Here is a 144179-nt window from a genome sequence, read left to right on the forward strand (position 1 = left end):
TGGTTGGTTGATTAAAATTTGAGGTATTTTTCTGACAGAGTATTTAAAATTGAACTTATACCAGTTAGTTTTACACCTCTTAAAAGTCTTCCTTGTAAAGAACTGTGAAAGAAATTGTAGAAGGAATGATATAAAGATGAAAATACACATTCCCTGCCCTCCAGGTACTTAGAGTTTTGCTGAAGTCATATGGCATTTGTAATGCATGATCATTTGGGTGACATTGAGAGACATACAGGTATGAATAAGTACAAATCTATTTTGGTAGTTTGGGGTTCTGTGGGTTTTGGTGATTATAGGAAGAGAAAGGAGGCTTGAGTGGACTGGCTGCATGGTGGGATGTGGACAGAAGAGGGATGGGGCAGTTCAGGAAATATAAAAGAGCCTACCTGCCTGGCTGGAGCTGCTGGTCCAAGTTTAGGAGTAATAAATCCATTTATCAACTTACTATTTACTGAGCAGCCACTGTAGTAGGTAGTATAATTGATATGAAAATCTATAAGAGATAATGACATTAGCCTTCAGGCTTTGCTTGAGAGTTGGAACTCACATAAGCAGAAACAATTTTGGGCTAAACTGTGCATTAATGACTATGAGTAAAGAAGAATTACAAATAAGTTGAAGGATGGTGTTTTCACTTTCTTTATGGTCCGTGAGAAATTTGAACTTTGATACCACGCCCAGCATTTGAGCATCTTAGGGAAGCTCATTTTAAGTATATATGGCAACTTGTGCTACATTTTTATTTGTACATATTTTAAGTACCTCATTCCTTTACTCAGTAACAGGATGACTGCAATGTGTCAGACTGTGGAGGTACTAAGGACCTCACGGTCTAGGGGGAAAGACAAATAAATCCACCACTACATGACCGTGGGATAAGGGTAAGGGCTGGCAAAGATATTCCGGCGGCACTATGGGACTTCTGGCTCTGATGCAAGGGTGGGCTGGCTGGGGAGGAAGGGAGCTCAGGGGCTGCTTTTTCTCCTGATGTTTGACTTGAGTGAGTTGGAAACCTCCTCCAATCAGCCTTCACGTTGTATGTCCTCTTTATCCCCACTGCTGCTGGAGCTGTTGAGGACCCCATCACTTCTCATCCGGAAGCATGTAAAATGAGAAAAACAAAGATGTGATGGAGTCCAGAGAAGAAGCCAGTGGAACCTGAGAAGGAGCTAGAGTGAGGCAGTAAAGAAGCAAGCACAAGAGGCCAAGGAATGAGGGGTTTATAAAAGGAAGGGCTGGTCCACAGTATGAAATTTCACTCAGGGGCACCTGGGTGGCTCAGTTGGTTAAGCCTCCGACTCTTGATTTCAGCTCAGGTAGTGATCTCACAGTTCCTGAGTTCCAGCCCTGTGTCAGGCTGTGCCCTGACAGCAGGGAGCCCGTTGGGGGTTCTCTCTCTCCTTCTCTCTCTCTGCCCTCCCCTACTTGTACTCTCTCTCTTTCTCTCTCTCTCCCCAAATAAACACTTAAAATTTCACTCAAAAGTTGCATCAGACAACGTATGAAGAGTGTCTATCAGATCTGACAACTGAGAGGGTTTTGGTAACCCAGCCAGGGGGTGATATTGAGGAGGACTCAGAGTAGTTTTCTGAGGTACTCACAGTTTGAATAGTCCCCTTCCTTTGGATGATATTTCTTTCTACAATACCACATATTTCTGGAATGGAGGTTACCTCCAGAAAGCCTGTACCTTCTGGCTGATGTCCAAATGCCTGCCAATCCCACCAAAACTTACCTGTCCTGTCTGCCATCTTGAGACTCTCAGCCAGGTTTGCTTCACTTTGTAGTGACATTTTCCTGAGTAAACCAGAGAAAAAAAAAGAAAAAGAAAAAAAGAAGCATCCTTGCAAATAACCAAAGACGTAGGAATAATATGCAAAGTTTCAGACCCTCCTTTCCCTTATAACATGTGTGTATCTGAGTAGGAACTTCATGATTCTGACTGTTGAATTATCCAGAATGGCTTCAGTGGTGAAGTTCTGTGATAAAGGGGATGAAGAGATGCTAGTCAGTAAGAGAATGCGTTTAGATCACAGGAGTTTGGCCATGTGCTACGGTCTGAATGTTGTTGTGCCCCCCAAATTCCCATAATAAAATCCTAATGCCCAATGTGGTGGCATTAGGAGGTGGGGCCTTTAAGAGATGATTAATTCATGAGGGCGGAGCTCTCATGGAAATTAATGCCCTTATAAAAGATGTCCCAGGAGAGCTCCTTTGCCCTTCCTGCCATGTGAGAATACAATGAAAAGTGTGCAGCTAGGAAAAGTCCCCTCGCTCAAACTTACTGGCACCCTGATCACAGACTTCCAACCTCCAGAGCTGCGAGAAGAACATTTCTGTTATGTTGTGTAAGCTCTCCAGCCTGTAGTACTTTTTTTTTTTTTTTTACAGTTTTTTTAATTTATTTTGAAAGAGAATGAGAGAACGCTGAAGGGGCAGAGAGAGAGGGAGAGAGAGAGGATCCCAAGCAGGATCTGCACCATCAGTGCAGAGCCTGATGCAGGGCTTGAACTTACGAACCGTGAGATCATGATCAGAGCCAAAGTTGGACGCTTAACCAACTGAGCCACCCAGGCACCCCTTTTGTTATAGCAGCCTGAATGGATGAAGACACATTACTTCTCAGATCATGTTGGGCTTGTGTATGGGTGGCCGATGGGGTGGCAGGAGGGAGAAAGAATGGAGATGGAAGGATGGAGGGACAGAGGATGAAGAAAGCAAAGAGAATAAGCAGCAGATGAAGTCATTTTTAAAGTTTTCACTGTTACCAAACAGGAACTTGCATCACACACATACCCATAGCTAGTCCCTCATGTTTATTTCTCATCCTTTAGTGCCTGCAGATAGTAAAACACCTGCAAAATACCTTCAGGTCTTGTTCTTCAGCCTATTTGTTGTCAGTGTGGACCAAAGAGGACTGAGATCATACCTCCTTTTCAGGGCTTTATTAGGGAGTACTCAAGGGATCAACATCTGTGGGAGGGAGGGAAGGATGGGTCAACAGAGAAGTTGAGCTGGGGTGCAGATCCAGTAGAAGCCTCCCATAACAACCCTGCAGGGAATGACCACCAGGACAGGAAGCCCTTCAGAACGGTTGGGGGCTGGTGAGAGAGGGCTGAGTCCTTTCAAGCCTGCATCACTGTTCTTGGGTATGGCCAGGAGTGAGGGAGCATGGCTTCCAGGGAGGGAAGTGACTCCCTTAAGCTGTATAACCCCCAAAGGAGCTGAGAGATGAGGGCTATCTGCTGGGGCACTCCTAGGAGCTGGAATAAGGGCTTTTGTATTCCCGAAGGGGATTTGGATAGCTTATCACACACATTACAGTCCTCAGTGCAATAGAACACCGTAAAACTTGGCAAATAGTATTGAGGAAGGAATTGATATTACCAAAGTACGCTGTCACGTTGCTATGCAACTAAACATTAGGTCTGATGATATTACCCATTTAATTAAATTTCTCCCCCTTTTACGATGACATTTGCCTTCCAGAGGGGTCAATGAAGAACAATTTATTTCACAGAGCAGCCATGCCGTGAATACTGCCATCTAGATACATGGAAACGACAATTTTAAAATTTGACTGCAAAGAATGGTTAGAAATAAAGGGAAAATAAAATTTTTATTTTCTAGTTTTGTTTAGTTGTTTTAAAGCAAAAAGCAAAAAAAAAAAAAAAAAAAGATTGCTCTATAGGTCCGGCAGCAGACAAGGAAGTAGGTACAAGACACCCCTATTTGCTAGTAAGCTATAAGCCTTCAGCTGTCTTCCACCTTCCTCACTAATTCCCTTAGGTCTGTGTCTCTGCATCCTCGGGGGTATGGGTCCCTGAAAACAGTTCAGTTCTGAGTCAGTATACTCTTGGGGCCAACAACTAACTAGTGCTGTATGAATCATCTCTCTTCCTTGTTTACAGTCCTTGATGGTTCCTTATTGCCAACAGAATGAAGTTTAGATCCCTTAACATGGCCTCCCAGGGCCTGCAGGGTCTGGCTTGTGCCTTCATGGGGCTGTGCTCCAGGCATGCCCTTCTGCTTTCAGATCCTGGAACATTCTTGGCTCTTCCCAGTTCTGCCTTTGCTCATTTCCCACCCCCCTGGAGCACTCCTCCCTTCCCTTTTCCAAAGCACTAACTTTTGGCAACCGTGCATTACATTGTAGCTGTCTATTGTCCATATCAAGTCAAAGATTCTGACAGCCTAATCCTAAATGCAGCTTATATTTAAATAAACAGTGGTCCAGTGGTCCAAAAGTAACTAAAAGCATTTTCATCTTTACTGCAATCCTTTTACTGCAATAGAAAATTCCCGAGTGGGCCCACAATCTGAACACTCAGCGAAACATCTTTAAAAATCCTTTTCCTTTTTTATTTTTATTTTTTAATTTATTTTAATTTTTAAAATATTTATTTTTTTTGAGAGAGAGAGAGAGAGAGAGAGAGAGAACATGCATGTGCATACATGCAAGCAAGCAGAAGAAGAGCAGAGAGAATCTTAAGCAGGCTCCACACCCAGCCAGAACCTGATGCATGGCTTGATCTCAAGACCACAAGACCATGATCTGAGCCAAAATCAAGGGTCAGATGCTTAATCAACTGAGCCACTCAGATGTCCCCCCACATCCTTTCTCTTTCTATCTTAGTTCCATTATTTCCTCCATGCTCCAAAACTTTTTCTATAAACCCTCCAAATCGAACCAGAAGATGTTCTTTCCTTGTTTCCTTCTGTGATGATATAATTCTTCCTAGAAGGCCCAATGGAGGTGAAATCATTGTGCATATTAATATGTTCTTTGATCCCAGTCATACTGTGTATTTGTACCCACTACTAGACCTTGTGATGAAAAGGGTCATTTCGCATAGGCGCATAGCCAGGTTACCTTTAATTTTTCTCTCCCTTTTTTCTCTTTCTCCTTAGGGAGGGGACCCTACCACACTAGACTTTGTGATGAAAAGGATCATTTCAGTCTTATTCCTAGAACTTGAGACTATGCCTGGCACATAATATGTCTTCCCTAAACACTTGTGGAATGAGTAAGAACATATTGTTTTTTTTGTTTTGTTTTGTTTTTGTTTTTCCCAGGCTAAACTTCTTTCTTCAAAAGATAAAAGACATAGACTGGGGAATTTAGGAAGATACTTGAAGTAGAAAATCTGATCATATAAGATTAGAAGGTCAAGAGAACTGTCTAAACACTAGGTGGTACTAATGGTACTGAATGGCTCTCACAGTTGATACAGTAAATACGTAGAAAACCTATAGTATTTACTATATGTTAGAAACTTTTTAAAAAATTTAAATCCAAGTTGGTTAGCATATAGTATAATAATGATTTCAGGACTAGAATTTAGTGATTCATCACTTACATATAACACCCAGTGCTCCTCTCAACAAGTGCCCTCCCTAATGCCCATCACCCATTTACCCCATCCCCTACCCACCTCCCCTCCAGCAACCCTCAGTTTGTTCTCTGTATATAAGAGTCTCTTATGGTTTGTCTCCCTCTCTGTTTTTATCTTATCTTTGCTTCCCTTCCTCTAGGTTCATCTGTTTTGTTTCTTAAATTCCACATATAAGTGACATCATATGATATTTGTCTTTCTCTGACTGACTTACTTCACTTAGCATGATACACTCTAGTTCCATCCACGTAGTTGCAAATGGCAAGATTTTATTCAAGTTTTTAAGGACTTTGCATAAATTTGCATATATTCATTCATTGCACCCTTATGAAGTAGGAAACATGCTATAGAAGAGAAAACTAAGGCCCAGAGAGGTTGAATTTGCTCTGGGTTACACAGCTGCTAAGTGACTCTGTTAGCATTTGAATCAAGTGGTCTAGCTCTCTAGCTGGTGCTCCTCATCACTTCTCTGTATTTATTCTTTGCTATATATACAAAATAAAACTTGTCATGGAATTTGAAATGGAATGTTTGTATATGGATGGGATGTATAATGCCTTGGGATGGGGATTATATTTTTAAAAAAATTATATTAAAAAATTTTTTTTAATGTTTATTTATTTTTGAGACAGAGACACAGCGTGAACAGGGGAGGGAAGAGAGAGAGGGAGACACAGAATCTGAAACAGGCTCCAGGCTCTGAGTGGTCAGCACAGAGCCCGATGCAGGGCTTGAACCCACCAACTGTGAGATCATGACCTGAGCTGAAGTCAGACGCTCAACCAACTGGGCCACCCAGGCACCCCGAGATTATATTTTTAAATGAGTGGTTTAATACCTGGAGTGATAAAAGTTAATTTTTCTAAGGTACTTTAGCTATCTGTTCTTCAGAGTGTATCTGGAGAATATAAAAATAATACTAGCCAGTTACAAAAGGTTATATATCATTCATTTATATGAAATGTCAGAATAGGCCAATCTATAGAGACAGAAAGTAGATTAGTAGTTGTTTAGGGTTGGGGGGGCACTGGTTGTGAGGACAGGAGGGTGATAGCTAAAGGGTTTGGGGTTTCTTTTTGAGGTAATGAAAATGTCCCAAAATTGACTGCTGATTTACATGTCTATTAAGATACTAAAAACCACTGAAATTTATAGTTAAAACAGGTGAGTTGTATAGTATATAAATCATATTTCAATTAAGCTGTTATTAAAAAAAAACAAACTCTTTCTTATAAACCTTGTCCTTAACATGAGGACTATGTGTGAATTTCAAAAGGACACTTTATGATCCTCCTACAAGGATGGTCACTTACTCTTCTCCATACTCACTGACATTTGCAATTTCTCCAAGACATTTTAAAAAGGTACTCATAGCAAAAGTAATTTTGTTACTTGGCAGATTCACATTTCATGTTGATAAGCCACTTCAGGCAGGAATGAACTGTAGGAAAATTGCCTTTAGGACTTAAAAATGGTCATTTCAAATGAAATTTTATTTCAAATATTTTAGGGGTGTTTATTCTCAGAATATTCTTGTTAAATATCAAATTAATTTTATTTATTTTTTTTTAACATTTACTTTTGAGAGAGACAGAGCACAAGTTGGGGAGGGGCAGAGAGAGAGAGAGGGAGACACAGAATCTGAAGCAGGCTCTAGGCTCCAAGCTGTCAGCACAGAGCTTGATGTAGGGCTCAACTCACAAACCAAATCAGATGCTTAACTGAGTGAGCCACCCAGGCACCCCTGAAATTAATTTTCTAATAAAATTTTGTTTTGGAATAATTTGGGGCAAGGGAGAGAGAGAGAGAGAGAGAGAGAGAGAGAGGAGAGAGAGAGAGAGAGAGAGAGAGAGAGAGAGAGAAAGAATCCCAAGCAGACTCCATACTCAGCACAGAGCCTGACACAGTGCTCGATCTCATGACCCTAGGATCATGACCTGAGCTTAAGAGTGGGACGCTTAACCAACTGAGCCATCCAGGTGCCCCTGGAGTAATTTTAGATATACAAGAAAGTTGCAAAGATTATCTTTCCAAAGTAGAGCATTCCCAGTTTCTGTTTCCCCTAATGTCACCATCTTACATCAACATGATACATTTGTCAAAATTATGAAACCAACACTGGTACATTGCTATTAACTAAACTGCAGACTTCATGTGGATTTCACCAGTTATTTCATTAAGGTCCTTGTTCTGCTTGAGATTCTGGTCTAGGATATCACACTGCAGTCATGTCTCCTTAGTCTCCTCTGTGGTCTGTGACAGTTTTTCAGGCTTTCCTTGTTTTACACAACCTTGGCAATTTTGAGGAATAGTGGTCAGATGTTTTGTAGAATTTTCCTCAATTTGAAAACAAATCTGATGTTTCTCTCATGATTAGGCTAAGACTTGGGGTTTGGAGGAATACTATACTAGTAACTGGCCTTCTTATCACATTGTATGGAGGGTCCATGATATCCATGTGATTTATCAGTGATGATGTCAACCTCCATCACTGGGGTAAGGTCATGTTTGCCAGGTTTCTCCACTGGGAAGTTAACATCTCTCCCTTTCCATACTCTGTTCTTTGGAAGCAAGTCACTAAGTACACCCTACCTACCCAAATTATTCTTTTTTTATTTTAATTTTTTTAATGTTTATTTATTTTTGAGAGACAGAGAAAGACAGAGCACACGTGGTGGAGGAGCAGGGGGAGACACAGAGTCTGAAGCAGGCTCCAGGCTCCGAGCTGTCAGCACACAGCCTGATGTGGGGCTTGAACCCACAAACCGTGAGATCATGACCTGAGCCAAAGTCAGATGCTTAACTAACTGAGTCACCCAGAAGCCCCCCAAATTATTCTTAAATGTAAAAATTATTCCTCTTTTATATGTTTCAAATGTAATTCCACTTGTAAGATTTTCAAAGATTATTACAATTGACAAGGATTCTCTTTTTCTTAATCTCTCAATCTAAACTTTAAATTTTTAAGATTCTAGTGCTTTGGAAAGGTAGATATTCTAAATTAAATGTATAAGATAGTGTGACTGCTGCTTTCCAAGAGGTGAAATGTGAGTTTGTATAGTTCTTTCTAAATAATTATCTTTTTAAAGATGTCAGTGAGAAAACACTGTGAAAGCATCTCAAATTTTGTGTCAGAGGACAGTATTTTTTACAATCTTACATTAGAAAGCTCTTTCTAAAATATGACACAGGGGCTCCTGTGTGGCTCAGTCAGTTAAGTGTCTGAACCTTGATTTCAGTTCAGATCATGATCTCACCATTAGTGAGCTTGAGCCCCACATCAGGCTCTGCACTGACAGATACTGCTTGGGATTCTCTCTCTCTCTCCCTCTCTCTCTCTCTCTCTCTCAAAAATAAATTAAAAAATTAGGGAACAAAATAAAATATGACACAAAACCTAGAAGCCTTAAAGGAAAAGATTAAGAAAAGATTAAAAGATTAACAAAAAGGTAAAGAAAAGACTACATTAAAATTTTAAAATTCCTCATAGAAAATAAATGTGTAAATAAAGACAATCTACACATGACTATAAGCCAATAGTAGAATCAACAATTCAATAGAAACACTGCAAAGGATACAAATAGAGAATTCAGAGATAAAGGAATATAAATGTCTTATTACCATGTGGAAAGATGCTCCAATCTGATTCAAAATAAAACAAATACATATTAAAACCACAATCTGATCCCATTCTTATCCTATTAGATTGGGAAAAGCACAAAAGATTAATAATACATGGCACTGGCAATGTGATAGAGAAATAGGTCCCATCTCACATTGTTAATGGGAATATAAATTGATCCAACAAATTTTGGTTGGCAATTTGGCAAACATCTGTCAAAAATGTAAATGTGTATATCTTTTCACTAGTGATTCCATTTTTAGGAGTTTCTCTAACAAATATACTTGTATATACACATGTACAAAGACACACAAAAAAAACTGTTCTTTACAGCATTGTTCATAATAGTGAGAAACTAGAAACCAGCTAAATGTTTACCAGTAGGGAACAGCTAAATATAGTATAAAACAACCACATAATAGGAGATTATGCAGCCATTTAAAAAAGAGATTTCTGTGAGTTGATATGGACTCTTTTTATAAGATGTATTAGATGTATTAATAACTGAAAGAGTCAGTGTGAAGAATGGCATATATGGTATTCATAGTATATAAAATAATAAAAAAGAGGTATATATTTTATGAACTTTCTATATAACCACATACGTATTCCTTGTGCTGGAATGTATTCCTTATGTATCTGGAATGATACATAATAAACTATAAATAATAGTTGCCTTTGGGGAGGAAATTGGGAGATTAGGGAGGTGAAGTGGGAAGGAGAGTTACCTTTCACTGTCTTTTTTATTTTTATTTTTTTTTATTTTATTTATTTTTTTTTTAATTTTTTTTTTCAACGTTTATTTATTTTTGGGACAGAGAGAGACAGAGCATGAACGGGGGAGGGGCAGAGAGAGAGGGAGACATAGAATCGGAAACAGGCTCCAGGCTCTGAGCCATCAGCCCAGAGCCTGACGCGGGGCTCGAACTCACGGACCGCGAGATCGTGACCTGGCTGAAGTCGGACGCTTAACCGACTGCGCCACCCAGGCGCCCCTCACTGTCTTTTTTAAATTATTCAACTTATTTTTTAAAAATGTTTAATGTTCATTTTTGAGAGAGAGAGAGAGAGAGACAGAGCACGAGTGGGGGAGGGGCAGAGAGAGAGGGAGACACACAATACTAAGCAGGCTCTAGGCTTGGAGCTGTCAGCACAGAGCTCTACATGGGGCTCAAACCCACAGACCCATGAGATCATGACCTGAGCCGAAGTCGGGTGCTTAACCAACTGAGCCACCCAGGTGCCCCTCAACATATTTTTTTTAAACATATACAGTATTTTTCTTTGTCATTTGAAGTTCTAGATAACCAATAAATAAATATCACATATTAAGTGTATGTATAACATAGATTAAACTTTATCACTTAGAATTTCCAAAATTTTTAACTTTGTTTTCTTGAAATAAATTATGCTTCTGGAAATCACTTTCCAGAACTACGGGAGGGGATGGGAAAGCTTAACTGATGCCCAAATTCTCTGTTGTGAACTAGCAAAGGAAAAGTTGTAATAAATATACTAACCCCTCTGCTACCATTTTCTGGAACAATTCTGAGCCCTGGATTATTTTTGTTTCTGTGAGTTGCTTGGCTTTTCCACTAGGGGCAACAGTTATGTTTGTGATGGGTTAGGTGGAGGGGACACTTGGGTGGTTTGCTGTCTTAATGACAAATACAGAAGGAAAATCAACAACTCTCTTAACAGCTCAGTTCTCCATACTGCAGGCTCAACAGTACCCTTCTGGTTTCATTATACTGTGTTTGTTAATTAGATCCAGTTTAGCTCCAAAGGCATTGGTTGTTATTCAAATCCATATAACATTTCTGTGGTGAAAAACAGCCTCCTTGCAAAGAGGCTTCTTGGCTTCGTAAAACTGTTTTGCTTTAGTAGGATTTTCACTTATATGAATTTTGGATTATTTCCTAAGGGGTATCACGTTGTGCTATACTGGCCAAAATCACTTTTTATGATTAGGCCAGTTTCCTTTTTCTCAGTGTAATGGGGTGAATTGTGTCCCTCCAAAAAAGATATTAACCCCGTAGTTCAGAATACAGCTTTATATGAACATAAGACTTTCCAGAAATAATCAAGTTAAAGTGAGGTTGCCTCAAACAGATCCTCCCCCAGCACCTTCAGAAGGGGCCTGGCCCTGCTGATACACTGCATTTGGACGGCTAGGCTCCAGAAATGTGACACAATAAATTTCTGTTATTCTAAGCCAGCTTTAACTCAGTTTATGGCTGTCCTGGCAAACCAATACACTCAGAATGGGGACTATTAGGACACAAGTAAAAAAGCCCCAGTTCAAAATGGGCTGAGGCCTTCTCCAGTTTTTTCCTATACTAGGAAACGCCCCTGGGGAATGTGAATTCTGATTGTAGCATTTAGTCTGAAAAGAGTAAACTACATTTTCAATTCAGGTTGTGTTTCCACAACATTCCTAGGAAGAAAGGCTAAAAATATCACTTTTCTCTGGGAAGACTAATCTACCTTTTAGTTACATTTCCCAGGAGGTTTTGAACCTTCTTATACAAGTAGTTTCTTCTTCCCCTCTTTCAAAACTCACTTTCAGAACTTGTCTGAAGACTCACTTCCGCATCGGTCCTTCCAGTCTAACTCTTTCAGAATACAGTCACTTGGCAACACTCATGAATGCTCTACGTTGTCAAGTTTAGCCTCCTGACCTAACAAACCTATTTCTCACTGGGCATTGAAGCATTAGCACTTAAATTAGAATATTTGTATATTATTTTTCTTTAAATGGTAAAGTCTTTGAAGGAGGGATCTTTCAGTAAGTGCTAATAAACATAATGGTTAAAGTGTTTAGAGTACTTACTCTGCCTATGAATCTGGGAAAGGATACACACACACACACACACACACACACACACACACACACTTATTCATTAAGAACACAGAGCCAGGAATTCATCACAGGTTGTACTGACTCTATAGTCCCAGCTCTGGGAATCATACTCAATAAAGATGGCCTGTTAAGCCACATCTGACTAATCCAGCAGTGAGTTCATCTGTCTTGCTCACTGATTTATCCCCAGTGTCTAGAAGAGTGTCAGCACACGGCAGGTACACTATTCATACTTTTGTTGCAGGAGTTGTTGGTACCTCCATACAAGTATAGCTATGCTATAGAAATAGAGGCAATCATACGGGAAGAAACCTCTCTACTCCTACTAGTAGGCTGAACTGTCTAAAATTGCCTATATTCAGAATTTTCAACCTACAGAGGTGGCAGTTTCATACAGTTTAATATCATACAATTGCTAAAAGGACTTAAAGTTGATAAAAGGCTCAGCTTTTTGCTGCTTGATTTGTTTTTAAAAAAGATTTGTTTGCTTCATGTCAGAAAGCCTCAGATTCCTGCTGTAGCCCTTTGTTTCTGCCCAGGACGGTGCATTACTGTGTTTCTTTCACTATGTATTCCTGGCCTGAGTGGCTGTCTGATGTTGCAACACTTTGTTTCAGTAGGCATGATTAAAGTTCTTTTTCCATGAAAGGCCACTGATGCTTGGGACTGGAGGTGTAGCTTCTCCCAGAATCCATTATTTACCATGTCTCAAAAATTTGAAGTCCAGGAACCAGATTTCTAAGTCCTTCTCCCTCAGTGATCTGCTTTATGGCCTAGATCAAGCCACCTTCGCAATCTCGGTTTCTGTCTTGATAAAGTACGTCTGAGGCAGTGCACATGTCTGTCCAAGGAGTCCTGAGAGCCATATTATTTGATCCTATCTCCACTGTGTGGCATGTCCTGAATTGATCCTCTAATTTTCTTATCCCCGCTTCAGTGTCCTCTTTGTGAATTTCCCAACTCATTTGAGCTCGGAAAGGTATAGTTACCTTGCTGTGTGAGGTGGAAGGAAGGGCCTGAGTCACTAACTGCCATCTATGGTTTTCACCCATCTCCCTCTGTTCAGCCATGTCCTACCTTTAAACCCTCAACCTACAAAGTGACATTCCACCTCACTTGCTTGTCAGTAGATTCTCTGCAGGCTCGCAGGATGTCACTCTCCAATCTGTAAAAGTCACTTTCCACCATTTCACTTCCACTTGCCTTTTTCTACAAATGTGTTGGTCTCATATCTGTTCCATTGTCTCCTGTTCCATTCTCTTCAGCCTCGTGAGTTTATAATTTGCCTATTTGTTTTAAATTCATTTACTCTCCTTTTAGTGGGGCTTCAGGAGAGAGAAGAAATAAAGACGTGTTCAATCTGTGCATAGATCAAAAGTCATTGAAACATATTTTTTAAAATAATAGCCCTGCAAGGTATGGATTAGTAGGCTTGTTTTACAGATAAAGACACCAAGTCTCAGACAGATTCAGTAAATTGCCTGAGAACTCACAGCTAAGTACCAGAGCTGTGATTCATACCTATGTTTAATTGAGTCTAAAGCCCGTGCGTGCCCTTTAGCAGTACAGAATCCTACCTGCCATAGTTACCTGAAGAGAAGTCAGATGACCACTATTAGGGCCAGTCCTAAGAAGACACGCGATTCAAGTCATGCAAGATCGAGACCACCCTGAAGTGCCTTCCAACTCTGGTTGTATTGTTTCCTTTTGCTTTGATAATCAAAGCAAATGGGTGACAGAGATATTTTTAAGCAAAGATAATTGACTTACTATCATTTTAGCTGGAACATTAAATAGTGCTCAATTAAAATCCTGGGAGAGAGACATAAGGAAGAAAACTGAACTGAGTAATGCATAGTACCTAATTATAAATCTGTCTACAGATACAATTAGCCCATGGTCATACACAAGGAAGAAAATGTATGTTTAGATGACTCCATGGTGAAGCCTTTACTTAAGTGCCCTGTATCATAAAGCATGCTGATAGCATTCAGCCAAAACCACTGAAGGAATGAATTATATACCATTTGTTTATGTTTTAAGATTCACAGTTGGCAAGCATTATTGCACATGTGATCATCTTGCTTATATTAAAATGATGCAATGGAAAATATAAGATGTAATACTTGAAGTGTTCCAGAGGAAAAAAAGCTGGGGGCAGAAATGGTGGTCACAGGGACTCCAATAATGAAAAGGTGAATGCTGTATCTTTCAGGAGTACACATACTTATACATAATATAAGCTCTTATATGACTTTACTCAGATGTTAATAAGAATAAGTTAATCAGTTAACAACTTATTGTTATATCACAATTAAGGGACAAGAAAAATGAAGAGTAAGAAAAAACAAGAAAGTATGATATGAATCTTTAAGTATATTGCAATATGTTTGAGGCTAACCAAAAAAGAGGCTAATCTCAGTAAATGAGAAGAGAACAATTCAAGAGTCTATAGGTTTGTTCTAACTTTTGGGAAGACTCAAATTTATACAAGTCCTTAAAAGTCAGATCCAGGAACTTAGACTTTTCCTCTAATTAATTTTATTATACATTTTTTTTATTGTAAAAATAATTAAGAAAATATAAACCAGGGGGTACTTGGGTGGCTCAATCAGTTAAGTGTTTGACTCTTGCTTTTGGCTCAGGTCATGATCTCATGGTTCATGGCTTCGAGTTCCTTGTCAGCCTCTGCCCTGGCAGCAAGGAGCCTGCTTGGGATTTTCTCTCTCCCTCTCTCTCTGCCCCTCCCCCACTCATGCTGCCTCTGTCTCTCTCAAAATAAATAAATAAACTTTAAAAATTAAAAAAAAGCATAAACAAGGAAAATAAAACTGAGATAAAATTACCCCCAAATCCCAACACAGTTAATTTAGTGATATATAGCTGTATCGATAGCTCTGTAATGTACATGTGATTTTGTAAACACATTTTCCATATAACGTAGGATCTTGAGCATTTTTCTGTGTCAGTATGTATGTAGTGGAAATCTTTCAAAGAGATAAGAAAAGGAAGAGAAAAATGTGGGGAAGTGATTGGCTAGGTCTCACAGTATGTGGGGTTATTCTGGGCCTGAAGAGTGTGCAGGATTTAGACAGACAGAGGATGACACTTTCCGGAGAGAACACCAATGTGAAAAACTTCAGGGAAGGAAATGGAACATGGCTCATGCATGGCCCAGTGGGGAGACCTGCCCTGGGAGATAGTTGGCGTCCTCTGTAGAAGGGTGGGTGAGGCTAGAAGAAGGCAGGCTGGCAAAGGGAAGTTTTAGGACAACTTTGCTTCCTCCTCTCTGAGCATCAAACAGGGAGGAATGGGTTTGAATCAGCCAAATGGGAATACCTTTCCTAAAAAAGAGAATTGTTGAAAGTGATGTGCAGTGGTGAGAGGAGGGGTTTTCTAGTTAATCTATGACATTCTCAAGACTCTTCCATTGTTCAGCAACAGAAAAAACCCAGGGCACTAGCTAAAACAAAAAGATGGGCAGGTCAGTTCCCAAGATATAAGAGACCTTCCAGGACTACAGCTGGAATGCAGCTGGACCTCACTTGAGCTGGCAACTCATAGCTAGAGGGTTACAGGCAAGCTGGCCCTCCTCTATCTCCATCTCACCTCCCTGCTTTCCTTGTGGATCTGCCAGATTTTCCTCTGCAGGTTGGACTGCTGGAATGTCAGTTGCCACAGTGAATCCTAGGTCTATAAGCTCCATGTCCCAGTTATACTACTTAGAATTTTTTTTTTGCTGTCTCCTTCTTAATTTCTTTCTCTGGTCCCACCTCCCAATGAGGAAAGCAAACCTGTTTGGGTCAGTTCAGGTCAGGTCTACCCTTGATCCAGTCAACTGTGAGAGGGAGGAAGGGACTGAGTAATGGGGCCCTATTAGCCCCTGGGATGCTATTCCAGAGGAGGAAGAACTGGAACAGGCTGATAGGATTCTCCGAATGTCCTTGGTACGTACTCTCAGCTCTCTCCTCTCCAGAAATTAGTGGATCTCTCTGTCTCTCTCTCTTTTTTAATTTAATATTTATTGATCTATTTATTTACTTACAGAGAGAGAGAGACCATAAACATGTACTCTTAGGGGAGGGGCAGAGAGAGAGAGGGATAGAGAGAATCCCAAGCAGCCTCTACATTGTCAGCAGAAATCTTGAGATCATGACCTGAGCCCAAATCAAGAGTCTACTGCTTAACCAATTGAGTCACCCAGGCGCCCCTTGAAATTAGTGGATCTTTTATGTTTTGGGTTTTTAATAATCAATATTATGCAAGTGCCCAAAATGACTTTGAGTATTAAAACCAAAGACATAATGTTCCTCAACCAAAGGAAAGGAAATAATGGACATATGATGAGCTCACAGGCCATTGAAGAGCTTCTTAGAAAGAGCACATTGTCCTCATATGACAATCGGAGTCTGAAACAACAGAAATATAGAGAAAAAAAAAATAAAACTAAATCCAACACCATTAACTATGTAATGTGAAGTGATTTGCACCAAATAGATCACAGAAGATGACCAAAGAGAGATGGTTTTAGGTATATGTTGTCACACAAAATCTTGCTCGGCACGATGGTTTTACTTGCTTGGTTAAATCTTACCCAAGTATTTGTCCTATCGTGTGATTTGGGTGTGGTGGTAAAAGTCTGGGTGAGTCATGCTGACGACCAATTGTGGCTTTTTTTCCCACCACAGTGAAGAAATATGGCCTGCTCAGTGTATCAGCCCAATCTAAATACCTTCAGATATGCTATCGGAGAGTTATTAATGGGTAAAAGACATGCTGAGAGAAGAAATGAGGGCAAGGCCCAAGGAAAATTCAGATGACTACTTTTTGAGTAGGAGGGGTAGATTGGGATATACAGATAGAATAAGATCATTTGAAAATCTTCTATATCATAAGAATGTAATAACTCTTATAAATAAAATTTGATTCCTATGAACCACTTGGTAAATCAGAAAGAAACAACACATTAAAGGATTGGTCTAGTTTTGCTAAGCATTTGAAGTTAGCTGTTTGCTGTGCAGAGCACTGGGCTGGTAAAATTTCTATGTAGATATGTAGATATTTCTATGTAGGTATGTAGATATTTCTATGTACATATGTAGGTAAATTTCTATGTAGATAATTAACTCAGTAAAGTGGTATTTATGAGTGGGAGAAGAATGGAAGAGAAAAGAAGATTTTAAGGTATAACTTGATTTTCAGAGATACACTTGCCAGGCAGAATATTAAATTGTATGACTCAGTTTCCTGTGTGGCATCCAGGTCTCAGGGGCCATAAAAAAAAAAAAAAAAAAGTCACTATCCTAGGATGAGAACAGCTATAGGACTATGGGTCTGGTATATTTATTATCATGAATACATCATCCCAAACTAATTTTCTTTGTTGCCTAGCAAAAGCTGGAATTATTTCAAATAAGCTGCCTTTCTTTCAGAACAAACACAAATGAAACAAGTATTTCAATTAGATTCATATCCTAAGGAAATAATGAAAGAACCCATTCTTGGGAATTAAAACATTAGGGTGAATTCTGGCTTCCCACTAAGTCAAAGTTGTGGGTCTGGATCAGGCCTTTCCTAGAGGACTGCTCAGCTATGAATGACACTATGGTCTGGTGAATGTCTAGAATGCTGGCTAAATGGGAATAGATCTAAAACATTCATCAAATGGATAGGACTGAGATTCAGCCAAAAATGATTTGTGCCTTCCAGAGGATACTCTGGGGTTAATTTTTTTTTTTTTTTTAATTTTTTAAAAGTAATCTCAACAACCACCATGGGGCTCAAACTCACAACCTCAAGATCAAGAGTCACATACTCCACTAACTGAACCAGCCAAGAGCCCTTGGGATTTAAAGTTATTAAATTAATAACAACAAAAATGCAACATAATAATTACAACCAACACAATTATCATATAGGAAGCACCATGCTACGTGCTTTAATACGTCACTATATTCAGCCTCCAGAATAACCCTAGGAAGTACATAGTCAGTTTTATTATCCACAGGTAACAGATAAGGGAACTGAGTTTCAGGGTAATTGAATAACTTGCTCAAGTTACAGAGTCAATAAGTGGCAGAGTTGGGATTTGAACCCAGCTGTGTGGATCTAAAGCTTGAATGCTTACCCATTATGCTGTATTGCCAAAGTATAATGGCCTCCAGAAAATGGAAGTGACATTCACTTTGGTGTTTACTTGGTTCTGTTCCTTACTTCTCTATAGGAATTCTGATTCAAGTATATATTTATAAAAAAATATCTACTTCTAATTCTTTTTTTAAATGAATTTTAAATTTTAGAATAGTTTTAAATTTACATGAAAGTTGCAAAGATACTATATAGAGTTCTCATTAGTCTGCTCTGGTTTCTCCTGTTGTTAACATTGTATATTGCCTTGGTACATCTGTCAAACCTAATGAACCAATGCTGGTGTGTTACTATTGACTACACTCCATACTTTATTGAACTTAGTTTTCCTTTGATGTCTCTTTTCTGTTGCAGGATCCCATCCAGGACACCTTATTGCATATGGTCATCATGTCTCATTAGGCTCCTCTGTGCTGTGACAGCTTCTCAAACTTTTCTCATTTCTGATGACCTTGATGCTTTTATTTATTTATTTATTTATTTATTTAATTAATTTATTTATTTTGAGAGAGACATCGACAGCATGAATGGGGGAGGGGGAGAGAGAAAATCCCAAGTAGGCTCCACACTGTTTTTTTTTTTTTTATTAACTTGTTTTATTTTTTATTTTTTAAAATTTACGTCCAAATTAGTTAGCATATAGGGAAACAATGATTTCAGGAGTAGATTCCTTCGTGCCCCTTACCCATTTAGCCCATCCCCCCTCCCACAACCCCTCCAGCAACCCTCAGTTTGTTCTCCATATTTATGAGTCTCCTCTGTTTTTTTTATTATTTTTGTTTCCCTTCCCTTATGTTCATCTGTTTTGTGTCTTAAAGTCCTCATATGAGTGAAGTCATATGATTTTTGTCTTTCTCTGAATGACTAATTTCACTTAGTATAATACCCTCCAGTTTCATCCACATAGTTGCAGATGGCAAGATTTCATTCTTTTTGATTGCCGAGTAATACTCCATTGTCTATATATAAACCACATCTTCTTTATCCATTCATCCATCGATGGACATTTGGGCTCTTTCCATACTTTGGCTATTGTTGATAGTGTTGCTATAAACACGGGGGTTCATGTGTCCCTTCGAAACAGCACACCTGTATCCCTTGGATAAATGCCTAGTAGTGCAATTGCTGGGTCGTAGGGTAGTTCTATTTTTAGTTTTTTGAGGAACCTCCATACTGTTTTCTAGAGTGGCTGCACCAGCTTGCAGTGCCACCAACAATGCAAAAGAGATCCTCTTTCTCCGCATCCTCGCCAACATCTGTTGTTGCCTGCGTTGTTAATGTTAGCCATTCCAACCTTGATGCTTTTAAAGAATATTCCTCAGATTTTGTAGAATGTCATTCATTTTGGGTTTGTCTGATGATGTTTTTCCAGTTGGAGGTTATGGATTTTGGAGGAAGGGCCATAAAGGTAAAGGATCATTCTTATAACATCATATCAAGGGTATATATTATCAACAAGATTTATCACGGATAATGTTAATCTTGTTCATCCAGCGATTGTAGTATTAGTTTCCTCCACTGTAAAGTTACTTTTTTATACTTTTCCATGTTCTTTGGAAGCAAGACACTAGATAAGCCCACACTCAAAGGGGTAAAGAGTTCAGCTCCACCTCCTTGAGGAGGGATTATATATAAATTAGTTGGAGTTCTTTTGTATGGGCTGTTTGCCTTTTCTCTCTTATTTACTTATTCAATCAGATATTTATATCAGTATGGAATTGTAGATTTTTATGTTATACTTTTTGTTATAACCTAATACTGCATTATTTATTTTGTTCCTCTAAGTTTTCCAGCTTTGGCCATTGGGAAGTCCTTCAGGTCAGCTCCTGTTTCCCTTTGACTTGCTTTTGTTTTTGAACATTCCCTTACTTTCTGGCACTACAAAATGCTCCAGGCTCAGCTTGTGTATACCTTGCCCCTATGGTAGAGTTAGCCATTTCTTCAAGGAATTCTGATTCCTTGGAAATTCTGATTATTGGAAAATGGCATTAGAAACCAAGATCTGGGTGCTGGGTGTGATCATCGCTATGGGAATATCAGTGCTTCTGGGACAGAAATCAAAGGATAGAGCTGGGAAATATATGTATGTAAACAAACCCATGTTTGCACACATGTCTATAATCATTACTGTATCTATCCATCTGTATTTTAAGTTTAATATGAGTTCATACTGATGTCTCCAACTCTAATACATACCACAGATTCATTCTAGACTTCTCCTTTGCTCATTGTAATTTTCTACTCCAAAAGTGAGAAAACTGGACCCAATCAAATGCTACTATTTATTTATTTGTTCAAGCCCAGCTGATACATACAGTAGTATCAGAATTCTTAACTTTTACTAATGTCTTTACCACCAAAACAACTTTATCAACAGTACAAAGTTTATGTAAAGTACCCTTTCTGTCTTTAGTCTTATAGCCTCTAGTCAAAATGCTGTTCTCCAAAGTTACTTAATTCTTTTTAAAAATTATTTTTTGTTATGAAAACAATATAGTTTTATTGTTGAATATTTGGAAAATAGAACAAAATTTAAAGAATCTTCCATAATCCTATATTAACCACTGTTAAATTTTTTGTTCATCTTTCTCCTCTTTCACTGTGGATATGTATATATGGACATCAATATGATTATATATCTATAATAATAATTATATATAAAATAATATAAAATAATTACATATATATATATAAATCTACCTACTTATAGTGCTTTATATATAAATGTATATCTTTATAAGTATCAGAGGAGCAATGTAGTGACTATACAGCAGATTTAGAGATGATTCTATCACCAATTCTTAAGCTGAAACTTGGTGAATAGAAAAAAATTCTAGTATATTTCAGGGGAGCTAAAATATTTCTAACATATTTCTGTCTGGTGATATAATTTTCTTTGATAATAGAACTTATGTTCTTTAAGTTGTCTAGACATCGGACTAACCTCATGTATCTTTAATAGGGCCTGGATATCAATCATATCAAGACTAATCTGTCTAGAGAATGCTTCAAGGGCAACTATCCTGCTTTTATTGACCAAAAAGGATCTCTGAGCTGGAGATACCCAAGTGTCAGGCACTTGGGTCTCCTGGTATGTGCTTGCTTATAGGTGAAGACAATTCACTAACCCAAAAAGGTGAATGGCAGAGGAAACTCCAAGAAAAGTTAACTTTTTTTTTTCCTCAAATGTGGTTTCATATGTCCTTAGAAACATGGATGAATGTTTGGTTGAGATTTTACATCTCTATTACATAGAGTACAGAAGTCACTGTGGCCTCTATAATTTTAGGGATAGATCCTAGTGCTTAACCACTTTGGTCACAAGTGTGGGTCCAGAAACTTCATGCTAAATCCTTCACTTTTCATATGACCTCATTGACTTAGAGTGATTTTCATTTTTCTCAGATGAGTAGGATGAACAGGTCTAGAAATAGAAGCTGTATAATGTTAGCATTGATCTATTGATGCTGGACATGAAGCAGGACCAAGAGCCAAGACATGGATTGGAAATAAAAAGGTGAAAAAGCTATCAAGAAGGCATGAGCCACCTCCCTGGCCCAGCATGTCTAGTGGACGGCTGTTGATTTTTGGTAATAATTTCAGTAGGTGCTATAGTAGAGAGAAAGATATGAAGGGGAAAAGGGATTTAAAAATGCTGTAGTCGTAAAAGTCTTGTCTTCACCTTATGTATGGTTTATTTGGAAAGAAACTCTTGGAATTAGATGGAGCTGGTATGAAATATTGAGACCCATGAGCACAAGAGGCCCATGGAAGGTTACAGACTCCTTAGTGTTGTTGATAATGGCCATAAATAGTTCCTGTTGGCAGGTATAAGTGTCCTTATTGTGTTCTTATTGGGTATACCAGAATAGAGTGGTTTGAGCTCGTTGATCAAAAGATAAAGGAAGGAGGAAACTTAAGCTGCCTTGCATAACCCCAACCTGATACACTCTGGCACAAAATACCCAAGGCATTCAGGAAGATCTCCAGGGTCTTCTGAAGGGTGTCAAAAGTTTTTCTAAAAAAAAGAGAAGTAGTTGAGGTGAATGGCCCAGGAAGGCCACTGCTTACAGTTGTCCATTTTGTACAGTGCATAAAAATACCCAAATGAGGAGCCCTACCTCTTCCTTCAAATCGTTTTTCAACTTAGTCTCAAGAGAATTTTTCCTGTAAGAAAATTACCCAAAGAAAATGAATAAACACATTGAAATCCCATTAAAAAAAATAAGAAAGAAAAATTTTTAAAGCTTATTTATTTATTTAGAGAGAGTAAGTGTGAGGGAGGGACAGGGAGAGAGAAAGGGAGAGAAAGAGAATCATAACCAGGCTCCATGCACTGTCAGTACAGAGCCCTATGTAGGGCTTGATCCATGAACCGTGAGATCATGACCTGAGCTCTTAAATCAAGAGTCTGCAGCTTAACTGACTAAGCCACTCAGGCACCCTTAAAGATTTTTTTAAAAGTAATCTCTACCTGCAACGTGGGGCTCAAACCCAGAACCCTGAGATCAAGAGTCACATGCTCCACTGACTAAGCCAGCCAGGTGCCCCTATTGGGTTTATTTTTAAAGTTATTCTTCTGGGGAGATACCTTTGCCCTAACTCTCAAAGGTTCATAAAGCCAGGCCAGTCTTCATCCGCTTAAGGTTACTTTACGGTCCTGAATTCCTCTGGTTACTGATCCTACAACAGTTCACCAGGAGAAGTTATTTGCAAATGTCTCAAGAAGCTGAATTCATTGACTCAGGGACCAGGATTATTTAAACGCAACACTGGAATGCTGGAAAGCCACATTCCAGAAAGGTAATATAAATTTGTGGTTATATAGGACACTGTGGAGTTAAAAAATTCCCCAAATAGCTGTGTGAATGTACCAGCTGAGTCAACTGGGGCAAACTATCCAGCCTCCCTGTGCCTCAGTTTCTCATTTGTGAAATGGAACTTACCTTATATGATTGCTACAAAAATTAACTGAGAAAAGAAATATAAAATATTTAGGCTTGCACCCAGCACACAGGAAACATAATAAAACTACATTAATCTTAGCACAACTTATGTTGGGCTGACTTAAGACATAATTGACCAAGCATTCAGCTTTATTTGTTTAAGTTTTTATTTATTTATTTTGAGAGAGAGGGGCACCTGGGTGGCTCAGTTGGTTAAGTGTCCAAAACTTGATTTTGGCTCAGGTCATGCTCTTGTGGTTTCATGGGTTCAAGTTCTACATCGAGCTCTGCACTGACTCTGTGGAGCCTGCTTGAGATTCTCTCTCTCTCTGTCCCTCTCCAACTTGCATTCTCTGTATCCTCTCAAAATAAATAAATTAAAAAATTATATTTTGAGAGAGAGAAAGAGAGGGCAGGAGTAGGGGAGGGGCAGATAGAGATGGAGAGAATCCCAAGCAGGCTCCGTGCTCAGCACCAAGCCCCATGCAGGGCTCTCATGACTGAGATCATGACCTGAGCCAAATGAAGAGTCAGACACTCAATTGGCTGAGCCTTCCAGGCACCCCACATTCATCTTCTTCTAAAGATTACTTTGTTCACTTCTGTAAAACTGCATCATTTGCATAAAGAAAGATGCTCATCTTTATATTGGGGAGAAAGGGCATTAATTTACTTTATTAAACTGTAATATAATTTTGTGGGTTTTTTTGTGACTTTGCATTTTGATTCTCATTAACTGAAAGTTTATAAAAAACATAGTATAAACAATTCCTAACATATGAAAAGATGGCTCATTTTCTTTTATAATAAGAGAAATGCAAATTAAAATTACACTTCATTACTATTTTTCTACCTCTCAGAACTGGTAAAAGTTAAAAAAATATGAATCCTACATAATTCATGAGGTGAAAAAACAGACATTCAAATTATTATCAATATCTATCAAAATTGCTAACGTACCTACCCTTTAACCCAGCAAAAACTCCAAACATGTATATGACAGACATATTTGCACATATACAAAATGGTCCATGAGCAAGGCCATTGTTTTTCACTGAAGTATTGTTTTTAATAAGAACATTTGGAAACAACCTAAATTTCTATTAATAGGGTATTCATCAAATAAATTTTGGTACATACAATCAGAAAATAAGAATAAGAATGCTCTTTCTGTATTACTATGTAATGTTCTTCGTGGTATATTCAGTAAAAAAGCTAAGTGCAGAGCAACATGAAAAAAAAAAGCTATTTGGCTAAAAGGGGATGAAAAAGAAATGTATATGCTTGAATATGTATCAAATTCCTATGGAAGATGCACAGGAAATCACTCACATTAGTTGTCTTTTAGATGAGGAACAGGTGGCTGGAGGACAGGATGAGAGGAAATTTTGCTGTATTCACCTTTTTAAAATCTTTAATATGTAAATTAATTACATATTTAAAAATTAAATAATTTAAAATATACCTCATTGGTCAAGAGAAGATCCTTACTCACCCCCCAATTTTGGTGGTAGTTTTAAACTTAGGCTTTGATGTAATAATAAAAAAATATCTGTTTCCTAAGGTTTAAGATTTTAGATAGAAATTATTTCACAATGAACTTTTTCAGTGTGACGTGAAACTAAAATTTTCTTACTATTTAAAACATTCTTCATGATTATTGTCATTGGCATTTGAGCAGGCTTTCCACATTGAAAAGGAAAAATAAATAAGTGTATTCCATATACATCATGTTTAAAAATAGTAGGAGTCAAAGACTATTCATGAAATTGATGTCAGTAATTGCAAATTTCTCTACCCACCAAGAATCAGGTATCCTCTAGGGTTCAGGATGGAGAGTGATACCACTCCCTCTGAAATGCTATTTTCTGTCCTAATCTGAGCCTGCAACACTTTTATATTCATAGTTCCAGCCTTGCACACACAGAGAGGCAACAGACTGGAAAAACCCCAGGAGGATTCTGATCTATTCCAGTACTGCCCCTTCCCAAGATGCAGCTGAAGCTGAGCTTTCCTAGAGTGACCTGTTGTTGGGTATGGTGGCTCCAGAGCTGAGAACTTGTCATCCTCCACACTTGTGCAAATATCTTATGGGGATGCCAGCAGTCATATTTGATCCCTTCTTCCCACTGGTCACAACCACCACTGATTCAAAGTGGTACATAAAACTCTTCCTTATAAATTTACATTTGAAAGTATTTCCAAATGTTGTCCAGTCTTTCATTCATTCAGCATTTCTCTTCCATATTTTCCTTTTTTCATAGTTTTATGTTTTCATTTCCTTTATCTCAAATCCAACAAATCATTTTAATATTAGATCAGCAGCAATAATCTAATATATCTGAAGAATTCTATTTTATTTTTTAATTTTTGCCAAACAAAAACAAACTGCTGGGCATATTGAGGAGTTAGAGAAAGCTTAAGAGAAAAATGGGAAATGCCTATATTTCAATAGGTTTTTAAGCCTAAATTCAGAATCATATCCTTCAACACAATGTCAGAATGGACAAGCCTTTGTGAACACTCGATTTTTTCCTATTAACAATGCCGTTCACTGAGTGGCACTATGTGCCAAGAGCTTAACATGGTTTACTGTATTCAACTGTACACCAACCTGTAAGATACATCTTCTACTCATTATCAGATGAGGAAAGAGGCTCAGAAAGGTTAAGTCACAGAGCTTATTTATGATGGGGTTGAGACTTTAAATAGTGAATAATAACTATCATAGAGTGCTTACTAAGCCTCAGTCTCTGGGGAGAGTACTTTCCATAATTTGTATATAGCAAGCCTAACAAGGTTGGTACTATTATTATCCTTTTGCAGATAAGGAGACTTGAGTCATAAAGAGATCAAGTTAGAAATCGAAGCCTGTTTGACTCTCAAATTCCTGCTCCTTCCAGACAGCTATATACCTGAACCAAATAGAAATTAACATTTCTAAGATTAAAGATTAGTCATTGAGAGAAACTACAGTTTTAGGAGACAGTAGTGAGATGAGATGGAATTGATGATAGGGAAAAGCAGAAGAAATTAAGCCATCTAAATTGATCTATTATGTGCCAAGTTGAAGAATCTTTAAAATTACCTGAAGCAGAAGCAATTTCTAACTAAGCACACAAGAGAGTCCTTTAATGTTTGAAAGAGGCTTCTGAATGGCAATAGCCCAGTCTTGGAGTAGCTGGAGAAATTGGTGGTGAGCATCTGTTCCTGATTTCCACTAGGTCAGAACAAATGCATGGAACTTAAGTCACAATGAGAGATACTTCAGTGCACTATAGGAAAGATTTTCTGATGTGAAGGTTGCTTTGGAATTGAAAGTTACTAAGGAGATTATAAACTCTGTATCTAGAAACTTTAAAATATAGCTTTAAATCAGTCTAGAATGGCTTGCACCTTATCCTGCCTCAGCCTAGAGAGCTGGGTTCTAACCAGTCAAAATCCTGTCCAACCTCCTAATTCTATATATAGTCTCCAAATCCCATTCAATTCTGAGAGAATTCATAGATAGAATTCCTCCATCTATGGTATCAGAGCCTACTCAAATTACAAGGTGTTGCTCTAGTCATAAAGCCTCTGAAGGTCATCCTCTGTTCAGAATTTCTATGGTACTCAAAGTCTGAATCACAAAGTTCAGTGCTGAGTCACACTGTGATTCTCTGGCATAATGCAATATCTACCCTTCCAATTAGATTATGAGTTCTTTAAGAAACCTTGCCTAATGCTTTGTTGAATCCTCAATATTGCTGAACAGTCCGAATGCAAATATTTGTTTTTAATCACCCATAATTTTGTGGGCTTATTTTCACCCTTGTGGTCTATTGAGCTTAGAAATATCAAATAGATTAAAAAATGTTGGCCCAGTAGTGTATATCAGACATTGGTCAAAAAATTTAAACTATGTTGGGCACAAAATATTTCATTTCAGAGGGAGCACTACTCAATGTTTTTACTGATGGGATTTGGAATAGAGGTGCCACTGACACTCAGGAAATGAGGCCACGTACATTCTCTCCAACTCCAGATCTCTGGGCCCCTATTTCAATATAAGAATCTATTGTGCTTGACTCCATTTATCTGAAATTTATGTTGGAAAGTGTGCCAAATACTGAAGAAGAAGGAAGAGAAGGAGAACTAACATGTTGAACAACTATTTGTCAGGGACTTTAAGTTCACAATTTCACATAATCTTCACAATAGCTCTTATTGTAGATACTGAATTTCATGGAAATTAGATAATGTGCACAGGTAAATGAATAAAACAACAAAAAATTAAACCTCTCCTGTCTCTGATCCCTATGATAAAGGTTAAACTGATCTTAAAGCACAGTAAAGAGCAAAATGGATTATGCACACTCTGCTAAAGAAATTTGCACATTCTTATAACATCAAAATATTTCTTTGTGCCCTTATAAAAGATTATTAAGTACATAAGGTAGTCAGTTAACACAATCATAGTATACACAGTATAAAATTTGATTTGCTCAAGGAATTTATACTACCAGGCTAGCCTGAACTCAGAAACATATTAAGAAAATAAAGAAATAATTTCTCCCCATTTGCAAAGCTGTTTGGGGGAATTAGGAGCAGTCATAAGTTGCTCTAAATGGTCGGAAAATGAGACAAGAGATGTACACTGGCTGTGATTAAAAGGAAAGGAATAGATTTTAAGAGAGGGAAAACTGAGATGCTCTCTCCCAGGATGACCAGTGGAGAGTGTGCTTCTGAGTGAAGTTGAGCTTTTCCCCAAGATTTCCAAGAAGACATCAAACATTCATCTCCAGCTCCATTCCTAGACTTTACTACTTCCATCCATGTTCTTGGGCTCAAAAAACTGAAACATTATCACCATGGACTTTTTCCCTTTCTTCAAATTTAACCAGCCACTATGTCCCAAGAGTTTTGAATTTCTAACATCTCTCACATCGTTTCCTTCTTTCCCATTTCCACATCTATTAACCTACATTGGATTCATTTCCTCACAACCATACTGCAGCAAGTTCCTGTCTTGGCCTACACCTCCCCAATCCAAATCAGTTATTGATCTTCTTCAAACACTGGTGGAACCATCCTCACGGTGACACTCCTCTTTGTGTGGGGAGTGAAATACCAGCTCCAGTCTCTGCTCCACCTGTATCTTCAGCCTCATTCCCCACTCCTCCCTCTCCCTAGAATTCCTAAATGGTATTTTCAGTCTTACTGAAAACCCTCAGTGGTGGCAATTATTTCTTCCTTTCTCTGTTCTGTAAACATTTACTGGGTCTCAATTCTCTCCCATTGTGTATATTTCTATCTGTATGCCAGTGCCCCTAAGTAAGTCTTAGGGACAAAAAAAGGTAAACAGAACACAGTCTCTGTCCACATGTAAGGGAAATTGACATTATACAAATTTGGGCCTTCTGGTGTATTGTGGTGGGTATTAATAATACAAGTCTATGCCCAGGAGAGAGAAAACATTGAGTGAAGAATTATCAGTTCTCACTTGGGGGAAGTGAAGTTCAGGGAAAGTTTTACATAGGAGAAAATGCTTACTCCGAAAATCAAGAAAACAATTCCATTTACAATAGCATCAAAAGAAAAAGAAACACTTAAGAAAAAATTTAAGGAATTACAAAGGGGCACCTGGGTGGCTCAGCTAGTTAAGTGTCCAACTTCAGCTCAGGGCATGATCTCACGAGTTCGCGCCCTGTGTCGGGCTCTGTGCTGACAGCTCATAGCCTGGAGCCTGCTTTGGGTTCTGTGTCTCCTTTCTTTCTGCTCCTCCCTCGCTTCTGCTCTCTCTGTCTCTCAAAAATAAATAAACATTAAAAAAATTAAAAAAAAGAACTACAAAGCTCGTATACTGAAAACTACAAAATAGTCTTAAAAGAAATTAAAGATCTAAAAGATGAAAAGATATCTTGTGCTCATATATTGGAAGATTTACTATTATTTTTTTTGGAAGATCTACTAGTATTGATAGGGCAATACTACTGAAACTGATCTACACGTTCAAAGAAATCCCGCTTAAATTTCCAATTGCAAGGGACACAGAATAGTCAAAACAATCTTGAAAAATAAGACCACAATGGAGGACTCACATTTCCCAATTTCAAAACTTTAAGTCCACAGTAATCAAGAAAATGTGGCATTGGCATACAGATAGAAATATACACCAATGGAAGAGAATTGAGAGTCCAGAAATAAGCCCATACATTTATGATCAACTGCATTTTGATGAGAACTCCAAGGAGATTCAATGGGGGGAAAGAATAGTCTTTTTTACAAATGGTCAGGAACACAAATGCATATGTACTTCTTTCTCACACTATAGACCAAAGCTAATACCAGATGGATCAAAGACCTAATATAAGAGTTAAAACTATAAAACTCTTAGAAGAAAAAATAACTAAGTAAAACTCTTAGAAGAAACACAAGTTAATACCTCCAAGACCTGATGTTAGTCAGTGGGTTTTTAGATAGCAGTAAAATGGGGTTTTAGATAGCAATAACAAAAATAGAGGTGTCTGGGTGGCTCAGTTGGTTAAGTGTCTGACTTTGGCTCAGCTCATGATCTCATGCTTTGTGAATTTGAGCCCCACATCGGGCTCTGCGCTGACACCTCAGAGCCTGGAGCCTGGTTCGGATTCTGTGTGTCCCTCTCTATCTGACCCTCCCCTGTTTGCCCTCTGTGTCTCTGCCTCTCAAAAATAAATAAATACTTTAAAAAATAGGTGAATTTTTACTTCCAACCCACTATAATGTCTATAATAATACTTAAAAAAAAAAAGGGCACTAGCAAGTATTGGCAAGGATGTGGGGATATTGAAATACTCATATGTTGCTAGTGGGGATGTAAAATGATGAAGCTTCTGTGGAAAACATCTTGGCAGTTCCTCAAAATTGTAAATATAGAATTATATGACACAGGAATTCTGCTCCTAAATATGTACCTGAGGGAATGAAAACAGGTGTTCACAGAAAAACTTGCATACAAATGTTCATAGCAGCATTATTCACAATAGTCAAAAAGTAGAAACAATTCAAACGTCTATCAGCTGATGAATAGATAAAATTTGGTATATATACACAGTGGAATATTATTTGGCCACAAAGAAAAGTAAAGTATGGATCCATGCTACAACATACGTGAACTTTGAAAACCTTATGTTAAATGAAAGAAGCCAGACACAAAAAGCCACAGACTGTATGATTCTAATCATTGCATGATTCTAATATGCAGTGTCCAGAATAGGCAAATCCATGGAGATAGAGGTAGACGAGTGATCACCAGGGCATGGGAGTAGAGGAAAATTGAAACTAAGTGGTAACAGTTACTAGAGTTCTTTTTGAGGTAGTGAAAATGTTCCGGAATTAGATCATGGCAATGTTTAGTATGTTCAAAACATAGTGAATAAACTAAAAATCACTAAAGTATACAGCTTAAAATGGTGAATTTTATGTCATCTGAAGTTAATCTCATTTTTTTAAATGCTATTTAAAAAAGAGTAGTTGCTTAAAGTGAATCTTGAAGAATAAGCAAGGAAGGGCCCTAAGAGTAGACAGTGGAGAAATAAATCCCAGGAAGAAGATATCAAATGCACAACAGCAGAAGCAATATATTAAGTTCAGAACTCCACAAATGATTACAAAAACACAAACAAACAAACAAACAAACAAACAAACAAACCCAACCCATAAGAATCAGTTGTAGGCTAAAACAAACAAAACTTTTAAAGCATTTCTTTGCAAGTCAATACAATACTTCATTTCTTGTGTGATTAGAAGATTATTTTCTTCCCTACTGCATTTTTGCCCCACTTTAATTTTTTGTTTACATTTTATTTATTTTTGAGAGAGAGAGAGAGGGCAGAGCACAAGTTGGGGAGGGGCAGAGAGAGAGGGAGCTACAGAATCTGAAGCAGGCTGCAGGCTCTGAGCTGTCAGCACAGAGCCCGACGTGGGGCTTGAACTCACAAACCATGAGTTCATGACCTGAGCCAAAGTCAGACACTTAACCAACTGAGCTACCCAGGTGCCCCATTTCCACCCCCCCCCAACTTTAGAAGTAACTTCAATGATCAATAAATAAAGGATGATTGGGTATCATCCCTCTGCCTGGAATGCTTTTCCACTGACTCTCCAGGCCTTTCTTATTTTCATATTTCTTATTCTTCAGGCCCAACCTAAGTGTCTTTTTCTGGAGAGGACTTTCCTAACCCCACCATTTAAGTGGATCCTACTTCTCACTTTTATTTGCCATCACTGCATTCTCTTAGTATCCTGCACAGGCAATTACATTTACTTGCAGGTTTATTGATTTTAAATTTTTATTTCCCTCCCTAGACAGTAAGCTCTGAGGAAGGGAACATGACTGTTTTATTCAGTGATATGTCCCCAGTGCTAGGACATTGCTCCATAAATATGAGTCAAAGGCAGGAAGCCTTGATAAGTAGATCAAACCCACCAGGTTACAGGCCTAGAGTCATCTGGCATTGCCTTGTTCTGGAGCTGACACTGTTGAGCCCAGTCCACAATATCCCAGGGTTAGCTGGTCTAGGGCTTGGCTGTGGTTTAACTCTGTGTTTGCAAAATTTATAGCAATTGACAGCAAAGAAATTCACCCCTGCCAGAGTCAACACCAATAAATGCTGTGACTCATGGCTCAGCTGCATTAGTCAAGACTGGGCAGAATGAGACTGGGAGGACATTTCTCTAAGGCAGCAGAGGATTGGGTTTTGAAGATGAGAAGCGAGCAAACCCACGCTGCTTGAGTGAAAGGCTTGTGGGAGAGGAGGTGGAGGACGAGGTTGGAGTGCAAGGTTGAAGTATAAGAGAGTGAAATCAAACTCTTGTAACAGCCCTCTGATTTAACTCTGTGTGAACTGCCTGACAGAAAGTGTGCAAAGTGTCAACCTACCCTTCTTAGGAAAGTATGATGCGTTTAGTTGCAGGTCTGGTTCTCTGAATGAGATGCTGAGACAGAGTTTGTGGTACACGTTATTTATAAGGAATGACACTTGGGGATGGAAGACAGACTGACCACTGGTAGAAACTGGACTGCAGTGGAGGTTTGGCAAAGCCTTGGCTGAGCCAGGGCGAACTCTTGGAAGAGAAATGTCAGGCAGGGTTGCCACACATCTTGCCAAATGGCAGGCCCTTTTTACACCCCTTACCCCCATTCAGTGGCCATATGTAAACTGCTAAAATAGGGCATGACCTCAGTTAATGCAGTTCTCTGCACCCGAGTCCCCCTGGGTGGAGCTGACAGCTGGAGACTGTTTGCTGACCACATTCTCTGCAGGTGGGACCAAGTCCTTGCTTGAAGGGTTCCACTTGTATGGTGTTCTACCATACAAGCCCACCTCAGTGTTAGTAGACATGTGGAACAGGGCTTCTTTCTTTCTTTGCTTTCTTTCACTGTAGACATTGTCCATAGGCTAGTTTTCCCTCATACCTTAGCCCTAAGAAATATTATCAAATTTCTTCCTCATGAAACAATAAGTAGCCAGAAGCAGGACTACTTTATCTTAACTCATGCTAAGGGTGTCATACCAGAGATTACATTTTGCTACCCTGAACTTTGGCTTGATTTTTGAGATTTTTGATTATTGGTTTTTCGGTTTTTGGTTTTTGATTATTAAAATCACTTAGCCTTTAGGGGTGCCTGGGTGGCGCAGTCGGTTGAGTGTCCTACTTCGGCCAGGTCACGATCTCGCGGTCCGTGAGTTCGAGCCCCGCGTCAGGCTCTGGGCTGATGGCTCGGAGCCTGGAGCCTGTTTCCGATTCTGTGTCTCCCTCTCTCTCTGCCCCTCCCCCGTTCATGCTCTGTCTCTCTCTGTCCCAAAAATAAATAAACGTTGAAAAAAAAATTTTAAATCACTTAGCCTTTCAAAACCATCAACTGATAAAGAGAGGCTAATGTTTCTCCATGTGGCTGGAAGCTGTTTAATTCTACCTTTCATGTTATTATCTTCAAGGAAAGAGAAATAAAAAAGGAAGGGGGAAATGAACTTCACTGAAGCCCCATGCCCAGCTATTTGAGGTGACTTTTCCATATTATATGTCATTCAATTAGAAGGAACTGCCTTTCAAAGATCGGTGCTTTCAAGGGATCAATGACATTGTCTATCTCTTATGCCTAGGGACTAGGCATTAGTTGTGTAGATGTTAAATTCTTCTAGATACTTCAGTAGGAGATATGCAGTACAGAATTCAAGTTCATCAGGAACCTCCTTCCTGAGTGATACCCTGGGCATCCTAGGGCTAAGAAGGGCCAGCACATATAAAAAGCAGTTGTGTAATCATCTGACAGTTTCATTCAGTGACAAAGTCTTTGTTAATTGCTTATGTTCTGAATGTGCTAGAAACAGTATCCATACTTACTTCTAACCTGGGCTCTGAAGGTTAAACTAATTTGGCAACTTTGAGAACAGAACTTCGCAGGTCTCTGTGACTTATATTATCTCAGAATATTATCATCCTCACTTTACAAATAAAGAAGCAGAGTGATGAGCGAAGAATGACATCCTAAGGTTTCACAAATGGCAGGTTCAACCTTGGGGCAGATATGTATGCCTGGCTCTAAACCTATACACTTATAATAACATCACCCAATTTCCTACAAAGTGGTTGGGTGTATGATTTCTTTAAAAAAAATGTTTATTTATCTATTTTGAGAGAGAGAAAGAGGGAGAGAGAGAATCCCAAGCAGGCCCTGTGCTGTCACCACAGAGCCTTATGTGGGGCTTGATCTCAGGAACCATGAGATCACGACTTAAGCTGAAATCAGGAGTCAGACACTTAACTGACTGAGCTCCCCAGGTGTTCCTGATTTCTATATTTCTTTTCATTTTTACTGTTTCACGTACATACTTATCAAACATGCTTATCCAGGGCATACTTATCAAACAGAAATAGAAACCTTATTCAGTTTATATACACAGTATTAATGTTGTGTCTTTATAGAAAGGTTAAAACTGATTCTTGCCATCTTTGAAGATATTTCCAATGAGCAGCAAGATATTGGGTGACACCCTCTGAATTTCAAACATTTTAGCCATGGGAGACTGTTAGATCTGCTAAAGCAATTTATTAACTTCCTTCTTTACAGAACATTTTTTAAAACAAGGTAAACTGCCACAACTATTTAGTGCATCCTATTACAAATGGGGCCTTTGTTTGGTGAAGGATAAAAGGATAATTAAGTGGAGAGAAGTTTTTATTCACTGAAATGGTCACTTTGAAAGGATGATTTAAAAAAATCAACATTGCTTAAAAGGATTTATTTCCTTTCTAAATGTTTGGATGAGAAAGGGTAACATTATTTCTACTTTCAACTGGGATTCTGCTCCCACAACAGTCTTGAATGGCAATCAACCTAGCAACTGATCATTCCTGTTCACCTTGTAAGAGAAGCCACACTCCAAGCGAAATGAAAATGAAAGTATGGCAAAAAGGTAAGTCTCAACTTCATCTTTTCCTTTATGAACAGGAAACTTGGGCGTCTGAGGCATAAGACTTGAAGAGGATCCAAACACCTCCTAGTGGTATCAAGGGGCAAATCATCTAGTTGAGTCCCTGGCTTCCTCTCCTCTTCTTCCCAGGAACCACAAGATCCAGGAGACAGTGAGGACATTTACATTTCTGGGCACTGAGCAGAACCTACCCTTCAGACAGTTTCCTCAGTCGGTTAAGCGTTGGACTTCCGCACAGGTCCTGATCTCGCAGTTCATGAGTTCCAGTTCCAGCTCTATGCTTACAGCTTGGAGCCTGGAGCCTGCTTCAGATTCTATGTCTCTCTCTGTGTGTGTGTCTCTCTCTGTCCCTGCCCTGCTCATACTCTGTCTCTCTCTCTCAAGAAAAAATAAACATTAAAAAAAAAAAAAAGAAAACAGTAACACCTCATTTTTTTTTTACACTTCTGTAGCTTTCCAAGCATTTTCACGTAGTGGATCACAAATTTTGGGGTTTCACAGACTCGTAAAATTACCACCCCCCAAGTTAACACCCCCCCAATCTAATAACAACATAGATCGTCCAACTTTGTATTTTTTTCAAATAGTGATATCCGAGAGAAAAAAAAACTTGCAAATTCCATCACCACCACTGATGAAAGAAAGAACATGATCTTAGCAAAAGAGCAAGGAGGTCATTATATATATATAAAATCCTTTAAATAGCCTAAAATGGAGTTTTTGGAAAACTCACTATACCATCTTGAAGTTTCTCCTTCTTCTACAGGGCAGTAAAAACTTTGCCTCAGATTTTCACAACCAATTTCTGAAGGAGGTGAAGCAGGTATTATGCTCCTCTTACCTGTCGAGAAATGTGTGTTAAGAGATGCGAAGTCAGAAGGTCTGGTGATGCTTACATGGCTTGTCTCTACACCTTACTTGGGGCATCAAGGCCCTAGACCTGGGCTAGAATCTTGGTTTAGACACTTAGCAGCTAGGAAAGCTTGGGACATTTTAGTAACACCTGAAGGCCCTGGAAATGGATTGAAATCAGCTTGCCCTGAGGGCCTGCTTTTAATATAGAGCCAAAGGGTAGATGAGGTTTGGTTGGTTCAGTTACCCTTTCTTGGCTCACCTGCAGATTAGAGTGGACTCCTCAAGGCCAAGGCTGCTCAGTGCTTTTCCTGGATTTCCCAGATAACAACCATGGACTGGGTTGCTCAGCCAGCAGAATCCAATTTGTATCTCTTACTTTCCCTGTGGCTTTGTGGTTGCTGAGAAACACTTAGAATGTGAGTAGGTATTGCTCTTCAGAGACTGGCCCTCTTGGAAAGTCTATGAGCTCCCTAGTATTTCTTTAATGACTTCTTTTTCTTCTTAAAAAAAATACTAGGGAGAATAAAAGAAGAATAGACAGGGATGTTCTTTCTTCTGAAAATCTAAAACTGCATCCCTGTATGTCTGGGTAGACTTGGGATACAAATTTAATGGGCATTAGGTAAGCCAGCTTCTACCTTCCCCAACTGTGTGGATTTTTTTTTTTTTTTTTTTTTTTGCTGAGAATACGTTGCTTGAACCTAATGTAAACAATAACCTGAAAATTCTTGGGAGGTTCATATGTGTGCTTGGCCAAAAAGAACGTAATCTCTTTCATTCTTTCTTTACTTTTATGACCACTGATTGTACGGAGGAAAAAGGAGCAGAGGTTGTAGTAGAGTGGGGATAGTGACAACACTAATTTTCTCTTCTCAGTTTTTCCCTCTTCTCTCAAACTGGTTTTCCTTCCTTTTATTAGTTTAGATGATTTTACTGATGAGAAACTGGATGCACAGAGAGATTAGGGAAATTGTCCAAGATTACAGAGATTATGGTAAAATGTGATCTGAATTCTGGCTTCTAGCTTTCTATACAATTTTGTTGCCAGTTTTAAGGATTTACCAGGAAAAGGTTATAAGGAGAGAATACTGGAAAATATTTCCTTTGAGTAAAGATTAAGAGAAAATTCCTTTCCTACTTTCTGTGTGAGTGAGTGGGCGTGCCTAGAACCTTAACTAGGAAAACCATCATTGTTACATACTACACTAACTAGTAACCCTAAAAAGAACTTTTTTGTGACCTTTTAAGAGGGAATTGTCATGAAAAATGAGATGTTTTCAGAGTACCGGTACTCTTTATTGCTGCTCACAGATTTATCGATATTAATGAGTTCTGAGAACCAAAACTGTGTCTCACTTCTGCTTCAGAGATTTACAACAAACGAGGCAGTCTCACAGGGAATTAAACTTAGAGGGACGCGTGTCCACAGCACATAGCAAAGACACCAAGAACTCTTCCTTGAATCTATGTGTTGCCATGGAAATAGAGAACCAGACTGATGCCCTGATTTCTTATCTCTAGACACAATCCTTGCACACAGGGCATGCAAACACAAAGCCATACAAAGGGATGAGCATATTTTCTTATTAAATGATACTGGTTCATATTGATTAAGTCCATGAAAAACCTTTTGGCTTTGACATTTTTTGTGACTAGTTTGTCTTTCCAGCTAATGAAAAAGTGGCAAAGAGGTATCAAAGATCTTTATTATTAATGATGTTGATAAACAACAGATAGGTGCAATATTAAGAGGCCTCATGCTATATGGCTGTGCCTCTAGCCACTTATTGCATGATTCGAGAATTCTCCTGCCCAAACTATTACTTTGGGGGAGTATTATATTAGCAATATTCCTTCATTTTAGGAAATTTTGAAAACCCCAAAAAGAGAAAAGAAAACCACTTGGAATCCTACCATTCAGAACTCTATTACTATAGTTCTGGTATAGTTTTTTTCCAGTTTTCATTACATGCACATATTATGAAATAAACTAGACACATGCGTGTGTATGTTTATGATTGGAATCACACTATATTTCCCCAACTCCTCTAAACTTGTTCAATGCCATATGCTTGGTTGAAATGCTCTACTATCTAAGAATAGTTGCCTCTTTCCCGAAGAAGGGTGTGCTTAGAAAACACACAAAGAGGGTGGGTACCAGAATACTCTTCCCTTGAAACAGGTCTGGCTATTTTCTCATTATATCTATAAACATTTGTGGGGAGCCCCAATACAGTACATGGATAAAAGACAGGCCCAATTATAACCTAGAAAAAACACAGAAAACTTTGTGTGCCACTTAGATCTGGCTGAAATAATATGGCTTATATTTTATTGAAAAATTACCAAATTATTGTGATATTAAAAAAAAAACTCTAACATTTCTTTCTTTTTTATTCTAATAAGGTGTTAAAATGATGTCAGAGGAGAGAAGAATTTGAATCCTCATGAGGATTCAACCAAATGTAGGAGAAAATGGCATGGAATTTGATTCAGACGGACCCAGATTTAAATAGCCACACTACCACTTGATATCACTGAGATCTTGAACCTTACTTTCCTGTTCTCAAAAATGAGGATATAAATATACCGTTAGAGTGTTGTTGGGAGAATTAAATGAGATTATGTATGTAAAGCTATTAGTATAGTGTCTAGCTCCAATGGGGCACTCCACGTTGACAGTTGCTATGATTATTTTTTAAAACATGTTTTTAACATTTATTCATTTTTGAGAGTCAGAGAAAGACAGAGCACAAGTGGGAGAGGGGCAAAGAAAGAAAGGGAGATACAGGATCTAAAGCAGGCTCCAGTCTCTGAGCTGCCCCATGAGGAGCTCAGACTCACAAACCATGAGATCATGACCTGAGCCGAGGTCAGTTGCTTAACTGACTGAGCCACCCAGGTGCCCTGACAGTTGCTATTATTATTATTATTATTATTATTATTATTATTATTGAGTTGTGAAAGCATTAACACAAAGGTTCCATGCTCAAGCCCATGTACTATGCTATGAATTTAGCAGTGTCCATTAACTTTAATATTCCCTTCATGGCTTGTTTTGAAACTAATAAAAACAAATGCTATTACTGTGTATAAGAGTCTATGAACTGTCACTAAGACTAACACACAATCACAGAAGAAGAGCATCAGGTTATAAAAATTATTGAGGTACATTGGTTCTGATGCAATTTATGAAATACCACAGATACAACCATTTTGTGGAGGAAAAATGATTTACATTCCTTGTGTAATGAGGCATTTCACTAAGAGACACAACTAGACATGACTGACTGCTTTGACTTCAGAAGGCAGTCTGTGCTAAGCCCTCCTCCATCAGGACTAATATACCCTACCTGCTAATGTTGCTGCTGGCAATGTATCATCTCCTTCTAGAGGGTTCCACAAAGGATGAGTCTGCACATGGCTTGTACATTTCACACTTGATCTTAGCCAAAAGGCCGAGAATCAATGGCTTGTACATTTCAAATGTTGCTTTTCTCTCTTGAGAAAAGGGAGTGTCCATTTTCATTTTTTCAGTTTAAAATGAATATACTCCGTTTTCCTTTGTTTTCAATGTTTTCCCTAAATAGGTAGATGCTCTCCAGGGCACTTAATGTTTCCTACTCTCCTGATTGGTCAGACTCACATATCTAATGGTGCTTCACCATAGATCATAGCTGTCATATTTGTGTGGTCAACTCCAGCACGTCTTTCTCATTGCTATTTTAGCTGAAAGGGTGATTTAGTTTATGACCTGCACTACTGAAATTAAGCCTGAATGTTATAGAGAATCACATGTCCATAGAAAAAGAATCAGGAGAATATACTGGACATTAGGTTCAGTACTGTGTGCATTATATCCATCCGATGTCTTTAGTACTATAAGCTGAGAAATCCTGGCTACAGTCTGCAAGCAGCAACTAAGTTAAAATGATTTATTCTTTTGGTGACAGGCAAGAAATTGTCCCATCAGATTAATTTTTTTCCTCAACAATCAGCCACCACTATGTTACCAACTCTAAGTCATGAACTGAATGCTCATTGGTCATTACACATTTTGGATGTGAGGCATGATCAATAAATGGTAGAAAAGAAATAGCCTTTGTTCATAAGAGTTTCTGGTTGCTTTCAGAATTTAATTTCATAACCCAATTGAGGAACAACCAGAAATTTATAAATAGAATCCTAAGGGAATGTAACAATCCTTAAACCCACAGATCGGTGAAAAGTATACTGTGGTTTTTAAAATCCTCAGACAGAACATCCCTTGGAAATCTGACCTAGTAACTAGCAACTAAATGTAACCCCCTCCAGTATTAGATAATTCCCTTCATTCTTTCTTTTATTGGTCACTGAGGGGTGCCTAAACTTGGTCTGGTCACCAGAACTGGGGAACAGAGGGGCTTGAAGCTATGGTGATTCTGATCAACCAGCCACCAGGGAAAACAAGGACAGAAGATTTTACCAGTGCAGTCTCCCCATTTGCTGCCTTTTCTAGGTGCATTTTCCTTTTCTTCGTTAGTATCTGAACCTTACTTTTTGTGAAGATGCAATCTACCCAAAGGAGTGGCTATTTCCCAATATCTTTTGTAACTAATAGTGACCATGTGATTAAGCTCTGACCAATGAGAAGCTACTATAAGTGTTGCCTGGGACTTTTTGGAAGACGGTTTACTTGGAATGGACTTGGTCAGCAGGTGTCTCTTCTGCCCTTTTACCTTTCCTATTTCTTATGCCCTTAAGTGATCAATAATGATTGGTGCTCCAACTGCCTGCTGGATCTAGGAAGCAACCTTCAGATTGGAAGCCAGCACTTGGGTAGAGGGAGGGACAACATGAAGATGCCTTGGCCCATGATGGGCTATGAAACTGCCTCACCAGACCTTTTATGTGAGAAAGGAACAACTTCCATCTTGCTTAAACTAATCTTGTGTTTTCTCGTATGGGCAGTTGAATCTAGCCTAATATAGCCATAAAAGGGTCAGACTTTCTGGTGTATGAACTCCCTTTAAGAGGAGAACAGAGCCTTTTTTATTTTTTATTATGTTTTTTATTTTGTGAGACAAGAGATTTAAATGCCAACACTTTCTGGAATTCCTTTTAAATCATTTAAAGTACAATGACTATTAGCAATTCCTTACCTGAGGTCAGATTTTGAGGTGGAACCCAGGGAGTTTGAGATGCCTGTGGGGAGTGTGAAGAGGAAGAATGGGCAGGAAGAACAGAAAATGACTTGGAAAGGGGGTTGAAGATGATTTGCCTCTGTCACATTTTCATCCTGTACAGTCCTCCTGACTCCTGACAGATCTGGGGCCTCATACCTTGCCCTGCAGACCCTAGAGGACATGGAAGAGGGAAGTGCATGCATCTGAGTAGCCCTGAGGCACCCTGAAAGCCTGGCCTTCCAGGCAGCAATAGCAGCAGTGGTAAAAGACTGCCATTCAGCTTATTGCCTACCTGCCAAATACTGGGCATTTACCTGCATTGTTCCATGAACCTCTCCAACGTAGGGTATTAGCCTTATTTTGCAGATGTGCAAACTGAGGCTCAGGGAGATTAAGCATCTTGCCCAGGGTCATTATCTGAGACTCCAGTAGAGGGAAGAACTGTCTCAGTCTTCCCAGAACTGAGGGGTTTCCTGAGATGAAAGACTTTCAGGAGAGGACCAGGCAACTGGGACAGTTGGTCACTCTGGCCCATCTGACTGCAAAGCTGTTTTATACCATCTGTAAGCCCCAACAAAGCACACACCTCAGATTTCCTCAAAAGCTGGTTCTAGCATCCTAAAATGCTCAACTTTGACCTCTGGCTTGGGAATGTGCTCCCCTTTCTGAAAGTAGGCCCTGGAGTGGACCTCGTAGGACTGTATGATGGAACTAAAGTGTCCTCTGTGCTGTCTTACCATTCCAGGCAAGGAACCCCAACTCCACACACCCAGTAGCTGACACCTGATAGAGCCCTGTGTTGTACAAGGAGCAGAGCCTTGCCCTGCATGGGGCAGAGCCCAGGTCCTTGTCCTAGTGTGTTGAAATGTTCTCCAAATCCTTTGCCCTCCTTGTCCTCCAGATGTAACTGTTTAAAAAACTATTACAGTACCTTTACATTTTTCCTATTAAAATACTTTTTCCAGAGTTTTAAAAGCACTATTATTTGTCTGCCTGAAGATGCAAAAACTACAAATTTAAGATGAGTAACTTCCAAGTTCTATCCCTTTCTATTTAAGCTTATCTCTTACTAAATGACACCAATGGGATTCTGTGTGTCTCAACTTAAATAAACCCAAATAATGGCCATCTAGGGTAAGGATTCCTGGCTTGGGGTTTCTGGACAGAATTCAGGGATACATGAACCTCCCTGAAATTCTGTGCCCTCGTGTGTGTGTGTATGTGTGTGTGTGTGTGTATGTCTGCACACATGTACTCTTTTATAGGGTAGAGGGTCTGCAGCTTTCACCATATCCTCAGGGGAGTCTGTGAACAATAGCTGAGAAGCAGTGGTGAATTAACTTGGAAGAATTTTTACCCTTTGTAAAAGGTGTCTTTGTTTTATGAAATGATTCACAGTAGCAACTAATCCCAGTGTATTAGCCTATGATTCAGGCTATGGCCTTGATGCATTAAAGGAAGAAGGCAGAGAGCCATAAAGAAGGAGTGGTCAAGGCCGTGGCAGGGAAGTGAGGCTAAAAGCTCCATCAATTTGGTACCACTCCCGTGGCAACAGAACCAGAATCCTCAGACCCAGAGGAAAGAGCCATGGGGCCCCTGGGGTCCAGAGCCAACTGCCAAAGACTGTTTTTACTTTCTTTGCCATTAACATAGCTGTAGATGGTTGGTTTCTTATTTTTGGTGCTTTCTTTTATATTTTTGCTTGTTTGCTTTTTGAAAAGTGTAACTTCTCTCATAAATACATGAATTCAGCAAACATCTATTGAGTATTGTAGTCCAGTGTCTGAAAGCCCATACAGTGGAGCTTCGACCTCAGTCTTGGGTTTGTCAACCAGCTCCATACTTCATAGCTATGTGACTCTGGGGAAGTGGCATGGCCTCAGTGGCATGGACCCTGTTCTCTGTCCCTCTCTTTCCCAGCAAATTCTGGAAGCAGCGACCTTTAAATAATAGGGCCACTGATAATCTGGTTGTCTCCTCATGACCACAGTCCTTCGGCCAGCCCTCCCAGGCTCCCTGCCCTACCTGCCTGGCATCCTGAATAATGCAGGGTCCATCAGTGCGAGGGTCACCTAGCACAGCCTCAAACTACCCTTTCCTGTTTGTTTCATTTTCCACGATGCCCATTTGCCCCACTGGTGAGGCAATCTGTGTAGCGTTCACTGTAAGATGAGTGCTGTCTACATCAATAGGAGAGATGTATATATATATATATATATATATATATATATATATATATATATATACATACATACATATATATATATATATGTATTTTTTTTTTTCAGGTTCAGAAGAAAAAAAAAAGAACTGAATAAGAGGGATGGCCTGAGGCCCATTGGCACAAGCTGGGCCTGTGGCTAATAGTCTGACATGAGGCTAATGGTCCACGGGCATACTGTTTGGATTTTCCCAGAATCTTTGGACTCAGATTCAGATTTATCTGCCTGAACAGTTTCCCCTTCCCCCACAGAGAATGAATCATTTCCTCCTCTCATATCCTGCCAGACATTTCAAACCATGCCTCCTATTCTTGGTTAAGTGCCCAAACTGAACTCACGGTGATGAAAAAGCAACTGATGGAAAACATTTTTTCATTCTCATTTACAAGCCTCTTGAAATAAGCATTTTGGAAGAAGCTTGCGGGCATGATACCCTGTCCCAGCTGGATGCTCTTGGTGAAAACTCATTGTCAATGCTGCAGCGCTACAGCAGGTTGTACATCACAGAGCCTCAGGAGACAAGGGAACCCGATTCATTTCCCTGAAACAGTCTGAGAAGGTGGGCCTCTGCCAATGTCAGATACTTCATCCAGAGGGAAGTGAAAAATCACTCAAGATAAAATGATGAGCTTCTGCTGCCATCTGGTGGAGTTCTCACCTTTAATAATTGTTCATTAAAGAGTCACTTGCCAGAGGCGACTATATAGGGCAGTGGTTCTCAAAGTAAGTTCCTCGGACTAGCCGTCCTGGTCTTACCTACCATTTACTATCAAGGAATTTGGTGAGTTACTTAACCTTTCCAAACCTAGCTTCCTTGGTGATAAAATCTCTAACTCAGAGCACTGTGAGGATTAATACAGAAAGGTAGATAACGTGAGCAGTAATAATCAAAATATAAGGTACCTAGCATTAAATTTAAGGATGTCCGGTTATGAAAAATGCAAAACCTTTCTTTGAAAGACCTTTGTGAATCCCTAAATAAAAGAGTTGGTTGGAAAAACAGAATCTCAGACTCGACTCTAGACCGACCGATTGAGATGGACATTCTAACAGGAGCTCCAGATCATTTGTATAGACATTAAAGTTTGAAAAGCACTGCTTTTCAAGTTTTCCCCGGAGAGATTAATGATTATTCTTATTTTATTCCTACTTTGTGCCTGTAAACATCCTTACATTGTTTCCTTAAAAAAAAAAAAAAAAAAAAAAAGCTGTTATCACAGACACCCAGCACAAGAAACGTCATAAAACGGATGTTAAGAGCACTGGACTTGGGGTCAGACAGCACTTATTTTATATTCCATCTCTACTACTAAAGACATGGGGTGAATAACCTAACCCTTTTGAGCCTTGGTTTTCTTAGTTGTGAAATAATCATGAAAATATATAACTCACAGCACTGTGAGGATTTAAACAGAAAATGTACAGTAGGAATAAAAAAATATAAGGTGCCTACTATTAAAACTAACAAAAGATGTGCATTTATGAAAAAAAGTATAAAATTTCATTGAAAGACATTTAAGAATACTTAAAGAGAAAGATGAAACCATGTTCAAGGATAGGAAGACTCAATAATGTAAAGCTGTCAGACCTCTTCAAATTAATCTCTACTAATGCAATTCAAATTACAACCTCAACTGGGCTCTTTGTTGAACTTGACAGGCTGACTCTAAAATTCATGTAAAAAAAAGGACTAAAAATAGCTAGACAACCTGAAAGAGAAGAATCAGATGAGAGAGTCACTCTACCACATATCAAGATTTAATATAAAACTAACAGTTAAAGCTGTATGGTGTGACACATGGATAGATGTTAACTATCCTTAGTTTGGTAATCATTTATCATTATATACAAATCATTATGTTGTACATCTAACACCAATATAATGTTACATGTCACTTATACCCCAATAAAACAATTTTTTTTTAAAAAGGAATAATGAGAATGTAAGATGAGCGAATGAGATGATGTAAAATAATCATATTTTACAACAATCAGCTTGAGTGTTATGATACCAACTGAAGAAGCCAGTAGGGACTCTCCTTTATTCTCAGTGTGGATGAAAACCAGCCCAGAACCCATGGAGGACAACTGGCATAACCCTGTAAAGTTAAAAGCATGACCTTATAAAGCCACCAATACCATTCCTATGCATTTGTCCTGGAAATGATTTAGAACAAGTGCCCAAGGAGACATTTCCAAGAAGAACTTTATGAAGCTCTCCTTGTAAAAGCAGAAGTGTGGAAACAACCAGAAGTACACTAACACAGGAGGATAAATGAACACATTTTCTCATGGTACTGAATGCCATATAGCAGTTAAAACAAATGGATTAGAGCTGCAAATGATAGCACACATCTCAGAAGCACAATGTTAGGCAAATAATAAAAAGAAAGCAAAGCAATTGTCAAATATATGAACCATATGTTATTTATAAAATTTTCAAACCTGCAAAATATTAGTAAATTGTTTCTGTATCTGTTCATAGGAACTAAGAAACAATATAGGCATCTTAATAATAAATATCAAATTCAGGCTCATAGCTCCTCCTGTAAAGGGAGAGATGATGGCATTCCAATAAGGACCCAAGGTTTCAATAGGGTCTGTAATGTTTAATAATACAAGGTCAGTGGTAGATACATATATATTTTTTGTAATTTCTGGAATTCTTACATGCATGAAACAATTCAGAAAGGAAGATAATGTACAAAAGGGAGTGGCTAATATTAACATATGGCTGTGATTATAATAAAAAAAAATTTTTTAATGTTTATTTACTCTTGAGAGAGAGTGAGAGAGAGACAGAGCATGAGAAGGTGAGGGGCAAAGGGAGAGAGAGACACAGAATCTGAAGCAGGCTCCAGTCTCTGAGCTGTCAGCACAGAGCCTAATGCCAGCTCAAACCCATGACCCACGAGATCATGACCTGAGAGTAAGTCAGATGCTCAACCGACTGAGCCACCCAGGCACCCCCATATGGCTGCGATTACTAGAGAGGAGTGAAATCCTTCCAAATAAATGATTCTGATATTAAATATTTATCTCTGGGAGGAAAATTCTTAAAATACTGCACTTTGAAAGATTTCCTACATCAGCTTAAATCTATTTTTTTTAATCAACATGTCTACAGAGTAAATTAAACATCTAGTAACTTTTTTGGGGGGCACATATCAATAGACTGGCCAGCAAGCTACTGTGTATGTGTGTGTGTGTGTGTGTGTGTGTGTGCATGCGTGTGTGTGTGTGTGTGTGTATGACACAAAGGGGAAAATACATAGCCTTTAAAATACTTGAAATAAGGAAGAAAAAGGGGAAAGAGAAAGAGGAAGACAAAGAACAGGAGGATGAGGGAAAAAAAGATAATTATTCCAGGCTGGATAGAGATAACCTGCATAATATGATAATATTGCTATTTTTATTTTTTTTGTATTTATTTGAGTACACTTTATACATAATGTTACATTAGTTTCAGGTGTACAACATAGTGATTCAAGATGTGTGCATGAATAAACACACAGGAATATTATGCAGCCACAAAAAAAGGATGACATTGTGGCCTTTGAGACAACATGGATGAACCTAGGGAGCATATGCCAAGTGAAAAGAGTGATACTTCTATTTTAACAAGCACACTATTTCAAACATAAAAATGAAGGCTATCCCTTTCACAGTAGCCCCCTAATGACTTTTAACATTTATCCTGGAAATGCCACCAATTAGAATATTTTTGGAACTTCTCTTAGAATTACCTCTAGATTATATAGCACTCTAGTTTGAGTTTCTATAATTAGGATGCTATTTTGGAGGAAAATTTGTTTTGGGAGAAGAGCCAAGAATAGTGGCCAAATCAGATGATATGACTTTTGGTCAATAACTACATATGACCATATAGTAGTACTTCTCTTTATTTTTCATACCACAAAATGGTATTTGAATGGCACACTGGCGTAAAATGGACATGGCTGTTTATGACCAGTGTGGGTAACCTGGCAGGGCGGGGGGTGGTCCTCTCAGCTGCCATAATCTCTGTCTAGCCACCCTGGTAACTGAAGGAATTAGCATCTCTACATACTTATAACTAATGATCACATACAACTTTGCCTCAGACACTGACTGAAAAGCTTTTTAACACAGGGCAACTGATCTTCCTCACATCCTGCTCCATGGCTCTGTGTGGAGTCACTCCACCAATACTATTTCCTCTAGCTAGGCATATAAATTTGCTAGATCCTCAGAGTTAGCTTGGGGTCACTTGATTGGATTTTGGCCAGTGACATATGGAAGCCCCTTCCAGTCCTGATCATAGATCTCCTGGACAGTTGTCCATGCTCTTCTTAGCCCATAACCAAGCATTCCAAGATGGCAGATTCACATAATGGAAAGGGCCTTAATTCCTGGATCACTATTTGGAGCAGAGTCTGCACGAAAGCTCCCTGATTTACACTGGAATATGATGAGTGAAAAATAAGCTTTTGTAACATTAAGCTAATGAGATTTTGGAATATTTTGGTCACGCAACATAGCCTAATGCATTGTGACTAATGCAGACGCAATTCTAAAGAACAAATTCCAAAAGCTTTTCTAAGCAATGGAACCAGTGTCATAAACATTGATTGTAAAGTATATTAGTGCTGGAAGTTTTACTTAAAACGTGGTATTATCATGTCAGAGTCACATGATGCAGGGTTGCATGGTAAAGTATGCATGTTCTGAGAGCTGCATTTCTTCTGAAAGAGCTGGACCTTGAGGTCAGGTTACAATTTGGGTAAGAAAGACAAGGGAGGGCATTTCACATAGAAGGGAAGTGAAAGCACATGAAGAAAAGTATCTGAGTGAGTGCAGGGGAGACAGAAGCAGCTCATTAAAAAGAGGAAAAAATACTCCCCATTTTTCAACCTACACAAAACAATTAAAAACAGATCATGTAATCATCTCCTGGTTTTGATGAATATAGATTCCGGTATATGTCCATGTACTCCAAAATTCTGAAAGTATTTCAAACTGTTATTCAAAGCAAAGAGGCTTCTGGAAGTCACGATACCAAGAGCTAATGTTTACTAACTATTTAACGTGTTCCAGAATGTAAGCTCAGTGCTTTAAACTGGGACACATTTCATTAGTATTCCCTGGGAGCTTGTTGGAAATGCCAAATGTCAGACCCTGTCTCAGACATTCTGGATCAGTATCCAAATTCTAACAAGGTCCTTGGATGATTTCTACACATGTTCAGGGTTTTTTTTTTAACTTTTTAAAAAATGTTTATTTATTTTTGACAGAGAGAGAGAGAGAGAAAATGAGTGAGGGAGGGGCAGAGAGAGAGAGAGAGAGGGAGACACAGAATCCAGAGCAGGCTCCAGGCTCTGAGCTCTCAGCACAGAGCCCAATGCGGGGCTCAAACTCAAAGACCATGAGATCATGTCCTGAGCCAAAGTCAGACACTCAACCAACCAAGCCACCCAGGAGCCTGCATATTCAGGTTTGAAAGCACTGCTTTGAATGCTTTGTTACAAAACCTGCAAAAAGGTTGATTCCATTCATCCTACTTCAAATATCTGCAAGTATTTCACACCATAATTAAAAGCAAAGTACTTCTAGAAGTCATAATACCAGAAGGTAGTATTTTTTAAGTATTTTACATGTTCCTCAAAAAGTCTATGAGGCAAGCACAGGTGTTTTTCAGTAAATAGGAAATAAGAATTTCAGAGATTGTCATTTACTCCCAAATACAAGCTAGTGTAATATTATACATGGGGATGGCATTAAGCCTTGCCCAGCTAACTCCAGAATCTAAGCTTTTACATCTTACACTAGTGGTCTCTTCTTGTGCTGTGAAGAGCATTGTGGCCAGAAATTAGGTTCATCAGTGACCACAAGCCTGCCGTGAAGAACATACTTAATTGGGAAGCATGGCAGAATAACCTGAGACATCTGGAAAAGCAAATGTGAAAGGAAATCTTTGCAAAGTGAACAAATGGATAAATACACATTTGCTCATATGAAACAACACACATTCATACACAGGCAGATATACCAGTACTAATATGTAAAAATGTAATTTTAAGTGTTGTCTGAGAGCTTAAGCAAGTAAAGTCTAAAGGATAATTTTGTATTTCTTTCTGAGGGAGAATTCAGTTATTTGGATATCTCCTCATTTAGTAAATTTATTAAGCCAGGAGATTAGAATTAGGAGTTGATTTAACATGACAATAGTGAATGGAATGAAAAGTGCTGTGGTCTTACTTATTGCTAACCATTTTTGTTGCTGAGGGCACCTGCTATAGTACTTTAATAGAGTGCTTCTCAGATTTTAGGTTGCATTAGAACCACCTGAGAACCTTATAAAACAGGTTGCTGGGCCCCATCCCCAAAGTCAGATTCAGTAGGTCTGGGGAGGGGCCCCAAGGTTTTGCATTTTTAATTTTTTTTCAGTTTATTTATTTATTTTGAGAGAGACAGAGAAAGCATGAGCAGGGGAAGGGCAGAGAGAGAGAGGGAAGGAAAGAGAATCCCAAGCAGCCTCCACACTGGGCAAAACAGGACACAGGGCTCAAACTCACAAACCTGTGAGATCATGACCTGGGCTGAAACCGGAAGTCCAACACTTAACCAACTGAGCCACCCAGGTGCCCCAGGTTTTGCATATCTAATAAATCTCCATGGGATACTGCTGCTGTTGATCTGGAGACTACAACTTGAGGAACACTAGGTAGTATAATGTTCTAGAGTAAGCATCAGACCCCAAGAGCTAGATTTCAGGTTGTGCACAGGTGGTATATACCTTCCCTTGGTCAAAGAAAATAAAGAAGGGTGACTGGGAGTATTCAGTTTTCTCACATTGTAGACCTTCCTCAGGGTAAAGTTTCTCATTCTCTCTTAGCCAACCTTTTGCTTTTAGCTGGATTTCAAGAAAAATATGAGAAACACAAAGTTTTATAAGGTTAAGGCAGGCCTAACTTGGCTTTGTAGGGCTCTCTCCTGCCTCTCTTCTCAGTTCTGGCTTCTCTTCTTCCTCCAGGTCCTCCCTCTGTCTTAGCCCTCATCCTGGCTCTCAGCCATTCCATGAACATTTACTGCAATGGACACCAGGCACTCATGGAGGCATCTTATCTCCAGTAACTCAAAAAGTAGGTGTTATTCTTACTGTACATATGGAAAAACTGAACCCTAGAGAAGTCAAATAATTTTCCAAAAATGATGAAGCCAGTATATAGTGGAGTAGGATTCAAATTCAGGTTTACATGCTTCCAAAGCTCATTTTCCTTCTCTGCATTGCTCACATAGAGACAGTGGCAGTCCATGTCAGCTGCCTATTAGGATCATACTGATGCCTGGGCCCTGGGTGTTGGTGGTTTTAAAAGCTCCAAGGTTATTCAAATGTGTTGTCAGTATTGAGACTCACTGCTTTATGAGTATTGGTGTGATACTTATGGTTTATTAGGTATGTGTGTTTGAGTCTGTGTGTGTGTGTGTGTGTATGTATATGTATACATACACAGCAAAACCTTGGATTGCGAGTAACTTGTTCTGTGAGTTTTCCGCAAGATGAGCAAACATTTCTAATAAATTTTAACTTGATAAACGAGTGATGTCTTGCAATATGAGTAGTATGTGATGCTGAATGTCACATGATCACAACTGAGCCCATGGTTCTTCTGTCTCTCTCTCTCTCTCACATGCACGTGCTGCAGGATTGAGGGTGATCATATCCCATTTTTAGTTCAAAGGTCCACCTGAATGTTTGCCTGGAATTCCATACTCAGTGTATTGGAAACATGAATTTACCTTTCTCTTCATTGTTCTGTGTCAATGTGTGGCATCACCATCACCTGACCCCCTCAATAGTGAGAGAGCTTGGAGTCAACCTCAGTGCCTCCTGCCTTTTTCATTCCCTCTGCCCATCACAGAAGTGTTGTCAGTTCTCTGTCTCCTAGGCCTCTTAAACCCATCTTCTGGTTCCACAGGCACCAACATAAGTTTTCACCTTCTTTTACTTGGACAGGCAGCAAGGCAGCAGCTAAGGGATACTTTTTCTCTAGCCTTCTTTGCCTTTTGCTTACTGAGCCCAACCTATGAGCTGCTGACAAAGATATTTTTTTTGGTCACACATCTTTTAAAAAAAAATTTATGTTTATTGATTTTTGAGAAAGACAGAGCATGAGTGGGGAAAGGGCAGAGAGAGAGGGAGACACAATCTGAAGCAGGCTCCAGGCTCTGAGCTGTCAGCACAGTGCCCAGTGCAGGGGCTCGAACTCATGAGCTGTGAGATCATGACCTGAACCGAAGTCCAACACTTGACTGCCTGAGCCACCCAGGTGCCCTTTATCACACATCTTTGATGGATTGCCATTGCTACAGAATAAATTCTAAACCCCATGCATGGAAACTGAATAGCCTACAATCTGCCTTCTATTACTTTTAGCCTAATTTCCCATCAGTCCCCATTCCTTGTCCTACAGCCATCCAAATACACTTAGTGATTCAGTCCTAAAAAATGAGTCCATATTCTTTCAAGGGACTCTTTAGCATTCTTCTCCACTCCTTTTACATAGGTAGAAATTTTTTCCTTCTTCAAATATTCAACACATTCAAGTCCTACAAAGGTCAGTTCCATTACTATGAACTCGATGTCTTTTCCCCACAAATTTCCAATCACAATGAATCATTCCATCCTCAGTACATCTCTGTCACACTGTTTAACAATTGCCATATAGTGCCTAGCATGTACATTATCTGCACATGTTTATTTGTTCCAGTTCCAAGTTTCTAAAGGATTTTGAGGACCAAGACCTAGGGTTAATTGTCATCTTATTCCAGACATGATGGAGTCCATATACTATTGGGATCCCAGAACTGGAATTCTGTCTGCCTTATTCACCCTTGTATCCACAGTGCATAGCACAATGTAAGTGTTCAAAAAACATTAGTTGAGTCAGTGAGTAAATAAATGGGGGAACAAGTCAGAAACTCTATACAATCTAGATGGTATTTACTATTTTCATTTGATTTTTATTGTCATTCCTAATTTTGTACAACATTGAATCTGTCTTCAGCAGAGCTAATGTTACTTTTTATGTCAAAAGCAATAGAATATAAAACCTTCTTCAAAAATTGGAATGCTGGTCATGCTGAAGATAAGGCAGCTAAGATCCAGAGGGATATACACACACACACACAGAGCTGAGCTGTGGTATCCTACAAATTGAAGAAGCTATTTTCCTATAACAAGTGATGAGCAGGAGAGCATTTTGTAAAACCCTTTAGAGAGAAGTTTCCTTAGCAAAAGAGATGGGAAATTTTATGTGAACTAACAGTGAGAAGTGACACAGAGACTTAGATTTTCCTGTTGGCAATATTGCAAGGAAGAAAAATCTCAAGTGAACTGGTGTAGGACATAGAAGCACATGAACAGAACATGAATCATGAAAGAAGAAAAAAAAATCTCGTAAATAACTAAAACTATCCCTGGCTATGCTAAAGGTTCTTAAGTTCCTCATTGAGGACCTACTTTAAATTAATATCAGAAATTTGATAATGTCAAATTAAAATGGGATGGGCCCAAGAGGGGCCAGCTCAGAGATACTGGCTAGCTCAACAATATACTTTACCATGGGAACCATTGTCTAAGACTTCCTCTCCCTCACAAAGCACTTAGTGAGAATCACCAAGGTTCATCTCATTGACTTTCCTCTTTTTGTATTTTAATGGCTGACCAAGTCTCCTTCAGAAGACATATTTTTTCTTTGGATAGTATTAATGCCCTTCAATAGTTTGTTTTTCCTTTTTCTTTTTAACCTAAAGAAACATCTTACTGGCATGTTAGCCTTAATCCAATTTAGTGTACCTTTTTTTCTCATCTCTGATAGACACAGTAGAGTGACATTGATATCCCAGGGGCCGTATCTGTGCTACCACATATTTCCCCTCCATTTGTAGTAACTGACATGACCATAAGGATGGGCACATGATGCCAGCTAGGTGTGTCATAGTTCCTCACTTCCCTTGCTACAATAATTGGTTGTAGGAGTGAGCATAAAGGGCGATCAGAGTCCTTTCTTGGGCTTTTCAGACTGAGGTAGGAGGAAAAAAGCTCTAGATCAGGATGCTGTATGTCAGGTCAGAGCTGCCAGCATCCATGGTCCTAGTGGTAAGAGAGACTGAATTCAACATTCAAAGATAAGCAGACAAACAGGAGCCAGTAACAGAATCTGTAGTTCCAGAATCCCCAGATACACCTGTGTCCTTTCTGATTATGAAAACTACTAAATTCCTCTCCCTCTCCCACAATAAAACTTTTTTCCTCTTAATTTGGTTTCATTTAAAGAGTCCCAATAAATATATGATCCATTATGCATTGATTTCAAAATTTAAATCTCATAGAAAAATTGTATTCTTTTTATGCCCCCAGTCAGCAATGTTTAGAATCAAACACAACTTAACCTCATTCATTACATTGCAACTGCATTGTCCTTCAGTCTGGCCCTCAGACACACCAGACCTCTTTCTTCTCCCAGGCCTTTACGCTTGCTGATCCCTTGAATGACCTTCCCCAGCTACTTTTAGACCTGGTATATTCTCAGTATTTGAGTCTCATTCAGTGCCACTTTCTCAGAAATGCTTTCCCTGACTACCTTTAACAAAGCCATCTTCTCCAATAAGCTTATTTCATGACGCTGTTTATTTCCTTGATAATATATATCCTGATGAGTATTAATCTTGTTTGTTATCCTTCTTGCTCCATAGAACACAAGCTTTATGACAGCAGGGCCTCTCTCTAACACTCACTGCCTCATTCCCAGTGCCTGGCATGGTGCCCAGCTCATAGTAGACACTTACACATTTGTGAAATATTAAATTAAAATGTCATTTCAATTGCTACATAGAACTATTGTTAACAGTATGGCATTAGGTGTATACACTTTATATGCTTTTTATTCCATTGTACGCTTCAGCAATTCTCAACCATACTTTGCTCTCCCGTAAGGTTCTGAGTCAGACCATTCTTTTGGATATTCTTCCATATAGACCAGAGGGACCCTACCCGACTGTGACAGGTGGAATTTTGCTGTTCAAAATGGAGAAGACAGATCAGTAGTATTTTATCGAGAAAACTGCCTGCCATCAAGAAGAGCTTGAAGCTAAGTTCAAAGAGGATTTCAGAGGCAGCCCAAAAGACCTTGTCTAAGTGGATCATTACTGCAGTTTTTTATTAAGACACTAGGTGGCAGGTGACTATGCTCTTGGATACAAACAGGAGTAATTGGCAGGGTAATGCTCACCAAATGCTGGATAACTTTCTCTGTTGACACTAAATGTCAACAGGGATTTTAATCATTTGACAAAAGGGTGAGAATTGTGATAAGGGCTTTGGACTTGGTCTATGAAGCGTGAGACGTATTTTGAAACTTGACTTTCAGACTCACAAAGGATATGTGCAACGTGGGAACATTAAAAAACTAATCTAGTAGAAAAAATTAACATCAGCTCCAGAGCACCACCAAGAGTGATAACTTCTATGCAATGAAACTAAAATCACTATTTTCACTGCAATAACAGCTGTGTACATTTTGGATAAATAATCTAATTTAGTAAATAATTGATTATATACTTTTTTTTCTTTTCAGCTTAAACACCAGGCAGATTTAAAAACATTTTTTTACAACTAGAAAGTGACCAGAGAATCTATTGTCTCCTTGGTAACCTTCTATGCAGAGTCCTGGGTTTGGACAGCCTTTATTTTCTGCCAAGGCCACAGAATATTGGAGAAAACAATCAACTGAGGGACACATGCAAAGCAGATTGTTTAGGTATTCCCTTTTGTTTAATAAACGTCACCTGCTATTAAATAAAGGAAATAGAACATGGGATGTGATAAGCACAATAAATTCTAATGAATATATTTCTTTTCTATCTTGTGGTCTTTAACATATGTTAGTAAGGAAAGTAATAAAAGGAGGATGGGAGGAGAGGCAACCAGATAAGGAAAAAGGGGGAAAAAGATGAGTAAGGGAATAAGATACTGAAGGGGAATGGGAGAGAGACATTCACACAGAAGGGAGAGACCAAGGAAAGAGAAGAAACAGAGAAATCAAGGGAGAATCAAGATAATTATGCTACCATAATCCAAGATAAATGGTAGCAGGGGAGACAGGAAGTGAGTACACAAAAAGAAAAGCAGAAGGAACACAGACCAAAATCTAGAGGAAGAGGAGCAGACAGAGAGGGTTAGTAGTTTAAGATGTTTTCATTGGTGGCTATTTATCTGGGACTGCTTAATCTTCAAACTTCAGAATAAAAGTCTGTTATTTGCTGCCCTTTGAAATGTTTATTAATCTGTGAGTCATAGTTTACTGTTCTTTAAATGATCTAATCTTAAACCTTAGAAGGCTCTTTTCAAATAAATGTGAGTGAGCCTCTTTTAGGTCACCAGGACCAGAGAGTGGCTCAGGTTTGTTCAGAAAATTAGATTAGATTGTGTGGAAAAGATTCTCAGAGAAAGAAGGAAAACAGGAACAATATATAGCCAGGCCTTTCAAAAAAATAGGAACTGGAAGATATTTTAGGTGAGAACTCAGCCCTAACCACCAGGTGTCCTGTCACTAGGTCAGCTCCAGAAATCTACTGTTCTTCCTTTGTTTTCTTTTTTTTTTTTCCCATTGCTGTCACTTTACCTTTCATCTCTGCTTCTGCTGATCTTCCAATTATCAATGATTTTCTTCTGTCTCTGAACTCACACTTGGTAACGCAGAGGATCCACGCTTGGTCAATCATCATTTCTTCCCTTACAGGGGAGAGCTCTTGCTTGAGGCCATGTGAGTGACTGGCTAACCTTGAGTTAGTTGCCTACCCATGGTTCAAAGTCTGATCAGGAGTACAATGTGTATATGAGAGATCTTTCCTTTTTAGACCATATATATGGCAGGTATCTAGAAAAAGAGAATAAAACTGAAAGGCACAAAGGTTGGTGGGACCAATGCATTGCACCCTGACCCATTAGGCATATCACACCTTTTCTTCTTGGACATATGCTTTGGTTATAGCCACACAACCTAGTTAAATTACTGCATGTATACTCACTTGCCCAAGGTCAAATTTAGTCACTACATCCAGAAGAAATATCAATTACTTCATATTTGCAGTCTGAAGCCAGTGGCCTTTGAGATTCTTTTTTTCTTTTGTTTTTGTTTTCTTATTTTTTGTTTGTTTTTAAACCCAAGACCAATAAAGCACTAATGCATGATGCTTGGGGTAGAGAGGAAGGGGAAATGAAGGAAATGGGTAAGCTCTATGAGGGAAAGGAAAGAAGGAAAAGGGGAGGCAAAAATATTTCCCTGTGTTGAGAAAGGGAGAGAGGTTTGTGGGGAGTAGATATACCCACACCCAACTCTGTATGGGTGGCAATATATCAAAGAAATGATGGTGAGGCACCTAAGGAAGGGGTTTGCAGCCTCTGCAAAACATTTATGTTCCTCCCATGTTATCTGACTTAAAGTTATCAGACTTCAGGGGACTACTGTGGGCTTAGGCAATGTCAGCGGTGTCCATGACGGATTGAAGAATGGAGAGCCAGAAAGGCAGATGGAGGACAGAGATGTTCCCTGGACATATTGTAAGACTTCCAGGTTCTTATCAGACCTCAACAAGGAGTTCCAATATTACCTCAGATGAATTTCCCAATAATGTGGTTAGATGTATGCTTGAATTTATACTTCATCTGAGTTATAGAAACAGATACTGCTTAAACCTTGAGTTTACAGACTGGAAATCATACACTTGCACTGATTTCAGCACTGGAGACAGCAGTGAATGCAGTCAGCCTGAAGGCATATTGGGACTGTAACCACCCGATCCCCCTTTTCTTCAACCTCATAAATTTTGTTTCCTGCAGTGCTTAGATGGGAGGAATGTGACTGTCCTTCTTGGTCCTGGTCATAGTAGAGGCTAGGTGCAGGGAACCAGCCAGTCTGTGGACAGATTTGGGGCCCTATTCCAACTTGGATGGAGAGAAGTCTATGAAAAAAAAAAGGCTTAAAAAGTATCTTTTCATGCATTTGGGATGAAAGGAAATCAACAGCAGAGATAGATGATGTTTTCCTTCGGGGTGACTGTAAGCTCTCATTAGGCATAGGAGCCAGAGCTTATTTATGGAATTATACTACAGTTTTGCTGTCTGGACAGCAAGTTCAACCAATTCTAATCAATCAGGTTATACAAGTTCCTATTACAATAAATTCCCATAAAATTAGTCTCTGGGTATAGAGCCTCTGGGGCATATGAAAGGCCATGTTGATCCTGAGGGATGGCAGATGTAAGGCTCATCTGACTTTACTACTCCTATCCCCCACTCCTGAAGATTTCTTTCCCTTCTCCTTCCCCCATCCCTCTTTCCTGTTTTCCTTCCCCCTCCCTCCGGATGCCCACTGTGATGATTCAATACTGGTGCCAAACCACGTAACTGCTTTGATACTCACTTTACCCACTTATGGAGGGATGATGTCTACTTAGCAGGATCACAATGAGGCCTGAATAAAACAGCATATATGAATATCCTTGCATGACAGAGACACTGAATAATTATCTGGTAGGAATTAGAGAAAGAAGAAAGAAGGCAGTGGTTTAAGTGCCACCCAGTACATGGAAAGATAAATCACTCAATGGAAGGTTTATTGGGTGGGAGACAGTGAGGAGGGTGAGTCAGAGCAGACTAATGAAGAAGTGTGATGTTGGAAGGTGCAGGCTGTCGCTGCTGCTGCTGCTGCTGACGTTTATCTGAAAGAGATAGAAGACTAAATCTCTAGTTGGTGGTAATTAGAGGAGCTCCCTAGGCACTTTATGTGGCTGGGATGGTAACCTTCGTGTCTTGCTTGAGACCAAATCCACTTTGTATAATTATATCCTGACAGCAGGCACCCAGCTACATGTTTTTTTTTTTGTTTTTTTTTTTTTTTTTTTTTTTGCAAAAAGATAATATTAAATTCATTGTACTTTCTGTAATTAGCATTTCACATAGGTGAATGAGGAAAAGATGACAGTGTGCAACCTGGTTTCCTTCTCTTTCTTTGGGCAGATGGGCAAATTTCTGGGCAGATTGTGACATTAGGAAAATCCTGAAAATGCATGAAAATTAAAAGGTGTTCTGGAAGTACTTTCATAATGCTTCCTGATATAGTCTTCATAACATGATAAATATGAGGTCACAGACCCTCAAGTTAAAAGATGGTGCATTCCTAATTGTCATCATCTGGTTTGGACTCAATTGAGTCCTCTCCAAATTCATATGTTGAAGCCTTAACTCCTAATGTGACTGTATTTGGAAATAGTTCTTTAAGGAGGTAATTTAAGTTCAATGATATCATAAGAGTGGTACCCTGATCCAATAGGACTGGTGTCCATATAAGAAGTGGAAGAGATCTCAGAGATCTCTCTCTTCATGGGCACACATAGCGGAAAGGTGAGGACATAATGATAAGAGAGCTGTCTTGTGAGGATACAGTGACAAGGCAGCTATCTCCAAGCCAGGAAGAGAGGCCTCATCCAAAACCAACTTGCCAGCACCTTTATCTTGGCATCTGAGGGCTCTCAACACAGTGTGGTGGGCTGACTGCTTTGGGCCTCCACTCTCCAAAGCTTATTTTTGAGGCACCCCACTGTGATGCATGTGGAGCACAGAAGAAGACAGCATCATGCATCGAGTTCTATCATTTGCTTGGCTACATCTGGTTTTTACTGACACATCCAGAGTGGCCACAAATAGCTTTGCAGCTTAGACCATGTTTCCTAGTGCCTCTACAGGTTTCCTACTGCTGCTGCAACAAACCACCACACACCTAGTGGCCTCAAATAACAATTTTAACTCTCACACTTTTAGAGGTCAGAAGTCCAAAATCTTTCTGACTGGGCTTAAGTCAAGATGTTGGTAGGGAGGTTTCCGCAGGGAGGCTCTGAGGAGGAAATCTGTTTCCTTGCCTTTTCCCGTTTTCATGGTCGCTCATATTCCTTGCCTCAGGGTGGCTTCCTCCATCCGCAGACCATGTCACTGCAGTCCCCGCTTCCATTGTCATGTCACCTCTTCTACTGATTCTGACCCTTCCTGCATCTTTTTTTGCAAGGGCCACTGGGATTATAATGGGCCCACCAGGATAATCCAGGATGTGCTCCACACCTCAGTAATTTGCTCTCATCTGCAATTCCTTTTGCTATATAAGGTAACATGCACAGGTTCTGGGGAGTAGGACATGGACATATTTTGGGGGGCATTATTCTATCACATCGTTCTGCCTACACACCACATTCCCAGGCACAGACCTCTTATGGAGCCCATTCCCATTTGCAGTATTCTGTAGGCTCATTATTATGACACAAAGTATCTCCTTCTTGAACATCCAGGTCTTATGCCATTTTGTCCAGGAATCCTTTTCACATTTCTCCAACTCACTATGACTCCTCATATTACTTAAAATATGAGCTCCATTATTTGTCTCTTGTATGTCAGGCTAAATTTAGTTCTATTTTGTTTCACAAGTATTTGTCTTGTGACAAAAACTTACAAATTTCCTAAGTTTTGTGTATCTTCCTCTCATTCCTCTGAAATAATTTCTTTGGCTTTGTAGGTCATATTCTTATCTGGACTCACTGATGCCCATGGGGTCTGTGTCACTCCCCAACCAAGTGACTGAGCAGATTGGTGTCCCTGCTTGTTTGTACCCATTCACCCTTGGCCTTGGTTGTGGGTCAGCCTCCTGCTCTTATCCTTTCTGTGGGCTTTTTTTTGAAACTTCTTTTATGCTAATGCCCTCCAGGACTGGGCTCCTTCCCTGGGGCCTGGAGTTCAGCTTCTGATTCCTACTTCACTAATGAGCAGGGCCTAGGTCCATGCACATAAATTCTCCAGATAAGACCTATTTGATAGGAATCTGGGGACCTAGGCCACCTCCTGGCCTTAGGACCTTCCTACCTCACCTTGAGCCATTGGGGTTGTCCATGCAGGAATTTTGCTTTTGCTACCTAGATAAACCTCCAGTTTGGTATCTGTCACAACTCTTCCAGCCCCTGTTATGTCTCAATGCACATTTCTCCTGTGAGCATGAACCATCTTTACCTTTTATCCCATGTTTCTGTGAGTAAGCAGTCATACCTCACAAATCACTCCAAGATATAATCCCTGTGAATTTCCCACAAAGCCTACTACAGACCTAGCAAGTATTTAAAACCAGTACCAATTGATTGGAGAATTGGTTTTATTCTCCTTACTCCATATTGGCACATTCAAGGCAAATATACTTTGTTAAGGACACAATCTGGAGAAAGAACTGCTTCTTTTGTCTCCCTTTTCTGGAAACATGGAAGTCAGCTGCAATTGCCATGTGACATTTATCTTTTGCGAGCCTGCTATATGGGAACAGTAGGGATACAGAGATAAAAAACAAAGTCCCTACCTTTAAGAAACTCCTAATCTAATATGGTACACAGAGAAGTAAAACAAATTATAACTGGAGTGAACCACAGATTTGCAGTCTATTGCAAAATGAAAATGTGGAGCCTCTTGTTAAAAAAAATCAGGAAAAAAAGTACCATTAGCAGTGCAAAAATTTTAAACTTTTTTTCTTCCAAAAGCTCTCTTGATTTGGCATACTATTTTTTAATGTGATGTTTAATATCATTCTAAGTAAAGGAAAATTAGAAATTTAAATTGTTAGCATAAATTTTGTTATCCATCTTTATATGGTGCAGTACCAGCTTTAAAAAATCCAAATATGATAGCATTTGACTCACAGGCAGAATCACTGAAATTGCATAATTGTAGTATCTTGTTTTTACCGGGACAGTAGAAACGTTGCACAAAACTAACTCAACTATTTTCATTTCACTTCTTGATATGCATGCATTCTACCAGCACTTGCCACCTATAGGCTACTAATGAATAAGAAAGGACTAGAATTAAATATGATTACTCTATCTTTCCCTTTTTTGTGTGTTATAATTTTCCATGTAAGGGTTTGGCTAACATGGGGAAATAATAAGAATAGGAAAGGATGTTAGGGTTCGTTGCTCATTTTTAGATCATTACTGTTCTTTAAGAACATTACTGTCTTCTTCTTGTGTTCCAAGCAAGCTCCAGTTGGAATAGGGAGCATGTTCTTTGGGGTTGTAAATGTTGCTTCCTACTTAGCAGTAGATGTAACATGCTTATCCTGTACTTTTTTTCAATTTTCTGGAAATCTCATGCATTGTGGGTCTACTGGAATTCTGTGATCTTGGGGCATTGCAACTGTTTTATGTGAAGGGGGCAGTCAAAAATGGCTGACACCATTACTGAAAGTATCTCTTCTGCTCAAGTGCATGCTCTGCTGTCCTAGGTGACTTGATTTGCAAAACCCAAATTCAAAGATAAAATTAAGAATTTCAAGATGGTGACAGCAGAATATTAAATAAAGTGTGGGGCCCTTCAGAGCAGAGCTCTATGCAACTATACTGGTCCTGCATCCCTGAATCTGGTCCCGATGACAATACTCAGTGAGAAATTCCATGATAGAGACAACACGGGGTTCCCTGGGAATACATTACTAGAAGGGGGGAAGAGAGGACTTTCTATAGGAGCTGACACTGGAGCTGAAGCTTCAGGAATGAGAAAGGTGTCGCCAAGTCAACAAGGAAGGAAAAGAGCATGATAGCAGGAGAAACAGCAGGTGCAGACAGAGACGTTATAAAGCACTGCATGTTTGGGAAACTACAGCTGTATGATATAGTTGCAATGCAGTTGGGTCTGGAATAGCAAAAGAAGTTGACTCAAGAAGTCCTAAGGGAATGTGAATGACAAATGAAGAAATTTGCTCTGAATGCCATTGGAGCAGTATAAGCAGAAGAGTGACATAAAAAGATTTGTATTCTCAAGGGGTCTCTCAGATAATTATGTGAATAATAGGTTTGAAAGAGGGAAACTAGCAAGAGAAACCAATTTGAAGCCATTGCAGTGCTACAAGAGAGAAGCTAAGACTGTGGATTCTTTAATTTTGACCTTTAAAAAATGTTCATTGAGAAAGACAGACCCATATTAAGTAATAAGAGTTAAAATATTAAGTGAAAAATTAACTAAATAACAAGCCCATGTATAACAGTAACAATTGCTATAGATTTGGCTTCTTATATCAGCTTCTAAGCCACTCTCTTCAAAGCACTGGACAAATGCTTCAACAAATGTGGATAAGAGAAATGTTTTTTTTTTTTTTTTTTTTTTTTCCTAGTTTGGTCTATGTTCCATTATTATTCAGTGATTCTTCTGTTGCCATTGCCAAGGGCTTACTGCTAAACAATTCTGTTCATGTTTTAGGCTACGCTGGTTTATATTAAAGCAAAAACTAAGAAAAAGAAACCTTGCCAGCCAGGAACTATTCTTCCAACATTGCCTGGTTGTTGTATAAACTCTACTTATGTAACTTTGCAAGGAATTGGGGAACTGAAGCAAATATCCAAGCTTATTCTGACTTCCTCACTTTTGATTTGTCTGCTTTGATTTCCCCTTTCTATTTACTTTCTCTCTTTAATCCTTCCCATCAAAATATACCATTAAATGTAATTCATCAGAGCAGTGCATTGCTACCTTTTATCATGTAGCAGCCCACATAGAAAATGATGATGTGGATATGGCACACTGGGGTTAATGGATAAGACCACCTGCAACTGTAGCGACTGCTCTGGGGGTTCTGGCTGAGTCAGCCTCCACCCACCTGCTCTGAGGGCTGAGGGCTTGAGTGCACCTGTGATCCATTTCCAGCACAGCAGTCTACATCCGCATACAGACCCACAAACTGTCATGATGAGGTTTTGGCCCTTCCAAGAAGCAATGTTAACTAGTTCAGTGTTTCTTAAACCTTTATATGCTTCTGCAACACCTGGGGATCTCATTGAAAATGAATATTCCGCATCAGGTCTGACATTCAGTATTTCCAACATGACTCCAGACCAATGTCAGTGTGGTTCATGGACCATACTTTGTGTAGCAAGGAACTGGGTGATTCAATAATTTAACTTGCCCTGGAAAAATTACAAAATTCTTCAAAATTAACATAATTTAAAAAAATTATAAAACTCACAAATTTCCTGACTTTTAATATTGGTTACCAGAACACCAGAAACAGTATTAAACAGCCTCTTTCAAATTCCAGGAAAAGTCTGCCATTCTTATTTGACTAAATCTATCGTTTCAGTTTTACACATCCAATATATTAGAAGCTTCAAATTGTTGTTCTTGGTAACCCTCTAACACCTATTTTGAAGTGATTATAACTGACAGTTCCTCTTATAAGAAGAGGAACGTGCTTGGAGTACAGAGCACTACTAAATTTGGTTTTCTTGTAATCAAAGACAGACCCTTGTAAATAGAGGTGAGAGCTGATGATTTAGCAAGACTTTTGCTCTAGATGGAACGTACTCAAGGAAAAGCCATAGTTATGTTAAAAGTTATTATATTCTCCTGGTACTTGAGAAGAGAAGTTATGCTATTAGAATAATTTCTTTGTAGAAGCCCCTGGGTGGCTCAGTCTGTTAGGGGTTAAGCATCCAACTTGCTTTAGGGTCAGGTCATGATCTCAGGGTCATGAGATGGAGCCCCCCACCCCACCACCCCTCCACATTGAGGCTCTGTGCTGGGCCTGCTTGGGATTCATTTTCCCTCTCTCTCTGCCCCTTCTTCCCCTCAAAATGAAAAAAATAAAAGAATCACTTAACCTTAAACTAAATATTTTTTTTCCTCCATATTGTGACTAAAACTTTTTGCTCTTGAAATTGTTACTGTTTTTTTTTTTTCCAGTTGTCAGTATTGCAGACTAAGAGACAATAGGTGTTATGTCCCACTTCTAAGTAGAAAAAAAAATTTAAAGGCAAATGTAAAAATGACTTTAACATAAAGCTGAAAGTGGTATTTAAAATAAGCTCAGTGACATAAAACTTCTTGGAAAGAGAAGGTGAATCTTCAAGATTCAAAACATTTTGAAAATAAAAATTTAAGCTTTCTATTTTTATGTATACCAGTTTTTGAATAAGAGAAACCACAGACAAGATGTGAGATTGATAATGAAACATGCCTCTATTCAGATTATGAAAATTTTGGACATGTTTACACAAATATTTATTTCTATAAGATCCAAATACTTTTATTCAAACTGTTTGAAAATCTTATGTTCAGTAAGATTTTAGTCTAATTCTTGTAACATAAGCATCAACGAGACATTTGAATGTAAAGTGATTGGTAGGGAGTGAATTTGGAATTATTTAGAAATCTACTATCTTTAAAGTAGTGTAAATGAAATCATTCTTTTCTGAATGAAAATGACATTGGAAGAAAGGGTGATTGCAGTAATAAGCTTGAAAATCTGGGAAAGTTGTCTAACTTTATAACCCAGGGAAGAAAACAAGATATGTGGAAAGACAAATTCATGATTCTGGAGGCCTAAAAAATCAGTAGGCATTGGAAGGAAATAAATTATGACATGAACTGCAGAATTCCATTAATAATTTATGGAGGTCTCTTTTCCAAGCAGAGTTTAAAAAGGTGGGCAGGGATTCTCTATATGGAGTCAATAGTTGATTAATTTCATATCAATCCTTTCTTTGAAGATTGCATAGAGAAATCATGGAGCAAAATGCTTTGACTATGGATGAGTAGTTTTATGGCCAGTAAATTGTAGTACATGGTGTTTTACATTAGAGAAAGGGCAATCAGATTTCATGCTTCAGAGTGTAAATTGATTACTCTCTTGGGATCAGAACATAAATCATTTTTCTGGCTATCTTACTGTGATTTCATCCAGCTGGTAAAAAGCACCTTTTTTTTTCTTCTTATCAGCATCAAAAGGATTAGACTTAGACCACGATAGTTAACAAATGACAAAGCCTGGTGAACTGATATCTTATTTTTTTGAAGAAAATATGAATTTAGCATGGGTTATCACATCTACTTTAATTGTATAGATTTTGGTTAATGAAAGAAACAACAATACCCAGAAGTTATTATTCCCTCTGAAGTGATTACAGTTCAGGTAATAGCACCTAAATGGAGGCTGGATCACGGAACAAGTCTGAACAGCTAGAGTCCAATAAGGAAAAACAACAGCTGAGCAACACCTATGGCAGGCACAGTGCAAGGCATTTCGTATCTATGATCTCATACGAATGATTATCTGTAATAAAGACTATTTTTCATAAAAATAGCTCATCTGAAACAGCTAAGCAGAGCTTCCAGAAATATTCCTTATTTCAATATTATACACAATTAGAACAAAAATGAAGAATGCTCTCACCTTAGTAGTATTGGGAATTTATCGTCAATGTTTCTCAATCAGCTATTTTCTCCTGACTTGAACATAATTTTTTCTTGAAGTTAAATCTCTTGGACTATGTACACAGAGCTGAAATTGAATTAATAATTTATTATGATTAATTATGTTCAAAATTCTTATTTGTTACCCATTTTCGATCCATATTTCTGCTTAAGACACAAATGCCTTTTAGAAATAGAAGAAACCACCATTTTCTTTCTGGGTCCCAACAATTCTTTCCTCACAAAGATGACACTCAGAATATTAATCTACTTACATGAGTAGCAACCAATCAAAAAATAATATTTCTTATTGTTTTCTTCCCTCTATAGTTAGCAGAATGACTATCCTTTCGCTAAGTCTTTATCTGTTTTCTCCAGTGAATCACTTTTAATCCTAGCCCTTTACCTGTTGAACAATGAATAATGAATGCATTATTATGATATATGGGATTTGCAAACTCTAGGCACCAGCTATAGACCCTTCTGAGCTCCAGGAGTCAAAACCTCTGGCAGCTGTAATGGGTTACTGTTAAGCACAGGTCAATTTTGCTTTTCATACCTATTTTATATACCTTTCTAGCTGATGTGGTGAACTGAGAATGAGAGTCTTATTTTCTGAAGACAAAACTCTATTGCTTAAATAACCAGAGCGCTTCTAGAAACAAATAAGACTCTATGTTCAGTAATAGCTGAATAATCTTCATGAGGTAGAAAGATCACAGGCTTAAACTCTAACCTAAAGTCTAAGCTTGACGGAAGTTTCATCACCTCGGTAATCGTGAGCATGTTATGTGGTCTAATGTAGTTCTATTGCCTCATCCGTAATACGGAGGTAACGCTTCAGGGTGTTCTCTTGTGGTTTACATGGCATAACTTACAGACAGTGTTTAACAGAGTCACTGGCTAATACCTAGTAGGTGTCTGATGAATAGTAATATTGTTACTCCTCTTCTCCACCTTTTCTGAATTAACCGCTGATTAACTCTAGTCAGTACGTAATTTATACTGGAATTACTACTATGGATTTGCAGTCCTTTGTCCTTTACTTTGGTCCTAGTTGCAGGGTCAGAGCTATCACTGACATGGCTGTCTTTAGGAAATGGTTGCTTTTATAAATTATAGTCTTCTTTCAAGTGGTTACTAGATTCCCAATTTCTCAGATAAGCTGCCTTCCTCACCACACTGTTAGTGCATCAAGATCTTGTATGTGTTTCCCCTAAGTACCTGGATACTAATTGACATTGAACTCCCAGGTTAGGAAATGTGACTTTCTCTTCTACACTGTGGATAACTGTTTCTTGTTTAATCAGAGCACATTTTTGACTTATATTATAATAATTAAAAAATGTTTAATGTTTATTTTTTAATAACATTAAAAAATATGTTATTTTTAACATATAAATAGAGAGAGAGAGAGAGTGCACACGAGCAGGGAAGGGGCAGAGAGAGAGAGAGAGAGAGAGAGAAACAAAGAATTTGAGGCAGGCCCCAGGCTCTGAGCTGACAGCATAGATCCCAGCCCAACATGGGGCTCAAACTCATAGACTGTGAGATCATGACTTGAGCTGAAGTCCGACGCTTAACCAACTGAGTCACCCAGATGCCCCTTATATTATAATAATTCTTGTCAGCCACTCAATTTAAAAGTCCCCTGCCATTGTTATATTATGGTATGACACAACCCATTGAAAATATTATTTTCTTAGACCTTAAAAAAGCCATTTAAAGAAAAAAAATTAAACCAGACATAAAAAATCATTTCCAGACACAGGGAAAAACAAAAGGTACTTCTCAAGAAGTTATGGGCCTGCCTTCTTATTGGCTTTTATAGGGTTAGTGGTATTACCACCTGGTAGCTGTGTGAACTTGGGCAAGAAAATTAACCTCATAGTGCCACAAATTTCTCATCTGTCAAATGGGATAATAAAAGTGTCTACAGGGAGCTAGTGAGATATATCTGTTAAAACTGGGGTGATTTTGTTTTGTTTTCCTAACTGATCTCTCTTTGTAAAATCCTTTCCTCTTCTGCTTTGCACAGTGTAGGCATTGCCAATGGTCTTACATGTTTACACAAAATAAATATTAGAGGAGTGAATGAATGTCAAGTGCTATCAGAATTCCATATCTACCAAAAATAATGAAGAGAAAAAAAAATCAGCCACCCATTTAACTTTCACAGCTCTGTCTTGCAGCTATGAAAGAAGGCATACCATAGAAGAAAGGGTACCAGATTTGGATTTAAAATGGTAGACCTAGAATTTGAAACTAGGCAGTCAAACTCTGAATCCTGTGCTAGAAAGTTTCCAAGCTTATTTAATTTCTGAAAACCTGTTTGCAATAGAAGAAGAATTGAGTGTTATAAGAACTCTCTCCCTTGAATAGAAACTATCATTCAAGTCATCGCATTAACCCTTATCACCAGCATTCACCTCAACTGTAGTCAGTTCCCAGTACTCACTTGCTCTCTCCACAAAATGACAAAAAAAAAAAAAAAAAAAAAAATGAGGGAAGATGAGCCTGAGATTCTGAAAAGGTAAAAATAAATTCAAATGTTTTAAAGTAGAATAAAGAGTTTTGTGTTTAAGGTGGGAAGTTTGAAAGGAGGTGAGGACCAGTTAAAGATTTGAGAAATACAGTAAAACCTTGGTTTGTGAGCATAATTTGTTCTGGAAATGTGCTTTGTCATTCAAAGCACTTGTATATCAAGCGAATTTCCCCATCATAAATAATGGAAACTCAGATGAGTCATTCCACAACCCCAAAATATTCATATAAAAATGATTAGAATACTGTAATATAAGACAAAATAATAAAGAAAATTAAAAATATAAGAAAAATAAACAGATTAACCTGCACTTACCTTTGAAAACCTTTGTGGTTGGTGTGAGGGAGATGAGGGAGGAGGGTCATTGTGTAGGACAACTTTCATTATCACTATTGGAATTCACTGCTATCTATTGGCTCAAAGGAATCTTTTTCTGAATGGGGGCCATTTTATATGCTCTCATGGATGTTGACTACAATACAGTATTAATAAACTCTTGTCATATACTGTATTTAATGTAACTGGCAGTAAGGCATCAGAAGAAAGGGTCTATATCTGCAGGCAGCCTGACCTGGAATAAAGCAAAGAATTCCTAAGCTTACTTTTGTATGGAAAAGCAAAGGACTGTCCATAGGTGCTTTGAAGTGACAAAAAATACATAAGTGCCTGTTCTGGGCACCTGCAAGTCTGAAAAATCACTGATGGTTGCCAAACACCATGGCCTGAGACCGAGCATCCAAGCATAGGAGATGATCACCCACAGTCCCTCAGCAAGAGAGAGAGAGAAAACCATTGCTTCAGTTGTGATCATGTGACATTCGGCATCACGTACAATTCATATTGCAAGACATTAGTCAATTATCAAGTTAAAATTTATTAGAAATATTTTCTTGTCTTGTGGAAAACTCACAGAACAAGTTACTCACAATCCAAGGTTTTACTATATATGAATGAGCCATTCTAATAGTAATTTCTCAGGCTTTACCACTCTACATTTACTTTTCTATCTTCGTTAACTTGTGATCTGAGGCAGTGACTATCAAAAATTTTAGCAGTTTAAGTTCCTATTTTCCAATTGAAATATTATATTGCACTGTAAGACAAGCAAAAATATTTTTATACAAACCTATACACTGACATTTGTAATATTTACTTATTAAACAGACAATGATAATGTACATTAATATTTTGGTGGTTTCCAGTGTGTTAAAATTTTGGCATATATCATATTTTAATATGTTTGCTAGTTCAGTTTTTAATTACAATTTTAAAAATAACTATTTAAACATATTTTAAGCACTTGTAACAAGTGCTTGCTGGGCCCCAGAAGCACCTCTGAGGAAGTGTCACAGTTTGCAAACCACTGATGTAGGGAAATGCAGGCATCCAGCCGCTCACCCCCATCCCAATACATAATAAGATGCTGTTCTCCCGTCCCTAAGTGCATTTATGCTGGTCCACGCTCCTGGCAAAGAAGCAGGCATCAGGCTCCATTGATTTTAGACACACAGAGAGTCACTTATCCATATGCTCAGGGTGTTTGACGCTGTGTTCTTGCCCAGTCACATATTAGTCACTTTCCGTTAGTGACTATGAATATAAAGGAGGAATTTTCTGAAATATGGATCTTGTTTCAATAACTAGGGATAGAGAACCCAATAACCATTTTTTCTTAATTTATTATGTATTCAAACAAATAACTTCAGTTGCTGGCCTCTATACATGCGAATGAAATACTCCACCTCTTAAACCAGCTGCCAAAGTCCCAATTGTAAACTGAGGAAAGCAGATAAAAATAGGATAGGAAACTTGCCTCCCTTCCTCTTCTTCCTTTCTTTTATTGAGGTTCACTGTACCCAATTTATAGAATCACAGAGTTTTAGAGTCAGAAGGAAACTCAGAAATCATACAGATTGTTGTCTCACCTCTACAAAAATTACACTAATAGTATTTCTGGTGGCCTATGATTGAACATTCTAGTTCAAGGAGCTTACTACTTCATCAGTCCACCCTTGGAAGGTAGGAATTTATAGAAAATTCTCCCTTATGTTACATATGCCACAATTTGGTCAGTCACTAGTTGAGGACATTCAGGTAGTTTCCAAGCGTTTTCCCACAACAACATTGCAGTTAAATATCTTTGTAAGTATATCAATAATTTCGGATTTATTTCATTAGTAGTGAACATGCCCACAAGTGGAAATGCTAAGTCAAAATATATTCACATTCTTTAGTATAGTAAATAATGCTGGATTACTTTTCAAAAAGCTTTTGATAATTCATATTCCATCAGCGATGTATGACAAACCCTATTTTCCCTCTGGACTACATCAAGCTTTTAAATTTTTGTCTACACTAGCTGAAAAAAAATGGTATCTCATCGTTGTTTTATTTTGCACGCCATAATCATTGCTGAGGCCAAACATCTTTTCGAATGTTAATTGGTTATCCGTGTTTGGTCTTGTGAGATTTTTGTTGTTACTGTTAAATTGTTTGCCTGTTTCTGTGGATGGTTTATATTCTCAATGTGAAAGAGCTCTTACTTGATTAAGGGTTGACCGTTCTACTGTTACTCATGAACCTTAGTTTCTAACTTCTAACTATCCTGCCTTATCTTCTCTAAGCAAATTTATTCTCAGATTTTCTTAAGATGTGCTGCTTGCCTATAAATTAATATCTCACCCTATAAATGATCTGCATAGTATAGGGCCTTGCTCCTCAAAGTGTGGTCCACTGACTGACAGAACCAGCAGCACCTGGGGATGGTTAGATCATAGACGCTCAAGCCCTACTCCTGATCTGCTAAATCAGAATCTTCAGTTTTACCAGATACCCAGGTAATCTGCATGCACATTAAAATTGGAGCAATACTACAAAAGAGCTTGAAGGGATTTTAACTCTTGCTCCTGGCTCTGATATATATATATATATATATATATATATATATATATATATAATATATATATATATATATATATATATATATATATATATATATATTATATATATATATATAATGTTTTTTAATGTTTATTTATTTTTGAGAGAGTGAGAGAGAGAGCATGAGTGGGGCAGAGGGGTGGGGGGACAGAGGCTCCAGAGTGGGCTCTGTGCTGAGAGCAGAGAGCCCGATGCAGGGCTTGAACTCAAGAACTATGAGATCATGACCTGAGCCAAAGTGAGGCGCTTAACCAACAGCCATCCAGGTAACTCTGGCTCTGATATTTATATTATGATTACAATAGCTTTTCAGGTCACAGTAAGTGAGTCCTTTATTCTGCTTTCAAATAAACTGTTGTTGAACTGTTTCCCCATCTACATATTTATTAATGACCATTTTGTACCTAAGTAAAAGGTTTTATCCTTATTCCCAATAAATTTCATCATATTCATTTCAACCCATGATTTTGATTTATGATTTGCTCTTTGAGTACCAAATCTGCATTTTAATAGAAAGGCTCTCACCATTCAGTTTTGGGGGAAAGTAATCTAAAACTTTAAATAAAGAGGTATGGTAAGACCCCATATAAGTCCCTACAAAGTTGCTTTCTTTTGTCTTATGGAAATATTAAATCCAGTTAAGATTAATTTTTAGATAAGCTTTAAGGGGAAAGAGAAGGAAGGAGATTTCATAATATGCAACATTTAACTGAAGATAATTATGCATGTGGTGGTACTTGAGTGACTTTAAAAAGTGACCTTTTTAAAAAACAATCTCCTGTTGACTGATTATCCTTACCAGTTGTTTCTCTGACAGATGCAGGCATCAAGTCCCAGAAGAAACTTGAGAGTTGTGCCACTGCCTCAGAGCAGCAATGCCTGGGAACTATTCTGCAATGATGACTTTTGCCCCTAGAATGACTAAGTTTCTAAACACACAAAGTAGACATTTGAGAACCAAACACAATTCCTCTGTTAAGGGTATACATAACTTCCAGTCTGGAAAAAATGGTGTAGACCTATTTCTCCTTGCTCATCCCCAGAAAGTGCAACTGTAAGTCCTGGAAATAACTCAAGAGACAGCCAAAGGATATTCGGAAAGGTGATAAGAAGAAGGCAAACTGACTTGAGAGAAACAGCACGGTGGCAAGGTATTTTGCAGGCCCTACCCAACAGAAGAAGGTGACCCAGACTTGGTATTTCCTGGATACCAGCTTAGCAATAGAAGGGAGCCCTGGTCAGCTCATTTACTCCACTAGACTGAGGGAAAGTCCCTCTGAAAACATCCTTCTGAAACCAACCCAACTTCATCACAGAAGGAATAGAGCTAGAGGAAACTGCTAACACTAAGTGTCCAACAAGTGCTCTCTCTCCTTACCAGACTGGAGACCACATATGCCCCCCTTCCACCTACCGATACCAAAGCTAGTGGGAGGAACTGGCAAGAAGGACCCCACCAAAACATGTGGCCCAACCAGGAAGCTTCTTTGCTCCTGCCCAGAGACTCGGGGGGGGGGGGTATCTTTAGGGAGATTCTGTCACAAGTGCCTGACTAAGAAGCTCTCCACCTTCACATATCATAGACTTCTCTTCCCCACTGGAAGACAGTGGGGCAGTTATCAAAATCAGGAATGAAGCAGGGTATCACTATAAATCTTGGAATTATTAAAAAGATAATGGAATACTCTGAACATTATGATCATAAATTGACAACTTAGGAAAAATTAATCTCCTGAAAAACCACAAATTATCAAAATTCAACTAAGATGAAACAGAAAATCCAAATAGTCCTATAATAATTAAAGAAATTGAGTTCATAATGTAATAGTTTATAAAAAAGAAATCTCCAGACTCAGATGGTGTAGCTGGAGAATTCCAGTGAACACTTAAAGAAAAATTAACATCAATTTTATACAACCTTTTTTTTCTGAAAATAGAAGGCACACTTTCCAACTCATTTTATTGGGATAGTATTATCCTAATACCAAAACCAGACAAAGACAGCACAAACAGGGAGACTTCAGACTAATATTTCTCACGACTTTACACAAAACAACAACATAAACAAAACTCCCAACAAAATCCTAGCACATCAAATCTAAAAATTATTTAAAAGAATTACATACTATGGTCAAGTGGATTTATCCTGAGTGTGCAAGGCTGATTCATTACTCCAAAATCAATCAAAGTAATCCATCATATCAACAAGGTTGATAAAATCAAGAAAACTCATATAATCATATCATTTGACACAGAAAAAAACATTTGACAAAATCTAACACCCACTCGTGATAAAATGAGTTAAGGTACTAAGTTAAGGTACTACCTCCCCACAGTAAGTAGCATCTATAAAAACCTTACATCACAGTTAATGTTGAAGGACTGAATGCTTTTTCCCTAAGATCAGAAACAAGGAAAGTATGTTCATTCTTGCCACTTCTAGCCACTCGCTGGATACTGGAACTTCTAGCCACTGCTATAAGTTGAGAAAACGAAATAAAACATACATATTAGGAATAAAGGAAACTATTTTTGCTTGCATATGAAATGATTGTCTATGTCAAAAGTCCCAAGAAATCCACCAAAGAACCTTCCTAGAACTAATAAGTGAGGTCACAGCATACATGGTCAACATAAAAAAATCAATCTTATTTTTACATACTAATAATGGCATGTGAAACTGCATACAATACCATTATAATTACTCCAAAAAATAAAATACTTAAGTGTATACTTAACAAAATATGTATAGGATCTATATGCTGAAAATTACAACTTCTGTGAAAGAAATTTTTAAAAAGACCTAAATAAATGGAGAGATATACCATGTTTTCATATTGGAAGACTCAACAGAGTAAAGATTCCACTTCTCCCTGAAGAGATCTATAGGCTTAATGAAATTTCTGTAAAACTTCCAGCAAGTGTGGCTGGTTATCTCTCTCTCTCTCTCTCTCTCTCTCTCTCTCTCTCTCTCTCTCTCTCCCTCTTATCTATTACCTATCTATCTATCTATCATCTATCTATCTATCTATCTATCTATCTATCTATATCTAACAAGTTTATTCTACCATTTGGAAAGGCACAGGCAGAGCGTAGACACATGTATCAATAGAACATAAGAGAGAACCCAGAAATAGACCTACACAAATATGCTGACCTAGTTTTTGACAAATGTGCAAAAACAATTTAATGGAGGAAGTACAGGCTTTTTAACAAATGATGCCAGAGCAATTGGACATCCACAGGCAAAGGGACAAATCTTGACCTAACCTTCACACCTTATACAAAAATCCACCAAAAATGGATCGTGGACATAAATCTAAAATGTAAAATTATAAAAGTTTTAGAAAAAAACAGGAGAAAATTTTGGGAATCTGGGGCTAGGCAGAGTTCCTAGGCTTGACACAGGAAGTACAATCCACACCAGGAAAAACGGGTATGTTGGGCCTCATCAAAATGAACACTATTGCTATGTGGAAGTCATTGTTAAAAAGATGAAAAGATAAGCTACGTAATGGGAGAAAAATTTTGCAAACCCTGTATTCAATAATTGATGAGATAAATTCAACAAATTCTAGTACCTAGAATGTATAAAGAACTAACAAAACCCAACAGGACAAAACCAATCAACCCAATTAGAAAATGGGCAAATATCTTAGACAAAACAACTTGCTCAGGGCCTGGGGCCTACTTAAGATTCTGTGTCTCCCTGTCTCTCTGCCCCTCCCCTACTCGCACTCTCGTGTCTGTCTCTCAAAAATGAATAAATGTTAAAACATAAAATAAAAAAAAGAAGCCAGAAACAGAGTACATACTAGGGGCACAAGGGAACTTTCTAAGCTGGTGTCAATATTTTCTAACCTGTTTGCGGTGTGGGTTACATGGGTATGCACCTTTGTCGACATTCATCAGATTGTGCATTTATGATCTGTGCTGGTTATTTTATGTAAATTATACCTCATTAAGAAGCATAAAAAGACAAAAAAACAGAAAGAATTAAAATTTCAAGGCAACTGAAGATGTTTTAAAGTTCAAATTTTTGTCTTTCTGGGGACTCCCATAAAGATATAGTAGAAAACCATCTGGCTCTTACCAGTTGAGTCATCACATCCAGTGCACAGCTCAAGGGCATAAACCAGAAAAAGTTAAAAAAGAAAAAAGCACCTGATGGGATAGACTCAGCAACCACAGCAGTTACCCACATCACGTGTTGTTCCACCCTGTCCTTCAGGATCACAGCTTTTGTCCTTCTTCCCAATTAGTCATCAGGTAACCTCTTCTTGTCACCACTCAACTCCCTACCTGGTTTATTTCTATTTTGTCCTGAATACGCTTGTTATTCATTTAATCCTTCTTCCCGTTGTCTCACCAAGTCCCAGTAGGCTGTGCACGGTGCTGTGAGCTATGGCCCCAAGGTTTGCAGACACTTGGTAGACAAACACAGAACTCCCCTTCAGCCCTTGACAGGCTCACAGCTGTTCTTCTGGCTGGCACACAGTGAGGAAAGAATAAAACTGTCCAAGGAGCAGAGACTAGCAGCAGGTAAGCTTTATTTTCAGCCAATGTACCCATGCAAGTCTTGTTTTGATACCCAAGTCAAATGTAGCTGAGGGGATAGGGAAAGAGAAGACCAGAGGATCCCAAACTCAACACAAAAGTGTTACTGAATAGTCTCCCTTAAAAGCCCTTTCCACAGTTGTATCTTTCAAGGCTGTGAAGCTACCTGACTATAGCTTTTGAACAAAGTGAAATGTTGTAAAAAAAAAAAAAAAAAAAAAAAAGGCACAAGTTGTGTAATCAGAAAGAACCAGGTTAAAATCTTGGGTCTGCAGCTTACTTGTGCATGTCTTTTGGGCAAATTATTTAACCTCTCTGAGCCTCAGTTTACACATGTCAAATCTACAAAAGCAACATTTACCTGACAGGGTTGACCTTGTATTTAAGTGTTAAATATTTTATAAAGCATCTAGCTACAATCGCTGGCACAAGGTGTCTATTAACTAATTAATTAATTAACTAATTGCATTCAACAATTCATTTACTAACTGATCCTATATTATTATGTTCAAAATACAAATTAAGCACTGAATATATGCTAGGCACTGTTTTAGGATGCATCAGTAAAGATAAAAATTTCTTGCCCTTATGTAATTTACATTCCATTTGGATAGGCAGAAAATAAACAAGTAAGTGAACAAGAATATAATATGAAAGGGAGGAACAAGAGCTATGAAGGAAAGTAAATGAGGGTAGGGGTATGGAAGCTGGAACAATGCACTCTTTTACCAACATCAATCTCTACCACACTAATCTAGGCCACAGCTCCGTGATCAGTGAAGAACACTGCCTTCCTCACCAGCTAGTGTGATGGGAAAAACTGTGACTACACGAGTGGTATTATGTTATTGGTCTTGAAATTCATTTAGTAAACTTTTTTGAAGGCCTACTTTGTTTAGCATAGGACATTCAGTGGTGAACAAAACATAAGCCCTTTTCGCAAGGATGTTAAGGATCTCACAGTCTTGTGAGGCAGATGGACAAGTTTATAAACTTGAGGTTCTCGTCCACAGTACTGTTCAACATTCACAAAGGAGCTACTGATTTTAGATCAAGCTATAAATTCATCTTTGTTATATCTGAGGAGACAACCTGTCACTGTGACGTCAGTCAGATGGAATTAGACTTAGAAAGTCTCACACTAAGAAATATGATTGCGAGCCAGGTGCCACCTGCTTCAGGCGAACAAAACAGGGGAGCTGTAATGTCAAGCCAGGGCCATAATCAGACGTCCAGTTCACCAGCTCATAGGAGAAATTTGTTCTGTGCACATGTAAGAGGGTAGGCAGGCAGTAAACAGTTCTATCCAAATAGTAAAACAGTGCTGAGGGCTGTCCAAATGAAGACTGCACTAACTGTAAGTACTTTTACGGATCCTATGGGATATTGTTCCTCTATCCTCAAATGGCTGACCCAGAATTTGCACACAGCACATCTCACTTCAAGCATGAATACTTGTCACTCGAACAAGAACTGTCTTCCCGATTGCCACACACATCACATGTTTTGTGGCAGAAACAGATCCATGAGTGAGAAGGTCTCTCGTTGTGCTATTTCTTTCGGCAGCAAGAGGGGCAGGCACGTTGTTTAAACGTCTGTTTCTATAAAATGAAGTTTATTTCTATTGTTTGGTACCTAGGAACCCTCAGGGAGTTTCTCCCACTCATTATCCTAAAATGTGTAACAAAAACAGCTGAGGAGGTGGCAGCCAGAGGTCTGTGTTCCCGGTGCGCGGTGTCCAGAGAAGACATGGTCTGCACAGAGCGTAGCTGCTGCTTTGTGGCAGAGCACTCTTCTATTTTTGTCTCTGACACAACATCAAAGGCTGTGCTGATTTCCTGTGCTAATTACTCCTACATATATTATTCTCTTTCCATACAATTTCCACTGTCCCTTCCACTGTCCCTTCCATACAATTTCCACTGTCCCCAATTTCCACTGTCCCTTCTACTGTTAATGATATTCTCCATAGGTATCGATTTAGTTATCATACATGTTGACAGGCATCCATTTTAGTTTCTTCTCCAGTCCTTTCAAATACCTCCTTGTGTGGCAAAGTAAAGAACCTCATGAAAACAAAAGAAATATGCACAGAAAGAAGAGTGAAGAAGGAAGTACCTTACTTTGGGGTGAATGAGGGCAAAATACAATGCCAGAATACTCCCAAACCCTCTTAGTATTAAAGGGGTTAATCAACCACCTTTACTTTCTGCCTCTTACTAGCAAACAAATAGTGATAGCATATCTGTCAAAGATGCACGGTGGTGTGAGAGCCTCTAGAGGACTAAGGATCCCTAACTTCCTGGTGTGGATTCAGTCTCTACTCAGAGGCAGAACCTGCTTGTCCCTTTCCACTTAACAATATTAACTGCTCTCCATTACCCAGAAAAGAGGTTTCCAAACTAAGCTCAGTCAAAAAGAGCCCTTTCTTCAGAAGAAATTTTAACCCAAACGCTGAGAAATGTAAATCCATAGGGTGGAGGAAAGCAAAAGTGCTATGGTTAAATCAGGAAAAAAAAAGTCACCCACCACCTTGCTGTCCCCTCCCCTCCATGGGACTCCAAAGCTCTGCCAAAGCAGGGTTTAATATAAATTACAAAATCCTTAGATGACTCTAAAACATCTGTATCAGCTGGGTCCTAACAATCTGTCTGCATCAACCCCTGTCTGTATGCCTGACACTGCATACTCTAAATGTCTACAGAAATTGCCTACAGGTCATTAGCTCTCCCACGGCCTAATGTTCATGGATGTTTATCGAATTAATGCATTATGGCATGACTGACTGTAAATGAATGGAGTATGTACATGAAATACAGACACAATATAAAGCCTGCTCTCAAAGGGCAGGCAAGCAATTTAGTCAATAGAAAAAATAAGCACGTGTTAAGAAAATGGTGAGCAGTCAACTGAGTGAAAGCCCTGATTTACAAAAGTAAAAGCCAGTAAGAGGATATCCTTATGGAGGAAGTAGCATTTACAGTTTCTCAAAGGATGTGTTAGGATTGGATGTGCAAGGGGAAGACTATGGAGATGACAACTGGTAATGCCATTTTGTGGTCAGGGGGTGCAAAGTCTGGCAGGAAGGAAGGGCTAGCACTGGTAGGAATAGGAAATATGTGTGGATAGAAATTCTGGGGCAAAACTGTAGAGGGCATTGCAAATCAGGGAGCAGAATTAGGTGTGATTCCATTTGCAGTGGGGAACCATCATCTATAAGAGCTAGGAGACAGTGACATTGTAAAAGTGGTAAATTAAGATCTCGAGGAGAGGAATAATATAATTCAAGTCATAGGCTAAGAAAATTAGTTTAGCAGTGTTATGCTGATGAAAGGCTAGCTAGAAGGCTGCTTTAATAATGAATGAGCTCTCCTCTTTCCTGCTGATCAAGAAATGTATATGCCTACACTCAAATTCAGAAACTCCCACATAATTTGCAGCAAATGCTGACACCAGTTCTCTTGGCCCTTCTTGTGCAGATGAAAGCAACTCAATGTTGGGCTTAAAACAGGTTCATATGTTTGCAAACAAGTACATGTGGGAAAAAATACATAAATAAAACATTCTCACTGTTTTACAAACCCAATGACAGTGTCTTGATTCATTTTATTTTTAAACTCCATTTGTATACTCAAAGTTATGGCAGTTGTACATTTTATCAATTTTAAGTTTTCAAACTTGCAAATACAAACATGCTGGTTTCTGTACAAGGTTTTGGGCAGTAGTAGGGGCCATGTGTAGTCTATATACTTTTTAAGTTACTAACCCTTTCCACCCCCCCTTTAGCTTTAAACTTTAAATGACTTGAGGATATCCTTTGTAACACCCTGTGGTGCCTAGCTCAGTGCTCTGAATATAGTGACTAGTAAGAGAATATGGATCACGAAACTCTCAGACCATATTTCCAGAAGATCCTTTCTGTCTTTGCAGAGGATGCTAGCTTTTTTGCTTAAATGCCTGTGGTTCATCCTGTTTGAAGAAGGAGCAGAAGCTAGTAGCCATAGTTGTGGCGAACATAGCATAACCAGAGAGTTGTTGAGTAACTCTTATATACCTGAAACTAGTGTAACGTTGTGTGTCAACAATACTTCAATTAAAAAAAAAATAAAAAGAAAGAATAAGTACAGGAAAAAAAAAAAAAAAGAAGGGGCTTCTGGTTGTTTTCTCCAATTTCGTGTCACCAGTGATGGATTAGCACCACCCTGTCATGTCTTCTCACTAATTTTTGCCCTTCCTGTTTTGCTTTTGGGGCTCATCTGCTTCATTACCATGTTAATCTGAAAGAGAAGGGATTACATTAAAGGAACAATGGAATCAACAAGTCTAATATATGTATCAGACAAATTCCTAAAGTGCTTTTCTCTAAGGCAGAATTCACACACAGAAATTCACATTCATTAGGCTAAAGGCAGAGCGTGTCAAACCAGTTGCAGGTTTAATAGAGAGGTCAGACCCTTTCCACTCTGTCATTCCTACTGAAGACATCATTAGAGCTACAGTAAAATAAGAGAATGTCACAGAATGTCAGCCTAGTCATAGTGCAACTGTTCTTTTTTCATTAGTGACTCAGCTGGTTGCTATGGCAACGCCACTCTAGATTCAAGGATACTAAGGCTGATGCTTTCTGCCTCTATTTTCAGTTAGGATAAATTGTGCTCCCACCTCATGGGCTCCTGCCATGATATTTATATTTGGGTCATGATAATAAAGCCAGTTGGAAATATGTCTGTTGAAATTCTAGCCAGGCAGAGAGGCTTCTCACTAAAAGGGAGTGAATATAGGATTTCTAGGTTTGATTTGAGCACCAATTATCCCGTAGGTGGGTAGGTATTCCCTTTTGCCCTGTCTGTCTCATGGGGAGATTGGAGACCTCTCATGTACTTGTTCTGTGCATTCTCTAGGTTGGCTCCAGAAAAATTCGGCAGCCTATTTTCAATGTCCCTTTATGACACCCCCCGGGTTCATCTATTTAAATGCTTTTTTTTCTGAGAGGGCTCAGTACCACTTCATTTATTCACTCATTTATCAATTACAGAGTAATTATAATGGATCAAGTATTGTGTAAACCAGTAACATTTAGCTGCTGTTTTACTCTAGCTATTCATAATAGCTAGACATGGGTCAGAGAGACAGGCAAATTTTATAAAGAAATGCCTATAACCTCATGTGATGCATATTTTAGTCAAGGTACAGGCATGTTTTGAAAGTTTAGAGGAAGGAGAGAATAACTCTGCCTGGGTAAATTGGTAGATACTTCACAGAAAAGGTGATGTTTAGGTTGGAGTCTTAATGAATGTGTTCTCTAGATGAATGCCTCAGTAATTCAGAGCTGAGTTTAGCCTGAAGGATTTTTGCTATGGCAAAGTGTTATTTGGTTTAATGTCTGCTTGCTCTTAAAAAAATGAAAGTCTGCTTGCTCTTTAAATCTATCTTAAAACTCTTGAACACAAAATATTTTCTGGCAACCAGGATGGGGTTCTGTTTAAAATAGAAAAAAAGTCTGGAAAACCAAGCAAGCTTCAGAAAACAGTCTTTGGAATCAGAACAGACCCAAGTGAAAAAGTCGATTTGAAGATCTTGTTGTCAGCTAACCTTTTCCCTGGAATTGATACATTGTGAGATATATCCATTATATCTCCTGAGCAAACAAACAAAAAGATGCTGAACAAAAGTGTCCTATGCTCCTTATAGTTGGAGAGGCATAAAAGGAGACCTCACTGAACCTATTTCCTGTAAAACTAAGGCATTTGGTGACCCTGTGTGATTAATAAAAGCATATTTCTCTCTTGCATATTAACCATTGTTCAGAAGTAGAGGTGACAGCCTAATGAAGTCATTATGTAGAAGACAGCATTCTTTATGAAATGTATCATGAGACAAAGCCCCTTGATGGAACCAAACTGATATTTATAATGGTCTGGGAAAGTCCTTTCCTATTGAGACCACATCATCACTACATAGCTCAGAAATTTAAGTAACACCTTCTATGATGAATACTCTCCACAACCTGCTGACAGCAAAGAGTGTTGCCAACATGGTCAGTGAAATACAAGAGACATACATCTCCATATCTGCAGATCAGATCAGGACACAGGTCTGTGTAAGCTCAAGAGGTCTCACCAATGTCCCTCTGCCCAGACCCTTGAATAGGGAGGGAAGGTTTGGTACAGGGAGGAGCCTCCTGGACAAAATGTGTTCTTTAAAATCCAATTAACAGTGGGATCCAGTAATTGCCTTAGTGAGCATCACTAGTATATTTAATTTTAAAAAGATTATATGGGTTGCCTGTCTGGCTCAGTTGGTAGAGACTCTTGATCTCAGGATTGTGACTTCAAGCCCCACATTGGGCATAGAGCCCAATTTAAACAAAGCCCAAATTAAACAAAAATTTAAGAAATAAAACATATTTACATTTTTGTGGATGTAATACATTTAATATGGTACAAAATTCAAAAGTATCTAAATGTAACATAATAGCAAATATGTCTCACTCCCACTTCCAACAGTTCAACAGTTCACTTTCTTGGAGAAAACCATTACCAGTTTCTTTTGTCACCTTCCAGGGAGCCCCATGTTCACACATACATATAAATATTTGCAAAAAAGTATAAAGCTATACAAATGGTCTGCACCTTAATCTTTTTCACTTAAAAATATTTCTTGGACATAATTTCATACCCCAAATGACCTTATTATTTTTTTTAATGAGCCAAATGAATGGAGGTAGCATAAGCGTTTAACCAATTCCATTGTAATGGATATTGCCTTAGTCCATTAGGGCTACCATAACAAAATAACACAGACTGGGTAGCTTATGAGTAACAGAAATTTATTTCTCACATTTCTGGGAGCTGAAAGTCCAAGGTCACGATGATCATGAAAGTGGAGAATCATAGCCTCTCACTCATATCTTTTTTTCTTTTTTAATGTTTATTTTTGAGAAAGAGAGAGAGAGAGAGAGGGAGGAAGGGAGGGAGGGAGGGAAAGAGAGATACAAAGCATGAGCAGGGGAGGGGCAGAGAGAGGAAGACACAGAATCATAAGCAGTCTCTAGGTTCCAGCTGTCAGCACAGAGCCCAATGCGTAGCTCGAACTCATGAACCGTGAGATCATTACCGGAGCAGAAGTCGAACACTTAACTGACTGAGCCATCTAGGCACCCCTCACTCATTTCTGATCTATGTTAATTCATAAACCCCAAAGCTCTTCATTGGAGGGGAGGGTGGGTCTCATCTTATCAAATATTGGAAATACAGAATGTAAATCTTTCTCCAAGACTTTGCCAAAGGCCTTAAAATTATTGTACATTGGGTAAAAGGAAATACCCAGATTTGGGGGGAGTACTAGACATTGGCTCTGAATTGACTAATCCCCGGGATACCAAAATACTATTGTGACCAATGTAAAGTGGGGCTATGGTTGCAGGTATTAGATGGAATTTTAGCTCAAGTTTACTAACACTGTACCAAGTTGGCCCAAGGACCTTCCCTTGTGTTTATTTACTCAGTCTTGAGTGTACAATGGGAACAGACATACTGGCCAACTAGTAGAATCCCCACATTGAATCTCAGACCCTAGAATTTCCTTCCACTTCCTACCAAGATAGTGAACCAAAACCAATATGGCATCCTCAGGGAAATTATTAACATTAAGACCATTGAAGATTTGAAAGAAGTAGGGTGGTAACCTATTATAACCCCATTTGATTCCTCTCTTTTGCTTGTGAAGTCAGATGGATCTTGGAGAATAGCTATAGACCATTATAAACTTAATCAGGGAGTGACTCCAATTACAATTGCTGTCCCAGATATATCTTCACTAATAAAATCAATATGGTCTGTGGCACTTGCTTTCTGGCTTCAATCTGGAAAATCTCCTTTTCCCCATAGTAATTTGCAAGGACTTCATGAAGCACTTTCCTTTTATATGGTATGGCATAGTTCACTTTCATAGCCTTGCCTTAGAGCTATGTCAGTTCTCCTGTTCCTTGCTATATAATACAGCCCATAGAGATCTTGATTAAATTGACGTTTCACAAAACACACTGGTCTACTATATTGGTGACATTATGCTAACTGGATCTGATAAGCAGATAATAGCAAACATTTCAGATGATTTAGGAAGACATGTGCAAACTAGAGAGTGGGAGATAAACCCCTCAACAATTCGGGAGCCCATTACTTGAGTGAAATTTCTGAGCTCAGTGATCTTGGGAATGTTGGGATATATATTCCAAGATGAAATACAAGTTGCTGAATCTTATATCCCTGCCACTAAAAAGAGGTTACAATACTTTATAGTCTTTTTTTTTTTTTTTTTTTTTTTGGATTTTGGAGACAATATATGTTGCTTTGGTCAATCTGGAATCACCTATAAGGCTTCCAGTTTCAAGAAGGCAATCTGCTCTGCCACTTAAGCCATATTGTCTATTAGATCCAATAATACTTATAGTGTGTGCAGCAAATAGAGATGCCATATGGACCTTTGAGCAAGCCCTAGTAATAGAGAATCACAATGAAGACTCCTAAGATTTTATTGATTCAATGATTGATTTATGTACTGCATCATGTACACACAGGCAGAGGCAGAGGGAGAGAGAAAATCTTAAGCAGGCTTCATGCTCTGCATGGACACGGGGCTCAATTCCATCACTGTGAGATCATGTCCTGAGCTGAAATCAAAAGTTGGATGCTTAACCAACTGAGCCACCCAGGAGCCCTGAGACTCCTAAGATTTTAGAGCAATTTTTTTCAGATAACTATTTTCATTTTGAGAAACAACTTCTAACTTTCTTATAAGCCTTGATAGAGAGATTGAATTCCTGACCATGTGACATCAGAAGAACATGTGTCCTGAGCTTTCCATCATGATCTGGGTGTTTCTGATCCACCCAACCATAAGTTTGAGTGTGTACCGAAGCAATATATCATCAAATAGAAATGGAATATGAGACCAAGCTTGGGAAGATCCAAGTAAGCTAAACAGGTGGCTCAGAAAACTTTAACAGTGTTGCATGGTTTCCTCTCTCTCAATTCATGACTTTGGTCATGTAGGATATTCTTAATGACCAACTATCTGAGGAAGCAGAAGAAAAAAAAAACCTGGGTTTACAGATGAGTCTGCATATTATGTTGATATGACCCCAAATGGACAGCTGCAGCACCATAGTCACTCTTAGGAATAGACTTGCAGGACAGTAGTGAAGGAAAATCAGTAATGGTGGGCAGAACTATAAGCAGTAAATTTAGTTGTACAGTTTGCCATTAGTAAGAGATGGCCAGAAAAATGGATGTATTAATCGGCAGTAGCTATTTGGCCCATTATAGGCAACTTGGAAGGAATAAGACTGGCAGATTGGTGACACAGAAGTCTGTGGAGGAGATATGTGGCTGAACTAAAAATAGTGAATGGGCCCAAACAGTGAAGATATAATGTTCCAACTAAATGGTTATCAAAGGAGGCTCTTAATGATCAGCTGAAGAAAATGATGCACTCTGCATGTCAGTCAGCCTCTTTCCCCCGCCACTTCAGTGCTTGCTCAATGGGCCTATGAGGTAAATGGTGGAGTTGCATGGGTACAGGCTATGCACAGACTTAACATCATCATCTTCCTCTTACTAAGGCTGTTCTGGTGAACACTATTGTGTTAATATATAGTTGGCAAGTAAGTATGTAAAAAGATGCCTCAACATCATTTGTCATTAGGGAATTGAAAATGAAAACCACTACACAACTATTAGGATGGCTAGAATTCCAAAACTGGCAACATGAAATACTGATGATGATATGCAGCAACAAGAACTCTCATTCATTGCTGGTGGAAATACAAAATGCAGCCCACTTTGGAAGACAGTTTAACAGTTTGTTGCAAAACTAAGCATAGTCTTGTCTTAACATAGTATCCATCAATTACACTCCTAGGTATTTACCCAGTTGAGTTTAAAGCATGTCCACCCATGAATGTCTATAGCAACTGTATTCATAATTGCCCGAAACCAGAAGCAACCAAGATGTTGTTCAACAGATAAATGGATAAGCTTTGGTATATCTATACAGTGGAATATTATTCCATAATATAATTGAAAAAATAACCTACCAAGCCACAAAAGACATGGAAGAATCATAAATAATATTGCCAAGTGAAAGAAATCAGTCTGAAATGGCCATATACTCTATGATTCCAATTATATGACATTCAGGAAAGACAAAACTATACAGATAATAAAATAATTCACTGCCTGCTAAGGGTTTGTAGGAGTAGAGAGGATTGAATAGGTGAAATGTAGGGGATCTTTAGGGCAGTGAAATTATTCTTTATAATGCTGTTATAGTGGATATGTGGCATTATGTGTTTGTTATATCAAATAGAAGTTTCCAACATAAAGAAAAAATCTTAATTTATAAAGGAAAAAAAATCATTTAGGAAGTCAGGGGATTCCAAGATAGAATGCAGATTGTATGTGACAAGAGGATGTAGATACATTGCAAATGTATGAAACAACCTCCAAGGAAGGATTGAAGGAAAATGTGCTGACCTAAGAAACGTTGGAAATGAATGGTGTTTTAAAGACTAAAGGCAAAAAGAGCTATATGTAACTCATAACTGACTTGAGTCAACAAAATTTTCTTCATGGGGGTATGGATTAACAATTCTGTTACTGCTATATGTGTGTACTGGAATTAAAGAATAAGTAAATGGATGGCAGATGGTGGGGGTCCAGGCTTTTCACTGTTGGACTAGAAATATACAGGTCAACAAGAGGAATAGGCTAGCATAATCCATTTGGTAATGGAAATATCAGTAAGAACTTTGTTTAATTTAATACAGACACAGATTATTACATATATTTATAGATATGTGTATATACACGTTAGTATATACACATAATTTCGTTGCTCTGTCAGCTGAAAGGATATAAATGAAATGACATCCCATTAACATGAGTACACCTAGCACCCAGATCTTGATTTCCAATGCTATTCTCCAATAAAAGGAAGCAGGGCTTTTGGGAAAAAGGCTGTTTCTAGGACTGGGGTACAGAGTATACAAGATGAACTTAGAGCAGCTTGGCATCTTACAGTGCCAGAAATAAGGAACTACTCAAAATCAATCACATCGAGATATGGTAAAGGGGCACAAAAGCCAAATGAAAGAGCACCTAGTAGCCAAAGCTGGAACAATTCAAGCTATAAAATAAATAAAGTACTACTGAATTATAACCCAAAATATTAAACAGGTATTAATGAGCCCATACAAATAGATGATTAAACAAATGAGAGAGAAGAGACGAATCTCTCATATAGAGAAATTCCAGATAAATTATGTAGATACTGCTTTCTAAAGCACATGGAGCAGTAGAACTCCCAATCTTTATGTGTGTTCTCTACATTGTGACTTCCTCCCAAAGAGTACAGTGTGGAAAGGGGACAAAAAGAGTAACTTTACAATGGAGAAACCTGACAAACACTACTTCAGCCAGGTGATCAAAGACAATGTCATCAGTGATGAATAATATTGATAATATACGACTTTGGTGTAATATGATGAAAATGTCAGTTACCTTTGTGCTCTTTTTCCCCAAAATGCATAACCCCAGTCTAATCATGAGAAAAATATCAGACAATTTCCAATAGAGGAGCATCCAACAATATACATGACCAGTACTCTTCAAAACTGTCAAGTTCATAAAAAAAATAAGGACAGTTTGAGAAAGTCACTAAACTGAGAGGCACCTAAGGAAACCTGAGAACTACAAGTTATGTATTACCTTGGATGAGATCCTGAAATAGGATAAGGACATTAGGCAAAAACTCAGGAAACCTGAATAAACCATAGATTTTAGTTAATAATGACACATCAGTATGTTTTAATTAATTGTAACAAATGCCCCATAAGATTATAAGAGGTCAATAATAGGGGAAAGTGAGTAGGGGGAGATATATGAGAACTTTCTGTAGTATTTGCTTATTTTTTGTAAATCAAAAAGTTTAAAACCTAACGTCTATTAAAAAATACTGGGAGAAAAAATAGTTTTTGAGACTTACAAAATCTGAATGAATCCACCATCAGACATGTGCTACAAAAAAATGCCAAAGATCTTTCAGGCAGAAGGAGAATGATACCAGATGCAAATTCAGATCTATACAAAGGAATGAAAAGCAACAAAAATGGTAACTCATGTGGGTTGAATTGTTCCTTATTATTTAAATATCTTTTAAAAATAATTGACCGTTTGAAACAAAAATAAAAACAATATATTGTGAAGTTTACAACATATGTATAAATTTTATGCCAACAACAGCATAAAGGCCAGAAGGGGAGAAATGAGAATGAACTATTGTAAGACTTTTATTCTATACATATTTAAAAGTGTACTGTTATAAGATAAAGATGCATACTATAAATCCTAAAACAACTATTAAAATAACAAGAGTTATGTCTAATGAACCAAAAAAGAAGTTAAATAATAAAAATATTCATTTAATCCATGAAGATGCAGGAAAAAAAGAGAAAAAGGAACATAGTATGGATGAGTCAAAATAGAAAACAAAGTGGCAGATTTAAATCTAATGATATCAATATTCACACTAAATGTAAATGGTGTAAATACACCAATTAAAGGCAAAGACTCTCAGATTGTATAGAAAGGAAGTCCAAACTTTTAATATAAAAACATAGCCAGGTTTGGGGCTCCTGGGTGGCTCAGTCAGTTAAACGTTCAACTCCTGGTTTTTGGCTCAGGTCATGATCTCAGAGTTCAAGGGTTCAAGCCTCACATTGGGCTCTGTGCTGACAGCACAGAGCCTGTTTGAGGTTCTCTCTCTCCGTCTGTGTCTCTGCCACTCCCCTGCTCATGCTCTCTCTGTCTCTCTAAAAATAAGTAGATAAATAATAAAAAATTCATAAACAGGTTAAAAGTAAAAAGGTGGAAATGATATGACATGTTAACATTAATCAAAAGAAAGCTGGAATGGCTGTATTAACATCAAGGTAGGTTTCAGAGCAAGGACTATCACTCAGGAAAAAGAATATCACTTCATAATGATAAGGGGGTCAATTAATCAACAATATACACAATTGCTAACATTTAAGAACCAAATAACAGAATATAAGCTATCACCATCCCACTTTTTCATTTTCAAACAATGAGCATGGCATAAGGATTTCATTGTCCATTCAAATAGGCATGTATGTTGTCCCAAGACTTTGACTTTCAAGTTTTGCCAGTTTCCTCAGCCATTCCATATATTTTACTTAGTTTTGAACACCATGAGTCATACTGCTGAATTTTAAAAGGGTGATATTTTGACATTTGCTGTGATTGTCTTCATGCATATTTTATGAGAAAATACAAATAAGAGAGAACAGAGTCTACATTTACTTTAACTGAAAATGTTAGTGGCTAATGGGACCAATCTAGCAGAATCATTATAATGAAAGTTCTGTGGTCTTTTTCATATAAAATTCAAAATGATGTGGTGTCACTGTATTGACCAAATAAGAAGAGCTTCCTCTTAGGGTGACATGACAGCAGCAGAACCATTAAAAACGGGGCCCTATGAGTCACTTAATATTGATTTTTCATCTTCACTTCCTGAGGATCATTTAAGGCCCTAGACTTCCAGAGTGCAGTAACCTAATATTTCTGTCCAATGGTGGGAAACAGAGACAATATCTCAAAGGTTATTCGATTTCTGACCAGAAGACCATATAGCTGAAGGAGGTATGGGAGGTCTTATATGTGACTGATGATGTAGTAATTCAATACTACCTTTTTTGTTCCTTTTGATTTCAAAATACCCATGTTGCAAAATTTCAGGTTGAAGTTAGTTTAGGATCATTTAGCTATTTGAACACCTTCTGGTTTGCCCATTGATTTTGATCATGTTATCAATCCAGAAACACAAGAGTTGTTCCAAAGTTTAATAATATTTTCCAATGTTTTTTAGGCTATTGGTCATATACTTTGATGGCCCTGTGTTTGCTATTATTAATATATATGCCTTTAAGTGAGTTCCAAAGCAGTGGGTTTCCAAAAGGCTTTTCAACCATTATCTTTTCTGACAGATGAATATAGGAGAAGAATAATTCTTCTTCTATAAATAGGCATAATATAAGGACCACATCCATATATCCTTATATAATTTTATGTTTGTATGAATTGCTATTCACTGACCTAACTTTCCTAAACACTTCAAATCAACTGGCAATTATATCCCTTCAAAGAGTCAAAGTATCCATCCCTAGAACCTGACACCACTCTTCCTAACCTCTGTGGTTGAAAGGAAACTACTCACTGGAAGGTTTGAAGGACACCAGGTGACCCTAGTTTGTCTAATGAAACATTCTTCTTTGGCTGGCTGTTGTTTAATCAATTCTTGCCATGTGTGTAAGTTACATGATCTGGGTGGGCCTTGCAGAGGGCTGAGGGGGAGGACAGAGAGAGCGGCTTGCTAGAGGCATTAAGAAGAGAGAGGTCGGGGCGCCTGGGTGGCGCAGTCGGTTAAGCGTCCGACTTCAGCCAGGTCACGATCTCGCAGTCCGTGAGTTCGAGCCCCGCGTCGGGCTCTGGGCTGATGGCTCAGAGCCTGGAGCCTGTTTCCGATTCTGTGTCTCCCTCTCTCTCTGCCCCTCCCCCGTTCATGCTCTGTCTCTCTCTGTCCCAAAAATAAATAAACGTTGAAAAAAAAAATTAAAAAAAAAAGAAGAGAGAGGTCAAATAGGAGATAGGGCTGGAAGAATGAAAGATGCTACAGGAAGATATCTTAGAGGAAGAGCTGAGATGATCACTGTGGACATAAAGGAAGCTCAGAGACAATCAGATTATTCCTGGAAGTAGCACCTCCAGAACAAAGGAAGAGAAAGTCATCTACCTGTTGCTGCTATTCTTTCATTTCCCTACTGCTTCCAAGATGGCAGAATCTATAGGTAACATGGAAGAAAGAGAAATGAGAAGAAATTAACCTCTTTGGAGAGTAAATAATGAATCATTTGCTATGAGAGTTGAAAAGGAATTTTTTTATTTTTCTCCTATTGCTCACAGAAATAAAATAATCAAAGTGTTTTAATTAGTTGTCATCTCAAGGCCATCAATGGATCATCATACATATATGTGACTCCAGTAGTAAAAATTAGATGGCTTTTTAAAACCATAGTACAGCTGAAGGTGAACAGAGAGTATTTAGAAAGCCTAAATGGGGGGAGGATGGCTTGAATATTGTTTTAATTAGAGAAAAATGTGTTTAGACATTTTTAGGCAATCTGTTGAAAAGAGACAGGTTGGTTTTATGTCCTTTTGTAGCAACGTGGATGGAACTGGAGAGTGTTATGCTAAGTGAAATAAGTCAGACAGAGAAAGACACATACCATATGTTTTCACTGTTATGTGGATCCTGAGAAACTTAACAGAGGACCATGGGGGAGGGGAAGGAAAAAAAAAAGGTTAGAGAGGGAGGGAGCCAAAACAGAAGAGACTCTTAAAAACTGATAACAAAGTGAGGGTTGACGGGGGGTGGGAGAGAGGGAAGGGTGGGTGATGGGTATTGAGGAGGGCATCTGTTGGGATGAGCACTGGGTGTTGTATGGAAACCAATTTGACAATAAATTTCATATTAAAAAAAAGAATCCACTTCAAATCCAGTTCTGAGAGGGGCTTTTGGGGGAAGTGAAGCACAGTGACTGAGTTGGGTTTAGAGTATGTGGAACAGAGCTCAGCAAGGGTAAGTTTCAATATGACATGAAGCCAATAAACCAGTTGGTAGTTAGGGGAAGCCTGATTATTCTAGCCACCGTATTGAAACCTTCTCTTGCTTGGAAGCAGTCTCCATGTCTCAGTCATACTTCTATTTCCCTAAGACCTTTTATATGTTATGTGCTAAACTCAAGCAATGGGTAGGTTTAAATTATCTGAGAGACTTCCAGTTCTAATGAAAGAAGGTAGGCTGATTTAGTAACTTTAATCAATGATAAAGGGATTATAACTTCCCATTCCAGCCCCATATCTGACTTAAATGTATAGTAGATCACTATATTTTTACTCATTTCCCTCTTTTTTTAAAAATTTTTTTTTCAACGTTTATTTATTTTTGGGACAGAGAGAGATAGAGCATGAACGGGGGAGGGGCAGAGAGAGAGGGAGACACAGAATCGGAAACAGGCTCCAGGCTCTGAGCCATCAGCCCAGAGCCCGACGCGGGGCTCGAACTCACGGACCGCGAGATCGTGACCTGGCTGAAGTCGGACGCTTAACCGACTGCGCCACCCAGGCGCCCCTCATTTCCCTCTTTTTTATAAGGAATGTTCGCATTGTTACAAACATCCCTCCACCAGAAGGTCAGACCCTTACTTACCCTGATATTTGGGGGTGGGTGGTTGGGGAATTTCCTGTGCAATTATCCCATATTATTGTTATAATTTAATATTCTTCTAATGTTGCACAGATTTGATATGACAGCTCAAAAAAGCATTACTTTGAGATGCGTGATATGCAGAAAGAAAAATGTAACAACACTCCTGTAATCCATGAACTTTTGTCAAATCTCATAACTGTGCCTTACTTTGCTCTTTTATAATTACCACTCCTTAATTCACATATTAATCCACAACAGTCCACTTCCAGCTCCATCACTCCACTAAATCTCTTCTTGTCAAAGATACCATTGCTCTCTACATGGGGCCATATATAATAGACATGTCTACAACTTCATGTATTCAATTTTCACTGGCACTGGACACCGTTGGTCCATCCTCTTCTTCCTCCTCCGCCTCCTTCTCTTTTCAATATATGGATATTTAACATATGGCTAAAATATTTAAACATGAAAAAAGCCCATCATTAAAAACAAAAACCAAAAGACAAAAACAGTGTATATGGTTGTTAGATTTAATAAATACAAATACTGGACATCCAGTTACACAAGAGTTTCAGAAAAACAATGCATATTTTTTAGTGTAAGTATATCCCATGCACTATTGAGGACATATTTTTATTAAAAAGTATTTTTGGGGGTGCCTGGGTTGCTTAGTTGGTTAAGTGTCCGACTTTTGATTTTGGCTCAGGTCATGATCTCACGGTTCGTGAGTTTGAGCCCCATGTTGGGCTCTGCGCTGACAGTGTGGAACCTACTTGGGATTCTCTCTCTCTCTCTCTCTCTCTCTCTCTCTCTCTCTCTCTGCCTCTCCCCTGATCACTCATGCTCTCTCCTTCTCTCTCTCTCAAAATAAATAAAGAAAAACTAGAAAAGTATTTTTGTTATTTATCTGAAATTCAGATTTAACTGAGTATCCTGTACTTTATCTGGCAACCTATGCCACCATATCCCATGCCTTGCCCTGCTCCCCAGAGGCAACAGATTCTAATTTTAAAAAGCTGTTTCTCATGGTATTTAGCTCATTCCTAAATGACATTTTAAAATTTCTTGATTTTCTCATTACTTTTGTGATAATAAATGAGAATTTACTTCCCTTGCATTATTCCCATTTCTCCCTCTACCATTCTTTCAATAGAATTATATTTGCTATGGCAATTGTCATTTTCTTACATGGGTTAGTAAAATCCAACACTTTCAAATTCTTATTCCATCAACTATTGGTAACATCTTTTGATACTCTGTAAGGTAAGGAAATTAGTGTTTCTGACCTATTCTTTATCTCTCCTTCCTATTTCTACCTTTCACTTTCTGCCTTCTGCACTTACTCTGTTGAATTGACAAGGCTAATACTATTTACCACTAGTTTTGTAACAATAATTAAGCCAATAAGTTGATTCTAAAAATTGCAAATCAATAAAATGTTTACATTACTGTGACTTTGTAAATGTTTGTTCACTTGAAGAACTAATAAGTCCCAATGAGAATATTTTTTCTTTCATATTTCACCAAAAAGGGCAAATCACATTTCTTAAAAGTTAATTATAATATGGATCTGACATCACACAGTTGAAGTTTTTGTACTCTACTTTAGTATCTATTGATATATCTATACTTCAAAGAGTTCTTTTACTCATGTATGATGTTATAACATTATGCATTAATTGTTTAGAAAATGCTGATTCAATGAATTATGAAGATCTTCCAAATGTTGAAACATTTTATAATATCACCAATAACATTGGTTAATATCATCATTGATCTCATCAGGAAAGTTTGGGAATTTGTCAGGCTCACAGTAGTAGATAAAAGTTTGCCAAAATCTCATTTCTCCTTGGAAGTTTGTAATTTATCAGTGGCAATACAAAGTTTCTATTGTTTTCTTTGAAGTAGTGGTCTCATTTCACTTATTTTAGGAAATGTCTGCCAAAACATTAAGTTCAAATAACCATAGTTCGTCTATCAGTTGTTCAGTCAAGTAGAAATGGTGTTCTATGGTAAAAGCATCTAACTCAGCTCCCAAGTGAAACAGGTGTACAAGTGCTTATCACTAAGAACATCTTCATACTGGGGGAGACAGGATTATACACCCTTATTTGATGCAGGGAATATTAAAAAGACATGTACTCAAGGGTCAATATGAATAAAATAATTTTTACTACTTCATCAATGACATCCTTAAATAAAAGTTGGCTTTTTTTCCTCTTTATAACCAAAGTTCAAGGCAGAGAAGAATTTAGTGCCTCACAGGTACCAAGTACTGCTTGGTACCACTGCATTGATCTATGGCAAAAGTGTCAGCACTTTTAACCATGACATCCTTAAACAAAAGTTGGCTTTTTTTCCTCTTTATAACCAAAGTTCAAGGCAGAGAAGAATTTAGTGCCTCACAGGTACCAAGTACTGCTTGGTACCACTGCATTGATCTATGGCAAAAGTGTCAGCACTTTTAACCACCATTGCTTATGCGTAATCAATGCAAATTTCAAAGACATGCAAAAGGCTTATTATATCTTAGTACCATTATGAAAACAGCCCTGCGTTCCTCAGGGCTTGGTGCAGCCAATTTGAGAGTCATTAATCTAGTCTGGTCCTGGAGACTTTCCTCTGAGGACCCTTGTACTTAATTCTCTCTGGGCAAAAATCCTGAGACTTCTTTTCACAGTTGTGGGTTAGAGCTCCTGTTTTATGGATCCTCTATTATCTTTTGGTGTTGTTTCCCTTTTTTGTTACAATATAAAGATAGTTATATGGGAGGTAAATTTTTTTCTGAGTCCTTGCATATATAAAGTGTCTTAATTCTACTTTTACACATGATGGTTTAGCTAGATAGAAAGTTATAGTTTAAAAATTCATTTTCCCTCAAAATTTCATGTTGTTCCATTGTCTTCTAGTAATTAGTGTTGCTACTGCAAAGTCTGATGAGGTGATTCTTCTGTGTGTGTGTGTGTGTGTGTGTGTGTGTGTGTGTGTGTGTGTTTTGAATAAGTTGTTTCCTCTACACCTTCAATGTAAGAACATTTCAGATCATGTTTGTATCCTTGGTGTTTCTAAGTTTTAGTAAGATGTACCTAGGTCTGGATCCCCCCCTTTTTTTTTCCATTCATCGTACTAAGCGCTTAGTAGACTTTTAAAATCTGTCATATCCCTCAGTCATATTTGAAATATCCTTGCATTATTTCTTTGATAATTTATTATCTACCATTTGTTTTCTAGGACTTACATTAGTCAGTTGTGAAAATACCTTGATAGATTCTCTAGTTTTACTTTTACATTTCTAATTTAATTTGCCACAACTTTGATATTTTGTTCTAATTTCTATTTCTCCCATTTTGATTTGTTATCCTTCTGTTGAATCTTTTTATTTTGGTAGTCCTATTTATTTATTCAAGACATCTTTTCTGTTTTGATTGTTTCTTTTTTCATAGCAACCTTTTCTTGTGTTGAGATGTAATGTTATCTCAAATCTCTCTGATATGAAATAAAACCTTTTGGAGATTTCTTCTATCTCATACATATTAAATTTTTACTTCCTCCAGTGTCATTTTTACCTTTGATTCATCTTGATCTCTTTTTTTTTTTCATGTTAGAGACTTTCTTTAAAAAAATCTAACTAACAGTCTATTCATATTTAAGAATGGGTCAATAAAATGTTAATTGGATGCTCTGGATACACGGACAGGCCTTATTAGCTCACATGTTTAGATTTAGATTAAGTTTAAGATACTTATTAGGAAGGTAGATGTTATCTGTGTAGGTAATTTCTAGAAGCTGGAGAATGTAGGCCTTCAATTTCTATAGAGGTGATTTTTTTTTTCCCTTCAGAGATTCAGAATTCAGGAGTGAGTGTGGTGGCATAGCAACAACTATGTATACTTCCTTTCAGTAACTCTGTGTTGAGGCCCTCATCTCAGTCCAATTTTCTGTCATCCCTGACATATCCTGGGCTATTCCAGAATCTGGAGGGCAGATTGGGTCTGTCCTTAACCCTTCTCCCCTACATGTTCTCTGTGCTCTGGCTTCCTCTTGCCACATTCCATCACTCCTCCATCTGCCTTCATTCTCAAGAAATTGTTGAAATCAAGCCAGCTATGGCTCTTCCTCGTTTCTTTGTTGTTGTGGGTTTATGGTTTAAAATAAATTAAGTTTCCATCATTTCTGAAAGTCTTGGTATAGAAAGGGAAAAAGGTATGTGTTCATCATTCCACCATCCTTAACCAGTAACTCCCTCTTTTCTTTTGGCTTCTATGAGATCATTCTGCTTTCTCAGTTCTCCTGCTGGGCTCTTTTGCCGGCTCCTTTTCCGTAGTGACAACACAATATTAGAGTTTCTCTTTACTCTGTACATTCTTTTTAGGCAATCTTATACACTGTATCATTTAAAAATGTTTATCTGCATGCTTATAGTTCCCTAATTTGTATTTCCCTCCCTGATCTAACTCTAGACTCCAGGCTCTTTATCCAATTTCCTGCTCGAATTCTCTAATTTGTCACAGATACTTCAAATGTTGGTTTCCAGTATCCCTCCTCTCCAATTTCTTTCCCCTACTCAGTCTTCCCTATCTTGGTTAAGGGCTCTTTCCATCTGCAGGACTGTTCTCTCTATCTGTATGGCTAGTTTCTTCTCATCCTTAGACCTTTCTTTACATGTCTCCTAGACAAGCCTTTGGTAGTTACCCTGCATAAAATTGCTCCCTCCTGGGCGCCTGGGTGGCTCAGTCGGTTGAGCGTCCGACTTCAGCCAGGTCACGATCTCGCGGTCCGTGAGTTCGAGCCCCGCGTCAGGCTCTGGGCTGATGGCTCGGAGCCTGGAGCCTGTTTCCGATTCTGTGTCTCCCTCTCTCTCTGCCCCTCCCCCGTTCATGCTGTGTCTCTCTCTGTCCCAAAATAAATAAACGTTGAAAAAAAAAAATTAAAAAAAAAATTGCTCCCTCCTTCCCACATTAATATTCTGTCTCTAGGTACTCTATTACCAGTTCTCATGGAATTTTTCAAATTTGACATTATTATGTTTTTTTAATTCTATTTTTTATGTTTCTTACTAGATGGTGAGGCCCACAGTGGTAGGAACTGTGTTGTATATTTATCACTGCTTTCCAGTGCTAAATACTCCTTGATGCATAGGAGGAACTGAATAAATGTGTGTAGAGTGGATAGATACAGTTTCAAGTGAAAACTAAAATCTCAAAAAGTTTTTCTTATTTATAATCATCTAGAGATTACCTTAAAAGATCTCAAAAATACTGTAGCAACTCCTCATTGCTTATTTAATTTTTCAAACTTCATTGAAACCTAAAAATGTAGTTCAATTAAAGCATATGACTCTAATACTTATGAACATAGTTTAGTCCAGAAAACAATATGAGTGCCTTTCAACTGGCATATATCATTTTCTGAAAGACTCTTAATCATCTATAGGCTTACTATTCCAAATAAATTTTCTTTCCATCTTCTCCTTTTATCCTTACTTGACCCAACTTTATGAAATTAACATGGCTTTTTCAATATAGGCCATGAATGTTCAGTTGAAAATGAATTATAAATCGTGACACAACCTGAGAACACAGGAATAATAAAGAGGTAAGACTCCCTGCTAAACCTAGACAGCTTTCTATATTTTGCTCTTTTAAACCTTCCAAATAAAATGTCACGAAATAGATCAGACAGATCTAGAAGATCTCACTGTCAGGAAGAGCTGTATTCATCAGGTGTATATCAATTGTCCTGCTACAGATTCTTGGCTTGATTCCCAACACCCATTTTTTCAGAGAAGAAACAGAAACACAGCACTGGTTATTCAGAGAACTAAGCCCTGAGAACTGACAGACAGAGTAAGATATTATTAATGACTATGGATGCGATATTTTTCCTGGTCTAGTCATCACCACAAGAGCCTTCTATTATCTCTTGGTACTAGAAATAATCACTCGGACTAGCCTTACATATGCTATTAGCTCTCATAGGAAAAGAATATCTTAATAAGCTATAATTCTTGGTTTTAATGGAAGAGTTCTTAGAAATAATCATTTTACCCATTTTTTAAAAGTAAAGTACTTACTTGGTGTAGTAATTCCTCTGGTCTCAAGGGAGGTGTAAAGGGAAGTAGGAAGGCCCAGCACAGGGGGTCAATGGTTGCCAGGAGAGGTGACTAGCACAGAACCACAAGTGGGGAGGAAGCTGCACTAATTAACTGGATCTGGCTCTATAGTTTCATTGGTCTCTGAAGCCCAGGATGACACCTGCCTCCCTTGGTGTAATCTGGCTAAGCTTAGAATTGCTTCCTAATGAGGAGAATGAACCAGTTTGAGCTTTGAAGTCCGACCACCTAGATTCAAATACCACCTCTGCCACTTCCTGGCTATGTGACTTTAACAAGTCACTTAGCCTCTGTGAGTTTCCATTTTCTCATCTGAAAATGTGCACAAAATTGGAACTTCTCTCTGTGGATTTTTTTAAGGATTAAATGAAAATGTTCTTAGAATTATAATTATATGAAATGAGTGCTCAGTAAATGATTACTGTTAGTTGCTGAGGCCATTGCAGCTAAATCAATAGTTCATCCCCTTCTCTCAGAAACTACCTCATCTTGTTTGGGTTTGTATGTCCACTCCTGCAAGCCCCAAGTATTTTGGGTGAAGCTCTACACACCTCTGGATCAATATCCCTCTGGCTCTAGATGTAGGGCTCCTGGCTCAGGCCTAAACTAATCAGTATTGCCCCACCTCCTGGCCATGGTTTCTGGTTCTAAGGTAGGTTTGTGATCTAATTCAATCCAGTGAGACTTGAGATGATCACTGGGACTTCTAGGAAAAGAAGCTTCCTTGCTTTCATGATAGAGGTTTCAGAAAGGAACTGGCATCATCATCATCACCATCATTGCTATTACTATTATTATCATTGTGAATGATAATTCTAGGTTTTCTGAAAGGTCCTGACATTGGCCTTTTATCACCTGTGAGCCTGCTATAGAGGGAGGAGTCAGCACTTCACACAAAACAGACCAAAGGGATTTACTGCACTTTTCCATGATAATAGGGAGCAGGGACAAGGTTAGAATATCCATAGGATTCCTCACAGGTTAGACCCTCTGTGATCAGGGTCAAAGAGCTAAGAAACTTGGGATCTAGTGTGGTGTCTCAAGAGCCTTTGAAAATGCCTCATGAATTTTTTATTGCAAGAAGGCAGAAAGTTATGTGATATCAACAATCCTGACGAAGTGAAGTCCCTGTCTTATATCCAATAACATAGAACAGGGAAATATTTTAATAGATTTTTTCAAATTTCTAGTAGCAAAAGCAATGGCATTTTGGAGAATACTGCAGTTGCGGAACTTAACTACTTGAAGCCGAGTTATGAAGTACTAATGCAGACACCAGCAGTCTATGGCTTGTGAGCCAATTATGACACACAGTTTTCATGGTCAGGGGCAATCACTTACCACTTTCTCCCTCTTTACCCTGGAACCAAAATTACCTCTGGTTGAGAGAACTACTATAGGGAATTAAACACAGTAGCTGACAAATGTCATCAGCCTCATGTTAACAGTTAGTTATGTTTATCTACCTTTGGGAGACAACCCTGGCATGCAAATTTTCAATGCTTGCCAACTTTTATAGCAAAACATAGTAAAACTAACTGACATTATATTTTGTTTTACCACTTGGTTCCCTGTAATGCTTATATTTTTCTTTAGCTTAACCAAGTGGTACCCAGGCCCAATGTTTGTTCTTGATTAAGCAAGCAGAGACATCAAATTATAATTCATTGGCAGAAATGAAGACCTCAAAAAAGGCATTTAATCATATAGATAACAAGAAATGGAAGGGAAAGAATGTAACTAAGCTTGATTCTAAACAGCCTTTTGAAATGCTTCATGAATTTTTAACTGCAAGAGGGCAGGAGCTTGTCTTTATGACTCAGCTGAAGGATGGTTCCTCATAACCCACTGGTTTCATTGGAAATTCAGAAAAAAGAATGTTACCTACTAAATCATCAATAGCACTGGTTATAACACCTTGAGTCTCTCTTGGAGATTTGGTTCTGGCATATAAATCTGTAACAAGCCCCAGATTCAGGGAAAGAACCACGTTAAATACCAGTAGAAAGTACCCCCAGCCAGCACCACCCACAGCTTTGTCAAGGGGAGGGCCCTCCATGGGTCTGATTTCTGAGCAATACAGCTCAAATAAAAAAATCTTGGCTCATTTATTTCTATAGCCAGGGTGATCTGACAAAAGGTGGATCAAATGACAGGATGTGTGGGCAATGTAACATATATGTAGTCTATCATAGAATAGATTGAGTACTTACCTCCAAGGAGTTTATAGCCTAAATACTATGTATGATTAAATCAGTGTGGGAACAACACAGCACACTGATGAGCCAAGAAAGCCAGATGAGGAATCAGGATGAATCATTCTTCAGTGATCAATATCATTCCAACTTACTTCTAAACTTGGCCCTCAGAGACAGCTAAGCTACACAAGAATACTGCAAGGTTAATGCCCAGGAAGGCTGAGTTCTACTTCCACCTCTACATTTTGTAGCAGGAATAAATATTAATAATATGTAGGTTTAAAAAATACTATGTTGGAAAATAAGAAGCATCTCCCCAAGCTTAATTCTACTTGTGATGGTGGCAAATCATCCTTGATCTCATTTGGGGGAGATGCCTCTACCTTGCTAGGGTTAGATTATGGTCTCGGTTGACTTATAAATTCAGAATATAGGGGAAGGATACTATTGGGTTCACCATGGCCATGTTCTCTGGGAAATGCACAGCGTGAGCATAGGGAACGTTTCCAAGGTTGTGAGGTGCTTCAAGACCCATATCTGGTTTCCTGAGACACAACACATAGTCAATCTAAGGTAGGATGTATGTGTATCCCAGAGAGCTATGAATGAGCATGGCAGTAGTCCCCACTCCCTGTGGAATGGCCAAAGTACTGACCCCTTCAGCTCTAAGGACATTGTAATGCCTCTCTCCTCCTCAAATTTACCCAATTTTGCTTTCCCTACACTTTGGAACCATCTTCCTCTTTCAGACACTTTGCTGCCATTGTTTCCATGAGTTTACACATGGAGACTGAGTTTACCTGCCAGGCACCTGGAAACTTCTGCTTTTGGTTCTACAACACAAGAGTCTGTTAGTCACGTAGACAAAAGACTAAGCCAAATTTTCAGGATAGGAAAGGAAAATGTATCAACAACAACGAGAATGAAACATGAATTAAGTTATCTATAGGTGGTCGTGCCACACATTGATGTGGGTGGCACAAGAAATTCAATGATCTGTTCCATTTCCATGTACCAGTTTTAAATCCACAAAAAGAGGAGACAAAAGAAACCCATATCTTTCTTGCAGAGAGTCCAAGCTATCCCCAAATATATATTCTTGACTCCTTCCTTGGTAACACTACTGCTGATTTAGCTGAAGACCTGGATACTTATAATAAAGATCACATTTCCCAGCTTCTTTTGCAGCTAAATGTGTCATTGTGGCCAACTTCTGGCCCATGGAAGGTAAGTGGAAATGTCTGGCTGGAATGCAATCACAGTGTCTGAGGCTCCCATAGCAATCTGGGGTCCTGTGGTGTGCTGTGTGTACTGAGGATGGAGGAGCTGAAAGATGGGTGCTGGTGACCTTACAAAGCTTCATCACTAGCCCTTAACTGCCTACCTACGGACTTCTTCCACTCTACAAGGACATAACTTCATGTCTTAAAAAACGTAACTTTATCTTGAGCTATCCCAATGGATACTCCTCAAGGTAAATGAAGTAATGCCAGCTTTTACCTTTTCAGAATAATTCCACACCACCAGCAATTTCATAATACCAGAGAAAAATAGAGAAACTTCAGAGTACCAGAGAAAACATATAAGTTTTGAGTTTTCTCTGATATGTTCAATAAGAACAAGTATGTATGTATTTATGTATGAATTGAAGCTAGCTTGAGTGTCTGTGATGCAACCATAGGCTGGCTTAGCATGTATATGTGTATAAGTAGCTATGGAATTTCTGGGAGTGAGACAGTCCTAAGCAAAGAATGAGTCAGGTGCACAAGATGGGTATGGTCACTGGATTAGAGGGGTAAGTATGAGGATACTGAAAATATGAAACTCAACTCACTTGCAAAATATAACTTGTTTGGATTTATACTCAAGTAATAAAGTAAGAAGGGTCTGAAAGTTAAAACTGAGAGAACTATGGCTCTTAAAATATTGGTGAGATTGGGAACCCATTCCACACAGCTTTGGGGCCTGTAGAACACAACAACAGGTGTCAAGAAGAAGCAGTAATAGTGGTGGCAAGAGGTGGTGATAGGTGGTGGCAGGTGTTGGTAGATCCTCATAGGTGGTGATACTAGGAGATGGCAGGCGGTTGTAGGTGGTGGCACACAGTGGCAGGTGGTGATAGGTGGTAGTAGGTGGTAACCAGCAGTGGTAAGTGATAGTAGGTGGTGGTAGCAGCACCTGGGGCAGCAATGGTGCAGTACATAAGCAGATAAGGCATGGAACCAATAACTCTTACAAAAGGAGGATGGTTTCAAAGGCAGCAGGAGGCAGTGCCACAGGTTAGGAGTTGGCCAGTGGCATCGGGAACCATGGAAGGTGTCAGAGTTGCCCTTTGATTAACAACTTGGACAATAGGAGCCAGGCAACAGCAGCAGCAGCAACTTGCAGAAAGTGAGAGAAGAGGCCAGAAGAAGCATGGTGGATACCACATGGATGCCGAGAGGACTCACTGTTTTGAAACATTTGAAATATTTCTTAGGGCCCCTCAAAATATCTAAGGATGGAAGAGAAAGTTTTGCAAAACGTTTGAGATCCTATAATACCAAGTGGGGGTCAAAGCAGAGCAACACTTTTTATTACTATTAATATGACCCCATTTTACCCTGAGGTTCATGTGGCCTGGGGAAAAGATAGGTTACATTTCTTAAAAGGCTTTTTACAGCTATGGCTGTTTTTCACTGAAAACATCCTGTTTACCAATATATAGGCTTGAGGCAGGCTAAAATGGTCCTTTCCAATGACTACCTAAAGGTATTTTAAATTGGATAAGGGAGATTTGCCTTCAAGAAACTAATATTGTCTTGTATATGGAATGTGTAAGAAGTAGTAAGCGGGTGACAGTACTGATTTACTATTCTTCTAGAAATGGGACAAAACACTCCAAAGACAAATAATCTTTTATATTTGAAAACTAAGAAAAATAGAGAATAAGTGATCAGTCAATAAAGCATTTGAATATAAAGCTTTTGAATTTGGTTTGAGAATAAGACCTTGAATTCTACCTTCTGCAGAAACACTGGATAAGCTGAGGTTTGGTCCTTCTCCAGTTGTCCTACACAGAGGAGTGAAGGATACACAAGCCTATCCATTCATTAAATCCTTCAATCAAACATTACCTAATTAGCCCATATATTTTAGGGGCTGAGATATGTTTCATATGAATTTATAGAGAATTCAAAGATTAATAAAGTATAATTAATAAAATAGAATTCTTGCCCTTGAAGGACCCAAAGCCCATGGAATAAGTGTGTGTGTATGTGGGAGAGATAGACATACATAAATAGATCATTACAGTACAATGGGATAAATAAAACTATGTGACTATGTGGATATAGGAGTGACAAGTCCTAGGAGTGAATATGTAACACATGTGGATGTGTGACCTTTGAGCTGGTCATGAAGGACAAATGAAACTTTATGAAAGGTTGACAAGTCAGGTAGAGCATTTCATATTAGCACTTGAGAAATTATAGAGAATATTATTTTGGGAGCATGAGCAATAGTTTGGTGTGGCTAGAGCAATAGGAACATGACTGGGGACTGGGGAAGTTGAGGCCAGAAGGAAAGGTTGGGGCCAGCCTGCAAAGCATTGCCAGGCTAAGGGATTTGGACTTAAGCCTTTAGTAGTGGTAACTCATCAAAGGGTTTTAAGGAGCAGAATGACAAGATCAAATTTGGTTAGTTTGGCAGTTGTTTCATTAACACTTAACTGAGTTTTTATTAGGTGCCCAACACTGTTCAGGGGATAAACGGAAGGGTCCGCTCAGGGACCTTACAGTCCTATAGCAGAGGCAACCACAGAAACATGCTTGGGCAATTGTCCACGCAGAACTTACTGGGCTGAGCTCAGCCTGGGTGATTCAGAAGAAGGTCCAAGAGGATGGAAGTTGAATCTTGAAGAAGTCATCTGGATGTGTGTCTCCTACTAGAAAGGAATCTCACAGACTTTTTGAAGTGATCCTGGCACACAGTGTTATATAAGTGTTTGTTAAATTAAATACATTTTAAAAGCAATGGCAAAGACTAATTTGTTCAATGTCTGGAACAGTGCCTTTACACAGTATGTGCATCACAAGATATTTTTTGAAGAATGAAAGAAGGCAGGAAGGAAGGATGAGCTGAGGTGAGGAAGAGTGTTCTAAGTAGAATGAACAATACACACAAAAATATGAAGGTACGAAAGAACAGAAGATGTGTAGCTGAGTATGAACTTTTAATATTGAGGAGCAGTGAGTACAGAGGCAAATGAGGTACTGTGTGGTACTATGCTAAAGGAGGTACTGTATAAAGGGTTGAGATTTATCCTGTCAGGCACTGGAAGCCAGAAGGATTTTTAGAAAGGTGATGCCCTTTAGGTATCTCATTTTGGATACAGTTTGGAGAATGGACTGAAGGAATAAAAACAGATTTTATCATGCTACAGCAATAAAAAGATGTCAAGGAATGTATGGATATGCGTATTCACGATATGGAGTAACTAGAGGTTTGGACATTTATTGTGTAATAAGGATGAGAGAGGGAGTAGAGCAAGGATACAATGCATTTTCTTTCTCGGTTATTCAGGGAACGCACACATAGGCATGCATGTGTACATAGTGTGTGCCAGCATGCTCACATGCATAGAAGCTGGTTGAGGCAAAGTGTTTATTTCGGACATTGTGAGTAGAGCCTCCTGTAGCGCATCTGAGTGTGCATGTTCAGAGGAGTATTGGCAATGCAGATTTGGAATGAAGAAGAGAATAGGGGCCAACATGGGAAGATGGCACACTGAGCACATGCTGCATCTTCCCTTTCTAACCTCTAGAAATAGCAGAAAAAACAGAAAGTAAAATAAATCCAAATCAGCGCTGGGAAATAGAATGGGATATTCTAAGGGACTAGAAATCATTCGAAATCTCTGAGAGATAAAAGCAGATGGATGGCAGTGAAGAAAAGATTCCACAGCCAGTCTAAAATGTGGGCCAAGTGAGAATGGTTTTGAGTGGCTACAAGGACAGAGCCTTCAAAGAAGGGCACCAGAAGGGCCTTCTGGAGCCATGTAAGAATGACTGGGGTATATTGGAGTGGCAAAGTGGTTTTAACACTTTTTTTTTCCAAAAATGGATTTAAGTACAAAAAGATGCATATAGTATAGTGAGATAAGATACAAATAGTTTTAAAAAGAGAAGAAGAGAAAATAACGATTAAAAAGCAAGATGAAGTGTGGTGTATAGTGTATCAAAACTCATGCTATGAAATCCTATGTATTTGCTAAATAGAGTTGGGTCACATATTTGACTACAAACTTTGAATCAATGAGAAAAGAGAAATGGTTTCTTTACATAACTAACAACATACAAAAGGTTAAAAAGAAATTACCTACTTCTAATCTTACACAAGCCTAGCCCATAATTTGTTCATGTTTGCAGGAACCATTGGGTTAGATGGGTTGGAGGAAGTGAGCTACTAGTTATAGCACATCTTCTTGGTGCCAGGAACTACCCCATATGTTTAAATTTCATAATCACAACAACTTTGCTCTTAGTCCAAATTCATTGCGCTTTTCGTTGTCCTTTGCTTCCTCTCAGGAAAAGGTCCTATATATTTTGCTCTCTGCTGAGTAATTATCTGTGCAAAATAAAGGCTAATTCTCATGGTGTGTATCAATAATTTGTAAATAAATCTTTCACAAGATTTGAGTCAAAGGACTTTATCCAAGATTATTGACATAGCTATCCTTTAAGATTACAATGAATTCTGTTGATCCTTGCTATCAGGCAAACCTCAAAATCTTTCTCAGATTGGCCCAACACAAAGCTTCCTGGGATCACTAGAAATTCCTGCTCCAAAGCTTTGTAACTGTTAGAATGCCTTGGCCATGGAATGATGCCCACAGGTGTTCTGTGAAGAATTAGAGCTTATAGAGATGAGCCCGTGTTAATCCAACTGAGTGCAACCCTTGAGTCAATCCACCTGCAAGCTTAAATGAACATTTTAAGGTAAATTTGATTTAACTGCCTAATAATACTGTGCATAGCAAAGGAAACTACAAAACTATAAGGCAACCTACAGAATGGGAGAAGATATTTGAAATGACATATCTGATAAAGGGTTAGTATCCAAAATATATAAAGAACTTATAAAACCCAACACCCCCAAGACAAATAATGCAATTAAAAATGGGCAGAAGGTATGAACAGACATTTTTCCAAAGAAGACCTACAGTTGGCCACAGACACCTGAAAAGATGCTCAAGATCATTCACCATCAGAGAAATACAAATAAAAACTACAATGAGAGATCACTTCACATCTGTCAGATTGGTGAAAATCAACAACATAAGAAACAACAGGTGTTAGTGAGGGTGTGGAGAAAGGGAAACCCTCTTGCACTGTTCGTGGGAATGCAAACGGGTGCAGCCACTCTGGAAAACATATGGAGTTTCCTTAGAAAGTTAAAAATAGAACCACCCCATGATCCAGCAATTGCACTGCTAGGTATTTTCCCAAAGAATACAAAAATACTAATTCAAAAGGATACATGCGCCCCTATGTTTATAGCAGCATTATTTAAAATAACCAAATTGCAGAAACAGATCAAGTGTCCATCGACTGATGAATAGATGAAGATGTGGTATACATGTATGTATATACAATGGAATACTATTCAGCCATAAAAAGAATGAAATCTTGCCATCTGCAATGATGTGGATGGAGCTAGAGAGTATTATGCTAAGTGAAATAAGTCAGTCATAAAAAGACAAATACCATATGATTTCACTCATATATGGAATTTTAAAAACTAAACAAATGAGCAAAGGGGAAAAAAAGAGAGAAAAGGGCAAACCAAGAAATAGACTCTTAACTACAGAGAGCAAATTGATGGGTTACCAGAGGGGAGGTGGGTGGGATAATGGGGATCAAGGAGTGAGCTTGTCATAATGAGCACAGGGTGATGTACGGAAGTATTCAATCACTATATTGTACATCTGAAACCAATATTACATTGTATGTTAATTAATGGGAATTTAAATAAAAACTTAAAACAAAAGTAAAAAAAAAAAAAAACAAAAACAAAACCCTAGTAAACCCTGAAATAGGAAGATGGAATAATTTGGGTGCTATAGCTTTCAAGTATGACTCTCTGACCCTCCCAGATATCCCAAGAGTAAATGGATACACTTTAATATATCCTTTTTCTCTTTTAGCTAGCTAATGTGGATTCTGTTTTTGCAACTAAGAACCCAGTGACATAATAACTGCAGAGTAAAAAAAAAGGAAAAGTAGTAAGATTTATGTTACTACTGTGGACTACTACTACTAATGTGGACATTACCCTGTAATTAAATAATTACTAAAATGTATATAAGTACTGGAAATCCATGTTATTTCCCTAGTGATATTCTTTATTACTATGTTTACTTCCTTATTTAGATTTAAAGTGTCTCATAGACAAGGACATTATCTTCTCATCAGGCAAGTACTTAGGAATATAGGCTCTGTTACCAGACTGCCTCATATGAATCCTTTCTACCCCATTTTTTAACTGTATGACCTTCTCTGTGCGTCAGTTTCCTCATTGGTAAAATGAGAATAATATTTTCATTTCCTTATAAATGTTCGAATTCAATGTGATAATAACCATAAAAGGCTTATTGCAGTCCCGCCAATGTGGTAAGACTTAATAAAGACTAGCTGTCATTATTATCACATCACAGTACAGAACTAGTTATAATGACAGCGATAACCAGTGTGAACAAAGGAGTGGAGGAATGGATGGAAATCACCTCCAATTTTTTTTTTTCAACGTTTATTTATTTTTGGGACAGAGAGAGACAGAGCATGAACGGGCGAGGGGCAGAGAGAGAGGGAGACACAGAATCGGAAACAGGCTCCAGGCTCTGAGCCATCAGCCCAGAGCCCGACGCGGGGCTCGAACTCACGGACCGCGAGATCGTGACCTGGCTGAAATCGGAGGCTTAACCGACTGCGCCACCCAGGCGCCCCTCCAATTCTTTATTTTAAGATTTGGGGATCTTCCCTCAAGTTTTTTTTCTTGTTCACTGGTGGAGCAGTGGTGAGCGTAGAAACATTTCAAACTGTCAACTTACTTTAGCATCCCCCAGGCTTCTTACACAACTCATTCTGGCTGTACTTACTGCCAGCTCCATTTATATATCCTCCTTCCCAAATCTCTTCTATATCTCATTCCCCATGGAAATCATTACAGGCAGTGTTTATGCAAGTCTCCATGGTGACAATCCATTCTCTGGTCTCCACGGTGACACTTGCAAACACTTATAACCTCTCAAATTCATTTTGTTTGTTTACTTGAAATGTCTACTGATTTGATTTATCAGCTTAAGCCATGCATAACAACATAAATCTACATCTTTCTAGGAATAAAAAGAGAGGAGAGAGAAGGAAGTGAAATAATATTTAGGGCATGTTTCATATGGGAATAATCCTTTAAAAGCTGTATGGGGAAACCAAAACCAAAATTTTTACCTCAGTCCTTAAATATATAAGGAATGCAAAATTAGTACGTAAACTTATTTGCAGATTGTCCTTAATGGTAGATCAACTAGAATATCAGTAAATACAAAGATGTGTGATACAAACATCACTGAGTCGATAATCAGAAGACCTGAAATCTAGTCCTAATATTAGGATGACCAACCATCTCAGAACTGAGGGGTTTCCTGGCACATGGGACTCTCAGTGCTAAAGTCAGGACAGCCTCTGGTGCCCTAATTTTCTTCGTGTTATTGAGGGACTGGAAAGATGCACTGTTGTGGTAACTTCCAGATTGGATGTTTTATGGTTCTACAAAGCAGAGCTTGTTGTTTTCCCCAGGAGCATCCAAGTTCATCATGAGGATTGTATATCATGCTTCATTTCCCACTTATAAATGCATATGGGAAGTAAAAGCACATTTTTGTTAGAGCTGAGTATGCTTAGATGTGATAGCCAAGCAGCTGGTCAAGTCATAAACTCTAGCCCAATGACTTAAGTCATACGTATTCTTCTTTTGTGGGTTTTTCCCGCATAACATTTTCACCAAATAAGGAAATCTGTTTTGGAAAGTAGGCAAAAGTGAGTTACATTTATTTTTCAAAGCAACTGTGTTGTTTAGGGGCCACTGTCCTACTATTGCAAAATACATTTTCCCCATCCTGCCTAAGAAAAGATAATAAAATATGCCAGGCCAACATATTTCTTTGCTTCATAGCAAGAGAACAAACAACATGCCAAAAATATAAAGAATTATTCAGAACAAATCTCATTTTTTAATTTTTGCATCACTGGAAGATTTCATCATGTTATTCAGGAATGTGGGAGATTGGGGTGCTAGGCAGAGATGTTTTGAACAAAAGTAATGTATTGGTATTTCCATTTCATAGCACTTGCATGCCCCTTGCAACAATTTCTGTGTGAAGAAATATAATTGCTTTTGCAGAAAGAATATGTACAAGATTACTTTTCCCTCTAAAATGCACATTCACCATGTTAGGGGAGGTTTCTTTCTTCATAGATAATTCTTTTGCAACTTGATGACTTTTTTTTTAATGTTTATGTATTTATATTTGACAGAGAGAGCATGAGCAGGTGAGAGGCAGAGAGAGAGGGAGAGAGAGAATCCAAAGCAGCCTCCATGCTGTCAGCACAGAGCCCAATGCTGGGCTCAATCTCATGAACCATGAGATCACAACCTGGGCTGAAATCAAGATTCAGATGCTTAATTGACTATGCCAACCAGGTGCCCCTGCAGGTGAGGACCCTTATGTGAACCATTTCTCACTAGCACAGTCTCATCATTGATAGGCTTGGGTGTATATTGCAGTTTTATCTTTGTTTATCTTGAAGAATATTATATATGAGACAATGATTATATAGAGAATGATTACAGAAAAAAAGACCCCTAATTATAAATATCTTTCTTAGAAGTCCTTTGGACTTACTCATCTCAGCTTATTCTGATTCAATTTTCCCTAAAACTTTTTCAAAATTAACTTTACTGATTTTTCTTCATTATTATAAAATTAGCCCATTGATTATTCTTTTCTGTACCACGATGATATCTTCTGTCACCCATTCTTGCCCTTGAAGGGGAGGGGATTTCTTCTAGAGCATAAAGACACTAAAATTATGTTACGAGAAGTGATTGATATTAGCAAACAGAGTTTTGTTTGCCTTATCTAGGTGCTACATGCTGAAGAATTTAAGGATCTATCTTTGTTTTCTTGGGCTAGAAACAGGGACAGATCTTGCTGTCCTGATCACAAGGGGCAACAAAGATATCCCGAGGACAGGACAGAGAGTGCAAAAGGAAAAAGAACTTTCCACTCTAAATGGCTGGTCAATTCTGTATGGTCTGAAAGGTAACCTCCATGACAAGAATAAATGAATATTTGGACCATCCTCTGAACCCTTTGTATGTTTGTGATCACCTATGAATAAAATTGGATTCATTCTTGTGATGGGTTACATCTTACAGATATGGGAGGGGGTGGCATTGTTATACTACAATATAGGAACTGGCCATCTAAATGAAATAAGCCCAGACCACTATAATACTGAAGATAAATTATATGCAGACCCAGTCTGAGCTGTCGGTGTACTTGGCAAATCCTCTCATGAAGAGGAACAACAAGGGGTGGGTGTGATCAAGCACTGAAATTTGCAGCATGGGGCTACAAGACAAGATTACAGATAATGTCTCAATAAAAATCTGGAACTATAATGTGAAGGCTTATAAGTATGATTCTACAGATTTCCTACAGAAGATAGAAGAATGAGTGGTATGGACCCCTATGTTATACAATGCAGAATTTAAAGAAGGGTGAATTAGTTCTTTGCAGGATAGAAAGTGTACAAGTGAAATGCTAGAATTGGTGAAAGAACCCATCGCCAGCAAATCTGACCTACCACCTCCAGCACACATATTCCAGGATCCTGGTATGAGTGGTAGGAAAGCAATGAAGCTTGTGCTCCAGAGTATCAGGTCCCAGAGAGCACAAGCTGATGATGTTTGTGGACACTGTAGATCAAGTGCCAGAGAAAGATTTTGAACTGTTGACTGAACACATTTAGGAAATGCTCTAGGGATGGATTATCTCAAAGAGCAGAAAATGGGAAGATTGTGGTGAGATCAGAGGGTCCCATCCTCCACTTAGTCCATGTGGCAAAAGCTGAGAAGGATGCACATTAGATTGTTGGCTCACTCCAAGGCAAGTCTTTGACAGAGATGTGATTGCCAAGGGCATATGCTAAGCCCTGGCCAGCAAGAGCAGATGAGATGCTTTTCAGTTTTATTTCTTAAATTGGTTCTGAAAACTCAGGGAAGGTTGAAATCTGGTTATCAGGAGCCATAAACACCCAGGATCTGGTGGCCTGACTAGGATACTGAAAGGCTTTTAGCGCTTTCTTTCTGCTATCTCCATGTATTCTGAAGGGTGATACAGCAGTTGGACAGTGTGTTTATCTGAGAGAAGCAAAGATTCTCTCCCTCCTGCAAAGTTGAGTGGCTATATCATTTAAGATCCACTCAGAAAACAGAAAGCAGTCTACATATTTCAAAAAGAGGGCATTTTATACAGGAATTTGTTATACAGATGATGAAAGATCTGGGAAGTCAACGGGACTCAGCGAGGAAACCTGTGGATTAGCAACTGGAGAGAGCCCCTACCACTGCCAAATGAGGAGATGAAAGGAGGACATGGTGATCCTGGATCCCAGGGGCTGGGACAACTTGGCAGAAAGAGGAGGTTTCTCTGTGGAGAGAAGGTTGTCTGATGAAAGTTAGTTACTCACTGACTGACAGAGTCTCTCTTGAAGCAGAGAGAAAGGAGGAGAAATACTCTGGCTTTTCCCCTCCTTTTGTCCTCTGGTATTCAACCAGAGCCTCTTATGAGCTGACTCACTCTGAAAAGTGGAAGGAGAAGGAGCCTGGGAAATGTCATTCCCTGGAATATAGAGCAGAAATGAAAAGGGAGGGAGTGGGTTTAGGATAAAACAGAAATATTACCTCCTGCACTAGAATTTAAAGGAATTTAAGGAATTTAAGGTTTGGTTTTATTCTCACAGAAAGGAAGGAAGGAAGCTGTCCGATGCTGGTATAGTGGCTCAAGATATTAGCAGGAAGTCACACTGCTTCTTTTGCTCCACCATTCTTAGTGTGTAGCTTTCATTGTCAATGTCACTTTAGGCCCTGAATGACTGCTGTTACTACAGTTATAATATTCGCTTTTCAAGCAGGATGGTTGGACATGACATAAAGAGGTTTTCAGAAGTCTTGCCCCAAGACTGCCACTTACATCTATTTAGCTATTCCTGTTGGCTAACTAGGCTTTAAATTGTTTTCCAGTTGAGCAAATTTGCCATAGCATTCTGCCTTTAAGGAAAGGGAAGTTTGCATATTGGGGAAATCACGGGCAATTTCTGTCACAGAAAAGGAAAAACTGGCATTTAATAATGAGTAAAAAACACATAGGATAGCTGGGAAGTATCTCAGACACAAGTGCAAGTCTTATGATGCAGAGAAATCCAAGGCAGAGGAAGGAGGGGGAGAGGGCTGGGGTAGATGTGGGAGTTACTATTTTATACAGCTCTGTTCAAATTTGAGTAGAAACCCGCAGAAAGTATTGAACATTCAGTATAGTTTTGACCAACTGTGTTCTCTCTCTGGAAATATAGAATAACTTTCTAGATATTTGGGTACATAAAATAAACATCACCATTCATTAATTCATTCACTTATTATTTTAGGAACTACTTGGGCAGGGACCACACTATATTTCAAGTTTATAGTCCTTTTGGTAGGCTCCTCAATCTCTGGCCCAGAGTTCATAAATAAATAACACGTGAGCTACGTGTATGATTTATTTGCCCTACAGAGTGCTAATGCAGTATTTTTTTTTTTAAAGCATACCAACTGCATACTAACACTAACCCCTAACTGTTAACTGTTAGGAGTTAAATTGTGTCCCCCCTGCAAAATATATGTTGCAGTCTAAACCCCCAATACCTTAGAATGTGACCTTATTTGGAAAAGGGGTTATTGCAAATGTAGTTAATTAAGAGGAAGTCAACTGGTAGCGTGGGGCCTTAATTCAATACTGCTGGTGTCCTTATAAGAAGAGCTACAGACATGCAAAAGGGGAGTACCTGTGACAACGGAGGCTCAGACTGGAGTGATGTGGCTCCAAGCCAAGGAATGGTAAGGATTGTTGGCCATTACCAGAAGCTAAGAAGAGGCAAGAGAGGATGCTATCCAGTTTCAGAGAAAGCATGGTTCTGCTGTTATCTTGATTTGGACTTCTGGCCTGTAGAATTGTGTTAGAATAAATTTCTGTTTTTTAAAGTCACCGGTTTGTGGCACTTTGTTATGGCAGCCCTAGGAAACTAATGTAATAATTAACCCTTAAAAAAACCAGGATATTTTACATAAAAATTCAGATTTCCAGTTTCTCTTGGAAGAGAGCATATCTGTCAACACTGGACTCAGATCTTACATGACAGCAACGGTGGAGCTGAGTAAGCACTATATTCTCCATTTACATCAATTGACTGGTTCACTTTTGCATGGGTCTTACAGGAATTTGTGTCTGTACCTCACTGTCTCTAGCTTTATTTTATGCTTCTGGCCACAGCCTTACTTGATGGACTTGATCACTGAATTCTGTGTTGTCAAGGGGCAATAGGCCTTTACCCAAATCTCAATGGAGATTTCTCTGCCCATCCTATTTAATTTACTATACCCACACACTATTCCCTGCTTAATTGTTCTCCATAGCATTTTATCTATCTATGTATCCATCAATCTACCTACCTATCTACCATCTATCTATCGACCTACCTATCAGTCTACCTACCTACCTACCTACCTATCTATTTATTTTAGCTTTCTTTACTTTTTATTATCTGTTGCCTCTGGCCAAAATACAAGTTCTCTAAGAGCAGATAATTGTTTTGTTCACTATGGTAATTCCAATGTTTAGATCAGTGCCTTGTGTTTGAACTAAGAAAATGGAAAAATATTCCATGCTCCTAGATAGGAAGAACAAATATTGTTAAAGTGTCAGTACTACCCAGAGCAATCTACATATTCAATGCCATCACTATCAAAATAACACAAGCATTCTTCACAGAGCTAGAACAAACAGTCATAAAATATGTATGGAACCAGAAAAGACACTGAAAAGCCAAAGCAATCTTGAAAAATAAAAACAAAGCAGGAGACATCACAACCCCAGACATCAAGCTGTATTACAAAGCTGTAATCATCAAGACAGTATGGTACTGGCACAAGAACAGACACTCAGATAAATGGAACAGAACAGAAAATACAGAAATGGACCCACAAACGTATGGCCAACTAATCTTTGACAAAGCAGGAAAGAATATTCAGTGGAATAAAGACAGTCTCTTCAGCAAGTGGTGCTGGGAAAATTGCACAGAGACATGCAGAAGAATAAACCTGGACCATTTTCTTACACCATACACAAAAATAAACTCAAATGGATGAAAGACCTAAATGTAAGACAGGAAGCCATACAAATCCTAGGGAGAAAGCAGACAAAAACGTCTTTGATCTTGGCTGCAGCAGTATCTTACTCAACATGTCTCCAGAAGCAGGGGAAACAAAAACAAATAGGAACTATCGGGACCTCATCAAAATAAAATCTTCTGCACAGTGAAGGAAACAATCAGCAAAACTAAAAAGCAACCAACATAATGGGAGAAGACATTTGCAAATGACATATCAGATAAAGGGTCAGTATCCAAAATCTATAAAGAACTTGTCAAACTCAACACCCAAAAAGCAAATAATCCAGTGAAGAAATAGGCAAAAGGCATGAATAGACAATTCTCCAGAGAAGACATCCAGATGGCCAACCGACACATGAAAAAATGCTCAACATCACTCATTATCAGGGAAATACAAATCAAAGCCACAATGAGATACCACCTCACACCTGTCAGAATGACTAACTAAAAACTCAGGCAATGACATGTTGGTGAGGATGCAGAGAAGGAGGCTGTCTTTTGCACTGTTGGTGGAATGCAAACTGGTGCAGCTACCCTGGAAAAGAGTATAGAGTTTCCTCAAAAAATTAAAAATAGAACTACCCTATGACTCAACAATTGCACTACTAGGCATTTATCCACGGGATACAGGTGTGCTGTTTCAAAGGGACACATGCACCCCATGTTTATAGCAGCACTATCAACAATAGCAAAGTATGGAAAGAGCCCAAACGTCCATCGATGGATGAATGGATAAAGAAGATGTGGTACATATATACAATGGAGTATTAGTCAGCAATCAAGAGGAATGAAATCTTGCCATTTTCAACTATGTGGATGGAACTAGAGGGTATTATGCTAAGCAAAATTAGTCAGAGAAAGACAAATATCATATGACTTCACTCATATGAAGACTGTAAGAGAAAGAACAGATGAACACAAGGGAAGGGAAGCAAAAATAATATAAAAACATGGAGGGGGACAAAACATAAGAGACTCTTAAATATGGAGAACAAACAGAGGGTTACTGGAGGGGTTGTGGGAGGGGGAATGGGCTAAATGGTTAAGGGGCATCAAGGAATCTACTCCTGAAATCATTGTTGCACTATATGCTAACTAACTTGGATGTAAATTAAAAAATAATAAATAAATACACTAAAAAAAGAGAAAATTTTTACAACAACAACAAAAAGCTAATGGTGAGATGAAAAAGCTGGGGAAAAAGTCCCAGAAATCAACGAATTGAATCCCCACTCTTTTTTGAACCCCTACCTTTTTTAGTACTGAAGGAAACTAAGGCAAAGAGAAGGGATGTGATTTGACAAAGGTCATAAAATTGACTAGTAGCTGAGTGAAGTCAGAATCAGTACCCAGGTTTTCTGCCCTCCCAGTCCAACGATTGTTCTGTGGTTTGGCTTCCTCCCTGCTCACATAGATATAGCATTTGAATCTTAAGTACAGACGTATCAAAATGATGATAGAAAAATGATAGCTTTTATGTATTCCATCTAATTTATTTATCTGCTAAATGCTTTCAGAACAAAATTAAAAAAAAAAATCTTAGTTTCTGTTCCTGATACCTGAAAACGTGACACGAGATTTATTGCCTCTTTCATAATAATTAATACCAGTGATCTAATTGTTATGGTTTAGCAAATGCTTTTTCAAAAAAATAATTCAGTTTTAGAAGAGAATGCAACTAAATTTGGGGCGCCTGGGTGGCTCCTTCAGCTCAGGTCGTGATCACATGGTTGTGGTCATGAGATGGGGCCCCATGTGGGGCATGGAGCCTATTTGAGATTCTCTCCCTCTCCCTGTGCCCCTCAGCCTGTGTGTGTGCACGTGCATGTGCACTTTCCCTCTCTCTCTCTTTAAAAAAAACACACCAAAAAACAGAAGACAATGCAACAAATTTTTTTTCACTGAAGTGTTACTGACATACAATATTCTATTAGTTTCATGTGTACAACATAGTGTTTCAACATTTGTATGTATTGCAAACTGATCACCACGATAAGTGTAGTCACCATTTGTCACCATACAAAGTTAATACAATGCTATTGACATATTCCCTGTGCTGTACATCACCATGAATTATTATTTTATAAATGAAAGTTTGTCCCTCTTGATCCTCTTCATCCATTTTGCACATCCCCTATTCCCCTTCCCTTCTGGCAACTACCACTCTGTTTTCTGTATCTATGACTCTGAGTTTGGTCTAGTTTTGTTTGTTTGTTTGTTTGTTTGTTTAGATTCCATTTGTAAGTGAAATCATGCAGTGTTTCTCTTTCTCTGTCTGACTTATTCTACATAGCATAATACCCTCAAGGTCCATCCATGTTGTCCTGTTGTCACAAATGGCAAGATTTCATTCCTTTATATGGCTCAGTAGCATTCCATTGTGTATGTGTGTCTGTATGTGTGTGTGTGTGTGTGTGTGTGTCTGTGTGTGTGTATGTGTGTATTCCATGTTTTCTTTATTCTCTTATCAATTTCTGGATACTTAGGTTATTTACATATTTTGGCTATTGTAAATAATGTTGTGATAAACATATTGGTGCATATATCTTTTTTAATTAGTGTTTTTGCTTTCTTTGGATATATACCCATAAGTGGAATTGATAGTTCATATGGTAGTTCTATTTTTAATTTTTTAAAGGAACCCCCATTTGCACAAATTGCACATTCTCACCAATAGTCCAATAGGGTCCATTTTTTTTCAACTTCCTCACAAAGATTTGTTATTTCTTGTATTTCTGATAACAGCATTCTGACAAGGATGAGGTGATAGCTCATTGTGGTTATGATTTACATTTCCCTGGTGATTAGTGATGTTGAGCATCTTTTCTTGTGTCTGTTGACCATCTGTATGTCTTCTTTGTACAAATGTCTATTCAGATCCTCTGTTCATTTTTAAATTGGAGTGTTAATTTTTTTTTTTTTTTTTTGCTATTCATTTGTATGAGTTCTTTATATATTTTGGATATCAGTTCCTTGTCAGATACATGATTTGCAAATATCTTCTTACATTCAGTACGTTGCCTTTTTGTTTTGTTCATGGTTTCCTTAGCTGGGCAGAAGCTCTTTACTTTCATGTTGTCCCATTTGTTTATATTAGCTTTTGTTGTCCTTGCCTTTGGAATCAGATACAAAAAATACTGCTAAGATAATGTCGAGGAGGTTATATTTATGTTTTCTTCTAGGAGTTTTATGGTTTTAGGTCTTGCATTCAAGTCTTTAATCTACTTTGAGTAAATTTTTGTTAATGGTGTAAGAGAGTGATCAAGTTTTATTCTTTGCTTGTAGCTGTCCAGTGTTCCTAATGCCATTTATTGAAGAGACTATCTTTTCTTCATTGTACATTCTTGGCTCCTTGGTTAGAAATTAATATGCATAGGTTTTTAGTGGGCACTCTATTCTGTTCTATTGATTTGTATATTTTAAATTTTTTTTTTCAACGTTTATTTATTTTTGGGACAGAGAGAGACAGAGCATGAACGGGGGAGGGGCAGAGAGAGAGGGAGACAGAATCGAAACAGGCTCCAGGCTCCGAGCCATCAGCCCAGAGCCCGACGCGGGACTCGAACTCACGGACCGCCAGATCGTGACCTGGCTGAAGTCGGACGCTTAACCGACTGCGCCACCCAGGCGCCCCATGATTTGTATATTTTAAATTTGTTTTAATGTTTATTTTTGAGAGAGACAGAGACAGAATGCAAGTGGGTTAGGGGCAGAGAGAGAGGGAGACACAGAATCCGAATCGGGCTCCAGGCTCTGAGCTGTCAGCACAGAGCCCAACATGGGCTCAAACTCATAAGCTGGGAGATCATGACCTGAGCTGAAGTTGGACGCTCAACTGACTGAGCCACCCAGATGCCCCTCTATTGATCTGTTTTTATGCCAATAGCAATACATGCCTGATTTCTTGATACTTATATTCTGTATGCCTTGTTAATGAAGTACTAAGACACACACAGACACACACAGACACACACACACACACACACGCACACACACACAACTACATTCCCACCCATAAGGTTTGAAATATAGTATTCTAGAAAGTCAAATGATGGCTTTTCATTAATAACCCATCTAACCTTTATAGAAAAATTCAGTCTCCTTGTTGAAAAGAGAATATCAAGTCACAAAGAGGCCCGCATGTATTCACCACTACTTGTTATTCATTCATTCAGCAACAAGTAATGAGGTTCCACTATGTGCCAGATCTCTCCAATGACTAAAACTAGATAAGGTGCTTGCCTTGTAGGGCTTAAGTTCTAGAGTTATGTTTGCCAAAGGTCCCTAATGGGAGCAATCTCCTTGGGGGTGGGAAGCACTTGCAATAATGCAGATTCCTAACCTGCACCCTAGACCTACAGAATCAGCATCTCAGGCAAAGGATTGGAAATCAAGTGTTTACCAAGCAATTAAGTTCATTTTTATCAGGAAATTTTCATAAACAGTTTTAGAGGGAGATATTGACATTAATAAAGTATTTACACTAATAGATGTGTAGTTTGCAAAGTAAGTGCTATAGAGAACTGTATACAGTGATTTTTCATCGACTATTTATCCAGTATGTATTTATTGAACACCTAATGTGTGCCAAACGCAGCTTTAGGTGCTAGGGATATAGCAGTAAACAAGTTATAAGATCCCTGTTCTCATGAATTTTCATTTTAGTGGGGGAAACAGACAATGAGAAAATACTCAAATGAGTATTTCCCTTTGGGAAGTTTTTCTGTGACAGGTAACCAGGCTAGGAGGATGGGAAGAAAGGAAGAAAGGGGCAAGAGGAAGATGCTGAACTGTGTAGTGCTTCCCTGCCACATTGTGAGCCAAGCCTCAGGGTATAGACAAGGACTCAGATAAGTCTGGGTTGATTTCAGAACAAAGGTCTTGATTTGTCCTTCTCTAGACCCATTCTGGAAAAAATGCATGCTTCTCAGAGAAACCCAGAGGATAGCACTATCCACTATATCCAACCAGACACTAGGAGAAGATTAAAATTGGTGGAGTAAAGTGCTTAAAAGACTGTATGGGATGTCCTTTCTACTCCACTGATTCTCTATGGCTTTCCCCTGGGGTGTAGGGGAATCTAGAAGTTTCTACATGTCTGGGCGTGATGGGTGACATGTGGAAATAATTAAAGGTATCAGTTGGTAAACTCACCAGACAAGAGGGGTCTCTGTGGAAGAGACAATATGGCTCTGTAATTGAGAGCTAGAGCATGGATTACCCAAACCATTGGGAATCACAACCAGGGGTCTACTGGGAATCACAACCAGGCCTCAAAGCATCAGTATCACCTCCAAAAGCATAAATGAGAAATGAATGCACAAGAGGAAACCATAGGGCTTCATCTATGATGGGCTCAATTACTCTTCAGGGATAGACCCAATGAGGATCCAGGGATCTCATCCATGAAGATGAGATACTGTACCACCATTTACTCTAAGAGGTTAGACTGTCATCTTTACAAGATGGAAAAGAGGAGGGAGAGACTGTTTTAGATTACAAGGTTGTTTTTTTTTTTAAATTATGAATATTTTCAAACATATATAAGAATAGAATAGTGTAATGAACCTGCACATATCTATCACTCATATTGTGGAATTTTTTGTCACTTTTCCCCCTCTATAATCAATCCTCTTTTTTGAAAGAGTAAATTTTATAGCAAATCCTAGATATAATGTCATTTTGTTTCTATGGACTTCAGTAGGCATGCCAAGAAATACAGGCAATTTCTACAGTGCTACAGACATTACCACAGTGCTATTATCACATCTTAAGCAATTAACAATCATTTCAGGGAAAGTCTAATATGCAGTCCATTATAAATGTTTTTGTTTCAAATTGCCATTTTTAGTTGGCTTGTTTGAATTGGGATTTAATCAAGGGTGATACGATGTATTTGGTTGTTGTTTCTCTTAAAAGTCTCTTAATCTAGAGCAGCTCCTCCCCACCCCAATCATCCAGGGTAGGAATTTAAGAACAAAACAAGATCATCTGAAAAAAAATAAATGAAGTTATCTGATTTTGTTCATGTGAGTCTGAGGGTGACCTCATGGTGCCAATAAGATGCATTAATAGTCATAGAGAATTTCATCCAACTTTAAGGTAACTTCAGGAAATCTTCCTGGATAAAGTGTATTTACTGAAAAGCAGGTGGAATCTACTGGAGCAAAGCCTCTTATTCAGAAAATATTTTAATGCACTATTTCCACAGGCCATTGGACAGACGTTCCCCTCAATTACCTACTTGCCATCCAATAAATCCTGCAAGATTCATTGTTAGCAGCACCTACTCTGACTCATAGACTATTAAAGTTTATTAAGAAATAACTTGGACTTCCCAGAAGACTAATTTCTAATTTAATTCAGCAAGCAAAAGGATAATCATAATCATAAATTTTAGACCTATCCATGAGTACAGCTTGTTTAAAAAAATTCGGTAGTATTTTGTTACTTTCAACCCAAAGAAGACTTAGATTTCTTTTTCTTTTTTTAAAAATTTTTTTTTAATGTTTATTTATTTTTGACAGAGAGAGAGACAGAGCCTGAGCAGGAGAGGGGCAGAGAGAGAGGGAGACACAGAATCCGAAGCAGGATCCAGGCTCTGAGCGGTCAGCACAGAGCCCGATGTGGGGCTTGAACCCACAGACTGCGAGATCATGACCTGAGCCGAAGTTAGATGCTCAACTGGCTGAGCCACCCAGGTGCCCCTCTTTTTCTTTTTTAATAATCCACAATGTCTTAAAAGCTATCCAACTTTACTGATGTTCCTTTACTGCTACTATGCAGGGTGACATCATGTAAATTATAGCTGAAGGACCAAAGTTCATTGTTAGCTTCCCTTCGTTCTGTTTTATAGGTTGTTGGGAAACCAGAGAATAAATATTCTGAATGAAAACAACACAATTTAGATAATGGTACAAATAAGTATAGAGAAAGCCCTCACATGAAAAAGCATTATCAGTCTTCATTTGTGTAAATTCCCATTTTTAGAAATTGAATTCATTCCCTTTTATTGGTTTATTGGTTAATTGCTACAAAAGTGCCTCTGGGAATGACTCCTAAAAATGGTGATTAAAACAATCTCCTGATATGCAGACTTTCCCCATGGCCAACCCAGCTAATTCCTCTCCATTCTCACATTAATATTTCTCTAGCTTGTGGTTCTGGCCAAAGATGGATTATTTATAGCAGAAACACCAGAGCTCAAAGCATCTCGCTTACCTTTTGTTGTCAAGGTAACAACTTAGATTTTTCCCCTTCCGTTGAAAGGTCAGATTTCTTATGATATGAGTCATGAAGCTCAGGGGGATTTTAAAAATTGAGACAGCACTTTTTTAAAGACAAATTAAAAACTAAGATTTTATAAAAACCCATACAATTTAAAATGGAATTTAAACCACCAGGTGGTTTACAATAATTAACCCTGGTGCCTCCATGGTGGTGCTTTGAGGAAGTGAGGCTCGATCACTGCTCCTGGGCTGGCAACCAGCACAGACCTCCTCCACAGATGGCAGCCCTTTCATCCCCTTACTGAATCTGTGCTTCATCAACCAGAATTGCTATTTCTACTTTGTGTGAGGTGTGACAGAGTTTCTTTAAAACATTTTTTTCTTTAAATTTCCTACTTACAAACCTCCAAAATGACAATGGGGAAGAGTATTTTGAGATCGACTTTGAAGGGAAATTTTAGACCAATGATAATGATAGCATTTACCTGTGGCCTGATAGTATTTTAAGCACATCTATTAACTAACTTCATTCTCAAAACAATAGTTTAATGTAGAAAATATTGTCATCTCAAATCCTTTTTTAGCAACAAGGAGGGTGAGACACACATACCCAAGGTCACAGGACAAATAAAGGCAGAGTTTGATCCAGTTTAATAAGTAAGTTTGAACTCATAACACCTCTGCCAGGATTCCTTTTTACAAGTGCAGGCATCTACCTGAGAGAAGGAAGTCTGTAAGGCAACATTCTTCCCAGGAGGGACATAACAAGATCGGTGCTACTTCCTTTCCTTGGACCCACCAACTCCCCAAACACCCTTGGTGCTGTTACCCCACCCCCCACCCCCTGCATGGGCCAACAAAGCCATCCATAGACCTTCGAGTGAATTTCTCTTTTCCAAACTGCATTTTCCTAATCACACACCTGGAGAAAGAAAAAACGTTGATAACTTTCCAGAAACTCATCTCCTGGTTTCACTAAAATTCAACTTGATGTTGCAAATTTGAAAGGGTGCTGAATTCCATATGCTTTGAGTCCCAGCCATGGCAACAGCAACTGACTTTACTGATAATAATAGCTACCATTTATTAAGCACATACTACATGCCAGGGACTCTAAACAAATTATCTTTTATCTTTACAACATCCCAGTGAAAGTTTGTGAATGCAATTGTGAAGAAACTAAGGGCCAAGGTCGCAAGGAAGTTGCCCACCTGAAGTCATGCAACTGAGAGGAGGTGGAGTCAGAATTAAAACTCATGTCTGCCTCACTCCTAAGTCTATTCTCCTTTCACAGCATAATATCCTTATTTTAACAAATAACAAATCAGGGATATAAATAGCTCAGTGCTTCAATCCAATCTTATTCAAATACATCCTAAAAACAAAATAAAAAAAAATAGGTACGTCAAGTTAGGGTTTTGTGAAATGGATTGGCTCCTTTGAACTGACCGTAAACAATAATCATGAAAGGGAGTGGATTTTTTTTAGAAAGATAACTAATCTTGGACAAAAACAAGATTTATAATAACTGGTAGTGGCTTTTCACTATATGTAGATGGCCTTTCACAATTACCAAAAGGCCCAGCTCATTTTTGACAATGAACTTCGTGTCAGAGACTTGGGAACCCTCCAGAGTCCTCTGGAAAATAACCACAGACCCATCTCTCCTCCCTAAAGTCAAAAGTAACCATTGTTTTCTGTAGCACCTCCAGTCTCTAGTATTCAAAGAAGGAGCAAGATCACCAAGGAATTTTAGCTAAACCTATTCTTTTGGTTCTTTCCATAAAGCTACACAATGGAGGTTCATCCAAATTTATCAAAGACTTTGTAGATACTAGGAACATCTGACTCATGTGTGTTTGAGATCTGTATTACCACAGATAGATTTTATTGGATGCACCAATTTTGTATATCAAAGAAAAAAATTGTTATAAACTGGTGGGCTGTACAGTTTTGAATGAGGCCCAGCAGAAGTCTCATGTGCCCCCTCAAGCATAGCCGCAATAATTAGTTAAAGCTGATGCAACAAAAGGAGGAACGAATGGATATTTATTTAGCTTGTGTGCTTGACCTCTCCCAATTCCTCTCCCTGCCCTCAGTTTGGCTGGCTCCTTCTCATCCTCAGTTCTCAGCTCAGATAGCGCCTCTGAGGGGGCTAGATTGAGCACTCAGGCTAAGGTAGGGACATCTTGCTCTTCTCCCTCTCTGGACTCTGGATTCTCCAACCCTAACACATACACACAGCAGGGCCCTCATCATAATCCGTCAATTGTATATTATTTGTTTACCTGTTTACAGTGTGCCTACTCAACAGTCTGCATGCTTTTGTGAGGACAGAGACCATATCCACTCTAATAGCAACTTTGGGGAGATTGGCTCCTGGCCCAAAACCTGTGTGTGCTTTTTCATGCCCAACCATAGACATTTACAAAGGCTTTACCTGGCAGGCCTGATAGAGAAAAGCTGTCCTCCCCGCATTAGTCTTGGTGCATAGCCACGTACTGCAGTCTCTGAAGGGAGTGCAGTCTAGGACACAGGCCCCCTGGCTGGTCACGCTCTTACACACATCTCTATTCCTAGCCAGGAGACTACATTTGCAGGCCTCTTTATCGGTGAAGCCCTCAGGTAGAGGCCTTCTCAAAGGCCTCTGCAGGGACCTCCCAAGGAGAGGAGGGGAGACAAAACTTGAAGACTACTTTTCTCTACTCTACTCAGTACTCAGTACTTTTTCACTTCTAGCTCTTTCCCCTCTGCCTTCCCGCCCTCCCACCCCCATGGCTATCAGGTCCATAAGATGGCAGGAGTCTTTTGACCAGGACTCTCCTGATAGTGAGATAATACTTCATGTCTGTGCCAACCCACCTAACCCTCAATGATGTCATTCTTTGGGGGAAAACGGAACAGTGAGGAAATTGATGTTTTCTGCAGTGTAACTTCTTGTGTGTTTTATCACAGTAAGTGATTAACGTTTCACTGTTTCATTTCGACTTGTCTTAATCAGCTACTCTGATATTTGGTGGCTCAGCTTAGCTTTTGATAAACATGTAGTAGGTGCTCAATAAATAATAAACAGAAGATTGAATGAGTGAATAAATGAATAATCTCTCCCGGTATTATGCTAAGTACTTTAGTCATTCTGTAAATGTTTACTTAACACCTACTATGCATCTGGCACTGCTCTAGGCTCCAGGGATCCATATAAAGTTTCCCTGCCATCAAAGAGCTTATATGAATCACATTCTATAATTATCTTAGTTAATTCCTACAGCAACCCTTTGAGATAAAAACTGAAAGTTATAAAAGTTAATTTGCTTAAGGTCAAAAAACTTGTAAGTGGCAGAATTGGAACTGAAAATTGTCTTCCTTGTCTGAGGCTGTGGCCTTATTATCCCGAACTGCCAGGGTAGAGTCTAGCCTCACCTCTGCTCCCAGGGATCCAGAATCCACAGTTACCACAAGATCAGGGACATCCTGGCCTATCACTTTGCATGCATTCAAGAGCCCCAGAAAGCCCCTAGGTGCTCTGTTGATGAAGCACTTTCTAGCAGCTTCCATCATGCTAGTGGCTATAGGATTGGCAAGATCTGTGCATCCAGGATCCTCTGTTTCTGTCCTTTCAGAATACTCAACTGAGTTCTCTAGCTAAAGGAGTCTGAAAATGGCACCTTCAGCTGTAGCCCTTGGAGGTGGGGAAAGGGAAGGAGAGATAAAAGGACTAATAGTCAGTGGTGATACTGTATTTTTTTTGTTGTTGGCAGAGTTCTAAAGAAGGCCTCTTGGCTAAAGACAGTAGGAATGGAACAGGATTTAAGAATATTCCCTTTCCTTAGTTCTGTTACTTTTTTTTTAAGTTTACTTATTTATGTTGAGAGAGAGAGAAACAGTGTGGGAGGGAGGGAGGGAGAGAGGGAGAGGGGGAGAGAGAGAGAGAGAGAGAGAGAGAGAGAGAGAGAGAGAGAATCCCAAGGAGGTTCCACACTGTGACCACAGAGTCTGATGTGGGGCTTGAACTCACGAACCATGAGACCATGACCTGAGCCGAAATCAAGAGTTGGATGCTTAACCCGCTAAGCCACCCAGGCGCCCCTAGTTCTTACTTTTATTGCCCAGGATCCCATTTTTAACAACTTTGGCAAATAATTCTCGGAGTTTTTATTTATTTATTTTTTAGGTTGGGTAATTTCATGGCAAATACAACCTTGAAAATGACAAGTAAATATTTTTCTTGAGAATTTGTAGCCCACTCTCACTGCTGTTGTTTAACATAGTGCTGGAAGTTCTAGCATCAGCAATCAGACAACAAAAGGAAATCAAAGGCATCAAAATCAGCAAAGATGAAGTCAAGCTTTCTCTTTTTGCAGATGACATGATATTATACATGGAAAATCCGATAGACTCCACCAAAAGTCTGCGAGAACTGATACATGCATTCAGCAAAGTTGCAGGATACAAAATCAATGTACAGAAATCAGTTGCATTCTTATACACTAACAATGAAGCAACAGAAAGACAAATAAAGAAACTGATCCCATTCACAATTGCACCAAGAAGCATAAAATACCTAGGAATCAATCTAACCAAAGATGTAAAAGATCTGTATGCTGAAAACTACAGAAAACTTATGAAGGTAATTGAAGAAGATTTAAAGAAATGGAAAGACATTCCCTGCTCATGGATTGGAAGAATAAATATTGTCAAAATGTCAATACTACCCAAAGCTATCTACACATTCAATGCAATCCCAATCAAAATTGCACCAGCATTCTTCTCGAAACTAGAACAAGCAATCCTAAAATTCATATGGAACCACAAAAGACCCCGAATAGCCAAAGTAATTTTGAAGAAGACCAAAGCAGGAGGCATCACAATCCCAGACTTTAGCCTCTACTACAAAGCTGTAATCATCAAGACAGCATGGTATTGGCACAAAAACAGACACAGAGACCAATGGAATAGAATAGAAACCCCAGAACTAGACCCACAAACGTATGGCCAACTAATCTTTGACAAAGCAGGAAAGAACATCCAATGGAAAAAAGACAGTCTCTTTAACCAATGGTGCTGGGAGAACTGGACAGCAACATGCAGAAGGTTGAAACTAGACCACATTCTGACACCATTCACAAAATTAACTCAAAATGGATAAAGGACCTGAATGTGAGACAGGAAACCATCAAAACCTTAGAGGAGAAAGCAGGAAAAGACCTCTCTGACCTCAGCCGTAGCAATCTCTTACTCGACACATCCCCAAAGGCAAGGGAATTAAAAGCAAAAGTGAATTAATGGGACCTTATGAAGATAAAAAGCTTCTGCACAGCAAAGGAAACAACCAACAAAACTAAAAGGCAACCAACGGAATGGGAAAAGATATTTGCAAATGACATATCGGACAAAGGGCTAGTATCCAAAATCTATAAAGAGCTCACCAAACTCCACACCCGAAAAACAAATAACCCAGTGAAGAAATGGGCAGAAAACATGAATAGACACTTCTCTAAAGAAGACATCCAGGGGCGCCTGGGTGGCGCAGTCGGTTAAGCGTCCGACTTCAGCCAGGTCACGATCTCGTGGTCCGTGAGTTCGAGCCCCGCGTCGGGCTCTGGGCTGATGGCTCAGAGCCTGGAGCCTGTTTCCGATTCTGTGTCTCCCTCTCTCTCTGCCCCTCCCCCGTTCATGCTCTGTCTCTCTCTGTCCCAAAAATAAATAAACGTTGAAAAAAAAAATTTTAAAAGAAGACATCCGGATGGCCAACAGGCACATGAAAAGATGTTCAGCGTCGCTCCTTATCAGGGAAATACAAATCAAAACCACACTCAGGTATCACCTCACGCCAGTCAGAGTGGCCAAAATGAACAAATCAGGAGACTATAGATGCTGGAGAGGATGTGGAGAAACGGGAACCCTCTTGCACTGTTGGTGGGAATGCAAATTGGTGCAGCCGCTCTGGAAAGCAGTGTGGAGGTTCCTCAGAAAATTAAAAATAGCCCTACCCTATGACCCAGCAATAGCACTGCTAGGAATTTATCCAAGGGATACAGGAGTACTGATGCATAGGGGCACTTGTACCCCAATGTTCATAGCAGCACTCTCAACAATAGCCAAATTATGGAAAGAGCCTAAATGTCCATCAACTGATGAATGGATAAAGAAATTGTGGTTTATATACACAATGGAATACTACGTGGCAATGAGAAAAAATGGAATATGGCCTTTTGTAGCAACGTGGATGGAACTGGAGAGTGTGATGCTAAGTGAAATAAGCCATACAGAGAAAGACAGATACCATATGTTTTCACTCTTATGTGGATCCTGAGAAACTTAACAGAAACCCATGCGGGAGGGGAAGAAAAAAAAAAAAAAGAGGTTAGATTGGGAGAGAGCCAAAGCATGGGAGACTGTTAAAAACTGAGAACAAACTGAGGGTTGATGGGGGGTGGGAGGGAGGGGAGGGTGGGTGATGGGTATTGAGGAGGGCACCTTTTGGGATGAGCACTGGGTGTTGTATGGAAACCAATTTGACAATAAATTTCATATATTAAAAAAAAAAAGAATTTGTTTGAAGGTTGGCAGCATTTTGTTTCTCATTTTTATTTTTTCAATGTTTATTATTTATTTTTGAGAGAGAGAGAGAGAGACAGAACATGAACAGGAGAAGGTCAGAGAGAGAGGGAGACACAGAATCTGCAGCAGGCTCCAGGCTCTGAGTTGTCAGCACAGAGCCCGACAAAGGGCTCGAACCCATGAACTGTGAAATCATGACCTGAGCTGAAGTCAGATGCTTAACTGACTGAGCTGCCCAGGTGCCCGGGCAGTGAGTGTTTTAGGGAGTTAAACATATACTTACCGTAACATATGATCCAGAAGTTCTACAACTTGCAGTTTACCCAAGAGAAATGAAAACATACGTCCACAAAATGACTCATATGCAAATGTTCACAGTGGAGACACCACAGTCAAAAACCTGACACAACCCAAATGTCCATCAGCTGGTAGATGGGTAAAGAAAATGTGCTATATCCACACAGTGGAGCACTATCCAACCATAGAAAAAGAACAAAGTACTGAGACACACAACAGTGTGGATGAATCTCAAAAACATTATGCTAAGTCAGAGAAGCTAGACACAAAGGACTACATATTGTGTGATTCCATTTACACGAAATTTCTAGAAAAGACAGACTATAGAGACAGAAAGCAGGTCAGTTGTTGCCTGGGCTGGAAGTAAGAGCAGGAGCTGACTACCAGAAGCAAGACAGGAGTTCTGAGGTGACTCAACTGCTCTAACACCAGGTTGTGGGGACAGCTGCCCAACTGCATACGTTTGCCCAAACTCTGCAAATTGTACACTTAAAATGGGTGCATTGTATCGATAACTTATCCCTCAATAAAGGTCTTACAGGAGGGAAAGAAAGAAACCGTTTAGGTAGTGATCTTCCCTTAAGATTAAAAAAAACAACAACAACACGTATTTGATTCAAGAAAAAGTTTCCTAAAGACAAACTATATTCTTAAGATATGATTTAAATTTAAAATCTGCTCCTGGAGAAATTAATATTTGCTCAAACACAGCTACCATCCGACATTTCCAGCTGGTCTGTGTGTGGGTGGAAATATGCACGCACATCCGTGTCATCCTCTCGGGGGAGTCTCGGGAGGACTTTGTGACAGGATCCGAGGATGAACTGCCACCACGCATGGGAAATGAGAGGAGACAAACAATCACTGTGCTGCACTGGATGTGCCGCCGAAGCCTTTTAAAGAGAAGCCAGAGGGCCAGACGAAGTGGGGGAGAGGAGGGAGAGGTGGGCTGGGGGCTGGTGGCGCGCCTTTAATCTCCTCCCCACAACTGGTGTGCTGAGGGTGCTTGGGGACAAAAAGCAGCGGAGCAGGGGTCATGGGTCCTGCGTTTGAACGATAGTCAACCAGCCCTCAAAAAAAGCAGGCGCTGGTCAAGGTGGCATTTTCATAAAGGCGGACAGCTGCCTCCTGCCCTGAGTGTCAGCCCCCCTGCAGCCTTAAGACTGACTCTCTCTCTCTCTCTCTCTCTCTCTCTCTCTCTCTCTCTCTCTCGGAAAGCCTGCTACAGCCATATCAGCTGGCAAGATGAGATTTCTTTTCCATTTGTTTCCTACTTTTGAAAAACCAGCTTGAAGCTGTTAGGAATGTGCGTGAGGCACTCTTATGAAATATGAAAGTGGGGTGCAGGGCTGGGGAAGAAAAGCTAAGTATTACGGAAGTGTTCGAAAGGGTGAGATAAAAGCATGGTTACGGGAGGCCGAGAGCCAGGCCGTTTGGCTGCTACCCTTGGGGCTTCTATTCCCTCAAGTGAGACTATCAGAAGGAGTCCACGGTTTTCAACAGAGCAGCATGACATTGAATGGATGGTTCCTGAACATTGGCACTCCAGACTGCTGGGTCTCTGCAGGTGGGTTTTATGCCCTGCTCTTTGGTTGCTGGAATAGAAATCCCACATGAATTGTGCAGCCGCAGCAGGCTTCATGGATAGCAAAGAGGATTATGTGATGTGGGAAAGTGCCTTCCTCCTCCTTTCTCTTTTCTTTCTTTCTTTCTTTTTTAATGGAAGCATTCAACTTCTCAAAGAGATGGACCCGTGTCTTCATAGCCAAAGTGAAAGGGAGGCTTGAGGCAAAACTCTATTAATACAGACCAAAGGGGAGTTGTGCGGGCCACCCCTCCGCTTCCATTTCACATAGAAGAAAATATTGCCGATAAGTATTTTTTAAGACAAAAATAGAAAAATGGGCAAAGAATATAAACAGACAACTCACAGACAAGGACATATAAATTACAGTTAATATATAAAAAGGCTGCACACCCCTGTTAACTATGGAAATGTGAACAATGACATACCAGTTTTCACATTTCGGATTGTCAAAAATTAAAATGTCTGATAGTACTCCAAAGGCAGAGAGCAAGCCCTTCAATGTATTACTAGCGGGAATGTAAATGACAACAGCCCTTTAGTAAGGCAATGAAAAGCTCTTATTTTATTTTATTTATTTGGTAAGTTTATTTATTTATTTTGAAGGAGAGAGAGAGAGAGAGAATGAGAACGAGCAGGGGAGGAGCAGAGAGAGAGGGGGACAGAGGGTCTGAAGCAGGCCCTGTGCTGAGAGCAGAGAGCCTGATGTGGGGCTCACACTTAGAAACTGGGCGATCGTGACCTGAGCCAAAGTTAGACACTTTAACCGACTAAACCACCCAGGTGCCCTGAAAAACTCTTTTAAAGAAAAACAAAAAGACCCCTGAATTCCCACTACCCTACAGAAATAAAAAGCACCAGCATCTTGGGTGGTGGAAAAACTGGAAACAACCCAAAACCATCAATAAAGGAGGAATGAAGAATTATGCTACATCTATGTTATAAAGTATCATGCAGATATTAAAAGGAATTAGTTGAAGCCATATTTATTAATCTGGACAAAAATTTCCATGGTCTGTTAAGTGTGTAAAAGTTTCTAAGTAATGTATAGTAGATCAAATATTTAGTAATAAATATAAACTCCCATCCCTTCTCACCAAAAATATATGAGTAAATAAGTTTGGATAGACAGAGAGACATAATTAGGTAATCTTGACTACCTTAAGGAAGGGAGAGAGTAGGAAAGGATTAAATTTTCTTTGGATTATTCACCTGTAACAATGACTATCATTACTTTTTAATTAAAACAAAGAAATTTAATCTTAATTTAAATAAATGGATTTAATTAAAATGAAAGAAATTCTTCAAATTAAATGTCTTTAGTTAAAAAAAAATGAAATCAGTCCTCAGCTGAGATCTTGCTAAATTTAAAACCATATTTCTTCCATCAATCAATTTACAACCTAGTCCAAATAATACGAATGAAGAGGAACACAACCAGAGAAAAATAAATGAAAATACATGTCAAGATACTCCATCCCTTTGGAGGCTGGACAGCAATGTGAGTCAAGGCAAGAATGTAGAATTATGTGTTGTTTTTCTGGGTTGGGACAGGGATAGAGTAAGGGATTTGAAGAACAGGATTTGGGTTATGGGTACTGTGGTAAAGAAAAGGTTAAATTACATGATGGGATTATTGGATCAATCTCGCTAATTGTGTTTTTCTAAATCTTCTAAGTCCTTACTGATGGTTTTGCCTTAAAAAATTACTGTAAGATTGTATTAACACTTCCATTCTGATGGTGGATTTATTCATTTCTTTTTTTTGTTGTTGTTCATTTGTTCATTTTATTCATTTGTTTATTTAACCTGTAGAGAAAACAAATTTTCTTCTGGAATATTTTTGCAGTTTTATGGCTATTGTTAAGTATTTTTATATCTTTCTGGTGAATTAAACCTATAATGATTATGTGATTACTGTTTTTATTCATGGTAATGCTTTTATGCCTTAAAATAAATTGTCAGATATTGATGTTGTTACACAAGTGTTCTTTTGTGTTTTTTTCTCTTTCTTTCTCCAGCTTTGTTGAGCTATAATTGACATATAGCATTGTGTAAGTCTAAAGGTATGCAATGTGATGATGTGATACACATATATCGCCAAATGATTACAATAAGGTTAGCTAGCATATGCGTCACCTCAAATAGTTACCCTATTTGTAACTATGTGTGTGTTGTGTGTGTGTATGTGTGGCGAGAATATTTAAGATCTACTCACTTAGTAACTTTCAAGTATACAACACAGTACAGTTAACTATAGTCACCATGTTGCACATTATACCCCCAGAATTTATTCATCTTACACCTGGAAGCTTATACTCTGGGACGAACATTTCACTTCCCCCCACCCCTCAGCACCTGGCAACCACCAATCTATTCTGTTTTTATGAGTTCTGTCTTTTTAGCTTTCCTATGTGAGCTCATACAATATTTGTGTTCCTCTGTCTGACTTACTTCACTTCGTATAATGTCATCAAGGTCCATCTGTGTTGTCACAAATGGCAGGGTTTTCTCTTTTTCTAACGCCTGAATAATATTCCTTCATGTATAAATAATACATTTTCTTTATCCATTCATCTGTCAATGGACACTTAGGTCCATGTCTTGGCTATTGTGAATAATGCTGCAGTGAACAAGGGGGTATAGATATCTCTTATATAGATATATATCTCTATATAGATATATATCTATATAGAGATATATATCTATATATATCTCTTATACAGATATATATCTATATATATCTCTTATATAGATATATATCTATATATATCTCTTATATAGATATATATCTATATATATCTCTTATATAGATATATATCTATATCTATATATATCTCTTATATAGATATATATCTATCTATATCTAATATATCTCATATAGATATATATCTATCTATATCTATATATATCTCTTATATAGATATACATCTATCTATATCTAATATATCTCTTATATAGATATATATCTATCTATATCTATATATATCTCTTATATAGATATACATCTATCTATATCTATCTATATCTATATCTATATCATCTATATCTATATATATCTATATATATCTCTTATATAGATATCTCTTATATAGTATATATATCCTTAAGATATATATCCTAAAGTAAAATTCCTGGATCATACAGTAGTTCTATTTTTATTTTTTTGCACTGGTGTTCTTTTGATTGGTATTAAAGTGGTGTGACAAGTTTATGTCTTCATACCTACCATTTAGGCATGTCTCTGGTTAATTGTTCATAGGTAAGATTTTTTTTTAATTTACAATTCTAATATTTGGTTTTTTTTTTTTTGGAGGAGGGAGTCCACTACTTTTAATTTTTTTTAACATAATTTATTGTCAAGTTGGCTAACGTACAGTATATACAGTGTAGTCTTGGTTTTGGGGATAGATTCACGTGATTCATCACTTACATACAACGCCTAGTGCTCATCCCCACAAGTGCCCTCTGTAATGCCCATCACCCATTTTCCCCTCTCCCCTGCCCCCCATCAACCCTCAGTGTGTTCTTTGTATTTAAGAGTCTAATATTTGTCTTTTAAATGAAGAGTTTTTCCCTGTAAATTTACTGTGCTTACTGAGTTACTTAAGTTTGTTTTTTACTGTATTATTTTGTGCTGTATATTTTCCCCAGGCCTTTACATTCAGTAGTCTCTTTCTCTGCCTGATACCTCTGGTATCTGAGTTATGGCTTTTATATGGATCTAGGATCTCTGCCTAAGTTTTCAGGTTGACAGTTCAGTTAGGTATTTTACCTGACTTTATCTTAGTTATGACTTTGTTTAGTTTTTGTTTACACTTGGTACACCCAAAGGCTCATTCCATTCCTTTCCACGTTGCCTGCTACCTCACTGGGCTCAGGTCAGAGACCTGAGACCACTGTTTCTCTGGGAGGAACTTTAGGTACTTGTTGTCCTCTGGGCTCTAGTTATTGGATTCATCTTAATTTCTGCCTTTTGCAGACAACGAACTATGACCATTTTTCCTTTAAAATCTATTTCTCAGGGCGACTGGGTGGCTCAGTCAGCTAAGCGTCCAACTTCAGCTCAGGTCATGATATGGCGGTTTGTGGGTTTGAGCCTCGCATCAGGCTCTGTGCTGACAGCTCAGAGCCTGAAGCCTGCTTGGGTTCTGTGTCTCCCTCTCTTTCTGCCCCTCTCCAGCTCACGCTCTGACTCTCAAAAATAAATAAACATTATAATTTTATTAAATAAATAAATAAAATCTATTTCTCTTCCCTCCTCTATTTCCAAAACCACTACCACAATTGATCTTGGCCAAAAGGCCAAGAAGCAATACCATAACCACCATCACATCCTAAGTTTAGGTTATAGTGCTTCACATTTACACATTTAATAGCTATTACAGTGGCCCTTCTAGACACAGTACTTTTTTTTCTCATGTCCCTGCCATCATGTTTTTCTTTAAACAGAGGATACAGTCATGACATGACTATACTCAAAAATTCCCATAGGCTCTCCAAATAAGTTAAAGGTAACTTCAGAGCAGCATTCCAAAGCAACCTAATCTACTACTTCAACTTTACCTAATTATTCTCTAATTAATTTGCTAGCATTGATCCTACCCTCCACCTCGACTATAAGCTTTCTCATCATAGTGAATTCTGTCATGTGCATTTTTTTATTTGTTGCTTCTTATCACCTTGATTTCTTGGTGATCTTCAACATCTTAATTATACCCCAACACTCTATTAGATGGTGAATTCATTGAGGGTTGACTGACCTTATCATTGTACTTTATTATGACAAGAACATAATGGCTACTCAGAAAAGATTTAATTACATACTACTATATATTGGTTGCTGCACTATGGGAAACAGGACTGTCATTATCATAGACAATGTTTATGTATACCTAGTTTCAATATCTATAATAATACCTGGTGATTTTTTTAAGTTAATGTTTATTTATTTTTCAGAGAAAGAGAGAGAGAGAAAGAAAGAGAGCAAGGATAAGCAGGGGAGGAGCAGAGAGGGAGACAAAGAATTCAAAACAGGCTCCAGGCTCTGAGCTGTCAGAACATAGCCCTACACAAGGCTCGAACTCACAAACAGCAAGATCATGACCTGAGCTGAAATCAGGTGCTTAATCCACTCAGCCATTCCAGCGCCCCCCTGGTAGGTTTCCTAATACAGAAATTTATGAATTGAGCAGGAGGTATTTGTTGTCATTCCAAAATCTGATCTTCCCTTTATTTATGTTAATAAAACCCTAGGTTTATCTAGATATTAAGAGGCATGGCACATAAGGAAAGCAGCGCAGCACCAAGGGACAAATTGTGATTAGTTTACACCACAATTGTAATCCCATTCTCCTTACCAACACTTAGACATATGCCTTTGTTCTGACCAATGAGATATGGCAAGGTCTTTGAGTGATTCTTAGAAAAATTTCTAAATAAAAGAGACACCTAAGGACAAACTGGCCATCCTATTTTGGGATATAATTGGATACAGAAGTGATGCCTGAAACTGACATCACCATCCTGTGACCCTAAGGGGACAAACTTGAAGAAGAAAATTGATATGCTGGGAGGGGAGCACAAAGATGGAGAGAAACTAGGTTATTGATGACATCAGTCCTGGAACCAGCAACACCTAGATCCTGTTCTTGCTGCCAATTATAGACAAGAATTCTTCCACCTGCAGGCTAAAACCAAGGAGCTCAGAATGTGTGAGCACTCACTGTAGATTATTTGTGAATATGTTATTATACAGTTAAAGTACTAATATAAAGAAAAGAATAATATCTATAAAAGAGTTGATGTTCATTTTGACACTGATTTCATTCAATTCTTCCACACTAAGGGGTTGGTTAAAAAGGTTTAGCAGGTGTGGTTAAGAAGACTGTTTCTGGCTTCATTCTGTTCTTGCTGTTCCATGATTTCCTGGTCATTGTGTTCTTACATTAGGAGTCTTACTACTTTCAGAAAAAAGATAAATCTCAACCCCAGCTCATGTGAATGATTACTTGTATTTTATTTTAATTTCTGGATATTATCCAAGTGTGGATAAGGATCAGTCAATATATGCTGAAAACTACCCAGCACAAGTCACCATTACCCTTGGATTGTACTGCTACAAGGGAGCTCAGTATCCTCGAAGAAATCTGAGGCTCCTTTCTCATTCTCTTGGCAATGGTTCAGCCTCTTTGCTTGCCCTTGCTGTTCTTGGACTGCCCAATCCTGCTCTGTCCTGTAACTCTATGCCATGAGTGGTTAGCAGAAGTCCAGACACTGCTGAAAGAGGAAGGGAAGACATGTTTTATATTTTGATTGTTTTCTTGGTTAACTTCAATGAATTTTCTCATTAAAGAGTAACACGGATTCTTTGCTATTTCCTACTTCCTACTTCCGCTACAACATCAATAAACCTTTGCCCTGCCATATTTCAAACCCTGTGGCTCATAGTAAGGGTAGCATGAGGATTGGAGTTTGTGGGGATACACATTAGTTTAGAATTTCCAAGGTACTGAGCTACATTTGAACGTTTATTTTTTGCTGTTTGCCCAACTCCCAACAGGGGAGTTTTGATTTAGTTAGTGAGGAAATTAACCCTACTTTCCCTTATTCTTTCTCTGGCAGAAAGGCAAGAGAGGGAGTACAATTATATTGCAAGACAAAGGAAAACTTCACTTTATTTCATACCTGGGAAGGCACAGTACTTCCTCCAGGACGAAGAGGAGAAAAACTGAACAGAAGTTCAACCCTGAAGATAACTAAAATGGTATAAAAACGGTATGGTATATAAAAATGTTAATTTCAAACTAGAACTAAACCAGTTAGGTATTTTTACATATAGGGGTGTGTAACTTCTTGAATGGTGACTATTTTCTCTATGGGTTTTAAAAATAAATCAGTTTTTGTAAAGCTCTTGTTTCTACCCCTTAATTTAGGCAGAATATTTTGGTATACAGAAAATAAAATCATCTGTAGCTGTTATCTATAACTTTATTGACCTTTGAAAGCATTTATTAATTGTTTTTTTTTGTTTTTTTTGTTTTTTTTTGGTAAAAATAGGGCCATGTGTATGTGACATACACATTTAAAAATATATCTTTCCCACTCCTGAATCAATTGGCCTGTTATCTTGTTCTCTAAACCTATGTCATTCCACTTCACTGAACTGCTTGGGGGCATCTCTACTGCTACACTCCCATAATTAATCATTTCCTTTTTGGCTGGTTTGGCTGAGGGCCTCTCATTAGCCTGACATCTAGTCTCCTCTTCTCGGCTCAATAGCCTTTAGTTTTATCAACTTCCCTATGTGCTCTGCATTGAAGTTTATATTTGTCTTTTAACCATTCATTAGGTGGTGACACTAGAATGGAAAAGAATGTAATTGACTGGTGGGCATCTTGACAAGAGAAAATAGTAACATCTTTATTTTCAAGGACAGAAAAACAGAATACCCAAGAGAGAACTCTTCAAAGATTCAAGTAACCAGGAGGAGAGCTTTCCTGCATGAGCAAAAAGCTCTGGTGACAATGTTTCCATAGGGGATTAACATATTAGAGTAGGAAGAGATTTGCAGTCATTGCTGATTTGATTTGGATGCAAGTCAGGATTTATATTCCATTGATTTTTAGAAAAAAATCGCATTTATTATGGAAAATTTAAAACACATACAAGATTAGAATAATATAATGAAGTCACATGTATCTATGACCCAACTTAACAATTATCACTCCAGGGATCTCTTTAGTTTTTTTCTTTTAAATAGGGTTTCCCTACAGCTTCCTTGGGCTGAGCTTTAAGACAGTAGGGGCCTCCCTCAAACAAGAGTAGGTAGCAACTTTGAAGATTCCTTCCCAAGTCAAATTTTTAAAAAGTGAATTATTTTATCCAAACATTATATAAAGAAAAGTACACAAATCAAATGTATAGCTCAGTGACTTTTTATAAACTGGATACACCTGTGTAGTCAACAGCCAGTCAAGGCACAGAATATTACCAGCCTCTCAGACACCTCTGTGTCCACTTTGAGTTACTAACCCCTGAGGCGGTATTACCTGCACTCAGTCCTAATACCTTAGGTTTGCCTGTTTTGGAACTTTATGGAAGAGATCGCATTGTATAATATGTACTATTCTGTGTCTGGCTTCTTTCTCTCAATTTTGTGAGGTTCATTCACTTCGTTTTATGTAGTTTCAGTTTATTCATCTTTGTTGTGTATCGTTCCACTGTATGATTAGAACACTATTTATTTATCCACTGTATTATTGGTAGATATTTGGGTTGTTTTTAATTTGCAATTATTACAAAATGGCGTAGCTGTGAATATTCCTACACATATTTCCAATATGTTTATTCCTGTTGAGTATAGATCTAACAATGGAATTACAATGTCATAGGTCTTACATATAATCATTTTAAATTGAAATACTTAAATATTGCCAAACAGTTCTCAACCTGGTTATTTCTATCTACATTCTCACCTCCAATACATAAAAGTTCAAGTTGTGCCACATTATCACCAGGATTTGGTATTGTCAGTCTTTTTAATTTTAGGCATTCTGGTAAGTGTGTATAGACATCACACTGTAATTTTAATTCACATGTATCTGATGACTATTAAGCTTGAGTACCTTTCCATGTTTCCATATTCTCTTTTTAAAGTGTCTCTGGGGGCACCTGGGTGGCTCAGTCAGTGGAGTGACCATCTGACTCTTGATTTCTGCTCAAGTCACTATCCCAGGCTCATGGGATTGAGCCCACGTTGGGCTCCCCCATGAGCGTGGAGCCTGCTTAAGATTCTCTCTCACTCCCTCTGTCCCTCTCCCTGATTTGTGCACTCTCCCTAAATAAACAAACAAAAACGTGTCTCTGAATCTCTTACTCATTTTTCAATTGTTTATCTTTTACTCATTGAATTATGGGAGTCATATATTGTTGATACATATGCGTCTTTTGTTAGGCATTTGTACTGCAAATATTTCCCACTGAGTGGCTTGCCTTTTCAGTACCTTATTGGTGTTCTTTGATAAACAGAAGTGTTTCGGTTTTGTTTTTAATATCAGGCACTTTTTGTGTCCTATTTAAGAAATTTTTGTTTACCCCAAAATAATCTCCCATAGTTTTCCTCTAAAAATTTTTATTGTTTCTCACTTTGTACTCAGATCTACAATTCCTCTGGAATTGATTTTTGCATACAGTTTGAGGTAGGGATTCAGGTACATTTTTTTCCTGTGTGGGCAAGCAACTCATTTACCAACACTTGTGCAATGACTATCTTTTCACCACTGCCATGCAGCATGATTTTTGTTGTGTGTGTGTGTGTGTGTGTGTGTGTGTGTGTGTGTTTCTAGACTCCCTATTTCTCTTCCATTAGCCAATTTGTTTATGATTATGCCAGTACCACACTGTTGCTATCATTTTTAATATGTTCCGATAATGGGTAGAACACCTCCTCCAGCTTTATTGTTCTTTTTCAAGACTGACTCCGACTTGCTATTTCTGGTCTTTTACAATTTACATGCAATTTGGATCAGCATGTCAATTTGTCAGTTTATACATGTACAAGTGCACACGTGCACACACACATACACACATGAGCCCTTTTGCTAAAATTTTGGTTGAGAATTATTTGGGTAGTGGCCTGTTACAATCTCTATGTATAGCAGGTGGAAGGATGGGAAGATAGCAGGCCAGAGAAATAAATGGGCCTAGGTAAGAGCCCAGAGCATAATAGATCATGTTAGATATTTTGAGCTTTGTTCCAAGAGCAATGGAAAGTCATTGCAGGGAAGCTAATAATCCTTTGGTGACACTTACCAGGCCCTCACCAGTGGTAGGTTCTGTGAGGACTCAGCTCTGTTTTGTGGATGTCTAAAGCACCAGAGAGCACATGTGTTCAGATGTCATATCTTATGAAGCCTGATCTACAGCTGCATTTTCTTCTTCATTACTGTCTGAAGTGACATAGAAGGACCTCTGGAAGTCATCAAGTCCATCTCAAAGAAGTAGATTCTTTCTTATTGAGAGCATCAAAACCATTGTTCCTGAACTAAGTGGCACTAATAAGCCACAGTCAGTTTAATTGCCTCTGTCTCTATGTGATAGAAATGTCACCTCAAATCCCAGCTGTGTGAAAAGAGGGGGGCATCCCCTGTGGGCTGTTGGGGCCTGTCAGTAAACAAGAGGGGCCACATTCCCTAGACACCGTTGTTATTGATAGTCTTGGGGAAGGGGATCAGGCTGGAAGGGCAGGAAAGGAGAAGGGAAGTATGCAAATAAAATCTTATGTCTGATTTCCCACTATCAGCCATAACTCATATGTGACTATGTTGACCTAACACATGGGGCATCTAGGACAGCCAGAAGTAATTATTACTCCTTTTCTTACTGTAGATTTCTGTGATGTGTGTGCATATGTGCATGTAAAATATTATATAATAATGGAAATGTAGTGAATTATATGCAATCTGCACCATCAACAGAACAGTTTCCTTTGTAATCAACGAAGACATTATTCTCTGTGATTCTGTACTACCCAATCTGCACATATGTAAATGGCAACCCTGGTGCCATTATGAGTTTCTTTATTCATGGAAGAAGAGGGGCTTGACCTTAGTAAAACTGGACCCAAGTTACTCCTTATTCACCCTTAGATCTACTTCAGTCTGGCTTAAAAACAGAAGAGAAATTGTTGCACCTATGAGTCTCTGTTGAAACCTAGATCAGTGTTTGCAAATGCAAGACAACTGTTTGTAATTATCCTCTCAAAATTTGTCATTCCCTTACTTGATCGAAACAAAGGGCTTTGGATAGCTGAGCATTTGCCATATAAACTAAATGGGTTCTCCAGGAGTTTTGTGAATCCAATCATTGGGCCCAATTAAGTTCTTCTGAGGTCAAGTTTGTACAAAGGTGGTCATGTCTGATATTGATTCCAAGTCACCTATCATGCCCCCTTCTTTCAAGCCACGCTGCTCTTTCGGGTCCTTGGTGTCTTTTCCTACCTGAAATATCCGTTTTGTCATTTCCATTCATTGTAGAAGTTCAAAGAAAGTTAAACTTCAAAAGGAGAATTTAGGGTCTTGTTCTTATTTCTCCCCAAAGGCACATTATTCTCTAAGTAAATATACTAAAGTTTTTCTAGTGCCAAGGATAGAGATAAAGCCTTTGTCAGGTCACAAAAGGTTCTGCTGCATCCTTCTTTCAAGAAAATGGTTACCATTCACTGCTGTAAATTTGCATAACTTCAAAAATCTAGGAAACAGAGCCTATTCCAACAAAAATCTGCTCTAAGGGGCCTGCTACCTCTATCTTGAAACACCTGTATGCAGGCTTCTCTGGATTAAAATAACTACTACATCTCACCAGGCACTCTGTAATACGTAAAGCATTTGGCCAAAGTGCCATGTTCATATACACCACTCAAAAAATGGCAGTTATTATTAAGCTGTTATTTTTGGGTCTTGCATTTTTTCACATTGGAAAAATATTGTAAGATGTGTAACAAAAATAAGAAAATGGGAGAAGTATGGTTCTTCAGTGTGTATTTTGCAAATACTCAGTTTTTTGACTGTTGCTTTTTAATTCTGGATATCATTAAACGCTGGTAATGACTTCTTACCATTCAGGAAGAAATACCTAAGTTTATTTATCAGAGAACACTGAATTCCCAGGAAAAGGGACTAAAATTCCCCAAATCTTTTACATTCACTTCAACCCTGGGTAAGACTATTGAGTTAAGGACAATCCTTCCCATAACACACTGAATTAGCAAACAAATAACTTTTCTCAAAGAGATTGCTTTTTCTAATCCCACTTGGTTCAGTTCTGAAGCATAAAGTTGCCTTTATAATTACAGTAACAGGTGATATTTTTAGCCATGTGTCCAATTTTATTAAAATTTTATGAGTTAGTCATATTGTATAAAATTCTCATTAGTTACATAAAAGCAAAAAGGAGATTATTAATGGTTAGTAGAATGCTAGAGAAAAATCTTACATAAAAGTGTTTGCATTTTTGTTCCTAATGTATAATGTCATACACCTCAATCTTCTGTTTAACATTTTGTGGTCAGTGCCATATTCTGATGCCATCCTGATTCATAGCAATGACAGAATATACATTGAGTTTCATTCATATGCTTTTAAAATTCATACTCCAGAATTAAATTTTGAATTTGCTCCTTGGCTAAGTATTTCCTTCAAGAGAATTATGTATACTATAGTTTAAAAGGAGTTTCATATTAAGGCAGAGATGTTATCAGGCTACCCAGAGTACCCTAAAATGGCTTTAACTTTGTGACTTACCCATGATATAGAGTCCTTTGTTCTACAGTCTCTAAGGCCTGATAATATTAGTGTCTGAGAAGAGATCTGTCTCAAGGACCAATTCACATTAACTCAAGTTCATGATATACCAAAATCTAAGAACCAGATAGCTAATACATTAATTTGTGGTAAGACAATAACTGATGTTGGAAATGGAACAATCCACATGGGCTTCCAAATGATACTGAGAAAATATGAAATTAGGAAATGGTGATTTAATTTTAAGTTTAATGTTCTTATGCTTTGACAGCATGATGTATCCATTTATATGAAAGACAAATATCCATCTTCTCTAATCTCTAGGAAGAATACTAGGAGCATTCCTGTGATTTTGCTATGTTGGAGAGTAGGCCATGGTTCTGCAATGTTTTTGAATAACTATTTTACTGGCATTCTGGTGAGGAGGTACAACCTCATTATATAGAACTGTCCCACATTTTACAAAAGTTTAACATTTCTGGCCCCTAGTAAGGATTACAATGATACTCTAAAATTATCATTACAGCCTCCAAACAGCCTCATATACTTTCCAATGCCCCAGTGGAGGAAGGGGTCCTCTCCTGGTTGAGATCTACAGGTTGGCCTTCAATGGAAAGGGTCAAGAAGTAAAAAACTACCTTCTGTACAGTATGCCTACTTTTTGATTGGCTAATTTCTGATATTTTATGGTCTTATGCTTTTCTTTCCCAAGGTAATCTTTTAGAGGTCCATGTCATAGCTAGAAGATACCAAGAGATATTCACTGGACGCCACCTGGGGACCAGGGTAGAGTCCATAGGGAAGAATCCAAGGAGCAGACTCTAAGGGTCAACTTTATCAATGCCAATGAGGCATTTACACTTTTTAGTGACCAAATCTGTCCCCAAGAGATCCTACATAGAACCCAGTGTGATATACAAATGGAAGTGAATACTCTAGTGGGAATTTGATGAGGTACAAGGGGAAAATCCACCTGTTCAACTTTCTAATGCTCCCTGAGGCAGCCCATGAGATAACTGTATGAAACTCAAGGGATGTAAGGAATGTAACTTCAAGAATTCTGTTTGTCTAGGCCTTTGCATGGTTTGGTTATACTCATTGAGGTAGATAATCACACATGGATTTGAACCAAAATCCCATCTTATAATGTAGTATGTTTCTCCCCAGAATGTGCTCTCAGGAGTCTACAATAGCAGATGACAGCTGTTCCTTCAACTCGGAATTCAGAGTGCTGGCTGCCTTTTTCTCAGGAGCATGGATTACTAGTGATCCTGCCTTCCTGAGATGGTAATTCCGGGCCATACATCACCACTACAAGACCCTGAATTCCCACTGGCACTCAGCTCCCATCTTTCCTTGACTTTGGCAGAAGATATGATGGCATCTTTACTTATCTCTCTCCTATCTTTGGAGACGTTGTCTATCTTTATGATGGCCTTTTAGGCTCTGCCTTGATCTAGTATATATTTTTCTTGTTAATTTTATAAATACTATTTATGTTAGACTTCTCTAGGAGTCTAGAGGTGCTCTGCAGTGGTCCTAGAAACCACCTATATAACTTCTGCAACTGTCTCCAAGTAAAATTAAAGGAAAAAAATGCAAGAGAATTCAAGAGATCAAAAGGAAATCCTAAGTTTTAGTCATAGTGTGCTCTTTGTTTATCCCCAGTGATTAGTAAGATGGGTAGTTCATAAATGAGGATGCTTCTGTCAGTCCTCTGTCTTCTATTTCAAATACAGAAAGGAAAACCTTTGAGTTGGAACTGAGAGAAGATGGAGTCTCTCTGGGCTCATTCCCTGCCTCCATGAAACAAGTTCACTGTTACACAGCTAGTAAGATGATTATTAAGAAGATTTTGTTACACCTTATCTGACTTCTAAGGCCAGCCCAAAGCAAAACATGTTCCTCTTCAATGATTCTAGTGTTGAACTATTTACATTTGAGTATCTCTTCTCCCCTACTCTCTCTGTACTCCCACTTTTGGTGCC

The 144179-nt window shown here is 38.5% G+C and overlaps 2 long non-coding RNA genes across 2 annotated transcripts in view; one reads left to right on the top strand and one right to left on the bottom strand.

Annotated features, from left to right (window-relative positions):
* Positions 1 to 628: 628 nt before the first annotated feature.
* LOC147584260 (uncharacterized) lies at positions 629 to 65074 on the bottom strand. The gene is made up of 3 exons (XR_015246443.1): positions 64965 to 65074; positions 1739 to 1800; positions 629 to 1089 (listed from the first exon to the last, which is right to left on the bottom strand). It is a non-coding gene; the product is annotated as an uncharacterized LOC147584260 (long non-coding RNA).
* A 71453-nt stretch (positions 65075 to 136527) lies between these two features.
* The window catches only part of LOC147584261 (uncharacterized), an 8788-nt gene continuing 1136 nt past the window's right edge, over positions 136528 to 144179 (top strand). The window contains exon 1 of the long non-coding RNA XR_015255282.1: positions 136528 to 136666. This is a non-coding gene — a long non-coding RNA (uncharacterized LOC147584261). The remainder of the gene's footprint in view (positions 136667 to 144179) is intronic.

Source organism: Puma concolor, chromosome A1 (genome assembly GCF_028749965.1).
Source record: "Puma concolor isolate L17-30 chromosome A1, mPumCon1.1.hap2, whole genome shotgun sequence".
NCBI lineage: Eukaryota > Metazoa > Chordata > Mammalia > Carnivora > Felidae > Puma > Puma concolor.